Source organism: Xenopus laevis, chromosome 3S (assembly GCF_017654675.1).
Source record: "Xenopus laevis strain J_2021 chromosome 3S, Xenopus_laevis_v10.1, whole genome shotgun sequence".
Taxonomy (NCBI): Eukaryota; Metazoa; Chordata; class Amphibia; order Anura; family Pipidae; genus Xenopus; species Xenopus laevis.
Genome location: NC_054376.1, coordinates 114,796,630 through 114,940,808, shown reverse-complemented (window position 1 = coordinate 114,940,808; position 144,179 = coordinate 114,796,630). Strand labels below are relative to the sequence as shown.

The following is a 144,179-nucleotide window of genomic DNA, read 5'->3' as shown; positions in this document are numbered from 1 at the left end:
ATACCAAGATTACGTGTTAAATGCAATTAGCACTCATATGAGCTTGAATGGATCTTTTGTTAGATACTGAGCACAACTTTTGTTAACATCAAAGCTGGAAAGAAAATGTTATTTCACGGTAAATTGGCTGGATCTCATGACCAAACCCGCTGTAACTAATAGTCAGTTGTGATGGATTGGCCATGAAATATAATTAGCATAAATAGTGTTTGCGAATGACTAACGCAACTAACTGTTGTGTGTGTGTATATATATATATATATATATACAGTATATATACATATAGGAAGGTTCTTGATTAGAACCGAAACGTTGGACACAATAAACCTGTTATAGTTTATTCTCTGCTGCTTTGATTTGGTTGCTTAACTCGGAGTGCCGTCATCTCTGGATTTATACCTTGTATTAACTACGGACTGGCACCCAGATTTGGATCTCGCTCATGGTGTGCGTTCCACTTTGGACTAGATATATATACATATATATATATATATATATATATATATATATGATAATAAATATATATATATATATATGATAATAAATTAAAAAAATTTAAAAAAAAATACTTAAGACCTGTGAGTGTGGTTTCTATGCGATGGACTATTACTTTGAATTTTGATACTGCACCCAGGCAAGTTATTTCTATTTTCGAGAGTGCCGACTTTTGGATATTTTATATATATCTATGTATATATATATATATATATATCAAAAACATCAAAGAAACCGCACTCACAGGACTTTTAAGCGAATTTTTTTTTTTATTCCAACGTTTCAGCTCCTAACTCAAACCATCCTCAGGACAAATATAAGGAAGAATATTTATGTATATATTGTACAAGGATGAACTGCATGCCTTAAGTGTAGTAATTGGCTAATTTCTCCTGTTTCTCTTTCGCAAATCGCAAAGTGCGTTTTTTTTTACACTGACGACAATTCCGATGCTGACAATTTAACACGCATTAAAGTCAATGGACTTGCAGCAATTTATTCACCGGCAGCGAAACGTGGAAATTCTCTGCAAAGTGCGATTTTTGTGACGCTGACGACAATTCCGATGCCAACAATTTAGCACGCATTAAAGTCAATGGACTTGCAGCAATTTATTCACCGGCAGCGAAACGTGGAAATTTGCACCTGCCGAATAAAGTCGCCCATCACTAGTTAAGTGTATTTGTGATATATACATACGTTAGGAACTTTAGGAAAGTGACAGTTAGGGAAGTTAGGACAAGTTTTGGTTGCATAAAAACCATTAGTATTGCCAAACAGAGCCTCCCAGTGCCGGACTGGCCCACCGGGATCCCAGGAAAACTCCCGGTGGGCCCAGGTGTCAGTGGGCCTCTTGCTTCTAACCATTTGGCCTATTTCATTGTCATTCTCTATTTGTTTATGGTAAAAAAAGAGGCTTAACAATGGAAGAATAAAGTATAATAAGTAGATATAAAAGACTAGGAGACTGACTGAGGAGAGGAAGAATAATAGTTTGGAAAGTGGGCCCATGGTCTAAGGTTTTCTGGTGGGTCCCTGGCATCCCAGTCCGACACTGAAGCTTCCTGTAGGTTGCCAGTCCACATAGGGGCTACCAATAGCCAATCACAACTCATATTTGGCATCCTCAGGAACCTTCTGCATGCTTTTGTAACTTTCCATCTTCTTTTACATTTGACTGTGGCTCACAGGTTATAAAGATTGTGGATCCCTGAATCCAGCAGATCCAGCAGAATTGTGCACTGAAATCCATTTCTCAAAGACCAAACAGATTTTTTTATATTTAGTTTTGAAATCTGACATGGGGCTAGACATATTGTCAGTTTACCAGCTGTCCCAAGTCATGTGACTTGTGCTCTGATAAACTTCAGTCACTCTTTTCTGCTGTACTGCAAATTGGAGTGATATAATGCCCCTCCCTTTCCCCCCAGCAGCCTAACAAGAGAACAATGGAAAGGTAACCAAATGGCAGCTCCCTAATACAAGATAACAGCTGCCTGGTAGATCTAAGAACAGCACTCAATAGTAAAATCCAGGTCCCACTGAGACACATTCAGTTACATTGAGTAGGAGAAACATCAACCTGCCAGAAAGCAGTTCCATTCCAAAGTGCTGGCTCTTTCTTAAACCACATGACCAGGCAAAATGACCTGAGATGCACCTACACACCAATATTACAACTTAAAAATACACTTGCTGGTTCAGGAATGAAATTTTATATCGTAGAGCGAATTATTTGCAGTGTAAACAGTGTCATTTAGAAATAAAAACTACATCATAAAAATCATGACAGAATCCTTTTAGGAGGTGAAGTCACTATTTTACTCCACAATGTCTGGTTAGTTGTGTATTATATACAAGGAACAGTTTGCTTACTTTATCCAGAAAAATTATGCAGAAAACAGTGAATAAACGTTTGTAGAACAGGCTAGGGTGAAAAGCTTCCAGAAATGGCAAATGTCACTAGATGGAATTTTAAATGGAAATCATTATCCAAATTGTACTGAAGTGGCGTGTATTTGTCTATAGCAACGTAACAGTAATTTACCCAACTGTGCTGTTCATTGCCCAGGATACAGTAGCTGCTTCACTGAAATAAATGCAATAATATATGAGATAGACTTTAATTTAATTCAAGTGTATTATATCTTGTCTTTTTTTGGAACAAGGTTTGTATGCATTCCAACTGGCTTAGGTGTCAGTGAGTTATTATAACCACCTTTTATTTATTGAGTTATAAAGTAAATTAAAACCCTATTAAAATGACCTTTATATTCAATAGTCTATATTTCTAACAGGCAATTATGTGTGAACATATTTAACCCTTTACACTTTAACTTGTGCACTTTAGCATCTACAGTATGTTAGTATATGAGTCCTTCAATGGGTAATTTGGTTTTCGAGTACAGGTATTGGACCTGTTATCCAGAATGCTCGGGGTTTCATGGATAACGGATATTTCCATAATTTGGATCTTCATACCTTAAGTCTACTACAAAATCATGCAAACATTAGAAAACCCCAATAAACTGGTTTTGCTTCCAATAAGGATTAATTATATCTTAATCAGGATCAAGTACAAGCTACTGTTTTATTATTACAGATAAAAAGCAAATCATTTTAAAATATTTGGATTATTTGGATAAAAGCGAGTTAATGGGAGACAGTCTTTCTGTAATTTGGAGCTTTCTGGATAACAGGTTTCTGGATAATGGATCTCATTCATGTACTTCTCGTTCTGCATGAGTTTTGCAAATCTTCCTCTGAATGATGTGCAAGTTATGGGATATGTAGGGCACAAGTAGAATGGGGGATGCCCACCCACTTATCATGAGTACAGAGATGCTGAAAGCAGGTAGTATTATACACAAGGAGGATTCAGGTCTCTGCAGTCAATTTTGGAGTGCCTGAGCCTTAAGGGGAGCGCGGCTGTGCTGCACTTTTCAAAAGAGCCGGGTCCCCCCTTGACAGTGCCGAAGCCGTGGCACCTCTTCCAAAGTCCCAAACCATCGAAAAGCCGAATAGTCGGAGTCCCAAAGCGGCAAAACGACCCGAAGCCACGAAAATAGACGAAGCTGAAGTCCTTAAGCGACGAAAAGACCCAAAGCCACGAAAATAGCCGAAGTTGAAGTCCTGAAGCCACGAGTTCAATTCTACTGTGTGTTTTTTTATTTTTTTTAAACCCCTGGCCACCAATATATTATTTTAATACTCTATAGGCCCCTGCCACCAATGTTTTTTTTTTAACTTGTACAGGGCCCTGACCACCAATGTTTTTATAAAAACTTTTATGGGGGGCCCTGGTACAATTTTTTATTTGTATTTATAGGGGGCCCCGACGACCAATGATTTTTTTTTTAACTTGTAGGGAGGCCCTGACCACCAATGTTTTTTTTTAAAAAAAACTTTTATGGGGGCTCTGGCGCCAATAGTTTTTTTTTTAACTTATAGGGGGGCCCTGACCAGCAATTATTTTTTTAACTTGTAGGGAGGCCCTGACCACCAATGTTTTTTTAAAAACTTTTATGTGGGACCCTGGCCGCCAATTTTTTTTAATTATAAGGGGGCCCTGATTGCCAATGGTTTTTTATAACTTGTGAATGAGGGGGTATACCGGTTTTAGTGCTGGTGTGGACTTTTTACTGTGGTGTGGGGTGGGTGGGATCTGGGGTGGGCAGAGACTAGGGGGCCCAGAAAATGTTGCTGTATGGGGCCCCGTGGTTTCTGATGGCAGCCCTGACTACAGTAGGCTGAAAGGAATGTCCTAGAATGCTGCACCTTGCCCCAAAGAAAAGCAATGTCACAGCCGAGAGCAGGACCCACTACAGATTCAAACTTAATTCAGTCTTGATTCATTAGTTAGAATACCTTGTATTTCTTGTAACCAATGTTGGAGAAATCTATTTCCTTTAGGAGAGTGGACAGGCTATGGCTGCTGGGCTATCCCATGGGGTAGGCTGTATTTTCACTATTGGCTGGGGTGTTGGGGAGTGGTTGGGACAAACTCAAGTTATACTGATCATGTGTGGCTCTTTGGGAATTTAATTTACCAGCAGCTTTGCTGTACATTAATATGTTTTTAGTTTGATGGATTGTTCATTTGAACTGCAGTTTTTTGTAATGTTTACACTTTAAAGCTTTACTATATTTCATCACTATGACAGATCTAAGTGAATTAAGCTAGAGGGTGGTCTGTAGCCCAGAGCTTTGGGGTTCCACAGCAAAAGACTTCTAGTTGACTCCCTGCTAAGCAGTGTAGTAGCTGACATAATGTACATGACTGATCTGCATTATGAATATTTATTTAATAAAGTTATGGCGGAAATTTCCCTGAGTATTTAAATCTCCGTCCTTCTTTGCCATGGGCACTTTTCTTTTGATGGCCATATCTCAGCGGGTTCATTTTAAGTGGTTTTGTCCTTGGCAGTCAATTGTTTCTTCCCCTGGGTTGTGATACCTCTGAGTACACTTTGTCCTGTGTGCTGAGAAATTAAGAAGAATAATTACTGTAAGGCATCCATAGATTTATATGGGCAGCATGGTGGCTTAGTTGGCAGTTGCCATTAGGGATGAGCGAATCTGTCCTGTTTTGCTGCACTGAAAAATTTGCAAACTGCTAAAAAATTTGTGAAAAAGCATTGATGTCAACAAGCGACAAATATTGTTTACACATGAATGTTTTTGTGCGCGACTTTGCCAATGCCTACTTTTTCTTATGACGACTTTTTTTATCTCCGCAACATTTTTATTTGGTGCCTTTTTTTTTTTGCAGCAAATTTTATTTCACTGTAAATTTTTGACGCAGTTTCACAGAAAAATCCTCAAAAGTGCGGAATTTTGCCGCGAATCCATGTCAGACAAATAAATTTGCTCATTAATAGTTGCCATCATTGTTGCCTTGGAATGTAGGGATCCTAGTTTTGAGTCTGTCTCCTGTCCTTGCAGGTTTCCTCTGGGTAATCTTGCACTCCAAAAAACATATGAACAGGTACTTGACTTCTGATGAAACTGACCACAGTGTATGTGACGGGGACTTTAGAATGCAAGCTCCACTTTGGCATGGAATTGTATCAATAAAGTATAATCTCTAAAGTAAATAAAGGTTTACATTGGTTTTGGCTTGGACTGGTTTCTGGATATTCAGGGTTATTCTTAGGTGGTTATGTAAATTGTTTACGGTGCAGGGGTTACAGTGGGATACTCCAGTATGAGGTTATCAGTTAACAACAGCATGAGGGTAGTTAAACATACTATTGCAAATACAGAGGCAGTGATGTGCATAGGAAATTAGGAGGCAGGCTGATTTACAAATAGGGGCAGATTTACTAAGGTTCTGATGGTAAATACGAATTTGAATTTTTGTTTTGGGGTCAAAAGTCACAAATTCGTATTTAAAGTCTCCAACTTGAATTTGCATTTAAATGTGAGATTTATCACTGGAAAAAGTTGTAATTGACTATTCTCCACCTAAAACCTACCTAGTTGATATAGAAGCCATATTTGAAGATGTTAAAGTGGACCAGTGGACCTCCAGGCATAAAAAGCTGAATAATAAAAATCCTTTTCAAATTAAACATGAAATCCAAATTAGTTTTTTTATTGAGGTATTCATAGCTGTTGTAAGCTCATTTAAAAATCTCAGCTGTCAATCAAATATTGTCTGCCCCTCCTCTATGCCTTAGGCAGACAATTACTTTCACTTTCCATTCAGCACTTCCTAGATGTCACTGCTCTCCTCCCATTCCCCCCGTTCTCTTTACCATTTAATTGTGTAACCAGGACATGGGGACGGACATCAGGTCCCCCATTCTGGTGCACAAACAAGATTCGGAGATGATGCAAGGCTTGTCTTAATAACAGTGTCCACAAAATGGCTGCTGCCTGCTTGCTATAATTATGAATTCCCAGACTGAAGGAAACAAGATTCAAATAATTTATATAGTGTAATTAAAGTTCATTTTGGATCAAATTGGATTCAAATTTGATTCGAGTGATTAAAATCGGGACTATTCAATCAAATTTTAGATGTTCACATGTTTTCCTAAATAACATACCATTGGAATTAAAAATTCACATTACTCTAAAATTAGACCTTTGATAAATAACCCCTTAATGTACAATGCAAAGCATTCCTAGATTAGTTTTATTTCTTTCCCTTCCTATATGTATAGTTATTAGAAAGGCAACATTCAGTTGGAACAAGTGATGGGCGAATTTATTTGCCAGGAAAGACTGGACTTGTTTGTATCTTGAGTTCAAGGAAAGAATAAGACTGCAAATCTATCACTGAATATCTACTTTCAGGTGTATTAATTAGTGATGGGCGACTTTGTCCCATTTTACTGAAAAATGTGCAAATTTCCAACAAAAATTCACTAAACAGCGAAAAAATGGGCGTCAAGATTATTTTGACATGCGTCAATTTCAATGCCCGCGGCAATTGTTATATGCACACCTATTTGGCCAAATACATTAAAATCAATGGGCGTCCGAATAATTTTGAGACGCGACAATGTTTATTTTGCGCAACTATTCAATGCAGCGGATTTTTTGCCGGTGAATTTGCCTGTATTTTTTGCCTGTATTCTGACGCACCTGGTGAATTTATTCGCCCATCACTAGTATTAATCTGCGCACAAAGAAATGTTGAACCATGACATTATACGAAAGGCAATCTTTTGTCTTTTTGAAAATAATTTATTTTTATGACTTAGATGTTCAAAATTGTAACTTTCTGTGTTGGACTTTTTTTTAATCAATTGTTGTATGTGTCAGCAGTCACAGTAATGGCAACTGCCTATCACCATGCACATGGGGAGGATTTAGAACAGATTTCTCCAATCAGAATAAGTGCAGGAGGCAGTCATGATAAATGGCCCCTTCTATTTTCCAGCCAGTTCTACAATAAGGTACACAGGAGAAAGTGGGATTGCACAACAAGCAAATAAAATATATCAACATACTGCAATTTTATAATAGCATTTCAAAAATCTTGCTGATCGTTTACTTTCGACGACATGATTGTTGCTACTAATGAAAGGTAAACAGAACATTCTGTCTTAATATGGGATTACGGTCTCACCTGAGTTATTAGACTTATTAGGCAGCATAGCTCTTTCCGACATTAATGCTGAACCCCTGCTGTGAGATTTGTTGTTGCTCCCTTTATAGAACAGTAAGAAATAAGAAAAAGCTACACAATTTTAGCACAAATGTGTCACCTGCCCCACATTTTGTGTTTAAAGTAGAACAGAAGATGAAGACTAACCCCTTAGCTAGGCGCTGGGCCATCAACGTCAGCCAATAAAGAGGGAAACAAAAACCCCAACTGTGAGTTTACATTTATTTAACTAAGTGGAACAGTGGAGTGCATTTCATTTACACTTATCACAAAAAGCCACAGTCTTGTTTGCCACTAAAAGTATGTATGTGCCTTGCTCTGTGTGGGCAATAGATGTGAAAATATACTATGCTCCATTTGTATTTCTTTTTTTGCTAGGCAGACATTGAGTCAAATAATGGCAGCACTTTTGCCCTTTGGAAATCCTTGGTACAATCTAGTTTTGAGTATGAGGTGCAGTTCTGTGTCTCTTTCTATAAGAAGGACATTTATGAGTTGGAAAGAGTGCAGAAAAGTGTAAAAAAACTGTTAAAGGAAGGAACCTATCACTATTTTTCAATACATTCAGATATCAAATGCTTTCTTGGTGCCCTCCATGTTTCTAGAACCTTACATTTAAAGAAGAACTAAAGACTAACTAAAGAAGTAGCTAGAAATGTTGTACATAATGTTTTGTGCTTCTGTACCAGCCCAAGGCAACCACAGCCATTTAGCAGTAAAGATCTGGGTCTCTAAAGATGCCCCAGTAGCTCCCCATTTTCCTTTCTGCTGATTCACTGCACATGCTCTGTGCTGCTGTCACTTACTGAGCTTAGGGACCCACTTACAATATACAGTACACATAGAATAGAAATGTCACAATATAAGGCTGATTAGTAATTAATACAGATAATTACTACATGGCAGCACAGAAACCAGTGCAATTAGCATCAGAATTTAATAATCAGCAAACCTGTAGCATCAGCTTATATTACAGACCAACCTCATTTTCTGCTGGATAATTAGTGACGAGCCCTAAGCTTAGCTTCTCAACAGCTGCTCAGAGCCCACTGAGCATGTGAGTGTCACAGACACTTTCCAAGATGGTGACCCCCTGTGACAAGTGAAACCTTAGGCTGGTGCAATAAGTACAGTATATAAAATATGTAACTTTTAGCCATATTTATTTTTGGGCTTTAGCTCTCCTTTAAATTACTCTCCTTTAAATAATCTGCAACGTAGAGAAGCATCGTCACTGAGCTTTCGGTGGGCAATGTTTTGATAGACTGGAGGATAGAATATGACCCTGTCCCCAAGCACATTTAGGAAGGTGTATGTGTAGACACAGTTAGTAAGTAGGGGGAGTCTCTATAAATTAAAATGTTGAAAAATATTTTTAAAAAAGGGTACAGTGTGTATTTAACTGGCACAGTGAGAATCTTGAAATTGACTTTGGTGTGATTACATTCTGCATTATGTACACTGTGAATCAATAAATAATATTGATGAAGGGATTGTTACTGCAGGATCTCTAATTCATTTACAATGACATAAAGCACCCTAGTTATAACACTCAGGGGCAGATTTACGAAGCTCGAGTGAATTTTCGAAGTTAAAAAAGTTCGGATTTCGAAGTAATATTTTGGGTACTTCGACCATCAATAGGATACTACGACTTCGAATTTACTTTGACTTCGATTCGAAGTAAAAATCATTTGACTATTCAATAGTCGAAGTACTGTCTCTTTAAAAAAACTTCGACTTCAATACTGCGCCAACTTATACCTGCCGAAGTGCTATGTTAGCCTATGGGGACCTGCCAGAGCAATTTTCTAAGTTTTTGGGTATCAAAGGAAAATCCTACAATAGTACGATAAAATCACTCGAATCGTAGGATTTAAAGTACGTTCGGAGTACGATCGTACGATGAATAAAATCCTCCAACTTTGAATTCGAATGTCGGAGGATTCTATTTGATGGTCGAATTTCGAAGTATTTTCCACTTTGATATTCGACCCTTGCTAAATCTGCCCCTTACTCTGATTGGTTGAAACATGTTGCTGGTTACAATGCTTATTTACAATTGTAATGCAAATTTGTGCATAAATCAGAATGTTTTTTTTTACTCACAATACAGCTTCCCCCCCAGAATTGTAGGGTAATTGCAGACACATGCTTAGTTGCATACACATTATGCCGGAAGTATTTCTAGAAATTGAATGCAGCATTTGTGTTTTCCCCAAAGCATAGCTGGCTAGACATATAACTATATGTGCCAGAAACAAATGCTGAGAGTAAGAGCCATTACTATAAATGAAATCAGTTTCTTCCAGATCAGCAATGTAACTAGCAAACTCATGCTATGCACCATAGCCTTACAAATAACATAGCGTTCTCTCTGCATTGTCTTTTTTTTTGTCTTAAATTACAAGCAGCTCTTTTAGAAACTTCCCCTGAATGTTCCTCTCTCTCTGGCTATGAAGACCTCAAAGAGGTTCCTATTGGGCATGCTCTTTTGTCCCAACAAGGAGTGACTATGTGGGGAATAGAGCCCCCGAGGCACTTGTGTGAGGGAACTGAGTGTTTAGGTGTAGGTTTATATGGGCACCTAGAGTAGAAGCTTGGGCACTGTATGTGAAGTCAAGTAAGAGAGGGGGGATAAAGAGGACCCCCTGGCAGAGCCTCTTGTCAGGAAGTCCCTGGTTATGAACCAGGGACCTGTTATATATCACAACCACTGCTCTCCCTGCTTGAGCTACAGGAGGCATTGTGGCTTCAGCCTTAAAAAATATCTTCCATGACTCTTTCCCCCCCTGTCAGTATTCTCTGATCCACGCCCACTGTCCAGCTGCAGGCAATAGCTCATTAAAGGGCTAATTAAGCCAGCTTCCCCGACACCCTGGTGCTGATCATTGGCCAATCTTATTACTCCAAGCCTTGTGTTCCTGTGATCTTGTTCCTGCTCCTCAGACCTGATTCCTGAGATCCTGTTCCTGAGATCCTGTTTAGGTTCCAATCCTAGGATATGAGGCACCGCTCGCACACCCTGGCCTTCTGGAATAGACGCCTGCTACACAGTGATGCAGGGATCGGCAACCTCCTAATCACACAACTCAAAAAGATTCACTGGCACTCAAAGGCTAATCACAGTCAAGACTATGCTCTGTAAAAAAAACATTAAAAGCAGAAATCAGCATGGCTGTATCAAGGACAGATCATGTCAAACAAATGTACTTGCTTTTTATGATGAGGTAAGTAGGAACTTGGAAATATGGTGATGCAGTAGATGTTGTCAACTATGATTCTGGTACATTGCCACAAAAAAATGTTTGTTTTTAAACCCAACATCCGTTGATCTCAGTGCTGTTTGTGTGTGGATAGAACTTTGACTTAAAGATTAGTAAGAGGCTAGTTGTCAACGAGACATTATCTAATTTGAGAAGGGTTCTTAGTGGGGTGCCACAAGGTTCTGTAGTGGGTTATCACTTTTTTAATTTAATCATAAATGACTTGGGGGAAGGCATTGTAAGCGTGTGTGTTTACTGATGACACAAACTATGCAGGCAAATTCATTCCATCCAGGATTTGGCAGCCTTGCAGGGGTAACTGGCTGACTGGGTTATGCATTTGTGAAACAAAAATATCCAATCCACTTATGCCCATAAAGCTGCTTCTCCTTTTAGATTGCAGGCTCTAAAAAGCAGGGTGCTCTTTACCACCTGAATTGGTTAGTATTTATATGCAATTTCCTAAATACACCCTTCCATTGTAGAGCATATGTTGGAAAATTATAAATATGTGATCATAAGAAGGCTTTGCTCATTTCTGGTTGCAATTGGTAATACAAGTTCATTATTAACATTTGTAGCAAATGCTTTTTGATCCAATAAGCTTAAAAGACCTGCCACTGAGGAATGTTTTATAGACATCGGCATAAAAGTATTTGTAGATATGCAAACTGCCCCCTGGCTAAGAGTAATAGCAAAGTATTTTTATGCTGCAACATATCTTCTAACTTTATATAAACCAGCCTCTTGGATATGCCTCTGAGATGTTATAAAACAGAAGATAAAAATAGCATATAGAAGTATGCCACCGGTTATAAAAAATACTTGGAGCATAAAGTTTTCTGGATAAGGTGTCTTACCATAATTTGGATCACCATCCTTTAAACATATAACTAGGGTTGTCACCTTTTAGCCTGGTGGAGACCGGGTAGGAGGCAGGGCTATGATGCGGAGGGGGTGGGCTGTGATGCAGAGGGGCGGGTTGTGACATCGATTTGGCGATTGGCCGATCGCCATGTCAATCATAGAGAATCCTGCCCGGGGTTTCATAATTTGGAAAACCGAACGGCAGTTTTGACCCGGGCAGCCCTTCAAATTACCAGGCTGTCTGGGTCAAACCAGAAAGGTGGCAACCCTAGTATAACCCAACTAGAAATGTTTTGCCTCCAATAAGAATTAATTATTATTTATTTGCTTAAAATGGAGTCTATTGGAGACAGCCTTCCTGTAATTCTGAGGTTTTTAGATAACAGATGCTCATCTTTGTTTACAAACAGAAGCATTTTTTTTATATATTGTCAGTTCAAAAGTTGTGGGAACGCACCTGAAGAATTATAAATCACTATTGACCTGCACCAAAACTGCGAAAAATGCACAAAGCAAAGATCAATGTATATGAACTAAGGTCACTAATTATCAGTTCTTTACATTGTCTGGAGGTGTAACCATAAATCCAGTGGTGTTAATAATGCATGTATGATTAGGCCACCTAATTATTAAAAGAGAATAGGTATTAAAGAGATAGGTATGGGTGAACCCCCTACATGGAATTTGTTCTACCTTCGCTACGCTCAATTACTTTAAGAAAACATGTTATTTCAATATTTCAGCTTGTTCCAGCAACAGGAAACTTGCAAATTTACTTTATATTAGAAAGATACGTAGATATTTAATTTATGTTCTCATAGCTGTGAGAAATAAGCTGTAAACTGAGAACTGAAATGAGATTATATGTTGCATTTGATATTGGTGTGTGCATTGCTCTAGGTTGTTCCTAATATTAATTTTGCTTCCAGTGTGAGAAATTTTGAATGAATATGTCTCTCAAAATGCTGATGAATTACAATTCCCAGAATGTCATCAATTAAAAAGGGGTGAGTACACCAAGATATGGCGAGTAAGATACAACATATTCTTTTTAGGACATGGTTTGAGGTACACTACAGTACACACTAACCAACCATTTGTGTCTCAGTATCTATAAGAACAAATATAATGCTGCTTATTCGTATACAGGTATAGGATCCATTATCCGGAAACCCGATATCCAGAAAGCTCCGAATTACAGAATGACTGTTTCCCATAGACTCCATTTTATCCAAATAATTTCCTTTTTCTCTGTAATAATAAAACAGTAGCTTGTACTTGATCTAAACTAAGATATAATTAATCCTTATTGGAAGCAAAACCAGCCTATTGGATTTATTTAATGTTTAAATGAATTTCTAGTAGACTTAAGGCATGAAGACCCAAATTACGGAAAGATCTGTTATCCGGAAAACCCCAGGTCCCGAGCATTCAGGATAACATGTCCCATACCTGTATAAGATTTATTAAGCACACACTACACCTAGAGACTTATTTATTAAAGGTCAGATTTTAGTGGTTTTAGAAAATTTTGAAACCACGATTGTCATAAATTTTATTAAAAAATCCGAATATAAAATGTACTAATGAAAAACATTGTTGAATATCATCAGAATACCACTAAAAGCTCTAAAAATTCAAGGTTTTTTTTACATCTTGTAGCAAAAATAAATAATCTCAAAACCACTAATATTCTGATAAAAATGGTCCATTAGGAGCAGCATTCCTCCAACTGACTTCTACAGCACCTTAACAACTTTTACTTGGCGAAGTTTGGCATGAAAGGCTTTCGAGTTTTTTTTTTCACTAAAAACCAAAATTTTTAGAGCTTTTTATAAAATTGGAAAACCACACATTTTTCGTGATTCATGGAAAAAATGGCAAATCAATTGCTATCACATGACCCACTTAGTGGTATTTTTCTCTACTTTAGAAATCAAAGACATGGCATATGGTGCACAGCTACAGATTTTCAATGGTTGGAACCACTTCTGGGCACGAGTGTTGAAGGAGTGTCATTTATATTGCCCCTCTTCCCTTTAAAACAGTTATATTTATTCAAGAACTCTGAAAGGCGTATTTAGAAAGTTGTGTACAAATATGGAGATAGAATACATCAAACTTGGTCACTTTGATACAATAGCACACATTGTAAAATGGGTATTTTTTACAAATTCTGTTTTAAAGTGACAGTACTCCCTTGTTCAACATGAGTGTAGTGAATAGGGATTCTGCTGATCAAATTATTCCATATAAATAATCTATAGTTATTGTTATAGTTTGAGTGAAACAGGGAATTGAAGCTATTCCATTTTTGGTCCCTGATGCAGAATTACATTCTCAATGCAGAGCAAACAGAAATCCATTGTGTAGAGAGATTATTTGTGCTAATCCAATTATTGACCTAACAAGGACCAAACGTGGAGGAGCTTTAAAGGGCATGTAAAGGCAAAAAAATAAAATCAAATTTTTACTTTCTTTAATGAAAAAGAAACCTATCTCCAATAAAGTTTAATTAAAAAATGTGTACTGTTTGCAGTGAAATTCTCCCTTCATTTACTGCTGTGGATAGGAATTGTCAGATGCTCCCTTACTGCTGAGCAGGGAAACAATCATACTTATGAACAGCAGGGGGAGCCCTCGTCTTACTTCCCAGCAATGCAGAACTCAAGCAGCTTTGTATATGATGATCTTTAAGCAGCCCAGACCACACTGAGCATGTGCACAGTCTTAGTCTTGCAAAGATGTTTAACAAAGTTACAAAATGGTGACCCCCTGTAGCCAAATTTGAAAGCATAAATTATTTGTTTGATTAGGCTTGTGGTGCAGTAAGTTCATGTTTATATTTAGTATACAAAATACAGCATTTCTAGCCTTATTCTATTTTAGACTTTACAGGTCCTTTAATCTTTCTGTCTGCCCTGTTTAGCCCACGAAACAATAAAAAAACATAGATTTTTCATTATCAAAACAGTAGGCAAAAAGTATGTTCAGCACAAGCACTATTCACTGAAGTCATGTTGAGCAAGCGGTATTTAGCCACCTTTAAAAAACAGGTGTTAGCTTTAAAGGAGTGCTAAGGAAAAGGATATTTTGAATTTGGCGACATATTTTTGTCTCACATTAATGATACAGTTCAGGGGTGACTTTTCTATTTACCATCTATTTTTTTATAAACACTTTTATACACCACAAAATATTTTGCTCACCTCTGCAGATAAACTTGTTACCTAAAATGTAATGCTTTTTATCTCAGGAGGTTCAGTAAATCAAGTTGCTATGGTTATATTTTGTTCTTAAATTAAGAGTACAAAGAACACATTGGCTATGCAACCTAGTTCTGAATATGTTAATACTAAACCCTTCTCTTGCAAGGGAATTAATGCATCCAGGCCTCTCACTTTAAGGTCTGTAACGTTTATAAATATCTTGGGATTAATGTTAGTTATTTACTATTAGCATATTTTCCCTATAATATAAGACCTGATTTATTCATCTCATTGCACTATGCATATTTGTCATGCTATCACATTGGCCCTATACGCAATATAAAACCTGATTTATTCATAACTTCTAGTGCAGCATTTTTCGTTTGCCAAAAGGGATCCCAGTGTCATCAATTAAGAAAATCCATTTATCTAGTTTCATCTTTCAGAATATTTAATTGCACATTTATGGTGGACTAACTCACTTGTGTTTCAACTGGGTAATTAGAAGTCACTAGGCCCCACATCCAAACCATTAAAGGGATACTGTCACGGAAAAACACATCAGTTAATAGTGCTGCTCCAGCAGACTTCTGCACTGAAATCCATTTCTTTAAAAAGCAAACAGATTTTTTTATATTCAGTTTTGAAATCTGACATGGGGCTAGACATTTTGTCAGTTTCCCAGCTTCCATAGTCATGTGACTATTGCATGCACTTTAGGATGGAATTACTTTCTGGCAGGCTGTTATTTCTCCTACTTAATCTAACTGAATCAGTCTCAGTGGGACTTGGCTTTTACTATTAAGTGTTGTGCTTAGTTCTTCCAGGCAGCTGTTATCTTGTGTTTGGGAGCTGCTATAGCGTTACCTTCCCATTGTTCTGTTAGGCTGCTGGGGGGGAGGAAAGGGAGGGGGTGATATCACTCCAACTTGCAGTACAGCAGTAAAGAGTGATTGAAGTTTATCAGAGCACAATCCACATGACTGGGGGCAGCTGGGAAATTGATAATATGTCTAGCCCCATGTCAGATTTCAAAATTGAATATAACAAAATCTGTTCGCTCTTTTGAAAAATGGATTTCTGTGCAGAAGTCTGTTGGAGCAGCACTATTAACTTTTGTATTTTGAAAAAAAAACATGTTTTCCCATGACAGTATCCCTTTAAAGTTACCATTATCAAAACTATAGGAAACTATAAGATACCTCAATTCCACTTTCTGTAAAACAGTTATCAATCACCAGAAAACAAAATGCTGATCTAATGTTTGCTAATGCTTCTATCCTAATTTTGCAATGTGTTTGCTATCAGTTCTACTGTCTGCAGACATGTTTATCCTTTTTGAAACTATCTAATGGAACCATTTAAAAATAAAACCCTTTTCACTGATGAACATGGAACCTCCTTTGTTCCAAACTCTGTAAATGCCCATAAGCCTGCTAGAAGGACCAACTGGTGAATAAAGATTGAGAGTTTATTCTCTATGCCCCTTAGGAATCAGATTTATAGTTGAGCGACCAACAAGATTAGAGTGTAAGACTGGCCAGACCAAGGATGACTTTGACATAGTTGGTCAGCTTGAATATATTGAAATATATTGGCAAACAATCCCTGTGGTTTTTTTTAAGGAGGAGGTATTTTCTAGTAGTGTCTCAGATTTATCCAAGGCTCTTAAAAAAACTTCGAACTTCGAATTCAAAAAGACTTATCAAATGGAGATCGAAGTTTTTTTGGGTCAAAGTGGGCCGAATCGTACGATCGTACTTTGATCGAATGTTTTTTTAACTTCGACCTTCGATCTCCCAAACTCCCCCAATTGCCTCCATACGGGTTCTAGGAGGTCCCCCATAAGCGAAAACAGCACTTCGGCAGCTTTTAGGTGGCGAATGGTCGAAGTTGAAGTTTTAAAGAGACAGTACATGATAAATTTCTTCAAATCAAAGTTGGACTATTCGATGGTCTAGGTACCCAAAAATTACTTCGAAATTCTAAGTTTTTAACTTCGAACCTTCACTTCAACCTTTGATAAATCTGCCCCCCCCCCCAATGTCCTATACTCTACATCAGTGATCCCCAACCAGTAGCTCGTGAGCAACATGTTGCTCTCCTCAAAGCAGGAGCTTATTTTCGAATGAGGCAAGTTTTGGTTGTATAAAAACCAGGTGTAGTGCCTTACAAAGCCTCAGTGTAGGTTGCCAATCCTTATAGAGGCTACCAAATGGCCAATCACAGCACTTATTTTCACCCAAAGAACATTTTTCATGCTTGTGTTGCTCTCCAACTCCTTTTACTTCTGAATGTTGCTCACGGGTTCAAAAAGTTGGGGATCCCTGCTCTACATCAAGGGTCCCCAACCTTTTTTACCTGTGAGCCACATTAAAATGTAAAAAGAGTTAGGGAGAAACAAGCATGAATAAATCCCTTGTGGTTCCAAATAAGGGCTGTAATTGGTTATTTGGTAGCTCCTATGAGGACTGGCACTATACTTAGTTTTTATGCAATTATAACTTGCTTCCAAGCCTAGAATTCAAAAATAAGCATCTGCTTTGAGGACACAGAGCAATATTCAAGGGGTTGGAAAGCAACATTTTGCTCACGAGCTACTGGTTGTTGATCACTGCTCTACATTTTAATGGGTGAGTGCAGAGGAACTCTTGTTAAAGAACTAGTAACATATCAAAAAATGTAAAAAAAAATTGTTTCTACATAACGAAAAAAACCCACCAAGACACATTTAACTTTCACATTCTCCACTTGTGCTCCTCTTCAGAAACAGCAACAGGGCGACGATCCACCATCGCGCGCCTCTCAATTTCTCATCCCTGCCTTCTATAGTAGATAGCCAGGGACGAGAAATTGAGCGCTGCGCGATCAATTTTCGCTGCACTGTCGCCGTTTCTGAAGAGGAAAGCAACCAGAGAATCAGTGAGTTATTTCTTAATAAAGACTTTGCGAATATAAAGTTAAATGTGTCTTGGTGTTTTTTTTTCCGTTAAGTACAAACACATTTTTAAAAAAAAACATTTTTATGTTACTGGTCCTTTAAAGGCAGCCATCAGAGCATACAGGTATTAAACTGTATGGAGCACAGACACTGAAAACCAATATTTAGTGCTGTTCAAGGGCCCAAACCCTTTATCTGAATGTTCTCTCAGCAGGAAAATGGGTCACTTATAAACAGCCCCATTGGAACTAGTACCACAACATAGAAATGATTGAAGAACAAGATCAGTAGGAATGTTTTTCCATCCTGTCAATGATCCACAAACATAAGGCAACATGATTCAAACTAATATCAAGGTCCTGCACTCAAATTAACCAACAAATTATTTAAAGTCCATACAGGGTCGGACTGGGGGCTTGGGGCCAACCGGGGCTACTGTCCCTGGCCCCCCTCCAGCACCCCTTGCCGCCCCGGCACTTCCGGTGCCGGGTATGTGTATGTGCGTCAGTGCGGCGCGCCACATTAGTGTGCACGCGTGAATTTTTGATTTTGTTGCAACCCCCAACAAAGAGGGGTCGCACGCCACTGGGAAGCTGATCTGGGCTGGTGGGGCCCACAAGAGCCTGGGGTCTACTGGGTTTTTTCCCGGTGTCCCGCCGGCCCAGTCCGACACTGAGTCCATAAACTGCAAATTAAATGGCCTTTTTTGCAACTGGTATTGTTGTTATACATTTGGGAATGGTTTAAAATGAGCTACTTCTAAAGTCATCATACAACAAGTGACTTCATATGAAATGTGTAGCAGTAATTATGTTGGAATGCAATGTGAGTTCATGGCTATGATCCATTGATTTTTGTGATTTTAATCACATGTATAGAGTGTGCTATATAAAGTGATAGCTTAAGTGTAAATTCATCTCAGATGAAGTGCCAAATAATGGCATAAAATGCGTCAGTGACTTTACATATCCTAATAATGTGATCCAACTGATTTTTCATCCCTATGTTTTTATGGAAAATATTTTAAATGGAAGACATTATATTGAATACATGGTTTCCTAAAGAACACATGTTCTTTGACAAGATATTGTAGAAGCTCTGCGGAAGGAACAGAAGGTCTCTATGAAGGCAGAGGCTGGGACAGTGCAGCCAGCAGTGACAAGCCCAGATGCAATTTGTTCTGTGTCAATCTAAAAACATATGGATAGACATAAAGCCTAGGATAGACTGTGTTACCATACCACCTTTTAAATTATTTCTGATTTGTATTGCAATTGAGTTGCCATTGGAGACAGTATGTTGCTTTTTCATTTCAGAAAAAAACAGAAGCTGGAGATATGGTTAAGCCTCACACAAACGAACAAAATGATAAAATACCCTGAAAGCTCTCTCTTCACATGATTACTTATTATACTTGATTAACCTGCACTTTCCTTTATCTTATAGAACACTTTGCATTGTTTAAAAAATCACACTTGTGAATTTGCGGTGTTTTAATCAACCTCATCCTGATTCGTTCATTTATGGGGGGAGATTCATAATCTACTGGAAACTATGCGGATCTGAAAAGTATGCTCTTAGGAGATAATACATTGTCAAAAGCACTCAAGCAATGATATAGAACGCTCCACTTATGATTAAATGCATTCATGCACCTTCTTCCAGCGCTCAGTAGGTAAACTTGAAAATGCACTTATAAATATGTTTTGAGAACAGGAATTTAACACTGTAAATAAAATGTATTTATTAATATATACGTAAATTGGGTTTTTGGAATGACTGATGTTTTTTTCCTGTGTTTCTTCTTCCTAAATTAAATTAATTTACAAAACATACATGAGCTCTTAAATATCCATCAGACAAAAAATAAATAAAATGCATATCCTGACCATGTTTGGTCTCCATTTACATTTGTGATTGATTTAAGAAATTCAGTTGGTAAGAAACAATGCAAAGCATGTGGTTCCCAACAATGGCAAGGGGGCCTGAGGTCCACTGAGGTTGAGAACTTGGGAGGGGGGTGGCCATTTGAAATCCTAGATACAACTGAAAGCCTAGTTTCAAGGTTAGTTATGGTAAGCTTTAGAATATGTATTTGTTGTCTTAAATATTCTTGAAACTATGGCTAAATGACTGATACACCAATATATTCTATATCTGTACTCCCTGCCATAACTATAGAAGAAGAAGCAGACCCCACAGTCATGGGGAGGCTGGGGAAGGGTGGACCTGGACCACAGGTTCTGCTTGCTCTATAAGTCTAAGAATTCCTTCACAGGTGGTGGTTTTGCAAGTGGGTGGGTCTGTTGGATGGTTTTGTGTGAGAGCCAGGTAGGGGCTATTGTGTGCCAGGGCCCCTTCAAAGATTTAGTCCTGGCCAAAGGCTGGACCTATAAGAGGAGCCCTGCTCAAAGGTTTGACCTTAAAAAAAGAGGCCCTGACCAAAGGTTGGCCCGTAAATGGTAGCTTGAAATTAAAACGTTTAAAGTACATATACTAATTTCCCAGAATAAAAGCTCCCAAACTTTTTTCACCTGGGGATGCTCCCACCACATATGCATATATGTACCTATCTCCCCACAGCCCCTAAAGCATGTAAGGAGAGGCCTCACTTTTCATTCTATGAAGTTTTTGCGGTGTCATTTACAATCTCACAATAGTTTTATAGCAATTCTCCTTTAATAGAGTATTGGTTGACATCTTAGAAATCTGACTCCAAGATTTCTCCTCTGTTGGGCTTCCTAAATTTTCTTCCTATTTGGACTGAAATTTAGGGGACAGGTTATTCACTTCATGAATCAAATAATAATATAATCAAGAAATAGAGCCTCTAAGTTTCAGTTCTTGTTTACTCTCCAGTTCATAACTGGTATAATTTCCATCACATTCCTCCTTTATAAATTCATTTAACCAATGTGAAAATTGCAAGTATCTAAAATGCTCTCTCAGGGGCAGATTTGTCAAGGGTCGAAGTGAATTCAAGGGAATTTTCGAAGTAAAAAATTTTGAAATTCGAAGTAATTTTTTGGATACTTCGACCATCAAATAGGATACTACGACTTCGACTTCGAATTCTATGCGAAGTGAAATAGTTCGAATATTCGACCATTCGATAATCGAAGTACTGTCTCTTTAAAAAAACTTTGACTTCAATACTTCGCCAAATTAAACCTGCCGAAGTGCTATGTTAGCCTATGGGGACCTTCCCCAACATTTTTCTAAGTTTTAATCGTTCGATCGAACGATTTTACTTTGACTGCAGAATACCCAAATTTGATGAAAACAGTTTGAATTCGATATTCAAAATCGAAGTATTTAAATTCGATGGTCGAATTTCGAAGTATTTTTTACTTCGAAATTCGACCCTTGATAAATCTGCCCCTTAAAGTTGGATTTGACCAGTATTCCTTATACAAAACTTGTATTCTTTCTGTCTGCTCTTTCCTCCACCCACCTTATTAGGTTCATGTGTATATCAGCGTTTAATTAAGACCTTTATAAGCCTATCACTGACCATTGCTTGATCATTAAGCTTACAGCTGAAGATCTATCTCCTGATATTCGTGTTCCTGAGACTCAATTTGCTTCCAATCAATTTCTTGCGTCCCTTCCTTATTCCTGCTCTTCTGTCCACTTCTTGTCCTTTCTCTGTGGATTTCCCATTTTTGACCTTTTGTTTGTTCTTCGATTCGTCTTCCTTCTGCCTGACCCAACCTTGGCCTGATTACCAGACTTCGCTTCCGCCTAATAATCGCTCCAATCACAGGCCTGTATATTTGTTTCTATTTTTCACCTTGCACCAGTACCTGTTTTGTTTTTGTCTCTATTAAACTTACATTACTTATGACTTTACAGCTCAGTTCTGCTGTTTACAGGTATACACAGGGTTACCCTGTTTCAGACATAGTTACATAGTTAAATTGGGTTGAAAAAAGACAAAGTCCATCAAGTTCAACCCCTCCAAATGAAAACCCAGCATCCATACACACACCCCTCCTTACTTTCACATAAATTCTATATACCCATACCTATACTAACTATAGAGTTTAGTATCACAATAGCCTTTGATATTATGTCTGTCCAAAAAATCATCCAAGCCACTCTTAAAGGCATTAACTGAATCAGCATCACAACATCACCCGGCAGTGCATTCCACAACCTCACTGTCCTCACTGTGAAGAACCCCCTACGTTGCTTCTAGTCTAAAGGGGAGGTCTCTGGTACAGTGATCCACTTTATGGGTAAAAAGGTCCCCTGCCATTTGTCTATAATGTCCTCTAATGTACTTGTAAAGTGTAATCATGTCCCCTCGCAAGCGCCTTTTTTCCAGAGAAAACAACCCCAACCTTGACAGTCTACCCTCATAATTTAAGTCTTCCATCCCTCTAACCAGTTTAGTTGCACTTAGTCTCTGCACTTTCTCCAGCTCATTTATATCCATCTTAAGGACTGGAGTCCAAAACTGCACTGCATACTCCAGATGAGGCCTCACCAGGGACCTATAAAGAGGCATAATTATGTTTTAATCATTCAAGTAAATCACATCCACTGCCATCCCAGAATCGAGGTCCCTGCTTACCTTCTCATAAAAAGAAATTAAGTTAGTCTGGCAAGATCTATTACGCATAAAACCATGCTGGCACACACTCATCGTATTATGATTTGCTATAAAGTCCAGTATCTTATCCTTTATTAACCCTTCGAAAAACTTTCCTACCACGGACATCAGACTAACTGGCATATAGTTTTGAGGCTGAGAACGGGATCCTTTATTGAATGGCGTGATATGCAGTGTCAGATCCTAACATAATCTTTAAATCTTCCCATCCTCCATACCAGTATAGATGCACGTCTCTGCACGCTCTCCAGCTTATTTATACATACACACTGCCTTACCTGGGACCTAAAAAAAAGGCAAAATTATGTTTTCATTCCTTGAGGTAATGCCATTTGAGTGACACTGCCTAGAGTTACACAGCTTTTTATCCACAGACTTCCCTAAATCCTTCTCAATTAAGGAGGCCCCCAAAACACTTCCACTAACTCATATACAGTATATGTTGTTTCTACCAATGTGCATGAGTGGCAGATCAGAGTGCACCCTAAAAAAACATTCCCTCCACAGTCTACAAGTAGCTGGGCACCAGCAATTTATTTATATCCCCAGCTGGCAAGGGGGGAGAATCAACGACCTGGAATTACAAGGGCATTCCAACAACTTTGTTTATATTATGTTATTTATGAAGAATACAGTATCTCAGTACAGGTATGGGATCCATTATCCAGAAAGCTCTGAATTATGGAAAGCCTCTCTCCCATAGACTCCATTTTATTCATACAATACAAAATTTTAAAAAAGATAACAGGTTCCATACCGTTGCAAGTAATATAAAATGCAGTTATAGACTGTATAGAGACTTAATTAGAGAACATAACTCAAAGCCAATTTGCTGCCCATAGCCATAGTGTTATGTCACACAACTTGCAGGAAATATTTGCTGAGAACTTGGTTCTTGCACCCATTAATCCTGGTCATATATATATATATATATATATATATATATATATATATATATTTGGAATCTTAAATTATCACATGCAGTAAAAGAAAGTAAAGGTGGCCATAGACTTAAAGATCCGCTCGTTTGGCGACATCGACAAACGAGCGGATCTTTCCCCGATATGCCACTAAACTGCGTGGCTATATCGGGGGTAATTCGAGCGTTCGGCCGTATGGCCGAACGATCGAATTACGATGCGCCAAGCGGCTCCGATGGGTCGGTCGGGTAAAAATCCAACCTTCCCGATCGATATCGTGGCCAGATATCGATCGGGATGACCCGTCGGAAGCCCCCATACACGGGCAGATAAGCTGTCAAATCGGTCCAAACGACCGATATCGGCAGCTTTATCTGCCCGTGTATGGCCACCTTAAGCGCACCTACAGTATAGTTAGCTTTGCAGACTTTTTAAATATGTTGCAAATGTTATTATACATATAAGTTGCCAATAACTGCACCGTGCACTTTATTCTGTCCCTCCTTGCAGATTCCTTATTGATTGCAAACATGCAGAACAAGGGCTGTGTAGTCAGGCATTTACTGAGGCTTTCAGACTATGTTCTCCCTGGATTTAAGCCCAGCATTAAATCTATGTTGTTTAACTATCACTAACTTTTAATAAATAAGTCGTGTGAAATTGTGTTATCATAGCAACATATTAAACAGCAATGAGATTTTGTTTTGACATTAGCAGACAATATATACTTTTAGACTGGCTTATTACAGTGTTTTAGTGTTAAACTTTATTAAATGTATTTCAGTTTCTCTGATTCTGCAGATGAATGAAAATGTGTCATCTATTAATATGTTCTAAATATTGGGCTTTGCAATTAGTTGTCTTCTGATTTACACAAAGATTTTCAGCTCTTTCATGCCATCAATGCCTAGGTTCCTTCCATCTTATCCAATTCCAGCTGCATATTTTCTTCCAGTTATTTGGTGTTTACAGATTTCACAACAGTAACTCCATTTTAGGGCTTATAGGGAAACTGACATTATTTTATAGCAGTATATTCTAAGGGGCATGTTTGTAAATCAGTGTAAATGACAGTGTTATTAGAATACATCACCCATCACTACTCCTGGTAAATTTGCAAGTAGTTATAAAGCTGTTTAGATTTTTTAGAAGTTTCCCAATAAATGGTGTTCACTTGCCATTAAGGGGCGAGTCAATAGAACCAGTAGTGACATCACAATACAACTGGCAGCAAATATTTGCCAACAAAACTCCTGTATCAGCAATCTGTTTTTCCTTAGGGCCCAACAAATGAAGCAGACTATCTTACTAGCCTTTGCTTTGCTGACTTGCCTTGCTTGCCAAAGCTAAGATCATTTTCCTCAAATACACTTGGGCCCCATAAACAAAACTGCACATTTATCAACATTTCACTTATATGTGCAATTACTAACCAGACCGTAAGCTTCTGCTAAAATGGACACAATTGTTGCATTGATTGATACCATTAATTAAATTTACTTGCACCCAAACACTCTCTTTTATCTGTAATCATGGAACCATGCAACTAAATTGGTTAGAGGTGTGAAGGACTTAAATTATGAGGGTAGACTGTCAAGGTTGGGGTTGTTTTCTCTGGAAAAAAAGGCTCTTGCGAGGGGACATGATTACACTTTACAAGTACATTAGAGGACATTATAGACAAATAGCAGGGGACCTTTTTACCCATAAAGTGGATCACCGTACCAGAGGCCACCCCTTTAGACTAGAAGAAAAGAACTTTCATTTGAAGCAACGTAGGGGGTTCTTCACAGTGAGGACAGTGAGGTTGTGGAATGCACTGCCGGGTGATGTTGTGATGGCTGATTCAGTTAATGACTTGGATGATTTCTTGGACAGACATAATATCAAAGGCTATTGTGATACTAAGCTCTATAGTTAGTACAGGTATGGGTATATAGAATTTAATTAAAAGTAGTGAGGGCTGTGTATGGATGCTGGGTTTTCATTTGGAGGGGTTGAACTTGATGGACTTTGTCTTTTTTCAACCGAATTTAACTATGTAACCAATACTGCATTATGGATAAAAAAATAGTGATTTGCATCAGAAATTGAACTTTGCACACTCTACTTGCACAAGTAATTGGAAGAGAATTCCCGCAGTCTATATAGGACTTATTGGTAATGGAACAACACCAGGATATTTTTAATGTTGCCAGTGTCAGACTGGGATGCCAGGGGCCCACCAGAAAACCTTAGACCATGGGACCACTTTCCAAACTATTATTCCTCCTCTCCTCAGTCAACCTCTATTCTCCTAGTCTTTTATATCTACTTATTATACTTTATTCTTCCATTATTAAGCCTCTATTTTACCATAAAGAAATAGAGAATGACAATGAAATAGCCCAAATCTTTAGAAGCAAGAGGTCCCACTGACACCTGGGCCCACCGGGAGTTTTCCTGGTATCCGGGTGGCCAGTCCGACACTGAGGGGCCCATTTACTTAGTTCGAGTGAAGGAATAGAGGAAAAATAGTTTGAAGTTCTAATGTTTTTTTTGGCTACTTCGACCTTCGATTCGAACGATTCGAACTAAAAATCGTTCGACTATTCGACCATTCGATAGTCTAAGTACTGTCTCTTTAAAAAATACTTCGACCCCCTAGTTCGCCACCTAAAACCTACCAAGGCCAATGTTAGCCTATGGGGAAGGTCCCCATAGGCTTCCTAACAATTTTCTTATCGAACGATAATTCTTCGATCGATGGATTAAAATCATTCGAATCGTTCGATTCGAAGGATTTAATTGTTCGATCGATTATTCCTTTGATCGTTCGATCGTAGGAATAGCGGTAAATCCTTTAACTTCGATATTTGAAGGATTTTACTTTGACGGTCGAATATCGAGGGTTAATTAACCCTCGATATTCGACCCTAGGTAAATGTGCCCCTGAATGTTGCCATACAGGGAAGTGGTTTGTATTGTAAGATATATTTCCCTTTCAATAGTTCCTAGGGAATAGTCTGAGATATTAACCAGATTATACCTGGGCAGCACTACCAGGGAAACTCTCACTGCATCAACAAATACGTCTTGATCCGCTCTTGAGACTTTACACTGCTATGAATTTTCATTTGATTTAAAAGATTGCATATTACCTTTAACTGAAATAAGCTAGATAGACTATTAAACTGCCACTTAATATATGACTGAGCAGCATTTTTTATGGAAAATAAGCTGTTTTTCAGCTGTTAAGGCATTACAATACTGGGATACACACATGATAGATGACAGTGAATAAAATGCCAGCTGATATAAACACCATGACATTAACTGCATAGCTATAATAAAAATGTTTCTATTAGACATCACATAAACAATGAAACTGGATGTCATCCAGCTGCTAGATATTGTATGCAATGTCCCACTTGTGTTGTCAAAAGTGATTTCTGCAATCTACAATTTAATTGTGAGTTTAATAAATACATATAAACATCCAGTAATAATATTTTATTGATACAACTGAAGAATTCCATGACTAAAAAAAAGCAGCAATCCATTTTTATACCTTGTATACATTTTATCATGTTGAAGGTGCTTTTCTTAAAGGATAAGGAAAGTTAAACTAAAAAGTAGGCTAGAAATATTGTACATTATGTTTTGGGCTTCTGTACCAGCCCCAGGCAACCAAAGCCCTTTAGCAGTAAAGATCTGTGTCTCCAAAGATGCCCCAGTAGCTCCCCATCTTCTTTTCTGCTGATTCACTGCACATGCTCTGTGCTGCTGTCACTTACTGAGCTTAGGGACCCACTCACAATATACAGTACACATAGAATAGAAATGTCACAATATAAGGCTGATTAGTAATTAATACAGATAATTACTACATGGCAGCACAGAAACCAGTGCAATTAGCATCAGAATTTAATAATAATAATAATAATAATAACCCTGTAGCATCAGCTTATATTACAGGCCAACCTCATTTTCTGCTGGATAATTAGTGACGAGCCCTAAGCTTAGCTTCTCAACAGCCAATCAGAGCCCACTGAGCATGTGAGTGTCACAGACACTTTCCAAGATGGTGACCCCCTGTGACAAGTTTGAAGTCCTGGATCATTGCTGCTATTGACAAGCTGAAACTTTAGCCTCGTGCAATAAGTTCACTATATAAAACATGGTGTTTTTAGCCCTATTCATTTTTAGGGTTTAGCTCTCCTTTAAGTGAGGGTGGGTGTGTAGGTGTAACACACTAATGGACTCTGCAATGAATGCCTCTTTAAAGAGATACTATTGAGGGAAAACATGTTTCTTTTTTTTTTTTTTTTTTTTTTTTTAAACGCCCCAGTTAATAGTGCTGCTCCAGCAGAATTCTGCACTAAAATAATTTTTTTAAAAGATATTTTTATATTTTATTTTGATCCAGTGAATTGATGCTATGTAAAAAGTGTAGTAGTAGTAGTAGATAACATTCAAGAATACAATACTATGTACACTATTTAGTACTTTACACACAGGGATACCGTGTTTTGTTGTCCCAGAGTTTAGCTCTACTAGTAGGTGGCAAAACAACACAAATCCTTTCCCATTTAATTCAATGGCAATCGTATAGATTAGGACTCCCAGGCCATTTAAATGATTAATGGTAATCAACTCTGCACACCAGCAAACTATTAAGTGAACCTATGGCATTGGCTGATTGAAAAATGTTTATACTGTATATGCATAGTGATTGAAATGAAAATGGTTTTTCAGTAGTGATGGGCGAATCCGGTGCATTTCGCTTCGCCGAAAAATTCCCGCGAAATTCACAAAATGGTGAAAAATTTGCGAAACGGCACCGGCGTCTCGTTTTTGACGCCGGTGGCCTTTTTTGACACCGGTGTGTTTTTTTGAAGCTGTGAAAATTCACCAGCGAACTTTTACGGTGATTTTGTGAGTGTATTCGCCGGTGGCGAATCGCGGGAATTACCTGTGAATTCTTGCCTGGCGAATAAATTCGCCCATCACTATTTTTCAGTTCAGTTGTCATCAACATTTAATTATACAGTGCCAACATCAGTTATGCAGCATCTCATAATTATACGTTAATTTAAGTAGGGTCTTACAATAATTTAACAAACAAGGGTTACAGAATAAAAAAATAGGACAGGAGGGTTCTGCTCACAAGAGCTTACAATCTATAAAGGTGAATTGACATGTAAGAATGTTGAAAACAACTGGTGATTCATTATGGTAAGTTGACTTCTGATCAGAGTGCATAGAACTTGCTTCAGGTGGGGCTTTAAGGACTGTTTAGAGGGAAGAGGTTATTCTTATGGTTTGTGCCGGGTAATTCCATAGACAGGAAGCTCATGAGAAACATGAATGGGGTGAAATTATGAGAGGAGAATTGAGATCAGAGCTTTGGGAATTTTTTGTTTTAAGGGGACCCGTCACCCAAAAAAAATATTCAAAATTCTATTTTATCACATTAGTAAAGCAAAATGAATACTGTATAAATTATTTGAATTTTGTTTCCTTCAGTCTGGGAATTCAAAATTATAGCAAGCAGGCAGGAGCCATTTTGTGGACATTTATTAAGGCAAGTCTTGCGTCACCAGAATAGGGGACCTGATGTCCATCCCCATGCCCTGGCTACACAAATAAATGGTGAAGAGAACTGGGGGAATGTGGGGAGAGCAGTGACATCTAGGAAGTGCTGAATGGAAAGTGAAAGTAATTGTCTGCCCCACCTCTATGCCTAAGGCATAGAGGAGGGGCAGACAGTATTTGATTGACAGCTGAGATTTTTAAATGAGCTTACAACAGCTATGAATGCTTTAATAAAAAATAGAAATTGGATTTCATGTTTAATTTAAAAAGGACTTTTGTTATACAGCTTTTTATGTCTGGGTGACAGGTCCACTTTAAGGGTCTTGAATGTTGATGTTTGTAATGCAGATTTTATTCAGTCACATTCGATTTGCCACCTTGTGTATTGACATTTACTATATACCATGACCTGGACATATCCAGCAGAGAGAGGGAAACTGGAGGTAAAAAAAAAGGCTGCTTTAAATGAGCAATCTGAACGATAAACTTTGAAACATGGAATAATACTTTTATGAACATCAAAAGGGTATAGAATGTCTATGAGGAGTCAGTGGTGGACAGTGTCAAAATCTGAGAAGGGATGTTAAAGGATGAATATGAAATAGTGTCCTTTAGACCTTCCTTTCTCTTGTGCCAAGATATTTAACACAACTGCTGATTACACTGTTATGCTTGTCGAGCTACATTCACAGGCAGTTTTTGTGCACTTTGTTCCATCACTCCTTGACTGCCTGGCCAACAGGGGGAGATATTTGTCATGAACGTCAGATGTTGGATATACTGTATTGAAAGCACTGCATAATTAGGTTAGACTTGATGGATGTGTGTCTTTTTTCAACCTAACTTACTATGTATGTTACTATGTAAATGCTGCAACTGTGTGAAACTCATTTTTATGTAGCAAAATGTATTTTTTATTTTATTTTTTTGTTCTTTGTAGAAAAAAAGTACTTTTCATGTTACTTTTTTTATGGGAAATTGTATTGGGGCACTTCGTTTTGTAACTACTCTTATTCTTTATTTCTTATTATTATATTATTAAATCCTTATCCCTTTAGATGATAAGTTCTAATGAGCAGGATCTTTTTTTTTACTCTATCTCTTGTTTGGTAAACAAGGGTCCTTTTTTATGAATACATATGATGATGATGATGCTACCACTTGTTGCTAGGGTGATTTGAAATCATGTGCAGAAGTTTTGAGTCAAGGTAGAAAAGTGATTTTATTGCACAGTGACATGTCTGTTGTAATTCCACTGCCAAAGGACATGTGTCTCTTATTCCTAAGTACAGTGCAATCTCATTCTGTGCTGCCTTTCACACACAGTAACTATAAAACAGCTCGGCTTTATCACTCAAGCGGAAAACCATCTTAAAATCTCGCCACTATACAAATTGCACTCGGCGGTACACTAGGCAGCAGTGACCATACAAAGATAATTCAGATAATTATTTACCTTTTACGGCAAATAAAATCAGCACTTGTGAAAACTCATTTACCTAAAGTACTCTTGTACGGCAGTGCTAAACTGGGTTTTATAGGCAGTTTCAAGTATAAAATGTTTCACAACAACACTATGTCAGCAGCAAACAGACCACATACATCCTGGGTTATAACTGAACTGCAGTCATATACAACAATATCAATTCTGTGGACAGCGCAAATGCAAGTTGCAGGTTATTCTACATTTTTTTCAAATAGTGGTAAATATTTTTAGAATGCAACAAATCGTTATGACAAGCATTTCAATTATATGGAGGAAAGTGTTACTTGTCCTTACGATAAATGCATAACCCCAAGACTTTAAATTTGGTACAACCAAAAACATGGCTGCTGCTTGTACTGCAGTGAGACAGTTCTTAGCCACAGCCTGACCAATCAGCAAGAGGGAATTGCTTCTGACCTTGCGGCCTCTCTGAAGGAGGTTTGGAGCCAAAATGGAAGAAGAGAAGTAAGAAAAGCATGGACTCTGCTGTCAGGCAGGGTGGATGGTGGTTCCCTACTCTACGCTGCAGATTCCCCCCCCTTCTCCCTCCCCTACCAGACAATCAGCGTAGAAAGAATAAGGGGCCTGTAAGGATACAAATCATATTTATTGCACTGCCTTGTGGTGGTTTAACCCCTTCCATGTCTTAATGTGCAAAGTTACAATTGTGCCATCCTGCTATTTATACATGTGTCACGGCCGGCACCCGATACCAGAACAAATGCCAAGCACCCTGGTCTCGGCTTCACCAGTAGTGTGACCACCGTTGGGCTTCGGGAGGAGCCCTCAGCTTACTTGGGTGCCACCTGGACTTAACGAGGGGTACAAGGCGAGATGTTCTGGCTGGCGTAGGGGCACGGCTGTTAGCAGAGTCTTTTGGGCCGAAGGTCACGGTACAAATGGAGCAGGCAAGAGAATTGTCAGACAGGCTGGGTCGAGGCAGACAGATATCAAGAATCGTCAGGCAGGCTAGGGTCAAACCGGGTTGTCAATCAAGGGGTTAAGCAGGAAGAGTTGTCGTAGGCAGGCGAGGGTCAGGTCAGGATACAGAATGCAGAATAGTCAGGAACAGGCTGGGTCAAACACGGGTAATCAAACAGACTAGATTCAGAACAGATCAAACGCACAAGGCTCAGGAACCACAAGAAACAAGTTCTATCACGGGCATCAGTCAGCAGTCAGAATGGGCCTTTTATAGGGCAAGAATTCCACGCCCCAGAACGTGCGTTTTTGCGCCCTAATGGCGCTGGGAGGAGGAAGAAGAAGGAGCTCGGCGGCGTGGCGGCCATCCACGCCGCCGCACCGATAGACCACCAGGTATGTCTCTTACAACATGGAATTGCCACTGCGCCATCTTTCTATGAGTTCTGAGGGTATTTATACATGGAATTACCACTGTGCCATCCTTTTGAGAGTTATAAGATTTCTAGATAGAATTGTGACTGCCATCCTCTATGAGTTTTTGGGTATTGATATGTGGAATTGCCACTGTGCCATCCTTCTATGAGTTATGAGGGTATTTATACATGGAATTTCTATTGTGCCATCCTTCCTTGATTTCTGGGGTATTTATATGTAAAATTGCCACTGTGCCATCTTTCTATCAGTTCTGAGGGTATTTATACATGGAATTGTCTCTATGTCACCCTGCTACGAGTTCTGGGGGTATTTACATGTGAAATTGCATCTGTACCATTCTTCTATGAGTTCTGTGGATATTATACATAAAATTACCACTGTACCATCTTTCTATGAGTTCTGGGGGTATTATATATGGAATTGTCACTGTGTTATCCTACTATGAGTTCTGGGGGTATTATATATGGAATTGCCTCATTCTTGCCACTATCCCCAAGTTTAACTTGTAACCTTAGTTTGACAGGAACTGAGGTGAATACTGTTCCCCCATGCTGCAAAGCAATTATAAAGGTGGGGGCTCCAAAGCATTGCCTTGCCTAGGACTCATCTAGTCTTAATCTGGCTCATGCCTCAGCTCCTTCTACGAATAGGGATGGGCAAATTTTTTCGCCTTGTTTCGCCGCGGAAATTACGCCCATAGACTTGTATGGCGGTGTGCGTCAAAAAAAAAGACACGCAACAATTTTTTTTGACGCCCATGGGCTTTAAATTGACTTTAATGGGCGTCGGCAGCAAATTTTTGGCGAAACGAAACGGCTCAGATTCGCCCATCCCCATCTACGAACTCAGTATCTCCCTCAACCCCCGTTCTCTTGTCCGAGTCCCGGGACACAAATGTCGTGCCGTTCTTTTCCCAGCTCCAGCTGATAGCAGCCAGAAGGTTAGTGCAGAAGAGAGAGGAGTTGGCTTGGCTGAATTTGTTGGAAGCCGCTCTATTACCTGTACCTTCCTCACTGATTTATAGAGAGAGCAAGGAGCCGTCCTGTACCCACAGCAACCCGGGCGTCACACGTTGCCCTGGCAGGAGAATTTATCATGTTCGGCGTTAAAGCAAGGACAAGCAAACCGCAAACCAGCCGACTTATTTATTTATTGCATGCTCCTCAGCTGTGCCAAATTCTGCTGATTTACAGCATGTCCTATGGTGTTCTATTGGGCTGGGTTCTTCTGCAGAGAGTTCATACTGGAAGCGCCGCTGCACTAGATAGCACGGAAGCACTGAAGGAAAGGATCCAGCAGCAGAGAGCCAGGGAGGAGAAATCAAGCACCGCTCCATGATGGTCGCCCTGTCGCCTTTTCGGAAGAGGACAGGAAGCAGTGTTTCTGTAAGTTATTTCTTAATAAAGGCTTTGTGATTTTAAAGTATAATTTGTCTTGGTGGGGTTTTTTTCGTTGTGTACTAACGATTTTTTTTTTAATGTTTTTTGATGTTACTGGTCCTTTAATGTTCTCATATTATCTGTTAATAACAGATCATCAAATTCAAATGGAACTCGATATGTCAGGAAGGCTATTAACATCTTCAGATGGTTCAACAGACCTCTGCCATTGACTTCATGAATTCGGCGAATATTCAAATTAAAACCAGGGTCGGACTGGGCCGGCGGGACACAGGGAAAAAACCCGGCCCAGATCCGCTTCTGCCTTCCTCTCCCTACCCCGAATTAAAGAAGAAGCAGGTATGCACCGATTGGGGTGGGGGGACAGGTTGCAGACGACCGCCCTGAAGTTGGAGGGGAGTTCAGGGGCCCGGAGCAGGTGCGTGCGGGCCCCTAAGGTGGCAGCACCGGTGGGCCCAGACTCCCCCAGTCCAACACTGATTAGAACTGTTTCCATGGTCGAGTTGTGATAAATCTCACATTCAAATTCATATTCAAGGTGGTGCTTTTAAATTCAAATTTTGAGTTTTAACCCCCAAAAAATTTGTAAATTCAAATTTGAATTTACCATTTAAACCTTAATAAACCTGCACATAAATACATTACATTTAATAAAACATTATGTCCCATTAAGTTCCTTTGCTATTCACTACGAATGATTCACTTATAAATAAATCACTTAAGAACAATTCTAACAAAATAGGAGCCCAGACTTCAAACACTTATTCCTAGGCCAGACCAGGTAAGAATCTATATGAAAACAATTTCCATGGAATAGTAAATGAACAAAAAATGAATAAATTACAATAACAATCAATAATGTTTCAGCATTTTGTCTGGTTACTATATTAACTACTCAGTGGCTAGTTGCATAAGTTATATTCATGTATTAGAAAAAAAAATCAATCCATAACTCAAGATATCACGTAAATCAATTCATCAATAAAGAGTCCAATATCATCATCATCATCATCATCATCATCATCATTTATTTATATAGCACCAGCAACTTATGCAGAACTTCCTAATCATTTTAAAAACATGTAATGACATTAAAAAAACAATATTTCGACCACTACCCCGTCCCTGTTTGTTCATTTCCCTCCTCTGTTTGGCTCTTGTCTCTTGTATGACTTAGCACTGCCCTCCTTGATCAACCTCTCACCTCTTAACTTTGCTGCTTGGCTTTCATATTTTCTTTTCTATTACAACCCCCTCATATCAATACCCCACCCCATAGATATCTATATCATATTACCCTCAACAAATCTAATTTTATTTATCTATGTATATAAATTGGCTGAGACCGGCCAGGTTGCCTAGGGCACCTGACTGGCCTGGCTCAGATCTGAGAGCTGCACAGGGGACTGAACTAGGGTAGACATAAGACTCTTTAACAGGTACCTGCCCAGTGCCTCCTATTTTTGCGTCAGAATTTCCCTTTAAAGGAGAAGGAAAGCTACGGAGGCATTTTATTGCCAATAGATTAGCTGCAATAGTACAAGCTAGAATGCTATATTTATTCTGTAGAATGCTTTACCATACCTGAGTAAAAAGCTCTAGAAACTCTCTGTTTGTTTAGAATAGGAGCTGCAGTATTAACATGGTGTGACATCACTTCCTGCCTGAGTCTCTCCTTGCTCTGGGCTCAGATTACAGTAGAGAAGGGAGGGGAGGGGGAAGAGGAGCAAACTGAGCATGCTCTTGCCCAGGGCAATGAGGTTTAAGATGAAAACAGGAAGTCTGATACAGAAGCCCATGAGTACACAATAGAAGGAAAGAAATGCAGTGTTTCTTTTGACAGGGGACTCAGAGCAACATTACTTTGGGGGTTTACTGGTATATTTAGATGGATCTTTCTGATAAGGCTTACTTAGTTTTAACCTTTCCTTCTCCTTTAAGACACTCAGGAGCCGAGTCATTTCAAAACTTTACTTACCCATTAGCTAGAGTTCTTCTTGATCAACAGTTCTCAATGCAGACATCCTTTCTCAAATAGTGATGGGCAAATCTGACCTGTTTCACTTCACCAAAAATTTGCAAAATGGTGACAAATTCACCAAATGCATTGAAGTCTATGGACGACAATTTTTTTTTTTTGATGAGCAACAATTTTTTTTTTTACCCATTGGAGTCTATAGGCGTCTGTAACCTAGGGTGTTCCAAAACCCAGAACTAACACCAAGTTCCTGGTCATGGCTTGGGCTTCCACCTATAACCGTGGCCTTTCATTTTAGGAGGAGACCTCGGCTACTTGGATGCCGCCAGGTCTTATAGTGAGAGGTCCAAGGGGAGAGTTCTGGGCAGGCAAGGGAATCGAATGTGTACTAGAAGAATGGGGAACAAGGAACATGGTCGAAAGGCCAGCCAAGTAGATACCAATGGGGCAGTGCAGTACTCAATCAGGAGTCAAGAGTGTAGTCAGGAGTCAAAACTAAGTATCGTGGTGCAGAAACAGGATCCATAATCGGGCAAATCGGGACAGGCGGCAAACTAGGATTTGTCAGGGACAGGCAAAATCAGGAACATGCAAAACAAACTAGAAATAGCACCCAGGAACTATGAAAATAGACCTACCGTATATACTCGAGTATAAGCCGACCCGAGTATAAGCCGAGGTACCTAATTTTACCTACGAAAACTGGGAAAACTTATTGACTCTAGTATAAGCCTAGACACAACTACAACCCTGTCTCCCAGCAGCGCACATTCTGCCAAAGCGACCCCCCCCAGCGATCAACCGGACTTCTTTGCAAATCTGATGGTGACAGAGAATCGCCAAACGGATTACTGTGTGCATTGTCCCACTGTCCCACTACCATGTGCAGAGGGTGCTGTTTGATATTGCCATCACTGTTAATCTTTCGTATAATCAACAGAGGGTGCTGTGTGATATTGCAGTCACTGTTATTCTTTCATACAACCAACAGATGGTGCTGTGTGATATTGCAGTCACTGTTAATCTTTCATGTAACCAACAGAGGGCGCTGTGTGATATTGCAGTCCCTGTTATTCTTTCATACAACCAACAGATGGCACTGTGTGATATTGCAGTCCCTATTATTTTTTCATACAACCAACAGAGGGCACTGTGTGATATTGCAGTCCCTGTTATTCTTTTATACAACCAACAGATGGCGCTGTGTGATATTGCAGTCCCTGTTATTCTTTTATACAACCAACAGATGGCGCTGTGTGATATTGCAGTCACTGTTAATCTTTCATACAACCAACAGATGGCACTGTGTGATATTGCAGTCCCTGTTATTCTTTCATACAACCAACAGATGGCGCTGTGTGATATTGCAGTCACTGTTAATCTTTCATATAACCAACAGAGGGCGCTGTGTGATATTGCAGTCCCTGTTATTCTTTCATACAACCAACAGATGGCACTGTGTGATATTGCAGTCACTGTTATTCTTTCATACAACCAACAGATGGCACTGTGTGATATTGCAGTCCCTGTTATTCTTTCATACAACCAACAGATGGCGCTGTGTGATATTGCAGTCCCTGTTATTCTTTCATACAACCAACAGATGGCGCTGTGTGATATTGCAGTCACTGTTAATCTTTCATATAACCAACAGAGGGCATTGTGGGATATTGCAGTCTCTCCCCAAGTGAACTGTTGGTATAGGAATGATTAAAAGTGACTGCAATCTCAGCTACTCGGGTCGGGTACCGCTGACCCGAGTATAAGCTGAGGTAGACTTTTTCAGCACAATTTGGATGCTGAAAAACTCGGCTATACTCGGGTATAGGTATGTTGGGCAGTGAATTATTGGCTGCGGCCCCTTTAAATATTTGAATATTTCGTGCCAAGCTTGATTAGGTGAGATGCAGCACTTGCGCCAGAACCCGGATGCTGCGCGAGTAAACGTTATTTGCGCATCAGTGTGAGAAGAAAGACCACCAGGTATTCTCACATCGTCTTTTCCGCTGCAAAGCTTGGCAAAAAAATTTCCCTCATAAATAATTTCAGCTATTCTTTGCACCTAATGAGCTACACACTCATTACCATTCACACTGACAAGATTTTCTATTGTTATATTTTGAAACATATAATCACACCTACTAGGGTTCACATTATTTTATCACAGATATTACACTAGTCATATCAATCACACACTTTTTACGCACAACAATTTTGCAGTATAATGAGATTTTGCAGGCAGAGTCAATCCCAGCTAAGCCTGAATTTAACACAGATTGTTGCTAAATCACAGTCTCAGCTGCTCTGCGCTCACTTTATCCCAAAAGCAGCCATGCTAGACACCTCTTGTATATTCACCACTCAGACTTTGGCATCTTGCGGATGTAGAACCTCAGCTACAGGTTGCAAGCTGAACTATCTCAGATGTCATCACATCAACCATACATTTCTTTGTTTGGCCTTCGCACCTCTAGCTGCTTTTCCACTGGACAGGTCAAGACCAGTGATGGGCGAATTTGTCCTATCTTGGTTTGCCGAAAAATTTGTGAATTCGCAAAATTCACGAAAAGGCGAAACATGAATTTTGACACCCGTGTCAATTTTAATGCCCGCGACAATTCTGACACTTGATTTGATGCTGGCGCTAAAGTCAATGGGCGTCCGAATAATGTTGACGTGTGATGGATTTGACACTAGTGACTTTTCTGTCGCACGTCCCGTTGCCGCTATCGAATTTTCGCAGCAGTTTTGCAAATTTATTTGCTGGCGGCAAAACGCAGAAATTTGCGCCTCCCAAATTTATTCGACCATCGCTAATTAATTTAATGGGCAGTACAGGAGGTGATTTTGGGAAAGCACCTAGTGTGGTTTCAGCTTACCAAGCGAAAACATGTTTCTAAATAGTTAATTAATTTGTATCTACTGTAGTTAATTTATAAGGTATATGCTAATTTACCTGATCTATAACTTGTTTGCGAATGATGATTTAGACAAAAAAGCCTTTAATATCGTCCTCCTCAGGGATATGAAGTGTCAGCTGACTGTACATTGCACTGGATATGCAAGTTTTGCTTTTCTGCTGGTTCTGACATCAAAGATTAATGGCTTAATGCAATACAGGTTAAAACAGAGGACACACACTTGTAACTGCACCTATTAGGGCAGCAATATTATGTAGACTTGTAGAGAAGTCTGGCACAGCTAAACTACAATGTCTTTACTATCACTGGGTGTATTTCGATCCGGAGTCGGATTCATACAAAATACAAGGGGCATTTGCATCGCAGGCATCTGTTATCCAAAACGCTTGAGACTTCAGGTTTTCTGGATAAGTGGTCCGTCTGATTTATTTTCTTTTTACACAGGATTGTTCTGCCATCACCACCGATATGGTTTATTTAAGGCAATCATTTATATCATATGGGAACTCTGACACCTAGAATAACTGCCCTGATTACATTTAATTCACTTGCAATCAGTGCAGCCCATTAACTTCCATTCAGTAGAACTATCCCTGATTTTTTATTTGTGACAAATTTTCGAATATTTAAACAAATGCTTGCTGGAATATTGCCATGGACTTTATTTTGCCCTGAGACAAAGTGGCATTATTTGAATGTCTCTATTTTTTTGCACTGATAAAAGACTGATAAAAGACACTGATAAAAGAATGCAGAAATATTATTTTTTTTCCATTTTATCAATACAGTAGATGGCATTAACTATTAGGGGCAGATTTACTAAGGGTTAAAAAAACGTCGAAATTCGACCCTCGAATTGAAATCCTTCGACTTCGAATATCGAAGGATTTTTTACCGAATTTAGCGTTTAAACGATCGATGGAAAATCGTTCAATCGAATGTTTTGAACGATTTTAGCGTACGATCGAAGGATTTTCCTTCGATGTACAAAGACTTAAAAAATGGTTGTAGAAGGTCCCCATAGGCTAACATAGCACTTCGGCAGGTTTAATTTGGCGAAGTATTGAATTGGAAGTTTTTTAAGAGACATCGAATGGTCGAGTATTCGAATGATTTTTACTTCGAATCGAAGTCAAAGTAAATTCAAAGTCGTAGTTTCCTATTCAATGGTCAAAGTATTCAAAAAATGACTTCGAAAATTCACTCAAACCTTAGTAAATCTGCCCCTTAATATGCACTTAGTATAAAAGCGGTAATGGAATTATGATTTTGTTTACATTTGGGAATATTCCATAAATAAAACAGATGAATAAGGTTTATTTACTAATTGAAAAGTAGATTTGGAACACAGAAAATAATTCAACTGCCTGGCGTGCAGTAATTCTAATGATATAAGATACCTGCTTTTAATATACATATGAACTGTAAATGATTATTATTCATTTTAGGGAAACAAACAATAAATTCACTGTTCGGTAGTTAAAATGTTCTTAAAGGCTTTTAAGAGTGTAACGTACAGAAAATTCGGAAGGATGTTAAGTGTTTTAGGTCACATTGGATTCCCAGTTCAGGTGTTATGTGAGAGCGCCAAGAGTTAGTCTTTGGGGCAGATTTATCAAAGGTCAAAGTGAATTCGAGGGAATTTTCAAAGTAAAAAAATTCAAAATTCAAAGTAATTTTTTGGATACTTCGACCATCAAATAGGATACTACGACTTTGACTTCGAATTGGATTCGAAGTAAAATAGCTTGAATATTCGTACATTAGATAATCGAAGTACTGTCTCTTTAAAAAAACTTCGATTTCAATACTTCGCCAAATTTAATCTGCCGAAGTGCTATGTTAGCCTATGGGACCCTTCTAGAGCAATTTTCTTCATTTTTTGAAGTCGAAGAAAAATCCTTAGATCGATGGATTTCATCGTTCGATTCGAAGGATTTCATTGTTCGATCGAACGATTTTACTTTGACCGCAAATGGCCAAATTCGATGTAAAAAAACTTCGACTTCGATATTCGAAGTCGACGTATTCCAATTCAATGGTCGAATTTCAAAGCTTTTTCTACTTCGAAATTCGACCCTTGATAAATCTGCCCCTTTGAGTTTAGGTCTGAAGATATTGAGGGGGGATTATCTCCAGAGAATTTCAGGAATGGTATTCCAAATATAAGTGACCTTGTGTGGATTAGTCTGTTTAAGTGCTGTAGGGAGAGGACATGGGTTTCTTTTGATTGGTAAAGAAAAGGAAATTATAAGTGTTTAGTATTGCAGTGCTGCAAGTTGTGCTGCGATTCCCTGCATGTACACACTGATAGCAATTCAGTAAATGCTGAACAACTGAAGTAAACAGGTGACTGGTTTCTGTCTTCATCCCTTTTAAGCATCTATTTATTATTCAACAGTGGTGAATTAGTGCCAGTTACTTTCCACTGCGTATTTATAAATGCTGCCATCCTGTGGGCAAATGGCTGATTGTTGTCAGATCTGAACAGAGAAACACATTATCAAGAAACAAACGTACAAACAAATGTTAAGTGATAAAAAAGGAGCATTTTTCTGTTATTTATTCTACAATTGGCAAAAGCTTAAAATGACGATATTGATAAAGGTTTGTTTTTTAACAACCCATTAACAACTCAATATGGACTCGATCATTGAACCAGCTTGTGACAATATCATTTTGGTATGCTACTGGCCACAGGTTTAACATACAAGTCAGTAAAACATCTACTGAAATACAAAGAATTAGAAAAATCAATAAACGTGGTCACAAGGAACACCTGGAAACCCCCTGCCTAACCGCCCGTCCCAATAATTGCACAACAATATCCTCATTCATAGAATAAATCCCCAATATGCCAGTCATTTTCTGCCAAGCAATGATTTTGCAAGGCCCACCAGCAATTTGAGAGAATACTGTAGGTGTTATTTGAAAAGTTTTTAAAGGGAACTATACCCCGGGCCGTGAACAATGTAAAGATGTAAAATGGCAATATTTACTTAAATATATTATCCAGATTCTTTAATATGCCACTTATCTGATATGTGATATGCAAATAAGCAGGTGAGTAGGGAATGTCCTACGTGCCTCACACATATATAGGCGGGAAAAACTTACTTCAATCAGTCCCTAATACACCTCCAATCCTCAAGGCCTCTTTGAGGATCCAATAAATAGTATATTTAGTTAATAAAAGGTGTAAAACTGAATTATATACTGTATATATACACAATAAATGTATTAGCCTTTAAACAACACTTAATCCTTTGAAAAACTGGCAGGTCAGGACCCCAAAGCAATTAATATATATTCATAAAAATAATCGGCACTTTGGCAACAAAATGATTCATATGAAAACTCTTTGGAAGAATAAATCAATTAAAAGTCTCCAAAAAGATTAAAAAAAGCCCAAAAGAGATTTCAAAGGATTTAGTGTGTGAGTTGTAGTTCTCCAGTACAGTCAAAGTCCGATGTATCCAATCAGTATGTATTTAGAGACCACAAGCAGGGGGATATTTCACCATAGTTTAGACCTTATACAGGATAGCACTCACAGGGGATATCCAAAGATGTTCTAGGGGCAGAGATGGTTTATTCATTTTGGATTAATTATACTAGATTCCTGGCACCTCTTACTAATACAGCAATAGATCAACACAGTGTTCAGTGGGGTAATTACCATCTAACCAGGGTTACCAATGTGTCAGGCTTGGCCACAGGTGAGTGGCTTACAGGTAAGAGCCTAGGTGCTGTGTAACATGGAAACAGCGGGTATTTGAGGTGCTGATACACAGGAAACATGTTGTAGTGTGGAAAGATTTATTAAAGTTACGTGCAGGCAACACAACTGGTTATTTGCAAGAAAAACAGAAGTCTTATTACCGGGTCAGTGGTCAGAGGCAGGCTGCAGGCAAGAGTGATCCAAAGAATAGGCAAAAGGTCAGAACTGGCGGCAAACTTGGAGAGTCCGGTAATCTGGCCGAGGTCAGAGGCAGGAAGAAGGCAGAAAGTGGTCGAAGAGACAGGCCGAGGTCAAATACCAGGAGATCCAATAGTTAATGGAAGCAGGGAGCAGAGAACCAGGCAGGGCAAGGACAGGAACAGGGAACAATGCAGGAATCAGGAACTGGAGTCACAGGAACAAGGAGTCACAGGAACAAGGAGTCACAGGAACAAGGAGTCACAGGAACAAGGAGTCACAGGAACAAGGAGTCACAGGAACAAGGAGTATGCAGGATCTAGCTTGGGAGCTTCAATGATCAATCACCAGGGTATCATTAGCAACAGGCTTATAAAGGCCCTTAATTAACAAATTACCAACACCTGGTAGAGCAAGAAGGAGGAGGAAGAGGAGGTGAGCAAACGTATAAGGTAGAAAGTCTTTAATCATACCAGTAGAAGCAGTTTCCAAAGGTCTCCAGTGGCTCAATGAAATAATGCAGGAGCTTGTGAGTGCATAGTTTAGAGTTCGATCCCAGGTAGCTCCTGACACAATGTACTCAAAAAAGATGCAGGTTTCCAATTGCTGAGTTTATTTGAACTTTGCACACTATGTTCTGTACCACAAATGGCTCCTTATTTATTTTATTCTACAAAAATGTATGGGGCCACTTTACTAAAATTGAAATGGTTGAATCAAATTTACAAAACATGTCAATTCTGCACAATGCATTCAGCACCAGTCTACACTATGGGGTAAATGTACTAAGCGGCGAACATTCGCAACACTTCGCCAGGTGAAAATTCGCTCAGACAATGCAAATTTACTAAAATGCGAAGTTGCGTCCAGGGCACAAAATGCTGGCGAACTTTCGCTAGCGTTACTTCGGCAATCAAAATGAAGATGCGCTAACATTCGATTATGCCTAGTTAGAGGTCTTCGCTCAGGCTTATTTGCATATGGCGGGAAATTTAAAGTTGAATGGACGTATATGTTGCAGCAAATACATTACACTACACAAGTCCACGGAACCTTAATAAAGACAATAGAGTTGTTACAATGCCCTACACATGAGTTCACTGTATAGTTTATGTTCCATATGGTAGAAAATGTATGGGAAAACCCAGTTACCCCCAAAAAATGACTTTTGCAGGCTTTCACTCTTAGAAACTTTTTCCACTTAAAATATGATGTAAGTAACAGAAGATTGAGGAAGATCTATGCACTCCAATGCACTTCACCTGGTCTGAGCTGGCAAAGGCAAGTCTGGCGAAAGAAGTAACGTTCAGTAAAATCCGCATCTCAGTGAATTTGCGGAGTAACGTCCATTCGCCAGAGCGAAAATTCGTCTGGCGATAGAGAGCGAATGACTGCTAGCGTTTGTCTCTTTCACTAGCGAAGTTACGCCTGCGCCCATTGGTAAATCGCCCTATTAATAGTGCTATAAGGGAGGAGGTCTGATTAATAAACGATTTGTGTGTTTTTAGCTACCATTTAACACTATGACCATGTCTTGGAGGAAGTGGTGCAGGAAGTCTATTGACTTTTTCTGAGAAGTGAGCAAAGGGAAGTGGCATTTTCAAAAGATGATTCTGTGTAATTCTGGTAAACGCTGAATAATGTTTGTTTTTTTTAAATAAACCAGGCATTGATTAGAAGGTTGTGAAACTTCACAGGAAGAGCCAACATTTTTACATTTCTGGGCTTTGCAAAAAAAGGATACCTGAAGAATCTTGGACTGAAAAGGTGAAGGCAACTGGCTATTGTGAACCGACTTGTTCAGTAGAAAAAGAAAAGAGAAACAAACATGGATTTTCGAAACATCCCATCATGTTCTGAAGTCAGGTGTTGGAGTCCTGAAACTCTCATTGAATATTTTAGAGCTGTAAGTATTGTTATAAAAACTATATGTTAGTATAAAACTTTTATGTTTTTAATATCTACTGCAGTTGAATAAAATGACCACACACACACACACACACACACACACTAATAAAGCTGTCTGTACTAGAGGTGTCAAGTAGGGTTGGGCGAATTTTTTCACCTTGTTTTGCCGCAGAAATGACGCCCATAGACTTGTATGTCATTGTGCGACAAAAAAAAGACGTGCATCAAAACTTTTTTGACGCCCATAGACTTTAATGGGGTCAAATTCGCCCATTCCTAGTGTCAAGTGGTTCCTACTGAAGTCGATGGGTGCTTCTAACAGCTGAATATAATGGCACCCTGCGCACCATATCCCTAACAACACAACAAACTTTGTATAAGTCCAATTACAACAAAATAATATTTGCGTCCTACTAGTGATAGGCGAATTTGTCCCGTTACGCTTCACCACGCAATTCGTGAATTTCCAGCGAAAATTCACTAAATGGGCAAAGAATGCGAATGGGCAAATGCGAATTTTGATGCTGGCATGAATTCACGAAAATTGACTCCGGCGACATTTCAGGCGACGGCGACATTCGACGAGCATTAAAGTCAATGGGCGTTGAGTGTCAGAACACTTTGACGCCGTGAATTTTCGTGGCAATTCTGTGAATTTATTCGCCGCCCACGAAACGTGGAAATTTGTAGCGAATTCACACCTGGCAAATAAATTGGCCCATCACTATTTCCTACCCTTAGTGCAAGTGGTCAATTTAACTTAATACAGGAAACAATTATGTGTTCACTAGATGAGGATGATGAGGAAGTCTATTGAAGAAATGATCAATTAGTTAGAAAATTTCTGTCGGCTGCCGATAATATCTTTGCATGTATTGCCGATGTACAATTTTCAAAGGGAGACTGTCACTAGTGTAAGAAAACCTACCTGCCCTGGTGGTCTAGTGGGGCGGCAGGGAGGCCTAAAATTACTGAATTCTTCCACTTCATATCTACTAGTTTTGCTAGCAGGCTATGGAATAAGATTGTGAGTAACATATTACCCTTAATATATAAATAAACAGTAATTAAAATGAGTTATTGTAACTTGGCTGGGTTGTCCACTACCTTTCCTACACCTGTGGTCGGTGGTTAATGTGGTCTGATACTTGATATCATAATGCACAGACACAAACCCACAAGCAAACTCTATTTACATACACCAAAGAATAATGTATTATGAATATTCCTCTGCAAATGAGATCAATGAATTTTGTTTTGCTAAGGAAAGCTTAGTTCTTGGTCTAGGCAAATTAACAAAAAAACCTTCACAAAATATGAAATATCATGTCCTTGTTAAAGCGTTTTCCTTTTTCCTTCCTGATCAGTGTAGTAATATAAGTTTATTAACAAACTTGCTACAAGTGTGGGATCGGTTATTAGGAAACCTGTGATCCAGAAAGCTCTGAATTACAGAAAGGCCATCTACCACAGACACTATTTTATCCATACAAATTTTTGAATTCCTTTTAGTGATGGGCGAATTTGGGGGCATTTCGATTCATCAAAAAATTTGCGAATTTCCTGCAAAATTCACAAAACGGTGAAAAATTTGCGAAACGGCGTCCATTTTTGGCGAAATTGCACCGGGGTCCATTTTTTTTGACGCTGGCGAATTTTCGCTGTGGTTTCGCATATTTATTAGCTGGCAGCGAATTGTGGGAATTCCCCCCGAATTCACGCCTGGCGAAAAAATTTGCCCATCACTAATTCTTTTTTCTCTGTAATAATAAAACAGTAGCTTTTACTTGATCCCAGATAACATATAACCAGCCTATGGGGTTTATTTAAAGTTTACAAGATTTTCTAGTAGAGCTAAGTTATGAAGATCCTAATTATGGAAATATCTGTATTCCGGAAACCCCCAGGCCCCGAACATTCTGGATAACAGGTCCCATACCTGTACTATATACAGTATGTAGTGAATAAAATAACTTGTAAAATATAAGGATATTATAAGTATATGACCTGTATATTACTTCTAATATCCTCATATTTTCCAACAAGGGGTACTTTATTTATTATAATACACAAGTTTTAATGAGTCATGTGACAAAAATGACATCACTTAGCTCCGTATATAACAGACTAAGGGGTCCGTTTACTAAAGCGCACTAAAAATAAGCACACAAAATAAAGACAAATTTATCGCTAAATATGTTTTCATCAGTTTACTAACCTGCGGTAAATTTGTTTTTTCTTGCGAATTTTCTTGTGCAAGAATATGTGTTCGCCAGTTATCGCATTCGCTGAAAATAACGATACGCACACATTAATGCCTGGTTTATTAAACAGCTAAATGTGCAATTCGCCAAGATCTCGAAGATCTCTGTAATATTTTAACTTTTTAATCTTTTTATCTTCAATTTATATTATATCTTTAAAATCTTTAGTCTACACTGAAATCAGCATATGCACTTAGAACCTAAAATTCCTATATTATAAATACTACTGATTACATTTTCAAGTCTCATTGTCTATAACTAGTGATGGGCGAATTTATTCGCTAGGCGCAAATATGTGGCGAATTTGCGCGATTCGCCGTCAGCGAATAAATTCGCAAAACGCCCGCGAAAATTTGCCAGAAAAAATTCGCCGGCATCAAAAAAAATTCCGCCGGCATCAAAAACGGGATGCCGGCGCCGTTTCGCGAATTTTTCGCGGTTCCCCGGGAAATTCACGAATTTTCCGGCGAAGCGAAACGGCGCAAATTCGCCCATCACTATCTATAACATGAAGTAAATATAAATTGATTTAATTATGGTTAAGGATAGGGTTAATTCTGTTTTTGTGTAATGGAAATGCAATGAATTTATGTTTTTTTAATTCATTATTTTATGTCTGTTTCCTTTTAAAAGCACAACCTCCGTGACTGTGAAAAGTTGGTAAAAAAGCAAGGCATTACTGGAAAAAGATTTTTGGTGAGAACTTGATTCAATTGTTAATGGTCTTTTTTCAGGCAGTATATGAAGAATAAGTTTGCAAACCTCCATAATCAACAAAATGTATATTTAAAATCAGATTATTCACATATTTAATTTAGCCCATTGGTGTGCAAAGATTCATTTGCATGCTGTGCTTGGATCCGTTGTGGTTATAATAATAAGATTTTCTTGCAAGAAACTTTCTGCTTTTTTCAGTGAGAATAGCAGATCCAGTTGACACAAAAACAATACAGGTATGGGACGTGTTATCCAGAGTACCTGGGGTTTTCTGGATATTGGACCTTCCTGTTATTTGGATCTCCATACTAATCATTTAAACCTGAATTAAACATTATGGGATTGTTTTGCCTCTGATAAGGATGCAAGGTTCTGTTTTATTACTACAGAACCAAAGGAAATCATTTTTAGAAATCTGAATGATCTGATTACAATGGTGTCTAGATGGCCTTCCCATAATTTGCTTTAATAAAAATAAATAGCTTTATGGATAGTGGGTTTCCAGAAAACAGATCCTATACCTGTTTAATATAACAGCGAAAGAGTTTTTTAAAAAATTTCAACGAAAGAACACAAACAAAACTGAAACAAGCAGTTCCATGCCTGAAGTGGAGGTTCATACCTTCTACCGAACCCATTTCCCCTATCCCTTGACTGATTTGCAGTGTAAAGGTTCCCTTGGACCCTTTATAGCTGGGAATGTTATTATGACTTCCTACCACATATTTAGCTTGTTTGGGTAACAAACCTTCACCCTGTACCTCAGAGGAGCTTTAAGGAAAATATAGAAAGATTTGTGGTCAAAATTTACACCCAAATTCTACTAATAGTTGGGGATGAAATGTTTTTTTAAGAGGTTAGTGCACTAAACTTCCTAATTCTCCAACCCCTGGTAGAGGTTTCTCCATGTTTTGCCTTAAAAAAGATGCCCATAGACTCTAATGGGTGACAAAAATTGTCGCGCATCTAAAAAACAAAGTTGTCGCCCATGAACTTCAATGCATTTGGCAAATTTTTCGCCCTTTTGGAAATTTTCAGATAAATGGGTCAGATTTGCCCTTTACTAGTTGTACTTTTTAGTTGTATATTGAAACATATATGCTCCAGTCGTAGTCATATGCAATCTTGGTGATTTTGAATTTTTGAATTTTTTTCTTTAGGAGCTAAGCACTTTTGGGGCGTTAAAAGAAAAAATGTAGTCCTAATCTGGTATCACCAGATTTTATAATTAAGAGTGGGGATCTGTCTCAACATTTATCAGCTATTTTACGGCAATGATCACATCGGCTTCTACACTACCTTGTTTACAGTATTTATAACATACAGTACAATATATTGATATAATAATTTACTTTATACATGTACCATAATAAGTAAAGTGTATCTAATAAAATTATTCACCCATCTAAATTCTAATACCTGATAACTAAAGTTATCAGGTATTGGTAAATTTTACTGAGCAGTAACAATAGTTAGCACTTTGTAAAGCTTTTTTTTTTTTTTTAAAATAATTTTGCACTTAACAAATTATTTCATTTGCACCTGGTAAGAAGGATTTGGGTGGGTGTTAGTGCTCGGAGCTCGTGCTGTGCTGCACTGCACTGAAGATGAAACACCCCATTAAACTGCATGCTTTTAAAAAAAATTGGTTAAATGGACAAAATATCAAAACGCTTATCAGGATCCTAGCAGTTCAATGTTTTCCCTTAAAGAGTATAACAATTTGTGCCAATAGTCTAATTAAACGGTCCTGATCTGTATAAAAGGGTCCCTACAATAAACAACAAATAAGAGTCAATTTATCAACTATTTTTATTCTTTTTACTAGAGGAACTAAATTAATTAAAAATGTCCTAAACTGTCAGAAAAGTTTTCCTGAAAGTTTTACAATAAAAATAAGAACTTTGAAATGCTGGGAATCCTATGTATGGCCACCTTTGCTGACTGGTACAGGTATGGGATCTGTTATACATAATGTTCCAAATTATGGAAAGGCCCTCTCTCATAGACTTCATTTTATTCATATAATCACAATTTTTAAAAATAATTTCCTTTTTCTCTGCCTTGTACTTGATCCAAACTTAGATATAATTCATCCTTATCGGACCAGCCTATTGGGTTTAAATCATGTTTAAATCTTATTTAAATCCTATTTATTAAAGGTTGAGTTTCTCTAGTTGAGTTTATGTGAATTTTTAGAGAAAAATACATTTGAATTCTTGGAGATTTATTATGTCTCAAAGCAGCAACAAATCTGAATCCAAAAATATTCCAGCTAAAACCTTTCAAATTCATGTAAAAGTCAATTACAGAGGTCCCTTAACTATCTGAAGATTTTTTTTGCCTTCATAATTTTTTGGTGTTTTGAGGTGTTTGTCGCTGGTTTTCACTCAAAAACTCAAAAGTCCAACTTTGTCGCACATTAAATCGATAATTGCACAAAATTGCTTCAAATTGAGCTTCAAATCGGAAAAGTTTCACAATGCGAATTTAAGGGGATTTAGGTTTTAGGGAGAAAAAGTTGAGTTTTAGTAAATCACCACCTTAAAGTATGAAGATCCAAATGACTGAAAAGATCAGTTATGTGTAAAACCCCAGGTACAAAGAATGGATACTGGATAAAAGGTCAGATTCCTGTAGATTATATAATTGTTTTGCATTTGTAATAGTGATTGGCAAATTTGTGGAGTTTTGCTTCACTGTAAAATTCACTGTAAAAAAAAGTTTTGCTTCACTGTAAAATTCACTGTAAAAATACTTATTGTTCTGGTTCCAGGAAATGAATGAACATGAAATTCAGAAGTTTTCTAAATTAGCAGTGCCGTAAGTATGCAATACACCAAAATTCTTAACAACTTGTTGGATTATTTGGAAATATAATAGTGAATATAAGATGAAATAACAATATTATTAATAGCATTACATGGAATGTGTTTCTGTACAATATCATGCTGCTTTTATTCTTGTTTGGTGTTGTATTCACATGTATCAGTTCTTCTGTAGTGTGTTATAGACTCCTCAGCAACTCTCATGTCATGTCCTCTCGTGGTCTTGGTTCCCTTTTGCCTGTGACATTTTTCTTGTTTTAGTAATATAATATCCAAATTTAGGGAGTGTAAAAAATACAGAATATATTTTTTCTGTCTGAAACTGACTTATTGAGTGGAGAATAAACAGGTTTCAAAAGGTGGAAAGCTAGGCAAGCTGGACAGGCTGGGTGACAAGCCACCAAAATGGATTGGGTTATCACTAGAATTCTAAATTCCCCAGAGTGTGTTGCTTACCTGGCGCTAAGATCTTTGAAAAAATGAAAGGTAGTCTTGGTACATATTCCGGTAGTCTTGGTACATATTCCTCATCCCTGATTTTGACAGTTTGACCATAAAAATGTTCAAAAATTCTAATTATTAATATTAATATTAATAAATCTGCCCCTTAATATATATTTACAGTAATACATTTATGGATTAGCATAGATCTAACATTTGTTAGTTTCCTGTAAAAGTTTTATCATCTTAATTATAATTAAATATGCATGTTTTTAGCAATACATATTCGGTATAGCTTATATCACAAGGATAATATAGGAAAAATGACAGGTGATTCCTGTGTAGTAGGAATGTCTATAATAGCACATATAGGGGGTTATTTACTATTTTCCAAATGCAAAAATCATAAAAAATAAGACTTTTAAAAAATCACAAATTTTTCGGAATTGATTAAACCCAGAGGATGGAAGAGTCAGAATCTGAAAATCCGGCATCTCAGACCTGCCGAAGTTGCATATAAGTCAATGGGAGAAGTCCCAATGATTTTTTGATGTGCGCTGGGTTTTTCGCAATACCCCACGTTTTCGGAATTTTTTCCCGCAAACAAAATTTTCGGGAAAATGTATTAATAAATAAAAAAAAAAACATGCGGATTTGGTCTGAGTTTTTTTCAGAAAATATTGAGATAAATTCGGACTTTGATAAATAACCCCCATAGTGTTTGCCATCCACAAAACCTGCATGTAGAAGTCAAAAGTGCCCTTTACTGCTGGCAGCTACTTTTGTTCATTTGAATGGGAAACACAAGATAGAGACATGTGCTGGTAGGTACTCTTAGGAACTCTGACAACACCCATTGTTTCAAAATCAGCAAGAATCCATATACAGACAGACTCTCGGGGAGACATCAGCAATGGTGTTGTCAAAATTTTCTGTTCTGATAGATATGGTATTCACATTTATGTCAGTTTAATGGAACAAATATATAAAGTTAATACTACTGTATAGCTCTGAGATCTGGAATATTCAGTTCCAAGGAATCTGCAATATAACATTCCATATTACAAAGACTCTTTCTGCTGTGTTTCGTAAAATTGTTGTAGGCCAGGCAAATGAACTTAATGTAGTCACCAATGAACTAATAATAAATTATTTGGTAAAGTTTGATATTTAGTGAATATTGAGTTTTTTGAAGCTTCTTAATAATTTTGAGAATGGACAGTTTTCAGACTGTAATTCTTACAAGCTGGGTCCTTTAATGCTACCCTTTTCTTTCTGTAACTGTTGTTCAATTATTTATTATAAGACTCTTGTTTTGCTCTACAAAAAGCACTGCATTACATGCTGGCACTATATAAATAAATGATGATAAAAATGTTTATGTGCATAATCAGAACAGGGGTTGTATAGACCTAAACTATGATATTAAAGTAACCTGGCAATAGTTTTTCCCCCTGTTAAAGAAAGGGGATGACACTATGTTCTAGCATCACTGTTTAAAGGAACAGTAACACCGAAAATTTTAAGAGTTTTAAAGTAATTAACATATAATATACTGTTAGAATACACTGGTAAAAGCTGTGTGTTTGAGTCAGGCAGACTACTATAGTTTATGTAAACACACTGCTGTGTAGCCATGGGGGCTGCCATTCAATCTGAAAAAAAGGAGAAAAGGCACAGGATACATAGCACATAACACATAAGCCCTGTCCAATACAGGTGTTTTATCTGTTATCAAAATTATCAGGATATACTGATTTCATTATATAATGTATGTAGGGTGGTTTCGGTGAATAATGTACATGGAGGTAGGGATGTAGCGAACGTCGGAAAAAAAGTTCGCGAACATATTCGCGAACTTGCGCAAAAACGCGAGCGGTTCGCGAACGGTTCGCGCACCCCATAGACTTCAATGGGAAGGCGAACTTTAACATCTAGAAAAGACATTTCTGGCCAGAAAAATGATTTTAAAGTTGTTTAAAGGGTGCAACGACCTGGACAGTGGCATGCCAGAGGGGGATCAAGGGCAAAAATGTATCTGAAAAATCTGCCTGTGTGTGCTTGGAAGAGATAGTGTAGGGGGAGAGCTGTTAGTGATTTCAGGGACAGATGATAGTAAGTTTGCTGGCTAGTAATCTGCTTGATACTGCTCTGTATTGGAGGGACAGAAGTCTGCAGGGATTTGAGGGACATTTTAGCTTAGGTAGCTTTGCTGGCTAGTAATCTACTGTTCTCTTTAAACAACTGCCATACGTTGACCTTGTAGGCATTGTTTGCCCAGTTTTTTTGGACGCAGCCACTGAAGCACAGTTGCCATAAAAAATATGCCATATAAATGCTGAAAATAGTAATTTTTTGCCATACGTTGACCTTGTAGACATTGTTTGCCCAGTTTTTTTGGTTGCAGCCACTGAAGCACAGTTGCCAGAAAAAATATGCCATATAAATGCTGAAAATAGTCATTTTTTGCCATACGTTGACCTTGTAGGCATTGTTTGCCCAGTTTTTTTGGTCGCAGCCACTGAAGCACAGTTGCCAGAAAAAATATGCCATATAAATGCTGAAAATAGTCATTTTTTGCCATATACGTTGAGTCAACGTATGGCAAAAAATGACTATTTTCAGCATTTATATGGCATATTTTTTCTGGCCTCTGTGCTTCAGTGGCTGCGGCCAAAAAAACTGGGCAAACAATGCCTACAAGGTCAACGTCGTTGACCTTGTAGGCATTGTTTGCCCAGTTTTTTTGGCCGCAGCCACTGAAGCACAGAGGCCAGAAAAAATATGCCATATAAATGCTGAAAATAGTCATTTTTTTGGTCGCAGCCACTGAAGCACAGTTGCCAGAAAAATTATGCCATATAAATGCTGAAAATATGCATTTTTTTGGTTGCAGCCACTGAAGCACAGAGGCCAGAAAAATTATGCCATATAAATGCTGAAAATATAAATTTTTTTGGTTGCAGCCACTGAAGCACAGAGGCCAGAAAAATTATGCCATATAAATGCAGAAAATATGCATTTTTTTGGTCGCAGCCACTGAAGCACAGTTGCCAGAAAAATTATGCCATATAAATGCTGAAAATATAAATTTTTTGGTTGCAGCCACTGAAGCACAGAGGCCAGAAAAATTATGCCATATAAATGCTGAAAATATGCATTTTTTTGGTCGCAGCCACTGAAGCACAGTTGCCAGAAAAATTATGCCATATAAATGCTGAAAATATAAATTTTTTTGGTTGCAGCCACTGAAGCACAGAGGCCAGAAAAATTATGCCATATAAATGCTGAAAATATGCATTTTTTTGGTTGCAGCCACTGAAGCACAGAGGCCAGAAAAATTATGCCATATAAATGCAGAAAATATGCATTTTTTTGGACGCAGCCACTGAAGCACAGTTGCCAGAAAAAATATGCCATATAAATGCTGAAAATAGTCATTTTTTGCCATACGTTGACCTTGTAGACATTGTTTGCCCAGTTTTTTTGGTTGCAGCCACTGAAGCACAGAGGCCAGAAAAAATTAAACCAGTAGGGTTTGCACCCTAGTTTGTAACGGTGGCGGAGGGAGGAGGAGGACGCTAAAGGACAGCTGTGTGTGGAGTCATGAGGCTTGAAGAGAAGGACAGCTGCATAGAAGTCAGAACAAGTCTTCCGGCGTGCAGTAACCCTCCGAGATCCACCCCTCATTCATTTTAATAAAGGTCAGGTAATCGACACTTTTGTGACCTAGGCGAGTTCTCTTCTCAGTTACAATCCCTCCTGCTGCACTGAAGGTCCTTTCTGAGAGCACACTTGAGGCTGGGCAAGACAAGAGGTTCATGGCAAATTGTGACAGCTCTGGCCACAGATCAAGCCTGCGCACCCAGTAGTCCAGGGGTTCATCGCTCCTCAGAGTGTCGATATCTGCAGTTAATGCCAGGTAGTCCGCTACCTGCCGGTCGAGGCGTTCTTTGAGGGTGGATCCAGAAGGGTTGTGGCGCTGCCTTGGACAGAAAAACATTTGCATGTCTGACGTTACAGACTGGCCAAAGGGCTTTGTCCTTGCAGGTGTGCTCGTGGCAGGATTACTGGCACCTCTGCCCCTGGAATGTTGATGAGTTCCTGAAGTGACATCACCCTTAAAAGCATTGTACAACATGTTTTGCAGGCTGGTTTGTAAATGCCGCATCTTTTCGGACTTGTGGTATGTTGGTAACATTTCTGACACTTTATGCTTGTACCGAGGGTCTAGTAGCGTTGCGACCCAGTACAGGTCCTTCTCCTTAAGCCTCTTGATACGGGGGTCCTTCAACAGGCATGACAGCATGAAAGACCCCATTCTCACAAGGTTGGATGCAGAGCTATCCATCTCCGCTTCCTCATTATCAAGGACTGCATCATCCACGGTCTCCTCCCCCCAGCCACGTACAAGACCAGGGGTCCCCAAAAGGTCACCACTAGCCCCCTGGGAAGCCTGCTCCTGTTGGTCCTCCTCCTCCTCCTCCACAAAGCCACCTTCCTCCTCTGACTCCACTTCTGGCACCTCTCCCTGCGTTGCAGCAGGTGCCTGGGTTCGTTCTGGTGATTCCGACCAGAAATCGTGCGCTTCCAGCTCCTCGTCACGCTGGTCTACAGCCTCATCTGTCACTCGTCGCATGGCACGCTCCAGGAATAAAGCGAAGGGTATTAGGTCGCTGATGGTGCCTTCGGTGCGACTGACCATATTTGTCACCTCTTCAAAAGGTCGCATGAGCCTGCAGGCATCGCGCATAAGCACCCAGTAACGGGGGAAAAAAATCCCCAGCTGTGCAGATCCAGTCCTACCACCCAGTTCAAAAAGGTACTCGTTGACGGCCCTTTGTTGTTGCAGCAGACGTTCCAACATAAGGAGCGTTGAATTCCAGCGAGTCTGGCTGTCAGAAATCAAACGCCTGACTGGCATGTTGTAGCGCTGCTGAATGTCAGCAAGGCGTGCCATGGCTGTGTAGGAACGTCTGAAATGGGCCGACACCTTTCTGGACTGGGTGAGAACGTCCTGGAATCCTGGGTACTTGGAGACAAAACGTTGGACTATTAAATTTAACACATGTGCCATGCAGGGCACATGTGTTAAATTGCCTAGTCTCAACGCTGCCAACAGATTGCTTCCATTGTCACACACCACTTTTCCGATCTGCAGTTGGTGTGGGGTCAGCCACCGATCGGCCTGTGACTGCAGAGATGACAGGAGTACAGATCCGGTATGGTTTTTGCTTTCCAGGCACGTCATCCCCAAGACAGCGTGACAACGGCGTACCTGGCACGTCGAATAGCCTAGGGGGAGCTGGGGGTGCACAGGTGTGGAGGAGGAGAAGGAGGACCCAGCAGCAGAGTAAGAAGAAGAAGAAGATGAGGTAGAGAGCGATGGAGGAGTAGAGGTGGTGGCAGAACCGCGTGCAATCCGTGGCGGTGACACCAACTCCACTGTTGTTGTTGAGCTACCCATTCCCTGCTTCCCAGCCATTACCAAGTTCACCCAGTGGGCAGTGTAGGTGACATACCTGCCCTGACCATGCTTGGAGGACCATGCGTCAGTAGTCATATGGACCTTTGGCCCAACACTAAGTGACAGAGATGCGGTAACTTGGCTCTGCACATGTTGGTACAGGTGTGGTATTCCCTTTTTAGAAAAAAAATTGCGGCTGGGTACCTTCCACTGCGGTGTCCCAATTGCTACAAATTTGCGGAAGGCCTCAGAGTCCACCAGCTGGTATGGTAAAAGCTGGCGGGCTAAGAGTGCAGACAAGCCAGCTGTCAGACGCCGGGCAAGGGGGTGACAGTCAGACATTGGCTTCTTACGCTCAAACATGGCCTTCACAGAAACTTGGCTGGTGGCAGATGACTGGGAATGGGAACAGGTGGTCAAGGTGGAAGGCGGAGTGGAGGGTGGTTCAGACGGGTCAAGGAGAGCAGAGGTAGAGCAGTAAGATGCTGGACCAGAAGGAGTGTGGCTTTTAGTTTGCCTGTTGCCTTTGAGGTGTTGCTCCCAAAGTGCTTTGTGCTTGCCGCTCATGTGCCTTCGCATAGAAGTTGTACCTATGTGGCTGTTGGGCTTACCAAGGCTCAGTTTCTGACTGCACTCATTGCAAATTACAATGCTTTTGTCAGAGGCACACACATTAAAAAAATCCCACACTGCTGACTTTTTGGAAGTGTGCGATCTGGCGGTAACAGTAGAAGTTGGCGGCATTGGCGGCAATGGCGGGTGCGTTGGCCGGCTGAACACAGGTGCCGATACATGTTGTTGCCCTACTGATCCCTGCGGGCTGTCCTCCCTGCTTCTTCTAAGTCTTATTCTCCTACTGCCTCTCTGACTCTCCGTCTCTCCATCTGAACTACCCTCCTCTTGCTCTCTTCTACTAGGCACCCACAAAACATCAATCTCCTCATCATCATTCTCCTCAGATGCATCAATTTCTTCTGACACATCACAGAAGGAAGCAGCAGCGGGGACCTCCTCCTCATCACTCATTATGTCCATCTCTGTCGTGTTCTCTGCCAGAATTAAATCTGGTGTAAGGTCCTCATCTCCTTCATCTTCTTCTGGCAATAATGGTTGCGCATTACTCAGTTCAAGAAACTCATGGGAAAATAACTCCTCTGACCCCAGTGAAGAAGGGGCACCGGTGGTGGAGGAAGTGTTACGTGGGGTGGCCATAGCAGTGGAGGATGAGGAGGATGTTGTGGTAAAGTTAGAAACGGTAGAGGATGGGGTGTGCTGTGTAAGCCAGTCAACTACCTCTTCAGCATTTTGGGAGTTCAGGGTCATTGGCTTTTTAAAACTGGGCAATTTGCTAGGGCCACAGGATTGCATAGCAGCACGGCCCCTAGCACGGCCTCTGCGTGGCGGCCTGCCTTTGCCTGGCATTATTTTTAAAAAACAACAACAACAACAAAAACTCAGTTGGTTTTTCTGGAAACGATAATACACACAGCTAGATGGCGGGTTGAAGAAAACAGTGTGCAAATAATGCCTACAAGGTCAACGTATACACTACTACAGCGGTGGATACGGATTACGTAAAATATATGAATGCTGCTTGAAAAAAAGTAACTCAAGTGGTTTTTCTAGAGACGATAATATTATCAATATTTAGACAAAATGTGAACAAGCTCACACAGCTAGATGGCGGGTTGAAGAAAACAGTGTGCAAATAATGCCTACAAGGTCAACGTATACACTACTACAGCGGTGGATACGGATTATGTAAAATATATTATGGCTGCTTGAAAAAAGTCACTCCGGTGTTTTTTCTGGAGACGGTAATATTATGGATATTTAGACAGAATGTGAACAAGGTCACACAGCTAGATGGCGGGTTGAAGAAAACAGTGTGCAAATAATGCCTACAAGGTCAACGTATACACTACTACAGCGGTGGATACGGATTACGTAAAATATATTATGGCTGCTTGAAAAAAGTCACTCCGGGGTTTTTTCTGGAGACGGTAATATTATGGATATTTAGACAGAATGTGAACAAGGTCACACAGCTAGATGGCGGGTTGAAGAAAACAGTGTGCAAATAATGCCTACAAGGTCAACGTATACACTACTACAGCGGTGGATACGGATTACGTAAAATATATTATGGCTGCTTGAAAAAAGTCACTCCGGTGTTTTTTCTGGAGACGGTAATATTATGGATATTTAGACAGAATGTGAACAAGGTCACACAGCTAGATGGCGGGTTGAAGAAAACAGTGTGCAAATAATGCCTACAAGGTCAACGTATACACTACTACAGCGGTGGATACGGATTACGTAAAATATATGAATGCTGCTTGAAAAAAAGTAACTCAAGTGGTTTTTCTAGAGACGATAATATTATCAATATTTAGACAAAATGTGAACAAGGTCACACAGCTAGATGGCGGGTTGAAGAAAACAGTGTGCAAATAATGCCTACAAGGTCAACGTATACACTACTACAGCGGTGGATACGGATTACGTAAAATATATTATGGCTGCTTGAAAAAAGTCACTCCGGTGTTTTTTCTGGAGACGGTAATATTATGGATATTTAGACAGAATGTGAACAAGGTCACACAGCTAGATGGCGGGTTGAAGAAAACAGTGTGCAAATAATGCCTACAAGGTCAACGTATACACTACTACAGCGGTGGATACGGATTACGTAAAATATATGAATGCTGCTTGAAAAAAAGTAACTCAAGTGGTTTTTCTAGAGACGATAATATTATCAATATTTAGACAAAATGTGAACAAGGTCACACAGCTAGATGGCGGGTTGAAGAAAACAGTGTGCAAATAATGCCTACAAGGTCAACGTATACACTACTACAGCGGTGGATACGGATTATGTAAAATATATGAATGCTGCTTGAAAAAAAGTAACTCAAGTGGTTTTTCTAGAGACGATAATATTATCAATATTTAGACAAAATGTGAACAAGGTCACACAGCTAGATGGCGGGTTGAAGAAAACAGTGTGCAAATAATGCCTACAAGGTCAACGTATACACTACTACAGCGGTGGATACGGATTACGTAAAATATATTATGGCTGCTTGAAAAAAGTCACTCCGGTGTTTTTTCTGGAGACGGTAATATTATGGATATTTAGACAGAATGTGAACAAGGTCACACAGCTAGATGGCGGGTTGAAGAAAACAGTGTGCAAATAATGCCTACAAGGTCAATGTATACACTACTACAGCGGTGGATACGGATTACGTAAAATATATTATGGCTGCTTGAAAAAAGTCACTCCGGTGTTTTTTCTGGAGACGGTAATATTATGGATATTTAGACAGAATGTGAACAAGGTCACACAGCTAGATGGCGGGTTGAAGAAAACACTGTGCAAATAATGCCTACAAGGTCAACGTATACACTACTACAGAGGTGGATACGTATTACGTAAAATATATGAATGCTGCTTGAAAAAAAGTAACTCAAGTGGTTTTTCTAGAGACGATAATATTATCAATATTTAGACAAAATGTGAACAAGGTCACACAGCTAGATGGCGGGTTGAAGAAAACAGTGTGCAAATAATGCCTACAAGGTCAACGTATACACTACTACAGCGGTGGATACGGATTACGTAAAATATATTATGGCTGCTTGAAAAAAGTCACTCCGGTGTTTTTTCTGGAGACGGTAATATTATGGATATTTAGACAGAATGTGAACAAGGTCACACAGCTAGATGGCGGGTTGAAGAAAACAGTGTGCAAATAATGCCTACAAGGTCAACGTATACACTACTACAGCGGTGGATACGGATTACGTAAAATATATTATGGCTGCTTGAAAAAAGTCACTCCAGTGTTTTTTCTGGAGACGGTAATATTATGGATATTTAGACAGAATGTGAACAAGGTCACACAGCTAGATGGCGGGTTGAAGAAAACAGTGTGCAAATAATGCCTACAAGGTCAACGTATACACTACTACAGCGGTGGATACGGATTACGTAAAATATATGAATGCTGCTTGAAAAAAAGTAACTCAAGTGGTTTTTCTAGAGACGATAATATTATCAATATTTAGACAAAATGTGAACAAGGTCACACAGCTAGATGGCGGATTGAAGAAAACAGTGTGCAAATAATGCCTACAAGGTCAACGTATACACTACTACAGCGGTGGATACGGATTACGTAAAATATATTATGGCTGCTTGAAAAAAGTCACTCCGGTGTTTTTTCTGGAGACGGTAATATTATGGATATTTAGACAGAATGTGAACAAGGTCACACAGCTAGATGGCGGGTTGAAGAAAACAGTGTGCAAATAATGCCTACAAGGTCAACGTATACACTACTACAGCGGTGGATACGGATTACGTAAAATATATTATGGCTGCTTGAAAAAAGTCACTCCGGTGTTTTTTCTGGAGACGGTAATATTATGGATATTTAGACAGAATGTGAACAAGGTCACACAGCTAGATGGCGGGTTGAAGAAAACAGTGTGCAAATAATGCCTACAGGGCAAATAATGCCTAAAAGGTCAACTTATACACTACTACAGCGGTAGTAAAATAAAAAAAAGTAAAATAAAAAAAAATGAATATTAAAAAAAAAAATTAAAGTTGGTGCTGCTGAACTACTAGGAGCAGCAGATTAGCACACCAGTCCCACTCCCCAACACTGCTAGACTAATAGCACTGGGCTCTTATAGTAGTAGTAGTAGTAGTAGTAAAACAACAAAAAAATAAATAAAAGCAGTCCTTACAAGGACTACTGTTATTGCAGCAGTCAGCAGATGAGATCAGAAGCAGGACAGCTGCCCACTGCAGCTACATACAGAGCACTGCAGTAGAAGGTAGATTACTAGCCAGCAAAGCTACCTAAGCTAAAATGTCCCTCAAACCCCTGCAGACTTCTGTCCCTCCAATAACAGAGCAGTATCAAAACGATTACTAGCCAGCAAACTTTCAACTATCCCTGAAATCACTAACAGGCAGCAGCTCTCTCCCTACACTATCTCTTCAGCACACACAGGCAGAGTGAAAAAACGCTGCAGGGCTTCGGTTTTTATAGGGAAGGGGAGTGGTCCAGGGGAGAGCTTCCTGATTGGCTGCCATGTACCTGCTGGTCTGGGGTGAGAGGGCAAAAAAAAGCGCCAACAATGGCGAACCCAAAATGGCGAACGTCGCGCGACGTTCGCGAACTTCCGGCGAGCGCGAACACCCGATGTTCGCGCGAACAAGTTCGCCGGCGAACAGTTCGCGACATTTCTACATGGAGGGGATGCCTGGTTGCACTGGTGCCACTCTAGGGGGCAAATTCCCTAACCGGCGAAAATTCGCCAGCAACCGCATCGCAGCCATCGCAACACTTCGCCAGGGGTAAATTCGCTAGGACAACACTAATTCAAAAGTGTACCGGGACACCGAACGCTGGTGAATTTTCGCTTGAGTTACTTTGGCAATCAAAGCGAAGTTTCACTAGTGTTGCCTAATTTGCATATGGCAGGAAAATGATAAAGTTAAATGGGCGTATATGTTGCAGCAAATACATTAAATTGCACAACACAAGTCCAGGGAACCTTATAAAATACAATTTTGCACTCAAAATTTAGAAAGTCCTATGCACTCCTTTGCACTTTGTCTGGTCTGAGCTGGCGAAGGCTAGTCTGGCAATTGAGGTAACGTTCAGTAAAATCCACATCTTATTGAATTAACGTCCGATCGCCAGATCGAAAACTCACCTGGCGTTAGAGTGCGAAGCAACGCTAGAGTATATCTCCTTTGCTAGCAAATTGACGTCTCCGCCCTATATTAAATCGGCGAAGTTCCGAAATGACATTGTGCTGGCGAATTTTCACTAGAGTTAGTCACTTCCCCCTTTAGGGAATCTGCCCCTTGGTAAGGTGTACATTGATGAAGTATAATGACACAGAGGAATATGATGATTTATTTCATGTTGGTGTAAAATGTCATTACTAACTGCTGTCTCTGTATAATGGATATGCCAAAACCCACACATGTCACTCACCGTGCCATTCGCTCCCTTCCTTGTGTTCCACGCCGGTGCGCATGTGCAGACAGTGGGGTACTGGCGCCTGTACGCCGATCCGGCTTTTTTTTTCTATTTTAAATACCACGATTGGGGGTCTGGCCCGGCCGGGCCAGTCCGACCCTGGAAACAAATATTTTTTAAGAAGACAACTTGGACAGCATGAACTTAGGCGGTCATGTTGCAGTATATGTGGTCTATTTAGATTTTGCCAAAGCATTTGACACAGTGCCACTAAATATTTTCCCTGGTAGTGCTATTTGTATATGCATAGAGAACTGCTGAAATATTGTGTACAGACAGCAGCTGTCAATTATACTTGATATGGATTCAAAGTGATGTGTTTGCCAATGGCACATCACTATGCAGACCAAATAAATCTGTCCAGGATGTACCATGAACAGTGCGATGAACATATTTTTTCAAAAAAGCATGATTTAATCGGATCGGGGGAAAACTCAATAAAATCGAGTGGAACCCTGAATCATACCATTTTTTCATTTTTTTTTTCCTGAATCACTCGAGCTTTTTCCCGAAAAATCTGAGTTTTTCAGATTTTTGCCCGAAAAGACTGAAATAGTTGGATTTTTCGGCTAATTCCAGTGCAGTCCACAGAAACTTCCAAATAGGATAGGGACCTCTCTCATTGACTTATATACAACCTCGGCAGGTCTGAGACGGCGGATTTTTGGATTTGGACATTTTGCAGCCTCCGATAATAAAATTAGAGTATTCCAGTTTTTTTTTTCACTAAAATTTGGATTTTATAGTTAAAAATTTTTTTTTGAGTTTTAGCATCGGGACTTTAATAAATAACCCCCTAAGTGTATCAAGTTTTAAGAAAGGGTTAATTGAAGTTAGCAAGCAATACTGAAATTAATACTTTTAGAAAAGCTGATCCAGCTGATTGCACTTTTGGAGTTAGGAAGGAATTTTTATTCCCTCTAGACAAGTTGGCACCAGATTCAGATCAACTACAAGTCAGGCAGGATTTACTTGCGCAAAGAGGAAACACACACAACACAAATTAGTGTTGCTGTTTTATAAAATTCTTCCTTATTGACATCTTTGAATCTTTGAATCTTTCATAAGTCATCTTTAGGTTGTGGTATACACATCATTCTTGTCTAGAGACATTTTGTTAGTTTGCTCAGAATGTAAGAAGAAACCATCACTTCCTTTATGTTAGAAAATCTGACTTATTCCTTACAATGGAATTATATCTTAATATGTATTTTTCCACATATTTTAAATGACACAAGATGACTAGAATTGCAGCACAGATAAGTAAATTAAATAGTACTCAATGGATACAGATGTATCAAATATTGAACTGATATCATTATAAGTGCCAACATATTCCACAGTTCTGTACATAAGGGTACATAACTAACATACATACAAACGATACAGCAGGTGTAATAACGGCCATGCCCACAAGGGCTCATAATCTAAAGGCAACATGAATATGTGAAACACAAGATATAAAGGTATGTGTCTGTATAGGGAAACTTATGTTAGAGAAATATTAAGTCCATGGCATAAGTGAGGAGAAGATGTTCAAAGGCTGATACCTTCTTGTATCTATTGAGGAAGCTAATGGGAGAATATAAAAAGTTGGCCTGGTTGGCTGGTTGACGATAAATATTAACGTGGTTTTTGTTTAAATATGTAATATCTTGTATGATAGCACTGTATGTTGTGTAGGTAGCAAGCTTCTCTAGTGAAGTCCTGTAGGTGTACATATGAGGAATTTACTAGGAATGAAGGAAGTGTATGGTCATTAAAGGAATGAAGTAGTTGCAGTGGTCCATTTGGAGAACATGTGAAGATAAGGTGGATCATTGTTAAAGAAAACTTTGTACTTAAGGGTCAGGGTTTAAATTTGATATAAAAATGTTTAAGTAGCTTGTGCAGTGATTTTCAGAGGTGATTTGGTAGGTAACGTAAATTTTCAGTCTTGTTATGACAATCCAGATAGAGAGTTGCAGAGAGGATAAGTGAATGAGTGGTAGGCCAATAAGGATGTAACAACAAAATTGGGAGATGATTAATAAACAGACGAGTATTTTAGGGCTTTCCTGAAGGAGAATGGTGTTATGTTTTGGGTAGCCGAGGATGAGTAGAGTATAACAGTGCTTTATTAGCAGATTCATGCAGCCATTACACAACCATAACTTTCACTTTTAAGCTGTCAGGAAGTATGCACAGTATAAGTCTGGGCACAGTGACATCTACAGGCCATTTGTATAAACACCATAAACGGCGCATACCCCTGCAATATTTTTAAACTTTAATCAACATGATTTTGTGAGAGACCGAACATTAGAAATGGAGAAAGACATGACAGAATATAAAAAGATGAATCAGTTCAAATGTAAATATATACCTTCCCCATAGAAACTTATATAATATATGTCCCTCTACAGGCAATGGTTTTCTTTTGCTCACAAAAGCTTGTGGTTTCACAAAAACAAATACCACTGACTAAACATGAACTTTCAATTTCACTGCTCATTTCAGTCCAGTTGTCTGACAACCTGAAAAACAAGTCCTTTTCAGAGAATTACGGAAGTTAAAATCATTTTACAAAACCTCTACCAAAGCCCACACTGCTATACAGGATGCTAAATAATGCCTTTTCTCATTTGAATCTCTTTTAAAAAAGCACCTGTTCAACATCTGCGGTTTTAGCTAATTCCACTGAACTGACCACAAGTTTAACCACGGCCATTGCTGAGAATGTGTGACAATTTAACATGTAAAAAGCCAAATGCATGCTTAATGTTTGTATATTTCTAATGCTAGAGGTCTGGTTGATTTGTCTAAACGAAATTACATTCTAAACAACAAAGTTAAAGCTCTGTTTCATTTCATTGTCAACCAAATGTGTTCTTCATTACACAAGGCTATTAAAGGCTAGGTCACCTTGCATATAAATACTAAAAATAAAATGAAAATTAGCAAAGCAGATAGTGTAATTGTGTCATCTAGTGATGGGCGAATCTGTAGCATTTGGATTCGCCAAAAATTTTGCGGTTACCAAACAATTTGCAAAACAGTGGAAAGTTTGAGAAATGCATTGGTCAATGGGCGTCAAAATAATCTCATTTGCCAGCTTGATTACCCAGTTATCTAGTTTAGCCAAATAACTCTGCAATGTGGCAGCATCCTGCGTAGGCATAGTTTTGCACAATTTAGTATCATCAGAGAAGGTAGAGACAGCACATACAATAAAGTTCATAAATAAACAAGTGAAAAGCAAAGGACCAAGGACAGACCCCGTGGTACAGTACTTCACTAACAACACTGGTTTACCATTTACCATTACTTTTTGTAATCTATACTTCAACCAGTTCTCTATCCAAGTGCAAATATTATGTTCCAAGCCAATATTTGGACCTGTCATCCAGATATAAAAAGCTGTATAATAAAAGTCATTTTCAAATTGAACATAAAACTCATATTATTTATTTTCATTAAAACATCCATACCTGTTATAAACCCATTTAAAAATCCCAGCTGGCAATTATATATTGCTTGCCCCTCCTCTAGAGGCAGGGCTGGGAATTACTTTCACTTTCCATTCTGCACTTCCTAAATGTCCCTACACACTCCACACCCCACCCCCTCCTTTTATACCATGTAATTGTGTAGCTAGTTCATGGGCATCATATGATTTTGGGATAATGCAAAGCTTTCCTTAATAACAGTGTTTGCAAAATGGCTGCCACCTACTCGATGTGATTGTGAATTCCAAGACTCAAAGAAACAAGAAATAAAATAACATATAGGGGCTGATTCACTAAGGGTCGAATATCGAGGGTTAATTAACCCTCGATATTCGATTAGGAATTAAAATCCTTCAACTTCGAATATCGAAGTCGAAGGATTTAGCGCAAATACTGTGATTGTACGATCGAAGGATTATTCCTTCGATCGAACAATTAAATCCTTCGAATCGAACGATTCGAAGGATTTTAATCCAACGATCGAAGGAATATCCTTCGATCAAAAAAAGTTAGGCAAGCCTATGGGGACCTTCCCCATAGGCTAACATTGACTTCGGTAGCTTTTATCTGCTGAACTAGGGGGTCGAAGTTTTTTTTAAAGAGACAGTACTTCGACTATCGAATGGTCGAATAGTCGAACGATTTTTAGTTCGAATCCTTCGATTTGAAGTCGTAGTCGAAGGTCGAAGTAGCCCATTCGATGGTCGAAGTAGCCCAAAAAATACTTCGAAATTCAAAGTTTTTTTACTTCGAATCCTTCACTCGAATTTAGTGAATCGGCCCCATAGTGTAAGTGAAGTTTATTTCGCTTGACTAACATCATAATATAGGGTTTGGAATTATTTCTTATGGTGACAGGTCCCTTTTAATTTAATCAGTAATCTTTTGCGTGGTGCTGTATCAAATGCTTTAGAAAATCTAAGTAGAATTGCCACTCAGTCTAGGTTTCTGCTCAACGCCATAAACTCATAGTATTGTGATTTGCAATGTATTCAAGTATCTTATCCCTTATCACTCCTTCCAAAAGCTTTTCTGACACTGATATCAAACTAACAGGCCTATAGTTTTCAGGCTGAGAATTGGATCCCATTTTGAATAGTTGGCCCATTAACAATTCACCAAAGAATCCTAAAAAAATATGTAAAGATGTTTGCTCCTTTTGAACTCTGGGATAAATACCATTAGACCTTTCATTAATTTGACATGCTCTAGTCTTATTTGAATGTCTCCCTTAGCAACCCAGCCATAATTGTTTGATTATTAAAATTGGGTCTATTGGCTCCCATCAACCAACTGACCTTCCTCTGGTATTAAGGGTCCCACTCCTTCTTGCTTCATTTGTTACTATTTACATATTTAAAAAGAATAAGTTTGGAATCATTTTATCCTTTACAAAGCCCTTTTCATTTGATATATTAGCTTGTCTTTTTTGTATGCTTTATTGGCTTCTCCACCTAATAAAAGTTTCAGCTGTCCCAGCTAACTTGAGTTCTTTGAATGCATGTTTTCCTTAACAACCTACTAACGCTTCTATCAATCCTGAAGGTTTTGCTTTGCAGTTTTTTCCTTGCTTGCTATGAGTATATACTGACATATAGTTGTTAAGCAATATTTTAAAGACATCCAATTTTCCTTATGTTTTTAACCCTGTATTTAATTATGTACTGCAGAAATGCCAAAGTTTGCACATCTAAAATGAATTGTTTAACTCCCTTATAGAGTTGTCTCTGCAACATAGTCTCAAAGGAGAGAGCATTGCTCTAGTCAATGTCTCGATAATTGAAGTCACCCATATTAACTTGACCTAGTTGTGAAACCTCTTCCATTTGTAATAGAAACTGGCTTAATTATCCTCACATTTATGGGAATATATACAGATGAAGCCTTCAGAATTTCACATTGTGTCACACTGTGTAATTTTTTAGTGCCAGTGTAGATGGTACAATGGCTTTAGTCCATCAGAAGCAATGCACTAAAAAAATTGCACTCTCGCATCATCTAGAGCAGTGATCCCCAACCAGTAGCTCATGAGCAACATGTTGCTCCCCAACCCCTTGGATGTTGCTCCTAGTGACCTCAAAGCAGGTACTTATTTTTGAATTCCTGGCTTGGAAGCAAGTTTTGGTTGCATAAAAACCATGTGTACTGCCAAGCAGAGACTCCTGTAGGCTGCCAGTCCACATAGGATCTATCAAATGTCCATTCACAGCCCTTATTTGGCATCTCCAGGAACTTTTTTATGCTCATGTTGCTCCCCAACTCTTTTTACATTTGAATGTGGCTCACGGATAAAAAAGGTTGGGGACCCCTGATCTAGAGGCAGGATATAGCACAAAAAAATTGTATACAGACATGGTGTGACAGAATGTGAAACCCCGATGGCTTCATCTGTACTTTTTACACCAAATGGAGAAGGAAAGCATAATACACTGTACTTCCTGGCTACAAATGGAGTTAAAAGTCTAGTAATTTACAGCATTTTTTTGTTCCAGTAGTTTTCAGCAAGAATAAAGAAAGACAAAGTACTCTTGGTAATTTCAGCTGTTTCATGATGGCAAAAACCACTTGAAGCTGTCTGGAGTTTACCACCAGACAAAGAAAAAAATGTAAATACTTTCTACTACTTACTTATGCAGTTCTATACAGCCTAGTGACATCTTCTTTTCCTGGATTTTACATTCTCCCTGAATTTACACCATTGTGACTTTGTCCTCTTGGGAAATGTTAAATCAGAGTTGTATTGTAGAAAATTATTTTAAAATACTGTGTTTGTTCTCACAATCTACTCTGCAGAACAAATCCTCCAGAGCTCAGTCTGCAAGGGCAATGCCACCTGGGATGATTCAGAGAGTTTTGTCATGAGTTTCAAATTGGTGGGTGACCAAAAATAATGTTCAGCATTACCATTAATTTCGATAGAAATGTGGTTATTTTCAAGCCCAAGGGCTGTGGTTGCCTTGGGCTGGTAGAGAATCTTAAAACATACTGTAATGTGCAATGTTTATAGCCTGCTTCTATGTTATGCTTTCCTTCTCCTTTAACTTTGGTTGACTACTACTACTACTACTACTACTACTACTACTACTACTACTACTACTACTACTACTACTACTACTTCTGTTAGTGGATTAAACAAAACAAAAGGTTAAAACAATTATAAAAACAGAAGGGTTACAGTAATCAAACATAACTAAAGCAACCTCTTTCCGCAATATTAAAGGTAATGGAAGGAAGGAATACTGTGGACAAAGGAAGATACACATGTCTATGCTCTCTACCTAGATGTAATTGTGATTATTTTTATGTGCAATAATAATTGTATAGGTATTCTTTGGTTAATATAATTATATAGAAAATTAAGTCCATCCTTTTCTACAAGACCATAAACACAGGTGATAGATAGTATGATATCATAATACGATGATGATAGTATGGCTGCCAGCTGACTCCCATAAGTCCATGTATCAGGCCATCAGGACTGCAGGGCATACTTGTGGCCACCATGTCTATTCTGACCGAATGGTTGTTTTGTATTTCATACAACAACATTTAAGAATTGAAGGTTGAAAAATGTTGAAAGAAAAACGTATGGATTAATCGCCATCTTATAAATGAATAATAGCTCTTTTACAGGCCTTAGGTAGTTGGGATCAGCTTTCTGGGGGTAAAGCAGACCACGGCACAATCACAACTCATAAGAGGTTAGTCTCTTTCTCGCAGTTCATTTTTATTTGCAGCAAAATGCCATAAACCGTTCAAAATAAACTCCTTGGCACTTAATGGGCTTCTAACTAATAAAGGTCAGTTCTTCTTACTAACCAGGAGTAGGCCTACAGTCTGTCTCCCCAAAACATAAGAAAAGGAAGTACAACAAAAGTTCCAACCTTGTAGTGATTCAAAAATCTCTCTCTGCTCACACAGGCAGCTTCCCTGTGTCTTTTTCCCCAGACTGGAGCTTTACATTCTGGCCTGAGCTGCCTTTTTAATTAACCACCTGAGATGCCTCAGGACAACTCAAAACACCAGGGTTGTACTAGCAGTCCCGGAACCACTCTGTAAGGAACCTGGAGCATAAATAAGCCCCGCCCTGGACTTTCCTAGGTATCCTAGTAGTGACCTCACCACACAGTATAATACCAAGTACAATGAATATATTCCTATTATTAACATAATTTTATAGCAGAGGTTGGAGGCTGGTCAGGTGGATAATTCATTATTAAATGGAGCTTCTATTCGCAACTCAAGACACAAACATATCTTATAACTTATCCTAATAAAATTAATTAAGACTGCTGAATATACTATAAATAAATAATATATAAATATATATATATATATATATTATGTAACTTTATAAATATGGGTATTGGTTCTATTACACAGAAGTCGTAATACTGTTCTACTCAAGAAACCTTTCCAAAGCCTTATTGACAGGGGCGATCCTACCCAATTTGCCGCCCCCTGTCTCCCCACGGCACTCACCTTCAGCGGGGGGTCCACATCGCTAGTGCAGAGAGCACAATTGCGCTCTCTGCACTAGAAAAGCTGAATTTCCGGGTTTAAAACCGGAAATTCGGCTCTTAGTTACCAGGAGTGGCATTTTTGCCACCCCTGGCAACCAGGGAGGCGCTGCTGCCTGAGGCGAGTGCCTCAACTTGCCTCATTGGTGGAGCGCCCCTGCTAATGGAATTAAAAACATTCAAACAGCACAAAAACCTGATAGTATTATTATCCCATTTAGGATAGTTAAGTTTAGCATAGTTTTTTGGAGTAAATCATTTTATAAACCTTTATAAATATGCCCCCGAGACTTTACTGCACATTTTAATTATTCTCACTGCTAAAATGTAACAATTTGTCTCTAGAATGCTGATAAAAATCCAACAGCACATGAATAAGAAAGACAAGAAGAGGGGCTTCTTTCAAACAAGGTAGGCCACTTTAATTTTAAATGCCTGGTGATGAGCATATTTTGACACATTTTTTACTGTTCTTCTTTAAACCAATGAGTAATATCTGGGCATCCATCCAGAGCCCTACATTCCCCAACCTGAACTACACCACTATAGTTACATTACATAACTGTACTGAAAATACTGAGCAAAAGATACTAGTTGGCAAATATGGCTGAATTGGAACACACAGATGGTGGGATTTGAATTGCTTCATTAAAATCCTGAATTATGAAGTTTTTATTTGCTGATTTGGGGTTTAGTCATTATGTAGCTTAATGACAGGAAACATAGTGTGGATTGTGGAGGTCAAGAAAGTTTAGCACAGACTGTTAGTGGTTGACACCGTTTGTGTTTTTTTAACTCACTTGCATAATAAATGGGACTTGCAATGCAACAGAATACAGTTAGATGTACTTAGATAACGCAAGTACAAAAACATTTTACATAATCAAAGCAAATATAATTCTTTACCAGTGAAGTGAATAGCAGTAGCCAACCATATACTGTTTTTAATAATTATACATACAATTAAATTGAAACTTATTAGAAATGTTTATAATAACATATGCTTGAATATGCAATGGTTTGTATTTTATATTTCTCTTTAAGAAAATGTTTACTATGATTTAAAGTTGACCACAGAATATTTTTAAACATAATTTGTTCATACTTGCAATACAATATGTCTCATGTTAGATCTATTTTCCACATTTATATAGCAATCTACTATCTTAGATTGAAAAAAGTAGATCTATGCCTAGTTTATTGTTTCTATCGAATATTTCTAGATGGATTCTAGTTGATACAGAGGTGAGATAAACATTTGATCTTGGTTTTAATGAGTATTAATAAATACTATTTATTTATTTACTATTTAACATTGAAACTCATCATTCTATCATGGACATTTTAAATTTATTAAATGACCACTGTATATGACAGCCCTGAAGTCCTTTTAGAGCACACTGTAAAGTGTATGACCCCATCAGCCTTATTTTCCTTTTTAGCTGTATTTAAACAATAGTTATTATTGAATAATATACATGTATTATACAAAATATCAGCCCGAAGAAGGAACCTCAAGGTCAGGAAGCTTTCTTTGTCATATTCCTTTTTAATTAATCATTAAAGGTATCATATTCATGTTTTTTTCCCAAGTTTTTTCTTCTACATTCATCATAACATTCTGCTTTGTTGGTCCTTGTATTTAGTTTGCTTTAATTTTTATGTTCTATTTTTGACAGGGCAGCAATCCCGAGAATTCCACATGAAACTGGTAATTATGCCACAGCAAATACTTAATAGGACAGGTTGAAAAAAAAAAAAATGACGCACTCCAGGACTTCATAATGAGATCAAGCAAAGTGAAGTTTATTTGTCAACGTTTCGGTCCAGTCTGGACCTTTCTCAAGACATATATATATAGTAGTAAATGGAGCCGCACTCCAATGTTTTCGTGAAAAAAAGTGATAAATTTTATTCACAGATGCATATCCAACGTTTCGGTCCACACTGGGACCTTTCTCAAGGATAAATAGCAAGTGTTCAAACAAGTGTTTTTATTTTTTATTTCAATGTAGCGCTATAGTAAACTGACTTTACTGTGGTCAGTTTTAGCTACTTTTAGTGAGGGGTAATACCACAAATGAGGCCCTCTCTCTCAGGGATAAGCCCTCGCAATGGGGTGGAGGTAGGGTGTAGTGCAACTGTAACCGGGTGCAATCGCACAATAAATGGGCGCCAGTAGTTCTTTAATGCTTAACCAGAACAGTATATTTATTTAAAAATAGCACAGATCCACAAAGGAGTATTCAGAACAATCAGATAGGGAAATTATAGGAATTCCCCTAGATGCAAACTAAAGAGATCCTGAATGCTGGCTGTATTTGCAAATACTCACAGCACCATGCATTGGGCTGGATCCCTACAGGCAAGAGTTCATGTCACCAGAGGTAGTAGTAATGTGAAAGGTACAGCCAGCTTTCAGGATCTCTTAGTTTGCATCTAGGGGAATTCCTATCATCCCTAGTCTCAACACTTTGTCCCTACTTCTGGGCTATTATTACCTGGGATCTTAATCCCTCTAATGTCTCTTTGTCGGAGCTTTGAGCTGCTCAACTACCTAAGCTATCTATCACTCCTAGAGTGATCTATGACATAGTACTGCTATCTATTTACTAGGGCCAATGCTCCTAGGATCACAATGCCCATTCCCTTCCAGCCTGCTTGGTTGGGTTAAAGTAATGGACCCAGACCTCATGGTTCCCAAGATCTTTATACTACCACACAGTGCCATCTGGTGTACACTGTGAGAACTACAGGGGTTACATAAGCACAAGGTCCCCATTAGGACCCATTTAGGCATCCATATTACTAGGGATGTGCCTGTCAATAATGTGTAAGGGTGTCTAAATTTTCACATCCCTACATCAATATAACATTGTTATAATGTTACTTTTGTATTGCCTGTTCATTCATTTTCTGCAGTCTGTGGTCCTTCTTCTCCAACTCTTAACTGCTTTGTGTCCTGTATTTCACATCTGGTTTTACACCTTTTTCTTTTACTTTTACATTTTTTTTGCTACTCATCCCATGTTTTTATTACTCCTTTTTTAACAGTTTTGACTTTACTTAATTTTTTTCCTTTTCATTTAACATTGCAGTTTAATTCCATTTCTTTAGAAGGTTTCTAAGGTTTCTACATTCATATTTTCATATTCTACTACTCTTATCTCCCACAATGTATTGTGCTCTTTCATTTTGACATGACCACTCTTTAACTTTCTATTGCCATGACTCATTGACTTTTGTGGTTTCAGGGTTAGGGGACTAGGCGTGCTGCATAATGATTTGAATTTGCATGATTAATCATGCCTCTTGTCCTGTGTTCTTTCCTATGTGAAAAAATACCCATACTATCTGTAAATAGTGTTCTCCAATGTCTGCAACATAATTTTGAAGAAGACCATGCTGTGATCACTAGTACATTCTGTCCCACGTCAGTGTTAGAGATAAATGTGTTATTTATTAAAAGAAACACAAGAACATCTTTCCTAATAGGTTCCTGAACTACCTAAGACAAAATTTGTCATCTTGCATATATTTTTTCTTACTTGGCTATCCCATTACTCCAGTCAAGTCAGGATAATTAATATTGCATCCTGACCTAGCTGGGAAGCTCTGTTTTCATTAGTAATAATAGTCAGGTCTTATACTTTTCCCTTGTACTTTTAAGTTGTATGTTACATCAGTCTTTAGAGACTCCATCCTATGCAGGGGGTAGAGGGCAAAGGACTCAAAGGGGAGGTTAGAGTTAGGGGTTCTTGGGAATGAATGGGGTGTGTCACTAATAATCATGCATCCTCTCCATAAAGCATGTGGGAATCAAAGTGCCTGTGGGGTGGAAGATTTTTCCCAACCCTATCCATGCTTTCCATCTATTTATGGCCTCAGGATGAGATCCTTATAGCAAAATAATATTTGTAAGTCGCCTTCATACAGATTGTGAGCTTCTGTTTTGCACGCAGTATTGGACTGGGACTTCCATTCCACTCTCGAGACTATTTAAACTTCTGTCTTCATTCACCTTATTTATACTCCTATGCTCTTCTCTTTATATACAGTATTATCAACCTTTCATCGGCAAGATTTAGGACAAACGATTCCCATTGTGTCCTGCATAAATTGTCATCTATATCCAGTTGATTTCTAATTCTCTATGCTTATTTCATATGCACAATGAACAGGAAGAGGATTATGAAACTCCCAATGAGTTTGATGATGATGACTATGAATGCCCAGCATCAGAAAATAAAGAGGATGACGAAGATGGAGATTATGAGCTGCCTCCTGCCAGTATTGAAGATGCTCATCCTCCCATATTTCAATTTAAGCCAAATGCAACTAACTCACCCTATGCAGGTAAATTATGTACATTGCATGCATATGTCCCCTCATTGTTACCATAAACCTTTAATACTCAATTCACATACTCTTGAAAAAAACACATATATATTAATGTTACTGCTTACCTTTGTTTGACAATAATTACCACTCACGATCCAAAATGTGGAAAACTATGCTAAATTGTACTCAATATTAATGAATAGAAGAAAATGAAAATACAATAAATCATCAAGTAGACGTGCTTAGGATGTGCGTAAGACTTTACAAAACGAACTGAGGAAGTTCAAGTTAAGTTTAGATCAGATAAGATAAAATTAAATAATATTGTATTGTCAGTTGTGTATGTATAACCATATTATTGTTAGACGTTCTGAAGCTTTGAGTTAAACATTTCCAATTATTAAATATTTCTTTTAAATATTCAGACAGGGAGCCTGGAAATTCTACCAAAAGTCCTCCAGAGCCCCCAAAGAGGCCTGGGAATCCAGGAGTAACCGCAAAGAGAGGCCATATTGTAAGTTGTTTGCTGACTTAAAAAACAAATTGAAAATAATTTATGAATACATTTGCAATAAAGCCAAAAAAAGCTGACTCTGGGATTAAATCTATGTTGTCTTAATATATTTGCTTACCCAACTTGCTTTCTCAAGCATAATGCAAAGTCCTTTCCACCAATATATACAAACTGTACTTATTCATCATAAATATGAATTCAAATAAGAATATCTCTCTGCGTCTACAAATAATGACTATAACCTCTTCAACCTTCCAATATGGATCTATTAGGAAGTCAGAGCAAACATGTCTCCATACATAAGCACAGTTATGTCCTTACTAGTCCTTACTAGGTATATATTATCCTTTTAAAGCAGCATATTAAAGTTGATTGAACCTTCACTAGTGATGAGCAAATTTATTTGCCATGTATGGTTTCACAGCGGTGCAGGTGAAAAGTTTCACGGAACGCTGGCAAAAATTCTCTATGTGGTAAGTTTCGTATGCGACATAAATTTTGCACAGTAGCCAAAAATATCACCCATAGACATAATGTATTTTGCTACAAAAAAGTTGCCGCAAATTTTCTCATACTTTTTAGAATTTTTTGACAGAAAGATTCGCTCATCACTAACCTTAACATATATATGTATATAATATAAAGGGAAACTTTTTTGTTTGTTTGTTTCAGTTTCAAGGGTATTCACCCTCATCAAATCAAGACAGAAACAGATAGTGAGTGTTTCATGCATTTTTTTTCATTTGCTACTATAATATTTAAAACATTTATGGGGGAATGTAATAAAAGTCACCAAGCGAAAAACAATTTAAACAAATAAGGAGAAAAATTCACATTTTGCTAAAACCGTTATTGCATTGTCGAATTTTAATTGCGCATTGCAGACAAAAGTACAATTCTCTACAATTCTTAGACCTCATTACACTGTCGGATGAGATCGCTAAACAGTTTCCGGGGTTGCAAAAGCTATATTAAATATATTACATTTCCGAAAAGGAAAACATTTTCTTGCAAAGGCATAACTTTTTGTATTGTGAATATTTTTTCTGTTACCGACTTCCCCATTGGTCTCTGGTGTCACTTCTGTTCTTCACTTTGTTCTTTTTAACTGTTTTTGAAGCACTTGGTCCAAGCATTGATCGTCCAAGTTTAGAAATCACAAGTCCATCAAATGTTGGCAGAAGGGTTGGGGCTCAAGGTGAGCATAAGAATTTATTTTGTTCAATATCTCCATGACAAATTCAGGCATAAAGAAAATATCATGAAGATAAATGATGCCAAAACAGTCATCAATAGAACTATGTGCATTTGATAGGGAAAATCTTAACTTTTCAATGTATTCAACAAAGAAATCCACCAATTACTAGAAATTGCATAACAGAATGCAAATCATGTTTGCATTTTTACACCTTAACCTTTGTTTTTCATTTCTCAAACACTTACATCACATACATCAATTTTCTAGCAAAAAGTAGGCACCTACCTGGGATATTGCTAGTTTTACTAGCTTCAGACTTCATCATAGGCAAGTCTTGGAGTGTTCCTTTTGGAGTACCTGCCATTCATTTATATATGGCTTATCCACATAACCTAGATAATAACTTAACTATATAAACCATATTTTGTAGGCTCAAAAGAGTGCATCTAAGTGACCTACACTATTATACTGGTGATTAACATTGAAGTCCACTGTAGATTCCGGGAAAATGTATGGTTCCATTAGTTCTGTCTTATTATCATGTTGGTTTCCCTCTATACAAAGACAATAAGGAAACTTTTGTCAAGTACACAAAGTAAAGTAATGTTCCACATTCCACTGTTTTAACACTAGAAAATATTAATTACTACAATATATTTTCTCTTTAATTTTTTTCAGGAAAGAAAGCACCTATGCCAGGAAAGGTAAAAATAAAAAAACAACAACTTTCAGCTTTAATTTTGAACTCTGTGATAAATACTGTATGATAATTTAAAAAATGACTTAAAATGGAAATACATTTAGTTTTTTTATTTATCAATCAGTCAAAATATGATCTTATTGCTTTTTCCACCTACTTGTCTATGAAATATAAATATATTTGGACTCATTTACACAAAAAAAGACTCATTTATTAAAGTAAGCGCAACTGCAATGTTTAAATAAATGTGTAAATAATTTTTTGCCAGTATTTATTGAAATAATTTATGAATTAGGGCCTTTTGGGGCCCTATACCTCCTGCCCCCCCTGCAGCCACAGGGTCTGCTTCCTCTGTAGTGATGCCTCTGATATACATAGATATAGAATACAATATTTACAATAATTTATTTTCCATTTTCTATTGTTTGTCTTTTGTATATTGAATTTTGATGTGATACTAAGGGTCGAAGTAAAAATTTCATTTAAAAAATGTTGAATTTGAGCTATTTTTTGTGTTCTTCAACTAGGGCATAGACCAAATTCAATTCGAAAAAAATTTGAAAATTCGAATATCAAAATTTATCATGTACGGTCTCTAAAATGGTCTTTAAAAATTCGACTTTGACTTTTCGCCATCTAAAACCTACCAAATTGCTGTTTTAGCCTATGGGGGACCTCCTAGAACCTATTTGGAGTCAATTGGTGGACTTTGAAAAATCAAACGTTTTTTTGTTTTTTTTTAAAAAAAACTTTGATTCGAATTTGATCAAATGTGATATTACTTTGATTTGTAAGATTCTAATTCGAACAAAAATGGCCTATTCTTTTTTTTATTCAAATTTCAAATTTTTTTTTATTCAAAATTCGGCCCTTGATAAATCTGCCCCGAAGAGAAGATAAAACTGGTGCATCTATGTCCATAACAGAAGCAAATGTTTATTATATATATATATATATATATATATATATATATATATATATATATATATATATATATATATATATATATATATATCCAGACCTTCAAAGTTGTCACAGGAGCTCCCTATCTTGGATTTTGTTAAACGTGTCAGCAACACTCATGCTCAGTGGGCTTTGATCAGTTGTTGAGAAGCTAAGCTTTGAGGTTGTCAGAAATCATCAAGCACTTCTGTGCTAAGTTTTAGTTCTCCTTTAAGAGCCAATAGCACACATGTTGCTTACTTTTAGTTGCACACAACTGAATATCAGGTAAAAAAAATATAGGATTAAAAAAAACCTCTGGCTGGGTTTAGTTTGTAGAGCAAGGTGTGTGGAGTTAGGGCAATAAATATTAATAAATATTTATCAAATAATAACAAATGCTTTATTTCAAAAGTTAACATTGGTTTGATAATTTTAAACAGTAATTAATAAAGAATTTGCAGAAGACGTAAGTATTTTGTCAAGAACAACCCTAACCTGGATGTGTCTGCTGTTACTTACTTTATTGACTCCTTTATATATGTAACCCATTTTTGGCCACCCCCCTGGTGCCAAGGTGGTACATCACATAATTCTTACTGATGCAGGTCCTGAGTCCCCTTTGCTAAGTGAAAGGCACTGGGAAACTCCTCTCTGGCAGTGCCTCCACCTAATGGGATCCTGGAATACACCTGAGGATAGTCCCATTAGGAAACAAATCAATCACACACTTTATTATATAAAAATATAAACTTCATACAAAGAAGTGCAATTTTAAAGGGGAAGTAAACTGTAACATCATACACATAAATGCATTCAAAGCATGACCCACTACCCTAGGAACCTGTAGCAGTCCAGTCCTGGTAATTCCCTGCCAGAAAAAGTCCCGCAACTCAATTTTGGCAGCCCAAGAGTCTCCATCCCTTGTCCCCAAAATAGTACCAGTCCTAGGTAGCACAACCTGCCCAAATACCTTTCCCGATGGAAAGTATTTGCTCCCATGTGGCAGGCACACAGACAGCCTGTTGTTCCAAACAGGAGATCACTGGATCCTTATCCTTTCCTACCCCTTCCCTCAGGTAACACTAACCCCAAAGGAGTCACACAGATGGGTAGTCTCACACAGAGCTGACAGGCATCCACAGCGATGATCTCTTTATAGGCTCCAGACTCTCCCAGTTGAGCACATAACAAGGCTTGAATCCTTCAGGTATTTGCTCCCAACACTGTGTATAGCGTGAGCTCTCCCCACATCCATTGTTAAACTGCAGCTCTCAACACTCTCCATAGTGTGAACATGAAAATCCGGAAATCCAAACTCCAAACCCTCCTTGGTTTAGCTTTCAGGCACTGGAGGATCCTGTCCAGCCTTGGCAGGCCTATCGAACTCCCTTTTGCCTACATTTTGCTGGATAGGATTCTCTATCTCCACAGTGAATAAGGTTCAGCAGCAAAACTGTAAAAATGTAATCCTGTAATGGCTGACCGAGCACATGGCATCTCCTTTTATATTGTTGTACAGCAACACCTTGTGGCTGCCTTGGGATCTGCCATGATACACCAATCACAAAGGCTCTGCCCATTAGGAAACCCTGTATCTCACCATGAGGCTCCGACTGAAAAGGGGAAATTAACCCTGCGGGGTTCCTCCATATATTTTTCCAAACTTATGCTTTCTAATTCCAATTCTACAATTTGTGCACTAGCATAAACAGCTAAAACAATTATTGTAAGGGGGAAGCCAAGTTCTCCTGTTTTGCTTTGGTCTCCTTAAAGAGGAAATATATGCCTATGTATACTTTTGTATAATCTTGACACAATAATCAGGACTTACCTATTCTTTTAATTATTTTTTTCTATTTCTCTCTTTTAAAGCACAAACAGATTATTATTTTGTTTTTTAACCTGTATACCTGTCTCCACTCTCCCGCTGCAATGAGGATAGAGATTATACAGAGGAAATCTAAACTAAAAAACCTTCCATTTATGGGTTCCCCAACTAGTGATGGGCGAATCTGTGGCTTTTCGCTTCCCCAAATAATTCGCAAATTTCGCGTAAAATTCACTAAACAGTGAAAAAATTTGCGAAACTGTGCCAGCGTCCATTTTTTTTGAAGGCAGGCTGGAAGGAGAAAATTCCTTGTTCAGCAATTTTCCATTCTGGAACGTTAGCTATCTGGTTGCTAGTGTGCAACTTACTCTACGAAGAGGACAATGGTTAGAATGAGAGACTGGAAGACGAATAAGAGAAACAGAAGTAATAAAAAGTAACAAAAACAATAAAATTGCACATCACAGAGGAATAGTATTTTTGCCTGTTGAGGGAAGGGATCCCCATGTCAAAGCTATACAATGGCAGAGCAAGAAGAAAAATAATTAAAAAAATTATAAAGAAATTGAAGACCAATTGAACAGTTGAACTTTCTTAAGTACATTTAAAATTGTATTAAATTTGAACCCTTTAGTTGTATGGTTTGCAAGGTGATTCTGTGTTCTCCATCCACACAATTCACCTTTTTATTATCTCTCTCTCTGATCCTGGCTGCCAAAAATTCATTGCTGTGTGAGGCTACCATTTTGTTACTTTTATGATTTATCTTTCTTATTCAGGCCCTCTCCTATTCATTTTCCAGTCTTTATCTAAAACACTTAATTTGCACCCTAGCAATGTGATTCCAAACTTAAGAGCTGCTGTACATAATAAAAGCTAAATAATAAAAAAACACACACACAAAAAAAATTAGAAATGAAGATCACCAAAATCATCAATGAAGATGGGATTCTAGTTTGCGTTCTATGAACGGATGATCCAGGGTTTATACTAATTGATCTTGATATCTAGTATAGGTAAATTTAGATTTATAGATATACCATGACCTGGATGAATGAAAATCTTCATAGTCAATTGATCTTGATATGTGATTAAGGAAAAGCAAATCAGGTTGAGGTTGGCTACTTGTATGATTTATGCACTTTTTTTCACTTTTATTTTCTTAATCCAGATTCAAACTGGACATGCAGGCATCGGGTGAGTAAATACCTCATATTATATATTCAAGCAAAATATTATGCAGTGGCTTAATATCTATGTCTGTTTCAGTCAACAGGCAACTGAAAAATTACCAAATCATATAAAACCTCCCATTCCCAGTGAAAGAAACAATCAACCATTTAAAAGGAAAATACAGAGTCCAAGATAAAATGTTCCGTATTTATATAAAGTATGCCACATACAGCGATTGCTTTTAACATTAGCAATATTAATGTGTCATAAAACTGCAATCCCTTGTTAGGGATGTAGCGAACTGTTCGCCGGCGAACTTGTTCGCGCGAACTTCGACCGTTCGCGTCCGCCGAATGTTCGCGAACGTCGCGCGACGTTCGCATTTTGAGTTCGCGTTCGATTCGAATACAAATCGTTCGACCATTCGACCATTCGAATTCCTTCGACCGCTAAAAATCGAACGATTTCCATTCGATCGAATGAAAAGCATTCGATCGAATGCTTCGATCGTTCGATCGAACGATTAAAATCCTTCGATCGTTCGAATCGAACAATTTTAGCGGGTGTTCGAAGTTCGCGAACTGTTCGCGAACGTTCGCATTTTTTGCCGGTGTTCGCGAACGGCGTTCGCGAACACCAAATCGGCAGTTCGCTACATCCCTATCCCTTGTTTTCTTACATGCGCTGCATTGGTATTTCATCTCCTGAATGTTCATTTTTATTCTGATGAGAAGGCTTATGATGACAGGCTTATAGTACCCCCATACAGGGATGAAAAAGGGAGTGTAATGGTTGGCACCCTGAATCTAGAACCAATGCCAAGCACCCTGGTCTCGGCTCGTGCTTCCGCCTGTAGCAGCTGCCTTTGGCCTCGGGAGGAGCCCTCAGCTACTCAGATGCCGCCAGGTTTTAAAATGAGAGGTGCAAGGCGAAAGGTTCTAAAGAAGCAAAAGGGGCACAACTGTAAGCAAAGTCTTTGGGCAGAAGGTCGTGGTACAAGGCGTAAGGCAAAATTGTAGTCAGATCAGGCTGGGTCAGGCAGGCAGCGAATAAGCGTAGTCAGGCAGGTAAGGTTAGAAACCGGGAGATCAATCAGAAGGGATGTAGCAGAAGAGGTAGTCGGTATTCAGGCAAGGGTCCAGATCCAGAGGTCAAAATAGTCAAAAGTCAGGCAGGGGTCACAACAGGAATCAAAACAAGTTCAGACAGATTAGTTTAAAGCTCAGAAGCAACAGGAACAAACTCCTATAACAGGCAATGTGAAAAATGTCCCTTTAAGTACATTTCAATTTTCGCACCAATCACGCCAGCGTGCCTGCGCCTTTAAACCAGGCAGAGGCGCCTTGCGCGCGCCCTAAGAAACTGGTGTCTGCAGTGGAGACTGGCGCGGCGGGCGTCCCTGCCGTTCCCCCCCACTAGACCACCAGGGTAAGTTGTTATTACAGGGAGATTTTCATTTAGTCATGCAGAGAGCATTGCGGCGGTGATCACATCATTTATCTATAGATGCATTAAGTTACACAAAGTAAAATTATCTTTGGTTTACTATTGTGCAGTTTCATAAACTAGATAAATCATAAATGTATGGAACTTACACAGCCACAACTGGTAAAAATTAGATTTTTTTTTTAAACTTTATAGTTAACTGAATGAACATTTCAGGATGCAAGTGAAGATTATAGATTTAATTTGTAAAGCCCAACACAGCTGCAGTGTGCAAAAAGGCTGCAATCTGCCCATTTATTTGCACTTTGCACACTGTATTCAGCTGTTTGCAAATAGTAGCACGGCCTTCAAATCCAGCACTGAATGCATTAGGCATGTAGATACATATCTAACTATCGCCTCATGACCATGCTTACTAAACTGAGGGGGTTATTTATTAAAGTCCAAATTCAAGTTTTTTTCTACTATAAAATCCACATTTTTTGCGAAAAAAACCCCTCAAATTTGTCGAGATTTATTATACCGCAAGGATGGAAAAAGTCAGAATCCGAAAATCTGGCATCTCAGACCTGCCGAGGTTGTATATAAGTCAATGGGAAAGGTCCCTATCCTATTTGGAAGATTCTGTGGTCTGCTCTAGAATTAGCCCAAAAATCTGACTATTTCGGACTATTTTGAATCTAAAAAAATGGGCTTTTCAGGAAAAAGCCAGAAACAATTGTACAATTTTGGAAAAAACTCTTACAATTTGGATCAGGGACATTGGAGTATGTCCCCGATCTGACGAAATTGTGCTTTTTTAAATAATAAATAAGGTCACGTAGTGGATTCTAGTTTGGTCAGACTTTTATTTAAAAAAAATCTGAAAAAAAACGGATTTTGATCAGAGTGTCAGATTTTTTTTCAGTGCTCAGTGCAGAAACCAGAAATCCCAGGGGTGAAAGTGATCAATAAGGGACACACTTTTGCACTTGCAGCCCCAGAGTTTATAAATGACCTCTTACGAAAGGAAAGTGGGCTGCAAATTTTAAATCTTCCCAAACATTCCCAAACATCTGCTAAAAATAATATGGTACATCATTTAAATTACATAGAATCCATTTTAATCAAATAATTAAAATTTTAAAAAATGATTTCCTCTTTCTCTGTACAGGCATGGGATCCGTTATCCGGAAACCCGGTATCAGAAAGCTCCAAATTACAGAAAGGCCGTCTCCCATAGACTCCATTTTAATCAAATAATTCAAATTTTAAAAAATAATTTCCTTTTCTCTGTAATAATAAAACAGTACCTTGTACTTGATCCCAACTAAGATATAATTAATCCTTATTGGAGACAAACCCAGCCTATTGGGTTTATTTAATGTTTACATGATTTTTAGCAGGCATAGAGATACAAATTATGGAATGATCCCTTATCTGGAAAACCCCAGGCCCTGAGCATTTTGGATAATAGGTCCCATACCTGTAGCTGTTTTTAACAAAGATTTTTCAGTCTAATCTTCCTTCGTATTATTTATTTTAGACCGAATTTACTTATGGAAAAAAGATTCCATGTAATAGGTCTGTATACACAAACTTAACATATCCATAGTGGTTGAGGTATAAAAATGCAACATTTAAGGGCTGATTTATTAAGGATTGTGATGGGACATAGGGTATATAAATATTGTAAAATCCTATGTTATCACCATTTTTCTTTTTCTTTTGCAAAATAAAATGCTCACAATTGCACATTCTTTAGTTTTGCAATCACGTTTTTCCATAAAATACACTGCTGAGAATACAGTATATTTTTGTTTTGTTTTGAAAAACCCTGATCATGAAATATCATATATTATAAAATCCTTTGTTATCACTATCATTCCTCAAAATAAAATGCTCACAATTTTCCCCCACATTCTTCATGACGTTTTTCCATAAAACACACTGGTGCGCATTTCATTTTTTCTTTTAAAAGCATAATCATGAAATAAAGAGTGTGGTAAAAATGCAGGCAATGCAAAGGAATGCAGTCCTGATAAAGAGAACATATGCACTTATTGATTATAGATTCCCAACCAGTGTCTCGTGAGCAACATGTTGCTCCCCAACCCCATCGCTGTTGCTCCCAGTGGCCTCAAAGCATATGCTTAATTTTAATTTCTATGCTTGGAGGCAAGTTTTAATTGCATAAAACCAGATGTACTGCCAAACAAAGCCTCCTGTCAGATGCAAGTAGGCTACCAAATTGCCAATTACAGCACTTATTTGGCACCCCCAGGGACTTTTTTTCATGCCCGTGTTGCTCCCCGACATTTGAATGTGGCTCACTTGTAAAAAAAGGTTGGAGACCTCTGAATTAGTACCTACTGTAAATCCTGTCTAGTTTCCAGCAGTTCAAGTGGAAAGTCTATTTGCCTTTCTCTAGAATATCAGTATAAATGGCCTTGAGTTTTTCAGCCCTTTTTCAGACTTTGGTAGTGTCTTGCATCTTAATCGTGATAAAAAGTTATTTTGTGTATAGACAAAACTAATGGTGTGTTTTTTGTTGGTTTTAGCCTGAAGAAGACGGTAAGTTAAGAAGTCTGTGTAAATCTGTCTAAGAAGTAATAACTGTCCAATCTAAGCCATCCATTTGCATTTTTGTGCCAAAATTGATCTGTTATAATGTTTTCTATGCTACATGACAAAATGCAATGTTTGCTATGAGCCTTACATTGTTATACCAGTTGTTGGGGCACATTCAGGTTCACAAGTGCAGCGAGCAAAGCACAATTTGAGTGCAATCAATGTTTCCACTCAATGCAGTGTTTAACCCCATTATTCCAGTGTCCTAGTGTTCCCAAAGGAGTGCTTCGTCACACATCGGGAGCAGTTGTGCTGAATATATTCAGAGTCTGGAAAGTGCCAGGACCATAATTGCACTTGCGGACGTATATGAGCTCTGTTATATCAGAGCGGTTGCTATTAGTCAATTCCTGCCTGGATGTAATAGAGATGCATCATATAAATACATACAGATAAATACTAAATCCTGAACTGAGAATTTATTTACATTTCTTTAAATATCTTTTTTAGATCTAAATATAAAGGAAATAAAAATATATACTGTATTTACACTCAACAAGCACATAGTAGATCCCTTTAAAAACATCCAGTAGTAGTGATCCGTGCTCTGAAATATGAGTTGAACAAATTATGCTCTAACTTTAAATAAATGTATTCTTTTTACAAATAGCGTCCTTGCAGAAATTTCCTTCACCAGGAGGCCCTGGCTTTTCTTCAAATACATTTTATCCAAGGCCCTCGGCAAATAATTCATTTCCTGGATTGCCAGTTAGAGATGGGTATGTGACAATATTGCTAAAAATTCTAAATACTTTTAATGTTATTTTTCATGTCATTTTGTAAAGTTGGTTAGTCCTAACACTTCTGAAAAATCATTATTGGCTCTAGAAATTGTACCACTGACGCACAAATCGATAGCTGAAATGCCTTAAATATTGCAAATGTTTTCTTATCATAGTTAATTACAACCCTGTGACAATAGGAAATGGGAAGTTCGTTGTTTCGTTGTTATTAGTTATAATCGGTGCTGAATGATGTAATTTATGTCACCTGACTCACTGAACCTTGTGTATTTTAATAATGTTCTCCCTGTTGTAAAATATGAGGATATTAGAAGTCACCTCAGAGTTCCATGACTTGTATGAGTTAATGAGTGAACACGATTTTTTGTTATACCTGTACTAGCAAACCTTGCTCTAAAATATCATACGTTTTAGCTTTCCTAGCTTTCATATCTTCCAACTTCAAGGATATTAATTTTCAGTAAAACAGACAAAGTGGGATTTAGTTGGAGTAAAAAGAGTTGATTAAAAAATACACTCCAACAGAAATTAGGCTTCTTTGTACAAGTACAGGACTTTTTATCCAGAATGCTTGGGACCTGGGGTTTTCCGGATAATGGAGCTTTCCATAATTTGGATCTTCATACCTTAGGTAACATAGTAACATAGTAAGTAAGGTTGAAAAAAGACACACGTCCATCAAGTTCAACCTTTTTTTTTTTTATATCTGCCTAACTGCCAGTTGATCCAGAGGAAGGCAAAAAAAAAAAAACCCTTCCTGATTCCAAAAGGGCAATCAGACTAGTCCCTGGATCAACTTGTACTATGAGCTATCTTCCATAACCTGTATTCCCTTACTTGCTAAACACCATCCAACCCCTTCTTAAAGCTATCTAATGTATCAGCCTGTACCACTGATTCAGGGAGACAATTCCACATCTTCACAGCTCTCACTGTAAAAAGCCCCTTCCCAATATTTAGGCTGAACCTCTTTTCTTCAAATTGGAATGGATGACCTTGTGTCAGCTGGAAAGACCTACTGGTAAATAAAGCATTTGAGAGATTATTATATGATCCCCTTATATATTTATACATAGTTATCATATCACCCCTTAAGTGCCTCTTCTCCAGCATGAACATCCCCAATTTGGCCAGTCTTTCCTCATAGCTAAGATTTTCCCTTTACCAGCTTAGTTGCCCTTCTCTGTACCCTCTCTAATACAATAATGTCCTGTTTGAGTGATGGAGACCAAAACTGTACAGCATATTCTAGATGGGGCCTTACCAGTGCTCTATACAGTGGAAGAATGACCCCCTCCTCCCTTGACTCTATGCCCCTTTTTAATACAGCTCAAGACCTTATTTGCCCTTGATGCTGCTGACTGGCATTGCTTGCTACAGCCAAGTTTATCATCTACAAGGACTCCAAGGTCCTTTTCCATAATGGATTTGCCTAGTGTAGTCCCATTAAGGGTATAAGTGGATATTTTTACATCCCAGGTGCATGACTTTACATTTATCAACATTGAATCTCATTTGCCACTTAGCTGCCCAGATTGCCAGTTTGTCAAGATCTTGTTGCAAGGATGCCACATCCTGGATGGAATTAATTAGGCTGGATAATTTTGTGTCATCTGCAAAGACTGACACATTACTTAGAAAATCTAGAAAATCATGTAAATATGAAATAAACCCAATAGGCTGGTTTTGCTTCCAATAAGGATACATGATATCTTAGTTGGGATCAAGTACAAGCTACTGTTTTATTGTAACAAATTTGGATTATTTAATTATAATGGAGTCTATGGGAGACAGCCTTTCTGTAATTTGGAGCTTTGTGGATAATTGGTTTCCAGATAACAGATCCTATGCCTGTATATATAGGGTACAAAACAAATGGACATTATGGAAATGGAAACAAAGTGAAATTATTCAACATTTTTGTTGCTGCTTGAGTAATTAACACAAACATATAGTATATACTTACAGTTTTCAGTGTCTTTTTCTATTAACAGTCCATGTGTACCAGGACCAGCACATCCCCCTAATAAACCAGGTAAATAAAACAAGGTATTATTATTATTTATTTTCAGTAGTAACATTAATCTATGGATTCCTCTAATGATGGTTGTTTAATAGCATAGATGTAAAAACTGAATAAAAAACAATGTAAATACAACATGGAGGACCCAAAATTATTACATTCATTTATTTTTCAAAAGCTGAGAACAAAGCACAGCAGTACTTTACATTGTGAAAACGTAACTTCAAGTCAAGGTAAAGCACCAGGGGTTCGATGTATGAACAAGTTCTGTGAAACAAAATGGGGAGTCAAAAACAAGTAAATTGGTGAGGAAGTATGAATGATAGGTCAAAATAGAAATTCAAAAAATGAGACAGAAATGTAGCTTTAGCAAACCGGGATTTCAAGAATATCCGTTAGTCAATCACTTACAAATGCTGAGCATCTAGCACACCCTTTTCCCACTAAAACAAATTTTGGAATAGTAATATCTGCTCTAAATGTATTTATATTTGATTTGAACTCACCTTTAATAAGTATCACCGTTAAGTAATATATTGTTATGTTTTCTTAGCCGAAGATGAGTAGAGTATTTAACAGTGCTTTATTTGCAGGTTCATGCAGCCATTGCACAACAGTAAGCAACTCTAACACCACAAGCTGTATAGAAAGTATGCACAGTATAAGTCTTGAGCACAGTGACATCTACAGGCCATTTGTATAAACACCACACATTTATACTGCACAGTAAGCAACACCAAAAAGTAACATGTAGTTCTGAACTATGAAACTATAGAACTCTCAGGCCATTGGACACCGGGTGGCAATCTGCATTTCATTCTTTTTCTTTTAGACCACTATTAACAGCACTCTAGGAGATAACATTATTTTAATAGATGTATAAATTACACACCATCCCATGAACATGGTATCTTTCTTGATAATAGGAAATATGAATTGGTCTTTCTTAGAAGGAACATGCAATGGTAGCCCACCAGCTCCTTTTCCTACCAACTATAATCAAACATCAACACAGGTAATAGATAGATTTTTGCATCAGGTGACGGCGCCTATTTATTGCTCTGTGTGAAAAGAAAGCGAAAAAACGTATAAATGGATGAACACCATATTTTCCCATAGCATATCCAAGCAGTTACCCTGGATTATGGGAGTGCATCGCAACTGAAAATAAGTAAAAAGTTTGAGTTTAATGTGACAAGCTTGCTGTCTGTACACATACATTTTGGGGAAATTAGCGATGGTAATCAGGTTAGTGTAGGATCAGGAGCATAAAGACACCACATCTTCAGGCAAGAACACAGGTATAAGAACAAAGTTTCAACAGCAGTCATTTACAACTTTTGCCCACTCTGAGGATCAGGTCCAGACTGAGAATTAAAATAGGCCCTGGCATTACACAGAGGCCCAATCAGCCCACACAGAGGCCCAAACAGCCTCCACCAGCCCACTAAATACTGACTTTCTATGGCACCTTATAGCAGCCCCCCTGGCATTTGCCAGAACCCACAGATTGCCAGTCCGGTCCTGCTGGGGATCTCACCATACAGGGTGGCTTTGAAACTCTGGAATATTCTGGGCTTCTCACTAAGCCCTGCTGACTCTCCCCTCCAGGGATACTAATTCACCAGCCTCTGGTCTGGCTCACCTTCTGGCTTTCCTCAATAACTTTAGACTCCTGGTCACATCTCCCTCTGCTCCTTGCAGTGCCAGACAGCACATTGGCCCCTCTGGGAGTTCCTACAGGTAACCTTCTTGTTCTGTGCCCTGCTCAGAGAGACCTTCCTAACACTCTCACTGCCTTTAAATACCATTTCATAGGACAGCCTTCCTGTGGAAAGTGAACTCCAATATGTGAACTGGACCACTGGAATGGATTATCTGGTTCACCTGGTCCTTCCAGAACACTAGGGGGTTATTTATCAAAGTCTGGTTTCATCTCAACATTTTCTGCTGCAAACTTGGTTTGTTTACGCTTATTTATTATTACATTTTTCTGAAAATTTGCTATACGGGAAAAAAAAACAGATTTCCGCGATTTTTACGGGGGGTTTTCTCCAGAAACTTCCGCTTTTTTTTGGATTTTTCACCCGAAAACTCCGAATTCTTATGTTTTTTGCCCGAAACACGAAACCCAGCGCACATCAAAAATTCCCTGGGACTTCTCCCATTGACTTATATGCAACCTCGACAGGTCTGAGATGCTGGAATTTCTGATTCAGACTTTTCCATCCTCAGGGTTTCAATAAATTCCAAAAAATGTGTTTTTTAAAAGTCCGATTTTATAAAAAAAAATCACAAATTTTTCGTGATTTTTGCATTCCGAATTAAGTAAATTACCCGTTAAGTATACTATTTTTTTACACGGCGATGTGTGGCAAATTTGAATGTCATTTTTAAGCCACCTAATAATAGGCCCCGAAGTGTGATTATATGTGCAAATGTATTACACTTTATTTATATTAGCAGATCTAGCTTAACTTGAGGGACCTTGTGAGTAAAAATCAAATAGTTATGTTAAAACAACTGGGCTGTGCTTTGTATTGATGTTGCTCAATTTCAAATAATTATAGCATTTAAATGAATGCATTACTCCGTGGAACACTTACCAATGTAATTTCCTATACTAGGGCCTGTCTCAAGACCAATGGTATATTGGTAGTATTTCAAGATCAGAAGCTGAAACAGCCCTTAGATCAATCAATCAGGTAAGAAAAAGTAACCAGGGAGATCATTGCTTTTACCATTTCATAATATAATGCCAGATGGAAATACGTTTGTTTTTTTACCTGCATAAATAAATAAATAAAATGGCAAGAGAGTGTTTAACAATTAACATGAATGAATGAACATAGGGGTAAATTTACTAACATGCTTCGCAGCCATCGCAACACTTCGCCAGGTGTAAATTTGCTAGGACAACGTTAATTTACTAAAATGCTGAAGTTTCTCTATTGTTACTTCGGCAATCAAAGCGAAGATGCACTAGTGTTCAATTATGCCTAGTGCAACTTCGTTAGAGGTCTTCACTCCGGCTAATTTTCATACGGCGGGAAATTTAAAGTTGAATGGACGTATATGTTGCAGCAAATACATTACATTACACAAGTCCGGGGAACCTTAATAAAAAAAAGAGTTGTTATAATGCCCTACACAGTTTATGTTCCATATGTTAGAAAATGTATGGGGGAACCCGGATACCCCCCAAAAAAATGTAAGGACTTTTTCAGGCTATCACTCTGAAAAAAGGAAAAGACGCCAGTGTTTTTTGGGACTTAGAATAATTTTCCACAAAAAATTGAGGAAGATCTATGCACTCCAATGCACTTCGCCTGGTCTGACCTGGCGAAGACAAGTCTGGCGAAAGAGGTAACGTTCAGTAATATCCGCATCTTAGTGAATTTGCGGAGTAACGTCCAATCGCCAGAGCGAAAATTCGACTGGTGCTAGAGTGTGAATGACCACTAGTGTCTGTCTCTTTTGCTAGTGAAGTTACGCCTATGCTAGTTAGTAAATCTGCGATGTGCCTGAAAGTGGTAACGATGGTGAATCGTCACCAGTGTTAGTCACTTTGCCCTTTAGTAAATCCTTTTAGAATAAATCTGTTTGTCTGTGTATAGCAGGATTGACTGTTAGAGGGTCATAAAAACTGGGATTAGGTTTGACATGAAGGTAAGTAATAAGGGAAATAAGCAAACTAACCTAGCATCCCAAACTAATTTGGATGATATTTGGGAACAAAGTTTATTTGCTCTCCAAGATACACCTAAAAGCCACATTTCAAAGTCAGTTAGGATGAGATTTGGGATGAACATTTAACTGTCCTGGATATTCTTCAGCTAGTGTTTTCCTATATCTATAACCTTTGATCTAACCAAAGGTAAGACCTACAAGGAATGGTTTAAACCAACAAAGTCTAACAACCTCTGAAATAGGGCATGCAGTTTTAAACCATTGTGTTTAAGAAAATAATTACTGTGGCAGATGGGGTTGATCACGGCTAAGCACTTGATCCCAAGGGATTACACACAAGGTTTGAGCACTCCATTATCGTGTGGAGTCAATGTTCCCTGCAGTCACTTGATAAAAGGAAATTGCTGAGCCCTCAACCTAAGAAGGTATACTTTATATTCAGTGCAACGGGTTAACAAAAGTAATGAAAGGCAGAGCTGTTAACCCCCCTTCCCAATTTTTTCAGGAGTTACCAGATTTTGCTCTAGGTCCCCTGGTCTCCTCTCATTCTTGCACATTCCCCACAAAAAAAAAAATGTAGGGTAGGCCAAGAAGCAGAAATGACTGTCCTGAGCTAGGATAAATGAAAATACATAAATAAAAAGTTACTGTCAATTACTGGGTATAAAATATCAGCAATTGGAAGCTGAGCAGTGAACCTAGGCCTACAGGTCTTTGAGCTCCATTTAATATTTTAAACTGTTTCAAGCAGAGCACTGAGATTTCTTTTTGTAAAATAAGAGAACCTTGGTTATTATACATTATGCATTTTAAGTAGTTTGGGAGTTAGGGACAAAGGAGAAATCATCCTGAAAAAGTATGAACTTTTAATGCATGTATAGTTATGTTGGATTGCCGACGCTAATTTATTTGGTCTTTTTTTTTGGCAAACTTTAAAAGAAATCACTTTAATACCTGTTACAGGATGGAACATTTTTGGTGAGAAACAGCTCCAAGTCAACAGCTTCACATCCATATGTTCTAATGGTGTTATACAGAAGCAAAGTTTATAACATTCAGATTCGACAGGACCAGAAAAATAAAGTGTACATGCTCGGAAGCGGACTCAGAGGACAAGAGGTACATATTTTATGGTCTGTAAGTGGGATCAATAGGATAATCTAATGTAAAATCAGATTTGCAATAGACTTCCTGTTTCAACTTTTCAACAAAATCCCCAATTTCAGTCTCTCGCTGTCCTCATTTGTTGCTGATTTTAGATTTTGCTGCTGCAATAAAATAAACCCTTTAGAATTACAAAGTATATATTTGTTGTGCCTTTCCACATCTGTACATAGCCAAAATAAACACAATCAACTCCTGAAGTACAAGTTCAGTGTTTGAGTTAAATATTCTGTTCATGTGTTGTCCCTAGTACTGCTCTGAATATTGACAATTTATTTGTGAAATTCTATGCACATTCCAACAGGAACCTTCCTGTAGCTCCTAGTTATGTACAAAGTTGTGTTTTTTAGTGACGGGGCAAAATGCCCTGAATTGTGTTGCCAATACAGGTATGGGATTCGTTATCTGGAAACTCATTATCCAGAAAGCTCTTAATTACCTTTCCCATAGATTTTATCCAAATAATCCAAATTTTATAAATTATTTCACTTTTGTCTGTAATAATAAAACAGTACCTTGTTCTTCATCCATGGTTAGGGTTGCCACCTGGCCAGTAAAAATGATGGTTGATCCCAATGTTATCAATAGGGAAAAATGTATATATAAAATATATAGGTGATAACCCTATCCAGGGTCGGACTGGGCCGGAGGGACACTGGGAAATGGGCCCATGCCAGCCCAGACCTGCTCCCCGATTGGGAGAAACTAAAAAAAAAAAAATGTGCGGTGTAGAGTGCAGGATTTCACGCATGCGCGCAAAATTTCTCGATTGCACGGTTTTTACGCATGTGCACTGTTTTTTAAAAACTCCATCTAAAACCTGGTGAATTGCTGTTTTAGCCTATGGGGGACCTCCTAGAACCCATTTGGAGTCATTTAGTGGACTTTGAAAATGTAAGTTTTTTTATTGGAAAACACTTTGATTTGAATTTGATTGAATACGATCTGAATTCGAATTGAACGATCAAATACAGCCTATTCACCCGAAGTTAAAAAATTCTATTTTTTTAATAAATTTCAGTTGGTCTTTTTTTATTCGAATTTGGAGGTGATGGAAGCTTAAAAAAAACTCGACACTTGGGGGCAGCTTTATCAAGGGTCGGTTTTCGAAGTGGAAAATACTTCGAAATCCAACTATTGAATTGGATTACTTCAACTTCAAATGTCATAGTCAAATTTTTTTTTAATCGAGTTTGGACGTTTTCGGTCAAACGAAAATCGTTCAATCGTACAATGAAATCCTTCGAATCGAACGATTTGAACAATTTCATCAATCGAACAAATGATTTTCCTTTTACTTCTAAAGACTTAGCTAAATGTTGGCTATGGGTTCTAAAAGGTCCCCATAGGCTAACATAGCAATTTGGCAGGTTTAAGATGGCGAAGTGTCGAAGTCGAACTTTGATAAATCTGCCCCAAGGTATGAAGATCCAAATTTCAGAAAGTTACAGGTCCTGAGGATTCTGGATAACAGGTCCCATACCTGTACCACTAAATATATACCAATGCAGGGGCAAAGAACAGCTGCAAACCACATAATCTAGACTGGGTACATTTGTTCTACAAGAAAATGGGACAACCATCAAGATTAGGGTACAAAGGGCCAAAAGGAGCTAGAACTCTTACGCATTCTTTATTTAATGATTATTATAGAATAATGTAACTATCGTTCAAAAAAACTGACTCTGCTGAGATGAGGATATTAAAGAGTAACTTGATTACTTCATTTTGTGATTATTGTTAGAAAGTTTCTTATTCCATAAAATGACGTTTATACAGGATTAATATTTTCAATTTCGTGATAGTTCCCCTTTAATTCTTTATAAAGCTTAGCTTTTCCAAAAACCTAAGGTTAAAAAAAAAATAGAAAATTCTACTTTCATATTTATATATCTGGTTAACCATTGACAAAATTCCCTGTTTCTTGCAGACCTTTGCTTCAGTTGCGGAAATTATTGACTACTTTCATAAAACACCACTTCTTCTGATTGATGGAAAAGACCAAAGTTCGAGGCAACACTGTGTGCTTATGGTTGCTGCCGCTTGCTGCCTAACTTAGCAACACAGCATTTTAAAGTCAGAATGTGATTGTTTGCTTAACAAGCTTTCCAAATCATTTCAAGGATAACACCTAAAAACTCTTTATTAATATGTTTAACTTTTTTTTGTACTTACCAATATTTTTTTTTTCTATTTTTGTTTTTAATAAAGATTTGAGAAGACTGAAGACAGGTATATCACCACATTGTTTTTATTCATTCCAGTATGGTGGTAATGGAGTGTTCCTAAGGAGCAGACAGAAAAAAACCCTTCTTTTTGTATCTGTTACAATCCGTTATCCGGAAAGCCAGAAAGTTCAGAATCACGGAAAGGCTGTCTCCCATAGACTCCATTTTATCGAAATAATCCAAAGTTTTAAAAATAATTGAATTTTTCTCTTTAATAATAAAACAGTTCCTTGTACTTGATCCAAACTAAGATATAATTAATCCTTATCGTAAGCAAAACCAGCCTATTTGGGTTTATTTAATGTTTATGTGATTTTCTAGTAGACTTAAGGTATGAAGATCCAAATTATGGAAAGATCCATTATCTGGAAAACCTCAGGTCCCGAGCATTCTGGATAACAGGTCCCATACCTTTACTAGTATTTTTTGCTAGGCTGCTGATGACATTGGAGCTCTTGTTAATATAAAATGAGTGTTATATGTACATACAATGAGGTACACGGGCAAGTAGTTTAACAGCAGTGTCTTAGCACAATAATAAAAAATATCACTTAGATAACATGGGCTTGGTGCCACATAAAGCAAATCTGAGAATTATTGCATTAACAGTTCAGTATAAAAATAAAAACTGGGTAATTAAATAGGCTGTGCAAAATAAAAAATGCTTCTTATATAGTTAGTTAGTCAAAAATGTAATGTATAAAGGCTGGAGTGACTGGATGTCTAACATAATAGCCGGAACACTACTTCCTGCTTTGAAGCTCTCTAACGCTGAGTTAGTCAGCGACTATAAGGGGGGCCACATGGGACATAACTGTTCAGTGAGTTTGCAATTGATCCTCAGCAATCAGCTCAGATTCATTATGACCCATTTGCCCCACCTCAAGTCACTGATTGCTTACCGCCTGGTAACCAATCAGTAGAAACCAAGAGAGCTGCAAAGCAGGAAGTAGTGTTCTGGCTGTTATGTTACACATCCAGTCACTCCAGCCTTTATACATTACATTTTAGCTAACTAACTATATTAAAAATATTGTTTATATTGCACAGCCTATCTATTTACCCAGTTTTTATTTTTATACTGAACAATTCCTTTAAGTGTGAAAAGGTTTATAAATACACAGAAGGTTCTGAAGCTGTTTGCCACAACAGATAGTGATGAATGGCAATGTACGATACACAGAGTTCACTTGAGCTGTTATTAATTGCTCAAACCCAGCAAGAAAAGAATATTTTGGTGATATTTTCATGAAAACAATGTACCTGCTCTTGCCAAATATTGCTGAACTAGGGCTTTGAGCTCATTTTACTGTGTCATGTTACACAATTATATTGTACGGGCATACTCTTTTGTTTTCATGTGTTGACAATGAAATAAAATTATCACATTTTTCTACTGCTAGTGATGAGTGATGACTTTTATTACATGAAAAGACTGCTTTATACATACAGTATATATATATATATATATATATATACAGTATATACAATATTTATACATAAAATTAGAATGGCTAATAAACGATCGAAATATTCCGACCCGAAAATTCAAATCGTATTCGATTCAAACGAATCAAATTCTTGAATTCTTGAATGTCCGAAAGGCTATTAACTCTAAATGGCTCAGCAGACCTCTGCCATTGACTTGTACATGAACTTGGCAGGTTTTAGATGGCTTATATTCGAATTATTTCCATGGTCGAGGTGTGATGAATCTCACATTCGAATTTACATCCCATACAGAAATTACTGTATGTCCTATCAAGAACTGATGTATAAATACGGGTATGGGACCTGTTATCCACAATGCTCGGGACCTGGGGATTTACGGATAACGAATATTTCCGTTATTTGGATCTCAAGTCTAGTAGAAATTCATATACTGTAAATATTGAATAAATCTAATAGGCTGGCTCTGCTTCCAATAAGGATTAATTACATCTCAGTTTGGATCAAGTACAAGCTACTGTTTTATGATTACAGTGAAAAAATGAATCATTTTTTTAAAAAAATTGGATTATAATAGAGTCTATGGGAGACAACCTTGTCGTATTTCGGAGCTTTCTGGATAACAGGTTTTCCATATAATGGGTCCCATACCTGTAGTTGTTAAGGAATGCTTTATCATGCAGTTCTCAGCATTATTATATTTACACTTGTCTTACAGTTATTATATACCCTTCTACAGTACAACATCCACCTAAGTTTTGGAGTAAGGATGAAATAAATTCTAACTTGACAATATTAATTACTGTATGCTGACAGTAGCTCTGTTAGCTGTGTAAGGTACATAAAACAGAAGTATATACTCTATATTAGAATAATTGAAACAGAATGTTTTATATGCTGCTGAACAAAGACACATGAAAGGCCTCCTTCAGTGGATCACCTCATCATGTAAATGTTTACACTTTCCATTCTTAGATGCTCTTGACAGGGGCAAAGTACATACAAACTCTAACATCCATTTATGACATATTTTCTCCAGGATCCTGTTAAAATCTCCAGTTCCTTTATTTTTATAAATACATAAAAGTTGTCAGCATTGGCACAGTATATTAAACAACTACTGACGCGGTTTGTGCCCTATTTCCTGGCACTTCCTTAGAGTATATTAAACAACTACTAACTAGTGATAGACGAATAAATTCTGCTGGCACGAATTTTCGGCAAATTTCCGGGTTTCACTGCCGGCGAATATATTCGCGAATCTCCCGCCGTCCAAATTTTTTCTGATGCGCATCCGAAAAGTCGCTTGCGTCAAAATCGACGTGCGTCAACACTATTCGGACGCCCATTGACTTTAACACCAGCGTCAGCTTGGCCGCGTCCGTCAATTTCAGATTTTCACAATTTTTCATGAAAATGTCCGAATTTCACTATTTTTCGGTGAAAATGCCTGACTTGCACTTTTTTCCGTAAAACTTTCAGATTTCACGATTGTCCCATGAATTTTTCGTTGTTTTGCGAATTTCACGAATTTTGCGGGAAATTCGCAAATTTACCAGCAAAGTTAAATGGGAGATATTCGCCCATTACTACTACTAATGCGTTTTGTGCCCTATTTCCTGCCACTTCCTCAGAGTATATTAAACAACTACTGACACATTTCGTGCCCCATTTCCTGGCACTTCCTCAGAGTGAGGAAGTAAAGAAGTGCCAGGAAATGGGGCATGAACTACTGACACGTTTCATGCCCCATTTCCTGGCACTTCCTCAGAGTGAAGAAGTCCCAGGAAAAGGGGCATGAAACGCATCAGTAGTTTGTAAGAGAGCAAAGATATCCGTTGCCAGGATGTGGGACTTGAGGTCACTTGAGTAGTCTGGTCGAATGGGGAGCTCCACACTTGTAGCAGGAAAGATTTCAAAGTACATACATCATACAACAAGGGGCAGAACTGGTAATGTCAATTGGTCAAATACCAAATTCTGGAATCTGGCCAGGCAATTCTGCCAGCAGAGTTGGATTCCGAGTTCCAACTTCTGCAAGTTGTGTTCTCCCTGTGTCTGCATGGGTTTCCTTGGGTTGCAATGCCAACATACAGGCAGGTTAATTGTCACATGGTAACATAGAACCTATTGTGTATGAAAGTAAGAGGGACCTTAGACTGTAAGGTCCCTTGGAGCAGTTATTGTAAAGCGCTGTGTAAATGTGCTAGCACTTTATGAATAATTAAAAATGTAAATGTGTGCATCATCCAAACTGAGGTATCAGATGATCTTCCTGATCTGCCCTAAAAAAAGAAATTGGCCAGCATTGTATTATTGCCATTATCTGAAAGCAAATACAATTGATGGCTCAAGGTACTGAGGGCAGAATACAGAACTCACTGTATACTTCATAATAGGGTAGATCAAATTTTGTGCAGCAGCTATTTCCACTTTTGCAAGAAGGCCTCTTAGCAGTATGACCTTGCTTACAATACTTTTTTCTATTTTATAAACAGACCTGCATCAAATTTATCAAACTTGATTCGTAAGCTCCTTACATTTGGCATTGCTAAGGGAGAAAACAGAAAATCAGCAAAGGTTTTGTTACTCCTCATAAGAGCTTAACCCGTTTTATCCAAGTAAAATATAAATACTGATCTGTAGACGGCATACTGCAAGATTTGCTGTTAAAGCTACAACTCCACAAGACTCCACAATCAGCAACCAACGTGGCTTCATGTAAAAGAAATAAATTACTCTTATTCCTCTCACGTGAATTGTTTTAATTTTTCCCTAAGGGGCAGATTTATCAAGATTTGAATTTCGAGTTCATGGGAATTATTTAAAACTCCCATGAACTCTCACAAACTCGAAGTTCCACCAACTGCAATTTATTAGAAAAATTAAATTTGGCAAACTCGGGTGAATAGCATTGACACGAAAATTCGCTGAAAAAAACTCGAATGTCAGGAAGGCTGCAAACAACTCCAAATTGATCCCAGGACGTCTTCCATAGGCTAAAACAGCAATTCGGCAGGTTTAAGGTGGTGAATAGTCAAATTTGAGTTCTTAAATGGGTTGCTCACCTTCAGGTAGACTTTTAGTATGTTCTAGAATGGCCAATTCTAACCAAATTTTCAATTGGTCTTAATAATTTATTTTTTTATAGTTTATTAATTATTTGCTTCCTTCTTCTGACTCTGTATGGCTTTCAAAAGGGGGTCATATAAGATGAAAATACATGATTTTTAGTAGACTTTTTAACTACATACTGAGTCATAGAAAAAAAATCCTAAAAGTTTACCCACAAAAATAAACTTCACAATGAACTCACATTGAAACAATTCTGATCAGTTTTACAATTAAAATGTTGATGATAATTATAATTCATGCATTTGCTACAATGTTCCTTCATCATCAGTTGCAGTGAAGTGTAGATTCAGTGTCGGACTGGCCCACGGGAATACCGGGAAAACTCTCGGTGGGCCCAGGTATCAGTGGGCCTCTTGCTTCTAACCATTTGGCCTATTTCATGGTCATTCCCTATTTCTTTATGGGAAAAACAGGCTCAATAATGGAAGAATAGAGTATAGTAAGTAGAGACTAGAGAGGTACATTTCCTGAAGAAAATGTGAGTGGTGCTTGCCGTGGCAAAACTCAGGCCCAAATCTGATTGGCTGTTGTTGCCCCGCCCCTTTTTTTCCTAATTGTGAACCACAGTCACTCAGTGACTAACATACCAAAGTTTGGGAATGCTGTCATTTAATGTGTAAAAATGGCAGCATTTCTATTTTTTTCTATTGAAAATCAATGAATGAAATTTGATTGGTTGTTGGTGGCTCCGCCCACTTTTTCTAAACTTGAAGTGGAAACCCCCAGCAACCACATTTGTGATATTCAAGGTCCCTGACATCAATACTGAGAGAATGGCAGCCTTCTTAATTTTTCCCATTAAAACCAATCAAAGAAATCTGATTGGTTGGTTTTGGCTCCACCCACTTTTCTTAATTTTAATCCCAGTCCCCCAGTGACCAACTGTGCCAAGTTTGAGGACCCTGCCATTAACCGTCTAAGAGCGGCAGCAGTTTAAAATTTTCCTATTTAATTGAATGGCTGAAATTTGATTGGCTGTTGTAGACTCCGCCCACTTTTTGTAAATTTTGGCTGCAGTCACCCAGTGACCCACGGTGCCAAGTTTGGGAGCTCTGGCTTTATTACTGTGAGAATTACAGCTGTTTACATTTTCTCATTGAAGTCAATAGGGAAAATCTGATTGGTTGTTTGCGGCTCCGCTCACTTTTTTGGGTCCCCAAAATAGGACAGAAAAGTCACAACACCCCATTCCCGAATAAGCTGAACGGTTTGACACCTCATTCATGGGTCTGCGACAAACTAATTATTCGATAAATTCCCCATTATAAGTCAATGGGGCAAATTTGGGGACCTCTCCTGCCCCGGGGGTAAAACTTATACCCTCGTGTGGGGTATCATCTGACACAGGTCGCAAACCTCTTCAAATGTGGTAAATTTAACGTTTCTACAAGATTCCCTCTCTGCGCTAGAATCCGTCAAAAGTTGGCCTCAATGTTAATCTATGGGACTTTTCGGGGTGGTTAATTGCCCCCGCAAGGGGCAATTAACCACCCACCCCTTAGAAAAGTCATACCACCCCATTCCCGATTAAGCCGCACGATTTGACACCTCATTCATGGGTCTAGGACAAACGGTGCGGGACTAGTTACGCGCCAAACTTTCATACGGAAGAAGAATAAAAATAAGTTTGCAAGATAACAGTAGTGATGCTTTGCTTCGCAAGCACCACTAATAAAAGAGTAGGAGTGAGGAGAGGAGGAATAATAGTTTAGAAAGTGGGCCCACAGTATAAGGTTTTCTGGTGGGCCCCTGGAATCCCAGTCCGACACTGTGTAGGTTGGCTTGAAACATGCATGACGTGGGGGAATACCAAAAGGTTTATTATAATTGTCTAATATTTTAAGTATAATTAGGGCTTGGTTGTTTATCGGGATTTCTTTCCCTGTGACTTTATGGATAGCACTTAAAATTTCAAGTATTGGGCACATCAACCATATATGGGAGTGCGTCCCTTCCTCAACATTGCAACTCCAGCATTTGTTTGAGGAGTTGGGGTACATTTTGCTGAGTCTAGCTGGTGTGTAGTGCCATCTTGTGTTCAATTTGTATATAGCCTCGGTTGACCTTTCGGCCCTGGATGCTCTATGGATACTTTTAAAAAATTTTCTCCACACTTGCTCAGTAAGGTTTATCTTAAGTTCTCTTTCCCATGCTGAGCAGAAGGCAGGGAGGGTTCTAGGAAGGGCATTTATTAATAACTTGTAAGCATTAGACAGCATTTTAGCATTTTTTATTAGGGATGATAATAGTTCTTCCCAGGGGGTTATTTGTCTGCACCATTCCTTTGGTTTGTTTTATTGTATATAACCGTGTAATTGGTTATAGTTCCAGATGTCTCGTGGGGGAGTTCCCCATCGCTTTTGGACATATGCTTGTGGAATCATTTATCATTCTTATAATAAAGTCACTCATTCTAGTACCTCTTCCCTCCAAAATTCCACATCTGGTAAAGGCACCTTTTTGCATCCAGAAATTCTGGGTTATTTAACAAATTTGAAAGTCAGTATGGGGGTCTCGTGAGATTGTAGAGTTCTTTATTTTTTTTGCCACACCTTCAGGGGGATCTGGTCAGGGGTGGGCCTGTGCTTCTTTTAGATAACTATTGTCTTTTATCCATAGTGTGTATTGTGATAAGACAAAAAAGTCTGTTCTAGTACACTCTCGGCCTTATCATTTTTCCCAGTAATCCAATTGTATATGCGGACCAGGTGAGCAGATAGATAATAGAGGTAAGGGTCCGGTAGGCTTAGTCCTCCCCTCTCTTTGGGAAGGATAAGCAAATTATATTTCAATCATGGATTTTTCTCTTTCCACACAAATCTTATAACCATTTCTTTAACAGAGGGACAAAAGGATTGGGGGATTGGTATCGGAAGTACTTGAAATAAGTACAGTATCTTTGGAAGACAAATCATATTAATGGCCTGAACTCTTCCCAACCATGAGAGATGTCGTTTGTTAATTGTTTTTGGAGAGAATTCAACAGAGAGAGATAGTTGTCCTCATAGGATTTCTCAAGATTAGATAGAAGCTTAACATCCAAGTATTTGATATATGAGTTAGCCCATTTAAACAAGAAGCTTTGTTTAAGTACCTTGGCTGGGGCCTCTGCAATATAAATGTTAAAGATTTCTGATTTTGATAAATTCACTTTGAAGTTTGATAACTCACCGAACGTTTTCATTAGGCTTAGTATATTTGGAAGAGATATATAAGGTTTGGTGACACACATGAATAAATCATCTGTATATCATGACACACATGAATAAATCATTTGTGATATGAGCTAGGAGGGTCTCCATGACCAGAACGAAGAGAACTGAGGAGAGTGAGCAGCCCTGTCTTGTCCCATTTAATATCTGGACGCTTGGGGACAGTATGCCGTTAATTTTTATTCTGGCTGATATTATAAAGTGCCATAATCCGTTGTCTAATTTTTTGTCCCAGGCCAAAACCCATTAATATCTTATCCTGGAATAACCAGGATACCCTGTCAAAAGCCTTTTCAGCGTCAGTGGAAAGTATTATGGTGGGTATGCTTATGTTCTGTACATGTCGTATTACTTTGGTTGTGTTATCGTTCCCTTCTCTTCCAGGAACAAAACTTGATTGGTCTGGATGTATCAAGAAAGGTAAGTATTGTTTTATTCTATTGCCCAGTATTTCAGCGTAGATTTTCATGTCAATGTTAATTAGGGAGACGGGTCTATAACTGGAACATAATTGGGGATCTTTATCTGGTTTGGGGATGATTGTGATATGAGCTTCTTGGGATTGTGGGTGAAAACTTCTAAGGTCAGATATATAATTATAGTAGTCTAGGAGAAGAGGTATTGAGTGTTCCTTAAATGTTTTATAGAAAGAATTTGTATATCCGTCTGATCCAGGACTTTTCCCATTTACTAGGGAATCAATACATTCTTCTGTTTCCTTAGAAGTAAAGGGAGCATCTAGAAGACGCCCTTGCTATAAAATTATCCATCTCGTCTATGAGAGAGGGCAAGATTTCAGTTCATATAATGTCTGGTAATAGTCCTGGAACGCTTCTGCTATGCCTTTTGTACTATGTTGTGTTGAGTTATTTTTTATCTTTGAGTGACATTATAAAGTATGTGATTGAGGCTGGAGCTTCTTGAGTATTCCAACAACATGTTTGGTGCACTTATCATTGAGTTCATAGTACCTTTGTTTGCTACTCAGGTATGCTCTCTGCACTTTATTATCTAATAAGGATTTCAGTTGCAAATCTAATGTGCCTAAGATTGCTTTAGATGAAGAGGTTTTATGTTTTTGCTCTAGTTGTGCAATAGCAGAATATTAATTTATTTTTTCTTTTCTATTTTAGGTTGCTACCCATTGCTATCAGGTTACCTTATAAAACACATTTTAGTGATTCCCAAATAGTGGCTGAAGATACTTCTGGAGAGCTGTTTAGTTGGATTGTTTGTTTAATCCAGCCCAGATCTCGTTTCTCCTATCCTCAGAGTGTAATAAAAAGTAATTGAGTTGCCAATTAAACTCCTGTTTGGATGTTTGTGGGATCGGAAATTTTGTTGTTACTGGGGAATAGTCTGAAATAAAGTAAATTCTAATTTCAACCTGGAGAAATTAATGTAGCCAATGCTGTGACACATAAATACAGTCAATTCTTAAATAAACATTGTGGGACAGATTTATCAAGGGTTGAATTTCGAAGTTAAAAAAACATCAATATTCGACCCTCAAATTGAAATCCTTTGACTTTGAATATCGAAGTTGAAGGATTTTTAGTGTATTTGATCGATCGAACGATCGAATAGAAATCGAACGATTCGAACGATTTTTAGCGATTAATCGAAGGATTTCTATTCAATCAAAAAAAAAATGTAGAAAAGTGCTGTGGAAGGTCCCCATAGGCGAACATTGTACTTCGGTAGCTTTAATTTGGCGAAGTATGAAGTCAAAGTTTTTTTTAAAGAGACAGTACTTCGATTATCGAATGATCGAATAGTCGAACGATTTTTACTTCGAATCGTTTCGGAATCATTCCTAACATTTCGATGTTAGGAAGATAGAGTTTCTGAGTGCTCTGTATCTGCCAGTATCAAATGACTGCTGTGGTTCCATCTTTATTTGTTGTTTGGAAAAAGGGGTATCCCTATCTGTATACATTGTTTCTCTCTCTTGAGGTTTCTGTAAGAGGTTTGAGCATTTTTCGAGTATACAGTGTTGTTCTGGATAAGTTTTTGAACAGTTTAATATTTTTATCCTCATAAGTGAGATTGCTGATCTCTTTTGCCTTCACCAGGATTTCTTTGTTGGTGGAGAAGCAGCTGTAGGCAGCATAGTATATCCTGAGGTGCATTGAGGGGGCTGCTTTTGGTTTTTGTACACTATGCACCATTTCAATCTTGATGTCAGTTGAAATGTCTCTGTTCAGTATGCTATTAAAGATCTGAAGCAGTACTGAGCGGATTTCCTAATTTTGCACCTCTTCTGGGACCCCCCTTATTCTGATATTATTCTTCCTGCTCCTGTTCTCTTGGTCCACTAACTGCCTTTGTAATTGTTTTTGAATATGTGCTGTAACTAAACACAATGAAATTGTTGCTAATGTGGACTGAATATCAGATAAATATACATGCAGTGGGCTTACTTATCTGGAGACAGAATTAGGCCACAGAATTTTCCACTATCTATTTTTTTCCTATAAGACCAATGAAGGTTATTACACATTTGATTTGTTCAGTAAAATGAATTAGAGAACTTGTTTTGAGACCTGATGTGAATAGTTAACAGATTACAAGAGTTGCCAAAAATATCTCTCATTGGTCCCATTATAAGTAAGACAGGCCTACATTGTCGACCCAAAAAAAGGTTGGAACTTAATGAAAAAGTGGAAGGAGATTGGGTGGAAGAGGGGAGTGTTATAGGGAGACAGACTACAATATATACTTTTTTTTTTACACAAAATAAATACTCACTTTACCAGTTATGTTTATAGGTTACACGTTACATGCCATAGCACACAATAACTAAAATAGCTTTAATATGAAGAACACTGTAGATAATAAATACACATGAAATTCAGCAATGTATACATAACATAGATAATATCATGAAACACAAACATAAGTGGTGAGGCTTTAAAACTTCTACTGCATTCTATTGTCAATGCTGCCATCATGTGGATACGTAGTTAGATCTTTTTGACTGTATTTACTCTCCACTAATGCATGGATGAACAATGCTTCATGTTGACTTGTGGTCCTGCTGAAATGACTGATGTGCCACGTTTAGCTTGTGAAAAAGTGTGCAACATTTCTATGTCTGTTCAGGTTGAAAGGTTTGGGCACCCCTGGGCAAATTGCATGTGTTTTTGAATTACTAAAATAAAAAAACATTATTTCTGCATGGGACATATTTACAAAATATATATACAAAATGAAAATACAAATGCAAGAGCAGGTATAAAGTACAAAAGCGTGCACATTATTTACAAAGGTACTGGTACCTATAAAAAGCTCCATTCCCTAGTAACAATTCAATGTTTAATGTTTCTATGATACAATTGTGCGGAAAGTACAGTTAAGACAAGGAGTCTGTATAAGATTAGTGATGGGCGAATTTATTTTCCCGGCTCGAATTCGCCGCCAGCAGCGAATATTCACCGGCGTCCAAAAAAAGGACGAATTTTCACCAGCGAATGTGCGCCGGCGTCCAAAAAATGGACACGAATTTAGGGTGTTTCGATTCGCCGAAAAATTTGTGAATTTCCAGCGAAATTCTGGAACGGGGAAAAATTCTCTAAATGGTCCGTTTTTGGACTTCGGTCAAAAACAAGACGACGGCGCAGATACGCAAACTTTTTCCTGTTCCAGAATTTAGCTGGAAATTCGCAAATTTTCCGGTAAAGCGAAACGCCCCAAATTCGCCCATCACTATATAAGATAGTAAGGCCTGACTAACCTGTATGTATTTACTTGGCCATATTTGTTCTTTTACCACCTGTTATCATAACATCAGTACTTTAATTAACCTGTGTGCTGCCAGAACATAAAAAGCACAGACAGACAGACAGATAGATGATAGATAAATAGATACTGTGAATGATTATCAAAAAGAGGAGAGTCGTTGGTGTTGAATAGCAATACAGCCTTGTGTTACTAAACAATAGCTAACATATTTTAGAGAATATATTACTATTTAGTTTGAGTTAATCATCTTATTCTTCCAAAGCTCAAGTAAGATTATAGTCCTTTAAATGCTTCATAATGAAAAAAAAAAAAAAAGTCGAAATGATTAACAGATGAATATTTTGGCAGCTCTGACCTTGCCATGAATTGACTGGTTTGTTTGTCAGGACACAGAAGTAAGTGGGCATAAACAATTTCAGTTTTTACAACCAGTAAAGGGATATTTTGCAAAGAAACAAACCGTGTTAGTTGTTGAAACTTTTTTTTTTGCATCCCCTCAAACAAATGACACTGTTTTCTTCCCTAAATAGGGATTCTATGTTGACAATGATAATATTATATTGTAAAATATATTTGTATTTTCGTATTTTGTATGCTTCAAAGCACTTATATATATCTTTTGTACCAAGACTCATTCTCACTCTGCTTTAACCATGCCGGCATTATGTTCCTCTCTGGAGACTTTTGGATATGATTTTCTGAATATCAGTGGATTATATGGTTTTTTCTTTGCGTGTCTTCCATTTTGGCTTTGTTACGTCTACGGCATTGATATATTTCTGAACGCTAAGGCTGCTCAGTCCAGGAGGAACATTTGCCATTGCAGCATTTCACATTATTTTAGCACAAAACACTTTTCAAGATATGGAAATTTGTAATTTGATTCCAGTGGCAATCCGGATTTAAGCATATTTTTGGTTATCATGTAGAACCTGAAATATATGTGCATGCGCTTGCAAGTTCTTATACAAGTTTTATATACAGGTATAATTTCTATTATCCAGAGTGCTTGGTACCTGGGGTTTTCCAGATAAGGAATCTTTCCATCATTTTAAAAAGCTACTTTTTCATTATTACAGAGAAAAAGGAAATCATTTTTAAAAATGTTAATTATTTGCTTAAAATGGAGTCTACCGGAGATGGTCTTCCCATAATTTGGAGCTTTCTGCATAATTTAATATATATACATGTACTATACTATATTCAGATGGGTGTAGTGATCACTATAACCATTAACTGTGTACAGTATATATATGATGTATTATGTCATGTAAATTAAATAATACGTCAATAATAATACGATCTCTGTAATGATCAGTGCAAATGATCAATATGATAAATAGGGTATCTTCATCAGATCGCTTAGTGATTTGTTTAAATATGTTTGTATTTCTTAATGTTTCTTTGTTTTAGATATATATCTATATATATCTATATATAAATATCTATATAAGGAAAAATTGCTGCACTCACTTGCTGGAGAAAAAGCCTGGGTGCTCACTGCAGAAAAGTCATATAGAATATCATGTAAAGCAAGTCACTCACAGGTCTAAAAATATGGTGAAAAAGAGATAAAGTTTATTTGTTGTTCCAACGTTTTGTGGGTGCCTTGCTTTACATGATATGCTATATATATATATATATATATATATATATATATATATATATATATATATATATACACCTCTTTCTGCAATCAGTGTTCCATATTAAACTCATTCTCTCTATAAAGTGCTATCTTTGCTTTGCTGGGTAAATTTGATTGATTTAAGGGATTAATCCTCACATTCTTTTATATGCCAACCACATTGCTTTAGCCTAGGGACCACTAAGGGGGTTATTTATCAAGGTCCGAATTGATCTCCGTATTTCTCATATCAAACTTCAAGCAACTCCCAATGGACTTTATTTATGAAGAAAAAAGCCCGAAAAATAGGATCGGGCAAACTTCGGTGCTTCCCCGAAAACTTAGAATTGTTCAGAGCTTTCTGCAAAAACGTCAATTTTTTAATGGTTTTCAGAGTTTTTTGTGCCAAAACCCCGAAATAATAAGATATTGGTGCAGACATCAGCGCAGACACTGGGACCTTCCCCATTGACTTATACAGGACCTCGAGAGCTTTTAGATGCCAGGGTTTCAGATTCTGAGTTTTTAGACCATCGGACTTTAATAAATCTTGAAAAATTCGTAGTTTTTCTTTTTTGCTCCGAAAACTACGAATTATTAGAGGCTCAGATATTCGGACCTTAATAAATAACCCCCTAAAACACTGTATTTTTAGGTTACTAAATTTTAGGGTTCTACTGCATTTTCCTGTTTTGGCTAATGTATACGGAAATTATTGGATACATTGATGCTGCACTGTAATACGTGAAGTGAAGTGTTATATAATGATTGTTTTCTTTTTCTGGCAAAAAAACTCACAAAATATGATGTAGTTTCTTTATAACATAACAGCGAGCCTTGCCACTTTCATCCAATTGTTCCTTAGTATGACAATGTTATATTTTTTTTCTTTCTTACAGGTTAAAATGGGACTTTTGTGGTTAAGAGAGTCTGTTACATTATCTTAACTTTCTGGGCTAATTCTATAAATCCGACCATTTTTGTTTTTGTCTTGACCTCCTCCAAATGGTCTTACCGATGTGCAAATCAACAGTTAATGAATACGTATGTTTACAAAACATGATATACAGTATAGTAGGCTCTGTAATTATGTGTTTGATTACATCTTTCCGGTACACATATCATAATTATTAGTATGTAGTTGTAATCTTTTTAAATAATACAGATTTAATCCCACAGTCTTTTTTTTGCATCTCTTTCTGTTTGCTGGTAGAAGAGGGTAAAGAAGTAACATGTTGGTTTTCACCCAAGAATACTTGGATCTTCAAATCTACCCTAAAGATTTTCTACTTTTTTTTTACAATTATGCTGGCAGCCCTAGGTTTACCCAATGCTCCATCGATCGGCCATCCTCTGGTTGCTCTTACAATTTGCTAAAACATTTAACATTTCACAGTCAATTAAGAGGCAACTATACTGCATTGATTGTTATAAAAAGCTTGCTATTCCTTAGGGCTAGGGTGCTGAGCAGTGATTTTACTGAATGTAATGAGGGAAGAACTTCCAGATGGATGCTAATGCAAATGCAATTGCTTATCAGGGTTTCTTAAGCCAAATGACTGTGAGCGCCATAGAATATCTATAAAGTATTACTGAGTTGGAATTGGTTTATTCAGTGAATATTTTAGGGAAGGAATAACAGAGAAAACATCTCATAGTGATATAACTTGTGACATTAATTCAAGCAGAGGTTATACAATATAGTTAAACAGTTATACAGCGGAGGTATCCAAAACCATCACAGAAGCAGGAACTAACCTTTCATAACCTACCAAAGACCCCCTTGGTATTTACCATCTGTCCTACCAGAGCACTTGGTTCCCACTGGCTCCAAGTCATGACTTCAGATTTACCACAGTTCGCATAGACCTCTGCTGTTTCTCTGCTAAGAAACCACTTCTTGTACTGTGTCCTGTTTCAACTGTTTCTTCATGTACAACTGAATTATTATTGGATATTTTATATTGTCTGTTATATTCAGTTGTTTTGTTTATCAGAACAGCCTGCAAGGGCCTGTTGTCCTCATTCCGATTTGCACTAGCTTATAGAAATGTACATGTCATGCTGGCAAGAAGAGTTTGCAAGGTTGCTTAATATAACAGAGTCATTTTGTTGAATAATCTTTATGACTTTTCTTGTTTAGAAATAAAGTCTTTGAGAAAAATGCATATTTCTACGTCTTGTAAACAGGGAGGCCCAGTCATGATCTTTGTTTGGGAAACAATGGAATTTAACAGAAGGGGTTTGCAGTACGAGAAGGAGATAATGTGAATAACAGTACAGTAGTACACCTTTGCAAAATGTTTCCTTTTTTATGCCATAGAGGGGGTTACAAACAAGAAAAAATTGTGCAGAAACATTTGCAAACTTTGCTCCATTTTTGTGCGCATCACCAACGCTTCAGAAGCAGCCACTTATGACTTATTTACTTATTTAAATATTGTTTTCTCATTACAGAGAAAAAGAAACTCTGTCGTTTTCACATTTAAAGCTTAGGGGCCGATTCACTAACTTCGAGTGAAGGATTCGAAGTTAAAAAACGTTGAATTTGAAAGTTTTTTTTTCGGCTACTTCGACCATCGAATGGGCTACTTCGACCTACGACTACGACTTCGAATCGAAATATTTGAAGTAAAAATCATACGACTATTCGACCATTCGATAGTCGAAGTACTGTCTCTTTATAAAAAACTTCGACCCCCTAGTTCGCCATCTAAAAGCTACCGAAGTCAATGTTAGCCTATGTGGAAGGTCCCCATAGGCTTGGCTAACTTTTTTTGATCGAAGGATATTCCTTCGATCGTTGGATTTAAATCCTTCGAATCGTTCGATTCGAAGGATTTAATAGTTAGATCGAAGGAATTATCCTTCGATCGTTCGATCGAACTATCTGCGCTAAATCCTTCGACTTCAATATTCGAAGTCGAAGGATTTTAATTCCTAGTCGAATATCGAGGGTTAATTAACCCTCGATATTCGACCCTTAGTGAATCGGCCCCTTAGTATTAGTTGAGTAAAATGGAGTCAATGGTAGACTATTAAGTTTATGGTAAACTTTAAAAGATTAAAAAAGATTTTTTTTTTATAAAATCTGACTTTTAAAAAATCACGAATTTTTTGGAATTAGTAAACCCTGAGGATGGAAAAGTTTGAATCTGAAAATTCGGCGTCTCAGACCTGTCGAGGTTGCATGTAAGTCAAGAGAAGAAGTCCCAATGATTGTTTAATGTGCGCTGGGTTACGTGCAATACGCCGAAGTTTCAGAATTTTCAGGCAAAAAGCGTTTGTTTTTCGGGTGAAAAATCAGAAAAAAAATCACGACTGATGAAAAATCCGAAAAAATCCCGCAAAGCAAATTTTTGGGGTAATGTTATAATAAATAAACGTAAAAACCTGAGCGGATTTGATCAGAGTTTGTGGCAGAAAATATTGTGATAAATTTGGACTTTGATAAATAACCCCCTAAGAGTCTATGGAAGACATTCGAATCTGGGAAAGGGTGCAAGCACTATAAGCAGACATGAGTAGATTTTCTGCTTTGGTATCATTTCGGTTTTCTTCATGCCTTAGAAGTTTAAAGGAACTTTATTAGTTTTCAAGTTAGGAATAGTTTAATCTATTAATAATAACCCTTATTTTAATGAACTTAACAGGGGTTCATTCATAGGGGTCATTTTCAAAGCAGAAAACGGTGTGCAAAGTGCAAAAAAAAATGACGCATGCTTTTCGGACATTTTTTTGCACTTTGCACATTGTGTTCTGCTTTTTGCAACTGGGTTCCCTTTTGGAACAGACAGACCAGTGACTTCTCCTACAAACACAGCACTGGCTGCATTTAGACTTGCAAGTTTTGTAGTGGCAGAAGGTACTTTGTCCTTAAAGCCTGCCCTAAGGCAACTCCTTATGCCACTCTCTGAACTGTGCTCCAGATTTTTTATCATAAAGCATCATTCCCAAAGACACAACTAAATGGGGAGCTCTTTCACATGAATGGAAAAATACCTTTTTTTTTTTTTTACTACAGTCACATTCATGTCATATTAAAAGACATTTGTCCAAATGAAAAGTGAATTATTACAAATTATAAAAACGATTCCATTTAATTTATGGAATACTGCGGTAGTTTGCTTATGGGCCTATCCATAAAAACTCACAATGCTCACGAGTCATAAACGTAGAATGAAACCGACCTTGGCAAGGTTATAGGAAAAGAATAACTTTTTTTATGTGGGTTTTTTTCCCAGGTTGCTCTTCTGCTTCTGGCAATAATGTTTTGTCCTTAAACATTTCAATACCCACCCTTGCTATTTACACAAAATAAAGAGGGTCACTTTGGTGAGTTGCACAATGTCAGCACCCGGTCCAAGCAGGAAGGAACAAACCCCGGTTGCTCTCAGAAGGCAAGGTTGACTTTACAAAAGGCCATCAAATCAGTTCTTAGAAGTTTACCAAACATGTTGTACCTACTAACACTCGGGTCTTTATCTGAGCAGCTGTTGCTTCTGACAAGATGATAAGCTTGTTACCAAAACATGATTCTCTTGTGATGTGACCTTTGCATCCAGTGATGCTTTTTTTCCACTAAATTCTTCAACTCTTGTTTTTCCATTATACAACCCAAAAACACAATTCTTTTTTAAAACAATTCCTAAAAATAATTAATAACTGCTAATTTAATAAATTACATTTTCAAGTGATCAAGTTTGTTGCACTAAGCATGCAACTGATATTCTAGGGTATCCCTCCAGTGTGGCTTTATAGCTGCCTGCAGATATATGTATTTATACAGTACATTCACATAAGGTGCAATAATTCACATCACTTTGCCACATTTGACTAAAATCATTACAGTGAGGTGTGATTGTTTTAAAAAAAAACAGTGTGCTGTATTCAGCAAAATTGGAACATTTGCAAGCATACTGCTTATAAATATTCCAATTTTTATTACAGAATGTTGCTCCCAATTACAGAAAGACCTGCAGGACCAAAGCATGAATTCATTAGCCGCCTAACCTAGCAACAGGGGCAATTCTGAGGCAACAGCCCAAATACCACCCCTCCCCCATGCTCCACTCTTTAAAATCCATTTTAAATAATAAATAATAATTAATCTCTTAAAGTTACAAGAGGCGTCTTTTTGCTGCCACCTGAGGCAAGGTTCTCACCCTGCCTTATAACAGCCTAGCAATCAAAGGCATTTTTTTAGGGTGGGGGCAAACCAACAAAACACAGGGAGAACATACAAACTCCTTGCAGATAGTGTTAAGATCAAAACTGAAGGACCCCAGTGCAGCAAGGCAGCAGTGCTAACCTCTGAGACAGGGGCTCAGAGGTTTATTATTATTTGTCTTTCCAAATCTTTTAACATTTATTTCTATTTGCGCTGGATCCAGTCAGATGCACGTGGGAGAAGAAGGCAGGCAAGAGGCGTGCGTTAGTGATGTGCGGGTCTGGATTTTCCTGATCCGCATCCGCCCGCCCGGAGCCCGACTTCCAGGTTCCTTTTATAGACCAGATAGGCACACGTCTATAAAAGTTTAACCCGGAAGTCGGAAGCCAGCATTTGTAAGGTAGCGGGCAGGGAAAACAGTCAGAGGAGCTCAACCCGCACCTGCCCGCGACCCCGAAAGGGGGGTTCGAGGTCGGCCCGAACCCCCGGGTAAACCTACGGGTCCCGCAGGTATCAGGCAGGCCCGCACATCACTAGCATGCATGCACCCGAGCTCTGGGTTTGGTGAGCATCAGTAACATTATTGGCATACGCCAGGGGGAGGAGGGGGCTTGTGGATAGTGTAGATAAGGACCCTTACATCTCATTAATCTGTCACTGCTCTGAGTCACTCTATCTCCTTTCATAGATAGAGCTGAGCATTTCAAAAATCTGCAGATTATTTAATACCAAATCAGAAAGGAAAGCAAGGAAATAATTCACGCCTTTGCTTTCCATCTACAAATGAGCTGATACCTTGTGTCCAACATTAATAGTTATGGGTTAATATAATGTTTAAACTCTAGCTTTCGGTATATGGTAGGGAAATGATTAGTGGTGGTCTGGGACAAGATATTTTGCAGTATATATACAAACGTGGGTAAAATATGTAGCTGGAAATGAAATTAGGATGCATTTACTTAGCAGGCACAGTGTGGAAAGTAAAAATTTTTGGATGCAGATCAAAATGTTTTATTTCTCAGAATTGCAACGTTTGTGCCTGATGCAATTGCATGAAGTGGATGCAACATTTTGTTTATAACACCATTGTGTGCAATGGTTTTGGCCCGACAGTAGCGTAATCGTGACGCGCAGCCGGGCCCCGCCCCCTCCGTACGGCCGCATTTTCAGTGGCGCATGGGCTGCCGGGGGGGCCCTGAGGGGGTGCGGGCCCTGGCCCGCTCGCACCCCTGCTCCCCCGGTAGTTCCACCACTGTGGCCCGACTCTGAACAGATCTTTCCATAATTTGGATCTTCATATCTTAAGTCTACTAGAAAATCATGTAAACATTACATAAACCCAACAGGATTGTTATGCTTCCAATAAGGATTAATTATATCTTAGTTTGGATCAAGTACAAGGTACTGTTTTATTATTACAGAGAAAGTGTTTTAAAAAGTTGGATTATTTAGATAAAACTGAGTCTATGGGAGACGGGCTTCCGTAATTCAAAGATTTCTGAATAATGGTTTCCAGATAATGAATCCTATAACTGTACCACCACCACCACGTACAAGTTGGTGTAAGTTTCAGTGTTGCCCAGTGTCAATTGATGTACTTGCCAACAAATGATCATAAGAAGAGGCTGGAAAGACACCTGCACACACCACGACTATATGGAAGGAATATTCATGGCCATGTGGCAGCATTTGTAGTTATAATTGCCCCTTATTGTGTAAATATTTGTGTTAAATAAAATGAGTATTTCTAAAGCTCTGTTGTTGAACTTTTAGGAATTCATGGCATGCACTTCATTTGTGCAGAAATGATTAATAAAAAAACAATTTCCCATATTTGTAAAGGCAGTGTCGTTACTTTACTCCTCTATAAATACATAATACGATTTAAACAAAGTACCCTGGATGTTTTGTGCACTTCAGTGCTGTTTCTCTATAAATATGCCCCTGCAGCTACAATGCTGTGTATCTTGTCCACAAGGTGACAGGGCAATCTCTTTGCACTGCCAGGAATTTGCTTATCAGTTTGGAGCAAATATGAAATTTTACACAAAATGTGGATATTTTGTTAATTGTGAAGTGTAAGGTGCATCAGTTGCTGACTGAGAATCTAAGCTATGGTATTCTGAAAGAATGGTATTCTTTGCCAGCATTGATGTTTATTTTTAGAAACCAAATATTCAAGTTAAAACTCCTTCAGTTCAGCTGCTTTTACACCTCTAAATCACTGGTGTGCCGGAAAGTCTCTGTATCTCTCGCAGTCTCAGTCTACCTGTCATTTTATATAATGATCTTGATCTAAAGGAATGTATCTTCCATAATTACAAAGACCTCGGACTCACATTGAATACAAGTTATACATTTTAGCTGAAAGGTGCACTTACTTAGTAAATTTAGTTGTTAGGCATGCTAGGACCACATGGAAAATTGCAGAGCAGACCTGAGTACTGATTAAAGGATAAGAAAAATGTTAAAATAAGTGAATGTAAAATAGATGAGGGGCTATTCTAAGAAATGTTGCAATGTACATTCAACATTTATTTTGTTTTTATTCCAAGATATTAAGGGATGCATGTACTGTTAATATGAATGAATTTTGTTCCAACAGCGCCACCTGCTGGTCAGTTTCAGCCCAGTCTGACCACCAAGTAGTCAAGGAAGTTACATAGTTACATAGTTAAATTGGGTTGAAAAAAGACAAAGTCCATCACGTTCAACCCCTCCAAATGAAAACCCAGCATCCATACACACACCCCTCCCTACTTTTAATTAAATTCTATATACCCATACCTATACTAACTATAGAGCTTAGTATCACAATAGCCTTTGATATTATGTCTATCCAAAAAATCATCCAAGCCATTCTTAAAGGCATTAACTGAATCAGCATCACAACATCACCCGGCAGTGCATTCCACAACCTCACTGTCCTGACTGTGAAGAACCCCCTACGTTGCTTCAAATGAAAGTTCTTTTCTTCTAGTCTAAAGGAGTGGCCTCTGGTACGGTGATCCACTTTATGGGTAAAAAGGTCCCCTGCTATTTGTCTATAATGTCCTCTAATGTACTTGTAAAGTGTAATCATGTCCCCTCGCAAGCGCCTTATTTCCAGAGAAAACAACCCCAACCTTGACAGTCTACCCTCATAATTTAAGTCTTCCATCCCTCTAAACAATTTAGTTGCACTTAGTCTCTGCACTCTCTCCAGCTCATTTATATCCCTCTTAAGGACTGGAGTCCAAAACTGCACTGCATACTCCAGATGAGGCCTCACCAGGGACCTATAAAGAGGCAGAATTATGTTTTCATCCCTTGAGTTAATTCCCTTTTTATGCAAGACAGAACTTTATTTGCTTTAGTAGCCACAGAATGACACTGCCCAGAATTACAGTTGTCAGGAGAAAGAAAGAAGCTGCTCTGATGTTCTTCTGCTTAGGAAAACAATTAGAAACCTCTTGAATCTTTCCTCAGCAGAAGAACATAAGAGCAGCCTCTTTCTTTCTCCTGACAACTTCCTTGACTACTTGGTGGTCAGACTTAAAGTCGCTGAATAACTCAGAGTTAGAGAGCTGAAAAGCAGGAAGTAGTGTTCTGGCTATTATGTTACACATTCAGTCACTCCAGCCTTTATACATTACATTTTTGTCTAACTAAATATATGAGATCCATTTTTTATTTTGCACAGTCTATCTATTTACCCAGTTTTATGTTTACACTGAACTGTTCCTTTAGGGCAGTGGCACACGCTAAGATTCGGGGAGATTAGTTTAGTAACTCGCCGGCAGGATGGCACTCGAAGTGTTTCCTTTTTCTGAAGTCGCCCGAAGTTTCCTTGCGAGGCAATTTCGAGTGACTTGGAAAACGAAGCGATCCGAGTGCCATCCCTCCGGCAAATTAACATTCTAGCTGGCGGGAAGACATTTCGGGGGGGTTTAGTCACCCAAAGAAGAGGCGATTTGTCGCTGGGTGACTAATCTCCCCAAAATCTTAGCGTGTGTCATTGCCCTTAAAAGAGAACTAAACCCTAAAAATGAATATGGCTAAAAATGCCATACATTATATACTGAACTTATTGCACCAGCCTAAAGTTTCAGCTTGTCAATAGCAGCAATGATCCAGGACTTCAAACTTGTCACAGGGGGTCACCATCTTGGAAAGTGTCTGTGACACTCACATGCTCAGTGGGCTCTGAGCAGCTGTTGAGAAGCTAAGCTTAGGGCTCGTCACTAATTATCCAGCAGAAAATGAGCTTCCCCTGTAATATAAGCTGATGCTACAGGGCTGATTATTAAATTCTGATGCTAATTGCACTGGTTTCTGAGCTGCCATGTAGTAATTATGTGTATTAATTACTAATCAGCCTTATATTGTGACATTTCTATTCTATGTGTACTGTATATTGTGAGTGGGTCCCTAAGCTCAGTAAGTGACAGCAGCACAGAGCATGTGCAGTGAATCAGCAGAAAAGAAGATGGGGAGCTACTGGGGCATCTTTGAAGACAAAGATCTTTACTGCTAAAGGGCTGTGGTTGCCTTGGGCTGGTACAGAATCCCAAAACATAATGTACAGCATTTCTACCTACCTCTTTAGTTAAGCTTTACTTTTCCTTTAAGCCAGTTCCTTTTGCTACATTGTTTCAGGAGTCAGAAGCAGAGCTGCAGAGTCTATACAGCCAGGCGGATATTGGTTCCAAAAGCAATAACATTTACAAATAGCTTCAAAACAATATGAAATTGTAATTCATTCATATTGGAAAGTTACCTGTACAATCCACTTTGTTTTATTAATGCAAAATAACCCTTTACTTTGGCTCCCCAGATGGTGCTAGTCTACAGCTCTTAGCATTTTTTAAAAAAAATATTATCAAGATTTAAAGCATGCTGGTAGCTGTAGTCCAACAACATCTAGTCAGCCAAGGTTAAGAAGCAGAGCTGCATGGTACAGACATTTGTAAAGCAGGTTTTTCAAGTATAGGTTTTTCACATTATTTTTTGGTAGCTCGCACTTCACTTAAAATACCTAGGATGAGTGCTTACAGCTCAGGGAAGAAAAATACTAGTACAGGTATGGGACCTGTTATCCAGAATGCTCGGGACCTGGGGTTTTCCTGATAACGAATCTTTCCGTAATTTGGGTCTTCATGCCTTATGTATACTAGAAATTAATTTAAACATTAAATAAACCCAATAGGCTGGTTTTGCTTCCAATAAGGATTAATTATATCTTAGTTGGGATCAAGTACAAGCTACTGTTTTATTATTACAGAGAAAAAGGAAATCATTTTTTAAAAATTTGGATTATTTGGATAAAATTGAGTCTATGGGAGACAGCCATTCCGTATTTTGGCGCTTTCTGGATATCGGGTTTCCAGATAAATGATCCTATACCTGTATTGACAGCCATTCCGTATTTTGGCGCTTTCTGGATATCGGGTTTCCGGATAAATGATCCTATACCTGTATTGATGCAGGTACCTTTGCACCCTTGCTGTGATTGAGAAAACATATAGCTAGCACTGTCTGGCACTAGCAACCAGATAACAGTGTAAATGCTAAGCCTGAGAACTGCAGAACAAAAAAAATACAGGTATTGGATCCATTATCTGGAAACCCGTTATCCAGAAAGCTCCGAAATAACAAAAGGCCACCTCCCATAGGGGTAAATTTACTAAGCAGAGAAAATTCTCCATCGACAACACTTCGCCAGGCGAAAATTCGCTCAGACAACGTTAATTTACTAAAATGCAAAGTTGCGTCCAGGGCGCCGAACACTGGGGAATTTTCACTAGTGTTACTTCGGCAATCAAAGCAAAGATGAGTTAGAGTTCAATTATGCCTAGCGCAACTTCATTAGAGGTCTTTACTCAGACTAATTTGCATATGGCAGGAAATTTAAAGTTGAATGGACGTATATGTTGCAGCAAATACATTACATTACACAAGTCCAGTGACCTTAATAAAGACATTAGAGTTGTTATATTGCCCTACACATGAGCCCACTGTATAGTTTATGTGCCATATGTTAGAAAATGTAGGGGGGAACCCGGTTACCCAAAAACATTTTAAGTACTTTTGCAGACTATCACTCTGAAAAAAGGAAAAGACGCCAGCGTTTTTTGGGACTTAGAAACTTTTTCCACTAAAAAAATATGAAGTAAGTTACAGAAGATTGAGGAAGAAGAGGCAACATTCAGTAAAATCCACATCTTAGTGAATTTGCCGAGTAATTCACTAGAGCGAAAATTCCCCTGGCGATAGAGTGGGAATGACTCTTTCGCTAGAGAAGTTACGTCTGCGCCTGTCGAATTGTCGCCAGCATTACTCACTTTGCCCTTTAGTAAATCTGCCCCATAGACTCCATTATAATCAAATACTCCAAATTTTTTAAAATGATTTCCTTTTTCTCTTTAATAATAAAACAGTACCCTGTACTTGATCCAAACTAAGATATAATTAATCCTTATTGGAAGCAAAACCAGCCTATTGGGTTTATTTTATGTTTATGTGATTTTTTAGTAGACTTAAGAGATGAAGATCCAAATTATGGAAAGATCTGTTATCCAGAAAACCCCAGGTCCCGCACATTCTAGATGTGTAATAATAATATAATATAATAAATGATAAATAGATGTGTAATAATAATATAATATAATAAATAATAAAATATAATGAATAATGTATATAATAATGTGCCTACATATTGTTCTTTGATAACCATGAAAAATAATGAAGTTTAATGACATCTTTATTGATTACGCCAATGTATTCTCTGCTTAGTTTAACTAGGGAAACGTATAATTCTTTGTATTGTCACTGAAATTCAGTACTAAGTCAGCACTTAGAACATTCATCTTAGTTTTCCACCAAAAGAGGGAGCAAATGCACTAACTCATCCATCGCTAGCAAAAGAGAAACACAGGGATTTCAATATTTTTCAATGTTTTTGTGCTGGCAACTCCTAGACAGAACGTAGGACACCATCATCTTTCCTCTGTTTTTACTATAAACAAGAAAGTGCTTTACTCTGTCATTTTAAGATATAACTGAAACCCAAAGCAGATTAAGCCTGTTCAAACCATCAAAGGACACACTGCCAACCACGCTTCTTTGTTTATAGCAAAACATTGCGAATGAAGTTTGGCAAGGAACCTGGTGCCCTTTTTTTTCTGAACATTAATTTCAATAACTGATTATTATTACTAGCTGATCTAATTGCAGCATTCTGCAAAATATGAAAACACTCATTAAAAACAGGAGACTATCCAGTCCAGAGTCTTACAATCTTATATAGTAGTGTGTGTGTGTGTGTGTGTATCTATATCTGTATATTTATATATACTGTATATGTGTGTCTGTAAGTTACCCACCCACTTAGATTGTAAGATCTACATTGCAGGAATCTCTTCTTCTTGTATTTATTCTTCTTGTATTTAATAGTGATGGGCGAATTTTTTCTGTTTCAATTCTGCGAAAATTTTTACGAAAGTTGAAAATTGACGCCGGCATTAAAGTCAATGGGTGTCCAAATAGTGTTGACACTCGACGGTTTTGAAGCAAGCAACTTTTTTCGGCGTGCGTCCAAAATTTTTTGACGCCGGCGGATTTTCGCGGGAGCTTTGCGAATTTATTCTCCATCGGCAAATATAATGTGTTAATTTTTGAACCAGAGAGTCTGGTTATCAGGTGGTCTGTCTGGTTCAAAGCACCTTACTTGATTTTCAGAATCCTGAACCCATGACACAATTCAGCGGGCAGAAGACCAAACGTGCCTATCCTGCTTGATATGGCCCACCCCATTCTGTCATAGTCCTGCCCCTGAACAGCATCACTCCTCCCTCTGACATTGTAAACACTTTCCTTGACATCACTGCCTGGTTCCAAGGCCAGCAAAAGCTGGCAATCCTAAAGCCACCATATTTTTTCTACTTTGCCCATTGTGTTACTGTCAGCACCTGCGGGAGCACATCCTTGCACTCCAGAATGTGATCCCAAACATCACACACAGGGGGTTATTTAACAAGGTCCGAATTTATCTCAGTATTTCTAAGTTAGAAATCCAAGCAACTCTGAATTCCTGAATGGACCTTATTTACAGTATAAAGAAGAAAGCACGAAAAAATAGGATTGAGCAAACTTTGGCACTTTTCCGAAAACTCTGAATTGTTCGGAGTTTTACGCAAAAACTATATTTTTTTCAGAGTTTTTTTGTGCAGAAAGGAGCTGGTGGCTGAGCACCCGGTCCTGGAATGGAGCAAGTGGAGGAGAAAGACCCACGAGGAGTGAGTTTGGAGCAGCTAACTATTTGACTTTTTGCGTAGAAACCCCAAAATCATCGGATATCGTTACAGACATCAGCGCAGACACTGGGACCTTCCCCATTGACTTATACAGGACCTCGAGAGCTTTTAGATTTCAGATTCAGATTTTTTAGACCTCCGGACTTTAATAAATCTCGAAAAATTCGTCGTTTTCTTTTTTGTTCCGAAAACTACAAATTATTCGAGGTTTCGATATAAATAACCCAAAGTGTTGTACCTGTCTGTGGTTTATACGTACGTTTATAAGACTATGTCCCAGGAACAGTTGCACAGCCCCCTATTCATTGTCTATAGGCCTTGTACAACAATAGTGGCTAGAAACAGACCTGTAGCACAAACTTTCTAGTGCCAGAAAACATAAGACCAGCATTAATGCCACTTCAGGCCTTTGCTTGCAAAAATAAAATATCAAAGTGTTTGGCAGGAAAAGGGTTAAAGGCTAAATCACCTGTGCTCAACATGAGAACAATAAATATGGCCTGTTTTGAATGTGTTCTGCATGTTTTTTAAATAAAAAACAAATTGTATTATTTTTATTGATAGTTTAGTATTTCGTTTTCACCCCAAAAGAAACCTACCTGCTATAAAGTTGTATGTAAAGCCATTGTTCTGTCTGGGGTCTTTAATTCTTTTTATCACTGAAATGAATGCTGAGGAGTGTTGTGAAAGCTGTTTGATGTTTAGGAATGTTGTTTGTGCCAACCAATGTCATTTTTGTCCCCTAGAAAAAAACCATGCTATATTGCCTGCCCCATAACTCCTAGGTTCTAGGCATTTGGGAATTGTAGCCATTCTCCTAGCATGAGCCCTAATTAAGAGCATGGGATTCCCTGGCATTTATAACAGTGACAACATTAAATCACCTCCATCAAATCAAATGAATGTAGAGCAATTTGATGAGCATTTTTCATTAAAATAAAAGACAATCTGTTAACAATACACTGCTACTTAAACTAGGCAGATGGATTTACAGGAGAACAAAGGGTGAGGTTCTGCACTCTGAAATACTTTAAACTTTCAAAATCTTTATTTGTTTATTACTTAAACTAGGCAGATAGGTTTACAGTACATGTGAGTGTTGGAGCAGGGTCTTATTTCATTGGCTTTCCCTACTGTGCTTTTGTTGAAACCGGGCTCCTTTACACTGATACATAAACTCAGACTTATGCAAACTTTTTGAAACAGAAGAAAACAAGCACTAGAACAACTGCACATTATGTACAGCCTCATGATTTAAGCTGGTATAACTCAACTGTATCTTTAATGGAAGAGCAACAAAGAGCATGGCATTTATAGTGAGCATATTAACCACTGTTTGCCTGCTTTGATCTTCTACCTTGTCTATTCTCAAATTAAAAAGCAGTAGTCAAAGCTGTTTGATGTCCAGCTGCCCAATATGTGTTTCTGAAACATACTACATACTTGTTCTTTTTAAACTCGATACTGTTTTAAAAACATATTTCCCCTAGAAAAAAAATATTATTGAATCTTCTACTCCATGCCCTTGAGCAGATCCATATTTGTCACTTTCGGGGGCCTTGCCGGCATCTCATGGATGCCTTTTTTTTTCTAGCAGGGCCTTGTACTTAGGTGCCTGCAGTTGGCACTGAAACAGAAATTCATATATGTCTATCAAATGTAGGGAGGGTGCGAAGGAAATGCATTGCTTGACCTGAAGATGATATTGTTGCCATAGGAGGCATTGCTAATGTGACATAGGCCATATGCAATTACCTTCTAGAGTTTCATTCTTGCCAGGTGCACATAGAGTGGGTTTATCATTAGTTTTTGCAGTGATTCTTTTTTTTGTGCTATAACTCCAGAATTGTAATAATGCTTTCAAAACTTATACGTACAATATTCATTGAAATCTCTTTTGAAATTCAATGGCGAAACTTTGGCATCTAAAATTTCCCAAGTTCATGTAAAACTTAATGGGAGCTGTCTATAGCAAGCTTAAATGTTTTTCCTTTACCAACTACTCACCTCTCCTTCGGATCCTTCACAACTAAGACACAAATACATGGATAAATGGGATCAGGCTCTACCACAACCAGTACCAGCCACTGACTGACCCCTAATTTCGGACAATACCAAATGCAGGGTATCATGTGTAAGACAACAGGAAAGTATCTATACCCCAGCTTATTTCAGAACCTTTCCCCCTCTTGCTGGAGGAAGTGTGGGGCCCGAGGCACCCTGTCACATATCTTTTGGGACTGCCCGCTAATACAACAGCTTTGGACAGAGGTGACAGATCTCATAAGCCAATTAATAGCTCGTCCAGTACCTCTGGATCCTATTATTCTCCTCTTAGGCAAGCTGATACCTAAACTACGCAAAAGTGGACAAGCTCTGGCCATAGTGGCCAAATGGAAAAAACCTACACCACCCACTAAATCCGAGATAATTAATAGAGTAAACAGCAACAGAACATTTGAGTCGGGTATTGCCTTCATACAAAATAGGATGGAACATTGGGGCAAATGTACTAAGCGGTGACGGCTTCGCAGGCAGCGCAACACTTTTCCAGGCAAAAATTCGCTCAGACAACGCTAATTCACTAACATGTGAAGTCGCGTCCAGGGCGTCGAACGCTGGCGAAGTTGTGCTTGTGTTATTTCGGCAAGCAAATCGAAGTTGCGCTAGCGTTGGCTAATTTGCATACAGTGGGAAGTTAAAGTTGAATAGACGTATATGTTGCAGCAAATACATTACATTACACAAGCCCAGGGAAGCTTTATAAAAGAAAATAGAGTTGTTATATTGCCCTACACATGAGCCCAGTGTATAGTTTATGTGCCATATGTTAGGAAATGTAGGAGGGAAGCTGGTAACCCCAAACAAAAATTTACGGTCTTTTTCAGCCTATCACTCTGAAAAAAGGAAAAGACTTTTCAACTAAATTTTGAGGAAGTCGTATCTTCTCTATTGCACTTCGTCTGGTCTGAGGTGGCGAAGACAAGTCTGGCGCAAGAGCTAACGTTCAGTAAAATCCGCATCTTAGTAGTTACGTCCATTCGCCAGAGCGCAACTTCGTCTGGTGATTGAGTGCGAATGAGCGCCAGCGTTGGTCTCTTTCTCTAGCGAAGTTATGCCTGCGCCCATTAGTAAATCGGATAAGTACCGAATTTACGTCACGCTGCAAATTTACGTCACTTTGCCTTTTAGTAAATTTGCCCCATTACCTCAACGTCTGGTCCATGTGGGAACTACAGGGCCTGGCCTCCTCAACCCAAGGATTTTAGAGGGATTCTTAACTACTCACACTAGGACTTGCCATCTTTAGATGTGTGAAATGACCCACTTGCACAAATATGCACAGTTTGATATGTTTGTTTTTCTAATTGCAAAAAGAAATTTTGGTTGTTCGTACATCTTGATTGTAAAACAAACATCCACAGCTCATAACTGAGCATTCTTTACTTCTTTACTGAAATGTAACAAATGCCAACATTTGAGCGATGTTAAAAATGATTCGTACTTTATTGAAAAATGCCAATAAAAATAAGTTACAAAAAATTTTTTTTTTTCCAATTTTTCGACCCATTAAAAATAAGTGAGAAGATGACCCTGATGCGGATTGTGTGTGCTGCTACCTACGTACGCCAAGGTAGGTGGGTAGGTGCCTCCGCACACTCCTTTAGAATTGGCCACAGCCTAACACAGGAGGCTGCACTTGATTCTAAGTACAATTCACAGGACGGTGCCTGTGACTATTTCAGAACGTGAAAATGCAGTGCGCAAAGTTTTTGTGTGTTTTGCACATTGTGTTTCCATTGGCAAATGTCTCTGGGCAGTTGAGTTCAATATAAGTTAACGAGCAGAGAAAAGTTAGAAGTAGAGTATTAACATCATCAAATGCTATGGTTTAATTGCAATGCAATCACTGGCCAGTATCGCTGGTTAAAGACATTACTGTTTTGATGTTATCTATGTAATCTAAGCAGCTAGAAATGGATGGAAATCAAATCATACAATTTAATCCTTAATACAGCCCTTAATACTTGGAAATTAACCCTCATATGTAATAAAGGGCACTATGTTTGCCCAGGAGCATTACCCAATAGCAACCAATAAGATGTTTGCTTTTAAACAGATGACCAGTAAATGCTTACTGCTCATTGGTTACTATGGATTACTGCTCCTGGGCAAACTTGGTGCCATTTATTACATAACCTCATAAGGGTTCCGTTATCTTTATGAACATTTAAAATACAAATATAACTGGTTGCCTGTTTGGATTTAAACCATGCAAAGGTTAAATACCAGGCTTATGTAAAGTTCAAAGGCTACAGGACATACAATAGTGTATCATTTTTCATACCTATCAGTCAGCTATATGCAGGAGTTTCTCAACACTTATGATAACATCAGTTTGCATTGAACAGGTTTCATTGTATTAAAATACTGGATAATCCTGTTATATGGTTCCCTTGTCCTTATATATCTAGAATAATCCAGAATATATATATATATATATATATATATATATATATATATATATATATATATATATATATATATACACGTATATATTCTAGATTATTCTAGATATATTCTTTGTTTTATTTCCCTGCGTTTGCCAGGAAAATTGGTTACATTTTTAAAAGACAGGTATGGGACCCATTATCCATAAACTCATTATCCAGAAAGTTCTGAATTACGGAAAGACTCCATTATAATCAAATAATCCAGATTTTTAAATATGATTTCCTTTTTCTCTGTAATAATAAAACAGTAGCTTGTACTTGATCCAAACTAAGATATAATTAATCCTTATAGGAATTATTTACATGATTTTCTAGTACCAATGAACATCCATAGGAGCACATTCTTTGACACATTACCTTACCTATTGAACAGCATTGATCATATCTGTCAGTACGTGTCATGATCAGTAACCAAAAACCCAGAACAATTGCCAAGATCCTGGTCACAGCTCACACTTCTGCCACCTTTGGCTTCTGGTGGAGCCCTCTGCTACTTGGGTGCCACCAGGTTTTAAAGTCAGAGGCTTAGGCAAAGGTACTGAGCAAGCAAGGGTACCAGATTGTATAGTGAGGACTGAGGTAGCTTACAAGAATCAGGGTCAGTCAGGCCAGGTCAAAACCAATCAATAACACGGTACAAAATCGGAATCCAGAAGAGAAGTCAAGCACCCCAAGAAGGTCGGTCCAGGCAGAGTTCAGTCAAAATCAGGATACAGGCAGGGGTCAGAATCAGATTAGCAGAATAGAATCACTCCCAGAAACTATACTAGATAGACCTCCAAAATTATGAAGTGGCACATTTTGACACAATATGTTGCCCTATATAATGTCCCACACATGAGCCCACTGTATAGTTTATGTTTTATATGTTAGAAAATGTAGGGGGGAACCCGGTTATGCAAAAACATTTAAAGGACTTTTGCAGACTATCACTCTGAAAAAAGGAAAAGACGCCAGCATTTTTTGGGACTTAGAGACTTTATACACTTAAAAATATGATGTAAGTAACAGAAGAATGAGGAAGATCTATGCACTCCAATGCAGTTGGCCTGGTCTGAGCTGGCGAAGGCAAGTCTGGCGAAAGAGGTAACATTCAGTAAAATCTGTATCTTAGTGAATTTGCGGAGTAACATCCATTCGCCAGAGCGAAAATAGATATAGTGGGAATGACCACTAGCGCCTGTCTCTTTTGCTAGCGATCCAAACTAAGATATAATTAATCCTTATTGGAAGCAAAACCAGCCTATTGGGTTTATTTAATGTTTACATGATTTTCTAGTAGGCTTAATATTTGGAGATATGAAGATATGGAGGTTTCTAGTAGACTTAGGGGCAGATTTATCAAGGGTCGAATATCGAGGGTTAATTAACCCTCGATATTCGACTAGGAATTGAAACCCTTCGACTTCGAATATCGAAGTCGAAGGATTTAGCGCCGAAAATTCGATCGTACGATCGAAGGATTATTCCTTCGATCGAACGATTAAATCCTTCGAATCGAACGATTCGAAGGATTTGAATCCAACGATCGAAGGAATATCCTTCGATCAAAAAAACTTAGGCAAGCCTATGGGGACCTTCCCCATAGGCTAACATTGACTTCGGTAGCTTTTATCTGCCGAACTAGGGGGTCGAAGTTTTTTTTTAAAGAGACAGTACTTCGACTATCAAATGGTCGAATAGTCGAACGATTTTTAGTTCGAATCCTTCGATAGTCGTAGTCGAAGGTCGAAGTAGCCCATTCGATGGTCGAAGTAGCCCAAAAAACACTTCGAAATTCGCCGTTTTTTTACTTCGAATCCTTCACTCGAGCTTGATGAATCGGCCCCTTAATATTTGGAGATATGGAGATATGGAGAGATCTGTTATCCAGAAAACCCCAGGTCCCGCGCATTCTAGATAACAGGTCCCATAATTTATAAATACAATAAATACAAAATAATAACAAAAATTCTCCTGTTTACACCATTCATACCCCATATATTTGATGCTTAGTTCTGATCTACATTCAAGCAGATATGACAATTCTGTGCCCATTCTGGGCAGAATATAATCCGAGTTCACTTTTATGAGAAAATAAGAGGACATTAGTCCTGAGCGACTAGCGATACGCTCAGAAGTCATTGCGATCACATGCGGTAACTACGTTAAGGAACCAGCTTACGTTAGCGGTAATTTTAGCGAGTTGCAAATTTTCTGGCGAAAAATTAAGTTTTTGCGAATATTTATGCTATAAAATAGTCTTGTTTTATGGCGGTTATTATGGCAATTTTTACTGTGACATTTATGGCCAGAAATGCATCTTCAAAACTCATAAACTTTATTGACTGATGATTAAACCATCCAACAACATCACCAGAGTAACACCAATCAAACATGTCTGCATCATATAAACCCTTCTGCCAATAGAATCATAGGAACAAGAAATCATACCAGTCAATCTCTTTGCTTCATAGAAATGCACAGTTTAATGTCGCCAATCACAATGAAACCAAAAAAGTGTAGAGGCTGACGAATCCTTGGACTGTGATGCCGCTGCCAATAATACGCCTCTGAGCTGAAACTGCTGCTGTTGCACCAGATAGAAACAGAAGCCAAAACATCCTGTCAGCAATAGCTACAGATCTCTCTCCTGTCAGCAAAGAATGATGGGTAAAAAAAAACAGTATTATGGGATATTTCCTGGCCCTTGAGAATTTTCTGGCGAAAAAAATTCTTTTATGCCACTACATAGGTGGCGGTAAAAGTTTGCGAATATTCTGGTGTTAATTTTGTCTTTAGCACATTTTGCTGTTTAGTAAACCATGCGTTAATGTGTACGTAGAGTTATTTTCAGCGAATGCGATAACTGGCGAACAATTATTCTTGCGCAAGAAAATTCGCAAATTTATATTTACCGCAGGTTAGTAAACTGGCGATAACATATTTGGCGAAAATTCTGTCTATATATTGTGTGAATATTTTTAGCGCACTTTAGTAAACGGACCCCTTAGTCAGAACATTCATCTTAGTTTTCCACCAAAAGAGGGAGCACGGAATCAGGACCTTAACGGACATTAATCATTAAAGACCATCGTCATCTTTACTGTATTATAACAGAAGAGGAAAATATTTAACTAGGTGAAGGATGCTACAGTATTTGCTTTGTCCTTTGCCACAATACACTGATGTGTAGACCTCCAAAATGATGAAGTGGCACATTTTGACACAATATGTTGCTCTGTAGTTCTCTAAATATGTCTGGGCTCACTTTTTTTTTTAACCAAAAATGAATATTGACATTCTCATGGATGAGAGGATAAAAATGTTATTGCATTCAGTCCTAACGGATAAAGAAGACACAAATAACGAAATATTAACAGTTGCAATGTCAGTGCAAGAAGGGATTTAACAGAGATTTAATATAAACAGAATCAGATTTTTTTCCTTTGCAACTAACAAGCTATTCCAACTTGGAACAGCTTGTTAGTATCTGCCTCCAAAGACAGCATGCATATATTAGTATGAGCTTCCAGTTGTACTATACATTGGCACAAAGACTTCCATGCCACTGGCCAATAGATCTGCCTCTGCTAAACAAGTGATATGCATTCTGCATTGGTGCAGGGAAACAGTTGAAAGAGACGCAGACAGTGAAAAGCAGTTCATGGGAAATTTCCATAGTCCCTTTTTAACGTGCTTTTACATGCACATTTATCTGCTCAAGCCAAAGTGCCTGTAAAAAAAAAAAACAAGCGCTTCAATTGTAGTTGTAGCTGGCATACGATGTCATTGTGTGATGATGAAACTGGATAATGGCTCATTATGATGCCGAACAATTAAGCAATGCTATTTTATGAATAATCTATCATAAACAGGCAGGTTGTTTTTCTATCACTTTGGCAAGTTTGGCCGTTTGCATGACATCGGCACTTGTGGCGGGAGTCTTCATCTGAGCCAATACAAACAATACAAAATGCACAAATATTGGTAGGCTGCCCACTTTCCCGGCTTAATCCAGCACAGACTTCACAAAATAAAAAAACAAAAAAAAATTTTGGCTCATGTGATGTAACATGTACAGTTTCTTTGGGATGTTTATGTGCACCGTGAATCATACAATCCCAGGGGGCGGCCCTTATTTTTTAAAATGTCAATTTTCTATTTATGATTACCCAATGGCACATACTACTAAAAAAGTATATTATGATGAAAATGGTTTATTTACATGAAGCAGGGTTTTACATACGAGCTGTTTTATGCAATAGATTGTTATAGAGACCTACATTGTTTCAAGGCGTATAGTTTTCCTTTAAATGAAAAAAAGTTTTTATTTCTAAAAAACTGAGCTGAAAAGAGTTCTTGGATGGTGAACAACTGCTTTAAAAATGCTTATTTAAAATAAATCATAATTGTGAGATTATCTATGCATATATGCACTGTATACAGTATATAAATTCCCATACACTTGGGGGCAGATGTATCAAGGGTCGAATATGGAGGGTTAATTAACCCTCCATATTCAACTGCCGAATTAAAATCCTTCGAATATCGAAGTCGAAGGATTTTGCGCAATTTGTTCGAACGATTCGAAGGATTTTAATCCATCGATCGAAGGATTATCCTTCGATCATAAAATTGTTAGGAAGCCTATGGGGACCTTCCCCATAGGCTAACATTGGCCTCGGTAGGTTTTAGGTGGCGAACTAGGGGGTCGAAGAAATTTTTAAAGAGACAGTACTTCGACTATCGAATAGTCGAACGATTTTTAGTTCAAATCGTTCGATTCAAAGTCGAAGGTCGTAGTCGAAGGTCGAAGTAGCCAAAAAAACCATTCGAAATTCGAACTATTTTTCCTCTATTTCTTCACTTGAACTTTGTGAATGGGCCCCCAAATCTAGACATATTTCACATTGCATCAGTAGCAGTCGTGTTTCAGCAATAGCTTTTCTTTTATAATGTACTTCTACATAACTGGTGGGTGCACCAAAGTCTATATCGCCTCATATCTCTGTTCCTTTAAAGTTTACTGACAACTGCCCAAGTCAAGTGAATCCAACGATTAGATTGTCTTCTAGGCGCAGACTTTACTGTCAATAAAACAGAGCAGGGCGATTTCTTTGATGTGTCTGCTTGGCCTTTTTCTATTGAAAACCTTGCGTTAGATGTTTGTTTTGTATGTGAATGGCTGCTGTCTGGCAAGAGTGTGCCCCAATTAATAACATAGTGATGGGAGGGTGGATAAAGTTTATACATTCAACACGGGATGAATCCAGAGACGACACATGTCACTGTAATCTACCAAGCATTGGACAACAGTAAATAAATAAGTGCTTTTCAGCCCTTGAGGAAGTTTTCGTTTATAGCTGCACGGGCTGCAGATTCTCTGATAACAACGTCATTTACCTGAAGTTGTGTTTATACTGAAAATAAAGGCACACTCCACCCTCATTATAACGCCATGTGCCTTGCTGTAAAAAGGTTACTGATGTACTATATAATGCAAAATGCTTTTAATCATTCATTATCATGTGCATGGTTGCAGCACCAAATTACCTCTGGCTTAGATTTTAGATTGTAAGCTCTGTTGAGCAGGACCCTCTTTGCTACTTCAATCTGTTATCAGTGGACATTTTGTTTAATGTTTATGTTTGCTGTATACAGCTATGAGAGTCTTCATCTGGAAACCCATTATCCAGAGAGCTCTGAATTACAGGATGGTGGTCTTCCATAGACTCCAATAAATTCAAATTCGGATTTTGAAAAAAATATTTCCTTTTTCTCAATAATAATAAAACAGTACCTTGTACTTGGTCCTAATTAAGATATCATTAAAGGAAAAGGAAAGGTTAAAACTAAGTAAGCCTTATCAGAAAGGTCCATCTAAATATACCAGTAAACCCTCAAAGTAATGTTGCTCTGAGTCCCCAGTCAAAAGAAACACAGCATTTCTTTCATTCTATTGTGTACTCATGGGCTTCTGTATCAGACTTCCTGCCTTCAGCTTAAACCTCATTGCCCTGGGCAAGAGCATGCTCAGTTTGCTCCTCTTCCCCCCCCCCTTCTCTGCTGTAATCTGAGCCCAGACCAGGGTGAGACTCAGGCAGGAAGTGATGTCATACCACGTTAATTCTGCAGCTCCTATCCTAAACAGAGTTTCTAGAGCTTTTTACATTCTACAGAATAAATAAAGCATTCTAGCTTGCACTATTGCAGCTAATCTATTGCCAATAAAATGCCTCCGTAGCTTTCCTTCTCCTTTAATCCAAATTGGGTGCAAAACCAGCCTATTGGGTTTATTTAATGGTTTATTTAATTATTTTTTTAGACTAACACGGAGGTCCATAATCAAGTAACTGTCGGCTACTAGCTGTATGAACCTGGTTTTAATGCCTCAACACAGGCAAGCATTCCCCCTAAAGCTTTGACAGGACTAAAATACAAGAAGACCCAACCTCTAATCCCACTAATACCTTCAAAACAATGAAATTTAGAGGGTAGGTGGACTGTTTCCCTCTGCTCTCCCTACGTTGCCTGCAGGAAACTGTACACCCTATTCTGCAGCACAACCCAAATTCCCCATGTCCTCCTATCATGGCTGATGGCTCCCAACCCTATGCCCTTCTACTGTACAGAAGTCCAGTGAGGTGACCTCTTACATACCTGTACTTAAGTTGAGGACACATTGTGCTTTGAAATCTAAACATCAGACCCATCAATGAAAGTAATGTCCAAAAAGGAGACACTTTTACGGCATTTACAGTTTTTCATCTTTGATTTCAACTGCTGGTGATTTCTAAGCACTAAAAACCCTCTTATTTCCATCTTCTAAGAAGCCTTGGTTTCTATATATCTACATATACTTTTAGCACAGTCATTGTCAAATAGCAGTTGAGTGCACTAGACCGCAGATGCGCCGACAAGTGCCAGTTGAACACATCTGACTATTAATGGGCAAATTTGTCCCATTTCGCCAAAAATTTGTGAATTTCCTGTGAAACAGCGAAAAATTCATGAAACACATTGAAGTCAATGGCCGTCAGTTTCGACGCCCGCAACAATTTTTTTACAGGCGCCTATTTTTGGATTAAAGTCAATGGGCGTCCGAATAATTTTAAACCGTGACAATTTTTATGCGCGCGACTATTCTGATGTGCTACCAAATGTTTTTGACACGGCGGATTTTTTACCGTTTAATTTTCTCTACAGCTTCGCAAACGTATTCACCAGTGGCCAAATGTGGAAATTCGCCGTGAATTTGCGCCTGCTGAATTTATTCGCCCATCACTACATCTGATGGCCATTATGTTCTCCAAATATCTGCTTATAAATGTAGTTCAACTATGTGGTTAGGTCTCTGTGCTGTTTTTAAATTGTTGCAAATAATAATCCATTTCCAGAGTAAACTGTTAGGCAACACAATTTGTTGGCAGCCAAAACAATACAAGAGATTAAGAATGTCTTGCCTAAAAGAACTTGAAAAACTGGCTGTATTGGATTGCGTAAAGTGTTTGACGGTTAAACAGGTTAGACCAGAAAAGTTAAACTGTTCTTGCTTTTTCTGGCAAGATCCATTTCTTGCACAAAAAAGACAATACATTTTTAAAGGCAACATCTTACCCCAAGGTAATTTTTCTAAGCTGAGAAATATTTGCCCCCAAGAAATATTCACTGGGTGGTATAGATGTTATACTGCGCATGCGTCAGAAACTACAGATGCCATCTTTTTTTTTTGTTAACTGACCACCAAGGTCGGCCACTTTTTAATCCTCAGATAAGGAACATGTTCCATATTAGTAAGAGTGAGAAATACAGTCTGAAAGGCACATTTCTGAAGTGAAAGGGCAAGTATTCTGAAACTGAAGGTATAATTAAAGAAATATCATTTGAACAAAAACCCTGCCATTACCTAATTCAACTAATAACATCCAAAATCGAGGGTTCCTGTCTGACAGTTAGCACATAGTTTTAGAGGTTTTTGAAACCACAACTAAATTCACAAACTCAATAACCCCAATTGTCATTTAATTTATCAAAAGTTCTGGTTAAAAGTATGAACAAAAAAAAAAAAAAGCACTGACCGATCTGAAAAAATACAAATACCTCTAAAATTCTGATTGGTTTAAAGATGGTCTAACAGGAGCGCACCTCCCATTGACTTCTATAGCACCTCGGCAACTTTTAACTGGGGAAATTTGGTATTAAATGCCTTTGTGGTTTTTACACTTAATAAATCAATTGTATTTATTGTTACCTGTGCTCCATGTGTGTACTTTTATGTATTGAAAGATTGGACAATGCTGAGTTTCCTTACATCACTTTATAAATAAAGTTGTTCATACATTATAGAGAGTCATCAATAAACTATCTCTGCATTTGTAAATGGTGCACATAGGGTTGCCACCTGGCCAGTATTTTACCGGCCTGACCAGTAAAAATTATACTTGACCCCAATGATATTAATAGGGAAAAAAATCGAAATATATAGGAAGGCCGGTATTTGTTTCCAAAAAAGGTGGAAACCCTAGGTGCACATTGTGTATTTACTGCATAATGCCTCCATGTCTGCAATGATTTATACAGCAATAACTTTGGGCAGAAAATAAGTCTTTGCTACAGCTTATGCAATAGAGTGATGCGTGTTAATCTTTAAAATGCAGTAGCAATGCAATAACTAAAAAAAAACCCTTCTTAAAGCTATCTAATGTATCAGCCTGTACCACTGATTCAGGGAGAGAATTCCACATCTTCACAGCTCTCACTGTAACAAACCCCTTCCCAATATTTAGGCAGAACCTCTTTTCTTCTAATCGGAATGGGTGACCTTGTGTCAGCTGGAAAGTCCTACTGGTAAATAAAGCATTAGATAGATTATTATATGATCCCCTTATGTATATTTATACATAGTTATCATATCACCCCTTAAACACCTCTATTTCAGAGTGAACATCCCCTATTTGGCCAGTCTTTCCTCATAGCTAAGATTTCCCATGCCTTTTATGTCCTGTTTGAGCACTGGAGACCAAAACTGTACAGCATTTTGTAGATGGGGCCTCAACAATGCACTGTACAATGGAAGAATGACCCCCTCCTCCCGCTAATCTATGCCCCTATTAATGCAACTTAAGCCTTATAACCTGATAGCAACCTAATACTGAGTGGCCTGGATAGTAGCTTGGTAGCCTTGATAATAGCCTGATACTTTGTAGCCTTGATAGTATCCTGCTAGTGAGTAGTGTTGATAGTATCCTTATACTTTTTATAATTGATAGTAGCATGATACTGAAAACACTTACAGTAATATTAGCCTGATACTGATTAGTCTTCACAGTAGCCTTATAACCTTGATAGTAGACTGATATCCTTGATTCTGTAGCCTAATACTGAGTAGCCTTTATAGTAACCTGCTAGTGTGTAGCCTTGGTAGTAGTCTTATACTGTTTAGTCTTGCTGGTAGCCTGATACTATTTAACATTCAAACTTACATTTGTGTCATTTCAAGCTACAAAATGTAAATGCTGGATCAGTCATGTCATCTCTTGAATTAATTAAATCCTTCCAGAATATTTGCTATTCTATAAAGCCTTTAAAAGTTGAAGCTCTTTAGACTATATATCCAGTACTATTATATGTCTGTGAGTTGCAACAAATACAATGACTCTTTGAGCTACATCTCATGGTGGCTTCTATAAAACAGCCCCTTAAAACCATAGACAAACTCAGAGACAGTAAAAGGACAGTAAAAGGACAATAAACACAATATTTACCAAGCAGATAGATGCAATAAACCAGACGGCCTTATAAATTGCTTCATATTGACGGCATATTTCCTTTAACAAAACCATTTGTTTTACCGTATTAACACATTTTTTGAACCATTACATTTGCTGCATGGCTACAAACACAACTCTCATGACCAATCATTTTACTACTATTGCACTACTATGTCCACATGTTGGGAGCCTGAAACTAATGTTCCTAGCAGTGATCAAATTGAGAAAATCACACAAAAGCTCATTAGCTGAATCTTTGCAAACGAATTTTTGGAAATAAACAATGTAAAATGTTTTTACCGACAATCCAACACTCTTTCCCAGAATTCCAGCATGGCTGCAAGATCCACAAAAATGATGAGCCCTAGCTTCCATCAAGCAACATATACATCAAAGCGGTACAACTTTAGATACTTTTTAGTATCCCCTTATTTCACAGCAGATATTCTTGAGTAATACCCGGTAGTTTTGCGTTATACTTGCTGACATCATGATTTATATTTGCTATGTTGCTTTAGGGTTATAGATAAAACAGAACTAGGCTGCAATCACCTCATTTTTTGCCCTTTTCACACTGTCTTTAGGAATTGCCACAGGTCTCAGTGCTCTGTTTTGTGGTGTAGTGATCTGTCAATTCCTCCATTGTCCTTGCATTGTTCCTTCATTGTCACTTTTATTTCACAACACTATATAAGAAGATGAATTAGCACAATGGATCACACTCTGGGTATGTAGTACAGCCAAGTCCCACGCAGCATGGATTAGATTTGCCACCATTCTTCTCTGATAGGTCCAGACAAAGGGACACATGGCATTGGCATTGATTGATGTTTGATGATTGATCTTTAAGGGATATATCAAGCAGAGGTTTATCCTGGAGCTCTGACTATACTAAAATGTTAGGGAAAAAGTTTTGACTGGTTTAAGAATAGGCAGGCTGGCAAACAATGGTTAAACTGCCATAGACGCAAAGATTTGATCGTACAAATCTCAGTTTTGTACGATTTTCAGGCCGTGTGTGGAGAGTCCCGACATTTTTCGAGCAATGTTGGCCGCCTATAATATCTCTGCATGATTGCCGTCAGGGGCAGAACATCGGCTGATCTGTTCTTTTACTACTTTATTTGATCAGAATGGTTAGTGGCAGGTCAGGAGATGGCACCGAATGATCGTTCGTCTGATATAAAGTTAAATCTACATGTCTATGGCCAGCTTTAGGCTCAAAGATAACTACAGGTTAGAGCGGATAAACCAGAAGTTACCAGTTGCCTAGAGCAGACATCAGAGTTACACATCCCCACCCTCCTTCTTCTGTTAAGTTAAGGCTAGGGGGTGGAATGCTTGCCAAAGAGTTGGGGTTACATTCCTCAATGTGAAAAGCACATTGGCACTTATGGTACTCAGTGGACTCCTGGGACATGGGGCTCTACAAGACACGGCCTATGGTTACCTGCTTTTATTTTCCCACCTACGGTTGCCACCTGTCTGGTTTGTGCTTGTGCCTAGTGCAGAAAAAATTTATGGGGCGGCATGCCACCCAGCCACATTGTAAGCAAAGGTTCGGGTTTCAGGAGTAGTATGTTGGTCTGGCCTAATCAAGGGGGAAGTTAATTCTTCAGAGAAGCTTGAGGATCAGGTTCTTGCAAACTTCAGCCAACGAAATGCAGATGCACACCTGGTCCCTCTTTTAACGTTCACGGTGCATGGAACATAGGAGGACGGCACCTCCAACAAGTGGTACGTAAATAGAATTAATCCAGCACACGTAATCTGCTCAAGGGTTATTACCCATGTTTAATGTCAAGCCAAACAGGTTACAACGTTTGGGGGGCCAAGGGGTACGCCCCCGAAACGTTGTAACCTGTTTGGCTTGACATTAAACACGGGTAATAACCCTTGAGCAGATTACGCGTGCTGGATTAATTTTATTCAGGTTCTTGCAAAACCATTGCAGAAAATGTATTTTCACCAAGTGGCAAACTTTTTATTTTTGATAGAAACCTTCTTGTGGATGCAAGCCAAACCTTGCCAACTGCAGAACATGTGATTCAGTTGCTGAATTCACAAAACTGAGTCTTGGAGGGTTTGTAAATCTGCCATAAACCCAATAGACCTTTCACTTTTAGTAAATGTTACCTGGCATGAATTGCTTTCCCTCTGTTTTTCTCCCACTGCTTTACAGGAAACACAGAGTACTCTAAATGACAGTTACCATTTGAAAAGGTAATCATTTGCTGAAATGTAAAACATCCCTTGTCACATCTTAAAATTGGCCTTGCAGGTTTCAACAATACAATGCCATTATTAATTTAAAGGTACACAATATTTTATTAGTAATAAGGATCTTATTATCCAAGCTCAAAGTTTTTTATTTTTTAAAATGGGCATTTTTATTTAGACATATATACTTTCATAAATATTTACACTTATTATGATTAAACTTAGCCTGCATCTCATCCTTAACCTCATGTACATAATGTGGTTGTCTGGGCTGCGGATCACTCAAAATTCTTTGGGCATGGCCCAGCTCCAAATCAACACTAAATGAATTTAACTTTGCATACCAGCCTCTCCATTACCTTTCTTCTCTTTATCTTTTATTTTGATGAGGTACTTAATACTGCTCCAGAACTGGTCTTGCTGAAGGCTGCTAGTATAATTGAGCTCTAGTCATTAAGGTTTGTTTTATATTTCATTTCTTGCCTGAACTCAGAATCAAATGTGCTTATTCTGCACAGGTACAAAGGCCATATCTGGATATATATAACAGTATCCCATACCCACTAACATGATTTGCCATTATACAGGTTTCACTTTTATGTTGGCATTCCTATGATAAGATTAGGATTTTATGCAGACAAAATACATATGTGATAAAAGCTTGCTACATTTTATTATTTAGACCTTGACAAAGGCACCATCAATGCACTTGCCTTCTTATAACACCTTGACACCTTCCCTACCCCCATAGCATTCTTACCCCATACAGAACTCAGATTTATTAGCAATCAAAGCAATTTAAGTTAGCCTTAAATGTAAGTTAACCTTCACAACACACATTAATAATAATATGTTAATACCATTAAATAAAATAATGACCGCAAGTTATGAAGCGAACCACTGAAGGCTGCATATTTGTGGAAGCCATTCTAACTCACAGTTGAATCCCTGAGGATAACTATCCCCCTTTCTCTAACAACCACACCACTTCTCAACGGCTTATGGCCACAAACCCTACCCTCAGGCCTAACCTTCCACCCTGCTCCTCGCCATGTTACCCTCTTCCTAAGAAACACCCAGACTTTTCAAAAGGCAAATGTAACTAATCTACTGCACATTCTAGGCCAGGGGTCCCCAACTTTGTTTGCCTGTGAGCCACAATCTGATTAAAGTCCAACAAATTCACTTCTCTATATTAATGCTATTACAAAATATATATTTATTGCATCATTTAAAGTACAGTGTCCTCCCATAGGCTCCATTTGGGGACACTGTACTTTTAAATTATGCAATAAATATATATTTTTAATAGCATGAAGATAGAGAAGTGAATTTGTTGGACTTTAATATGTTACCCTTTCTTTTGGTCACAAGGGGTCTCTATCATGTTTAATAATTGTTTTCAATATTCATTTTGGATTCTGTAGCCACTATAAGTCTTTTTGATTATTAGCCACAATCTGATGTTAAGAAAGTTAGAGAGCAACATAAGCATGAAAATAGGACCTGGATGACAATTATGGTCTGTGATTGGCTATTGTTAAACCCTATGAGGATTGTACAGTAGACTCTGTTTGGCAGTATACATGTTTTTATTCGACTAAAGCTAGCCTTCAAGCCAGGATTTTAAAACAAGCACCTGCTTTATGGCCACTGGGATCAACATCCAAGGGGTTGGAGTACAATATGTTGTTCATGAGCCACTGGTTGGGGACCACTGTTCTAGACTAAGCACATTATAAGAGGAGAGCAGTTTGGAGCTGTTCAGGTAAAATTGCACCTCCTTCCCATCCCTATTTAATTTATTAACATATTCCCACCCTTTCAGCCAATCAAGCCCCACTAACAGTAAATCTTGTGATGGTCCCATCTCTTTCGACACATTCTTTGATTTGTTCCTGGGACCCCTTTCTTGAAATATTTTGTGCTGTTTTTAATGTTGAATAAATATGAATACAGACTGCTGTGACTTATAACAATGAAGGTAACCTTATATTTTATGAAGTTACTTTGGAGTTGTTGACGTAGAAATAAGGCAGAATGAATATTAGTAGCACTGTACCTGGACCCAAATATCATGCATTACAGATTTTAAAGGACGTGGTATCTCTAAAATAAACCCTGGCAAATAATAGGGCACATTATTCCATACATAGGGACCGATTCACTAAGGGTCGAATATCGAGGGTTAATTAACCCTCGATATTCGACTAGGAATTAAAATCCTTCGACTTCGAATATCGAAGTCGAAGGATTTAGCGCAGATAGTTCGATCGAACGATCGAAGGATAATTCCTTCGATCGAACGATTAAATCCTTCAACTCGAACGATTCGAAAGATTTTAATCCAACGATCTAAGGAATATCCTTCGATCAAAAAAAGTTAGCCAAGCCTATGGGGACCTTCCCCATAGGCCAAGTTAGATGTTGAACTAGGCGGTCTAAGTTTTTTTTAAAGAGACAGTACTTCGACTATCGAATGGTCGAATATTCAAACTATTTTTACTACGAATCCTTCGATTTCGAAGTCGTAGTTGAAGGTCGAAGTAGCCCATTCGATGGTCGAAGTAGCCCAAAAAAAACTTCGAAATTCGAAGTTTTTTACCTTCGAATCCTTCACTCGAAGTTAGTGAATCGGCCCTCACTAAGGGTCGAATATCGAGGGTTAATTAACCCTCGATATTCGACTAGGAATTAAAATCCTTCGACTTCGAATATCGAAGTCGAAGGATTTAGCGCAGATAGTTTGATCGAACGATCGAAGGATAATTCCTTTGATCGAACGGTTAAATCCTTCGAATCGAACGATTCAAAGGATTTTAATCCAACGATCGAAGGAATATCCTTTGATCAAAAAAAGTTAGCCAAGCCTATGGGGACCTTCACCATAGGCTAACATTGACTTCTGTAGCTTTTAGATGGTGAACTAGGGGGTCGAAGTTTTTTTTAAAGAGACAGTACTTCGACTATGGAATGGTCGAATAGTCGAACAATTTTTACTACGAATCCTTCGATTCAAAGTCGTGGTCGAAGTAGCCCATTCGATGGTCGAAGTAGCCCAAAAAAAACGTCGAAATTCGAAGTTTTTTACCTTCAAATCCTTCACTCGAAGTTAGTGAATCTGCCCCTAAGTGTGTTGTGGCAGTGGCCAGTGGTTTCTGCCAACATCACTGATGACATGAGTATATCCCAAATGCTAACACATATTCTTCTGTCATGATGATAAAATTGCTGACACCGTGTCAGTGGAGCTTTGACTATTGTCAAGACTGGATTGTGCATGTGTTGCCAAGGTAAGTAGGAGTAACAGGACATGATGCTGCAGGTACAGTATTGCTAATTAAATGTCCTTAAAAAGTATTAAGACATTTAAGGCATTTACAAAGGCCCATATTAATCAAAATGTTGAATTTTGGGGTCCTTTGAACATACAAATAAACATAATTAGCTTTACAAATACTGGTTACAGCTGTTGACGTCACTGTCAACATAGGATTGTGTTGATCACTAGTTTGCTCTATAAAATTTAGTGCGCATTTGGTGTGCATTAGATGAAGCCTGTCTATGACTTCTGAGACTTGTAGCAAGAAATTCCAGGATGCTTTGGTTTGATTCTTGCTTGTTAACTTGTTTTAGAAGCAGACATAACATGTATTATTATCTTATTTATTAATGCTGTGGCCGTAAATATCTTGCTGCCCACAGTCACGGCTTATTCTTTTGGTGGCCATTCTCCATGAAGAGTAGTTTCTAGGAAAAGATTGTTCTAAAAATTAAAATTAACTTATTCATGAAATCTGAAAGATTAAAAGTTATAATAATTAACCTTACTAGAACTATAATGTTTTTAAAAACAAGAGGAAGATTGTAGGCCCCAAGTCAAAATACCTGAAGAGGTCTAACAATATCCAAACAGACTCAATTTATGGCTCTGAACTGTAGGCTGTATTTGTGCTACTAAACTAGTAGTTTGGGATTTATAGTTGGCCACAGGGCCATACATGAGCAATTTGCATGCCATGACTCCTTGAATGACAATTCAAATGTCTCATTTTTGGTTTTAAAAGAATGCTATGCGTGAAGCATGGGGCACGTGAATACTTGATACTATAAAAAGGCTTTTACTACTGTAAATGGTTGCTAATGGTATAGAATATTTTAGGGTATAATAAGAATTTACAGCTGTTGTCTGCAAATCTGCAATGCTCAAAACACAATGGGCTGGAGAAGAATGGGATTTCAATGTGATGTTAAATAAATGGAGCTGTATTCTGCTACTAAAAGAGCCTTGGTTTAGTTAAATAGAAGAAATTGATTCTTAAGAAGGATGTGTGGGACAAATTGAAATACAATAAAGGTAGAGATAATACAGTAAAAATGGAGTAGAGCCTGGGAAAAATATCAAATCAGAATCATTATTTTTGCATTAGGCAACTGTAAAGTAAAGGGGTGTTCACTTTAAAATGAACTTTTAGTATAATGTAGACCTATTGCCCAAACAAACATGTAGCAGTTGAAATTCTAAGGCAGAGAACCACAGATTTTTTTTTAATATATCAAGAACCATACTACATTAAGAACTGAAGACTAAATGCTAAGTGTCTTAGAAGACTGTTGTCTATATCATATTAAAAGTTAAATATTAAGTGAGATATCTTTTTAATACTATGGGGCATATTTATGAAAACGTAGTTAACCACTGGAAAAATAAAATTCTTTGTTAATAGCGATGGGCGAATTTGCGCTGTTTTGCTTCGTGGGAAAATTTGTGAATTTCCGCGCCGGCGTTTCGTTTTTTCCGACGCCGGCGAAATAATTTTTCTTTGGGTGAATTTTCGCAGGCATTCCGCAAATTTATTCTCTGGCGGCGAATTGCACAAATTCGCCGCAAATTTGCGCCTGGTGAATAAATTCGCCCATCACTATTTGTTAAGGCTTTTGGACTGTTTCTCCATGAGAAGTATTATCTTTTAACCCTACAGGTATGTTGGCATATGTGCATAGGCTGCTCCTCAATTTTCATTCTACCAGGATTTCGCATTTTTGTAAAATCCAAGGAATACAACATTGCTATAAACTCATACCTGAATCAAAAAAAGGAAAATCAGCATGTTAAACAAGCTGCACAAATAAATCAATAACCAAAAGGCTAAATATGTGCATAAACACAGAGAGAGTGAGGACAAATCCATTTTCACTTTGGGGAACTTGTGAAAGACATTTAGATAATGTTAAGAACATTGTTACTGACATCTCACCATCTCAGCAATCTAGAGTTCTGAAGTGCAAACTATAATATAAAGAGGTGACTGAATAGATGAAAATGATAAAATAAAGCATAAATTGGTCATAAAGACGCCAAGACAAAATTGTCACTGAGACAAAAAAAGTGGCCATAAGACAAAACGCCTATTGACTTTAATGCATTTGGAGTGAGAAAAAATTGTGGAACGTGTAAAAAATTGTCATGCGTGAAAATTTTTTTGACTCCCATTGACTTTGTACTTTGTGAATTTTTCTATGTTTTGCAAATTTGGACAGATTTGCTCATCACTAGATATAATTAATCATTATTGGGAGCAAAACCAGCTTATTGGGTTTATTTAAAGTTTACAAGATTTTATAGTCAAGCGACCATGTTTGCGTCCTTTTTGACTGATTACAGACCTCAATGACTTCCTTGCAAAGTTTGCAACCAAATGGCATTTGCAAACAGTCATAGGGGGTTATTTACTAAATGCAAAAATCACGCAAAATTTGTGATTTTTATAAAATCTGACTTTTAAAAAATCACAAATTTTTTTGATTTTATTAAACCCTGAGGATGGAAAATCCGGCATCTCAGAGCTGTCGAGGTTGCATATATGTCAATGGGAGAAGTTCCAATGATTTTTTGATGTGCGCTGGGTTTTGGCAATACCCCAAAGTTTTCAGAGTTTTCGGGTGAAAATTACGAAAGAATCGTGAAAAACTTGAAAATATGATTTTTTTAACGCATAGCAAATTTTCGCGAATATGTGATAATAATTAAGCGTAAAAAACCCAAGCAGATTTGATCGGATTTGTAGCGGAAGATATTGAGATAAATTCGGACTTTGATAAATAACCCCCGTAGTGTAATAAAATTTGCAGTCACAAATTGTATTTTGTAACAAAATATTGAATGAAACTCCAGAGCAACTGTTAACACTAACCTTTGCTTAGCAATGTAATATTCACAAGTGAACGGTGCTAAACATTTGCGAAAACACCATTTTTTTGCTTGCGATTTAAATTACATTCCACTTTTCATATTTTATAATAATTTTTGTGTCTTATGGCCTGGCAGTGAGTTAAAAACTAAACTGCTGAACTTCCTCCTGGTAGGAGCTGCCCCTACAATAGTGAGAATCTTCCGTTGGACAAGTTAAAGGTCAACACAACAGGGATTGAGTGGAAATCCCTTGGTCAGTCATATAGGAATATGTAGTGTGTGTTTGTCTTGTAGTCTCCATCCAGTTTGGTAAAACACAAAACCTAATCACAGTCACATTTACATTAGTAAATACTCTTTACTACATTTAAGTTGAATTGAAATGAGTACATTTACATTAGGCAGCAGTGTAGTGTTTACAGAATAACATCACAAATTTGCATTATTTAACATAATGTATGTATCAAGAGCAGTTATAGTTTTCAA

General features: G+C 38.1%; 1 pseudogene; it reads left to right on the top strand.

The window, feature by feature from the left end:
* The first annotated feature begins 43,904 nt into the window (after positions 1-43,904).
* LOC108712413 lies at positions 43,905-94,442 on the top strand (annotated as a pseudogene).
* The last annotated feature ends 49,737 nt before the right edge of the window (positions 94,443-144,179 follow it).